This window comes from Oncorhynchus clarkii, chromosome 19 (genome assembly GCF_045791955.1).
Source record: "Oncorhynchus clarkii lewisi isolate Uvic-CL-2024 chromosome 19, UVic_Ocla_1.0, whole genome shotgun sequence".
In the NCBI taxonomy this organism is placed as follows: domain Eukaryota; kingdom Metazoa; phylum Chordata; class Actinopteri; order Salmoniformes; family Salmonidae; genus Oncorhynchus; species Oncorhynchus clarkii.
Window position 1 is genome coordinate 16289000 of NC_092165.1, and position 115905 is coordinate 16404904.

The following is a 115905-nucleotide window of genomic DNA, read 5'->3' on the forward strand; positions in this document are numbered from 1 at the left end:
AGCGAATAGAAGGGCATGAGTTTGATGTATTTGATTCCACTCCAGCCATTACCACGAGACCGTCCTCCTCAATGAAGGTGCCACCAACCTCCTGTGCAGTAAATTAGTATAGAAACAGTAATCTACATTTAAAAATATATTTAGATATACATAAAGATACAGTATAGATTCACCATCTTACAGTAAAGCTACAAAGATAGGCTACTGTAAGGAACAGCCTTTGCGTTGCCCTCAAAAGGACTTAAGTCAACAAATGAAGATCTTAAGGGTTCATGAACGTTACAAGATTCAACAACTGAGACATAAACTAAACAAGTTCCACAGACATGTGACTAACAGAAATGGAAGAATGTGTCCCTGGACAAAGGGGGGTCAAAATCAAAAGTAACAGTCAGTATCTGGTGTGGCCACCTGCTGCATTAAGTACTGCAGTGCATCTCCTCCTTATGGATTGCACCAGATTTGCCCGTTCTTGCTGTGGCACCTGCTAGTTCCTGGACATTTCTGGGGGGAAATGGCCCAAGCCCTCACCCTCCGATCCAACAGGCCCCAGACGTGCTCAATGGAATTGAGATCCGGGCTCTTCGCTGGCCATGGCAGAACACTGACATTCCTGTCTTGCAGGAAATCACGCACAGAATGAGCAGTATGGCTGGTGGCATTGTCATGCTGCAGGGTCATGTCAGGATGAGCATGCAGGAAGGAAACCACATGAGGGAGGAGGATGTCTTCCCTGTAACACACAGCTTTGAGATTGCTTGCAAAATGACAACAAGCTCAGTTCGATGACACACCGCCCCAGACCATGATGGACCCTTCACCTCCAAATCTAGTCTAGTGTCTAGTGAGGACCTGCGTTACAACAGGCCTACAAGCCCTCAGTCCAGCCTCTCAGTCTGAGCACTGATAGAGGGATTGTGCATTCCTGGTGTAACCCGAGCAGTTGTTGTTGCCATCCTGTACCTGTCCCGCAGGTGTGATGTTCGAGGGTGTACCGATCCTGTGTAGGTGTTGTTACACGTGATCTGCCACTGCGAGGACGATCAGCTGTCCGTCCTGTCTCCCTGTAGCTCTGTCTTAGGCTTCTCACAGTACGGACATTGCGATTTATTGCCCTGGCCACATCTGCAGTCCTCACGCCTCCTTGCAGCATGCGTAAGGCACGTTCACGCAGATGAGCAGGGACCCTGGACATCTTTCTTTTGCCGTTTTTCAGAGTCAGTAGAAAGGCCTCTTTAGTGTCCTAAGTTTTCAGAACTGTGACCTTAATTTCCTACCGTCTGTAAGCTGTTAGTTTTTTAACGACCGTTCCACAAGTGCATGTTCATTAATTGTTTATGGTTCATTGAACACGCATGGGAAACAGTGTTTAAACCCTTTACAATGAAGATCTGTTAAGTTATTTGTATTTTTACGAATAATCTTTGAAAGACAGGATCCTGAAAAAGGGACGTTTCATTTTTGCTGAGTTTGTGTATGTAAGACTGTATTACAGTAAGACTAAACCTAAGAGACTAGACAAGGTATTTAAAGATTGAACAGCAGATGGTCGATCCCTTTGCAGAGAGATGCTACCATGTCCTTGCACCCATCCTCTAAAGACAAAGACACAAACCAATTAGGATTACTCTACGCAACAATCTGTGATACATCTTCAACATTCAACTTATACCCAGCCTCAGAGTGTATTTTCTCCTGTAGTCTAGTTGATTTACATCTGATATTGGCCCTAGTCATTAAATCAAATTTGATTGGTCACATATACGCGATTAGCAGATGTTATTTGCGGTTGTAGCGAAAGCTTGTGCTTCTAGCTCCGACAGTGCAGTGATATCTAACAAGTAATATCTATCAAATTACACAACATATACCCAATACACACAAATCTAAGTAGGAATTAATTAAGACTATATACATATGGACGAACGATGTCAGAGCGGAACGGACCAAGATACAGTAGAATAGTATAGAATACAGTATATACATGTGAGATGAGTAATTTAAGATATGTAAACATTATTAAGTGAATGAGATACTGCAGAATAGTATAGAAAACAGTATATACATATGAGATGAGTAATGCCAGATATGTAAACATTAAAGTGACCAGTGATTTCTAGTCTATGCCTGTAGGCAGCAGCCTCTAATGTGCTAGTGGCTGTTTAACAGTCTGATGGCCTTGAAATATAAGCTGTTTTTCAGTCTCTCGGTCCCAGCTTTGATGCACCTGTACTGACCTCGCCTTCTGGATGATAGCGGGGTGAACAGGCAGTGGCTCAGGTGGTTGATGTCCTTGATGATCTTTTTGGCCTTCCTGTGACATCGGGGGCTGTAGGTGTCCTGGAGGGTGGGTAGTTTGCCCCCGGTAATGCGTTGGGCAGACCGCACCACCCTCTGGAGAGCCTTGCGGTTGTGGGTGGTGCAGTTGCCATACCAGGCGGTGATAGAGCCCGACAGGATGCTTTCAATTGTGCATCTGTAAAAGTTTGTGAGGGTTTTAATTGACATGCCAAATTTCTTTAGCCTCCTGTCTGTGTGGGTGGTCCATTTCAGTTTGTCAGTGATGTATACGCCAAGGAACTTGAAGCTTTCCACTTTCTCCACTGCAGTCATGTCAATGTAGATACGGGGGTGCACCCTCTGCTGTTTCCCGAAGCCCTGAATGCAGCTCGTTGAACAGTATTCTGTAGTTAGTTAACCACTGAACCTGGTCATCAAGCTTGTGTGTCTAGTTACTGTTTAGTCAAAGTCACTGAGTTGGAATGGTCTTTGGGTCAATAAATATCAATATGCTATGACAGACTCTAAATGGACGTTAAATCTGAAGTTCAAACAATATAGAATTATATTTCAAAAGGATAAAACAGAATTCTATTTGTAGAAAGTGTGTGAACTGATATGCCTTCAGATTGAACCTACATTTAGAGTCTGTCATAGAATACTGGTATTTATTGGACTCGATTATGTCCCCAATGGCCACTGACAAGACTGAGCACTTGTTTTCAACCACAAATTAGGCTATTATACAGATATAACAATTACACAATCATAAAATGATTATATACATTGCATGGACGGATTCAATACCGAAAGAAATATGTATAGGGCGCCGTAGCCCTCTTAAGAGCTGTTATTTTTACTCTACACGTGCGTCCCGTTTAAGGAGACCGCAACACAACCAGCCTTGGATCCTTTTGACCGCGAGTTACCTTTCCTCTTCCGAAAGCGGCTGCATTGGCTGCCCCTATAAAAGCTTGGAGGAGAAAAAAAGCAGTTCTGTTAGAACCAGATACAGAGCAGCGAAGACAATAACGGTCGTGAAAAGGCGAATACAAAAGCGTCCATTGGACATTTTCCAATTCAAGGAATTATATTTGATGAACATTGAAGAATTGGAATTTCGCAGCATTAGGGGAAAAGGTCGGTTGTTTTTCTTTATTCGTTTTTGTTGTTTCTTTGTTAAGTGGCTCTGTGGGTGATATGCATTGTGCCGTGCAACATCCTAAAGGAACTTTATTATTTGATATGTACAGAACGGATGTATATGGTTGCGGATGTATATGGTTGTTTGATTCAGTCTGTAAATCTTTTCAAAACAAAAGCGCATCTTTGCCTCCGCGCCTGTATAGTACGCGACATTGTTCACAACAATCAGCACATGATTTCCAGTGTTTATCCTTAATCAAATGTATTGAATAACTTATGCATTTATGAGGTTTTTGGTAGGATGGGTAAGATGACAAACTGTGGGTCGTGTATTTGATGTCCTTTATCGCATATTACCGTATTGTGTTTGATGAATACAGTGTATGGGCTACAGCATCTGTTGCTGTTCATTGTATGGAAGAGTCTGCGCTACGCTGAATGACCGAAAGTAACCCCTTCCTCTTGAAACAATGAAACATCCAGCATGAAGTTCTGAAATTATTTCGATAATTATATTGCACTGACATGGTTGACATTCGATTACAATTCTAGAATGTAACGTCTTAGATTGTGTACTTGTTTTTATAGTGAAATTATGTTATTGTTTTAATGAATGCTTTTTTCTGATTCATTGATTCAGGCTTGATGTTGTAGTTAAAGGAAGGAGATGTTTACCAAACGGGTTTTGCAATTCTGTTTTTTTGTCGATCCATCGTTGACCATAGTGGTTGTCATATTGTTATTCATTCGTTTTTTTTTTCATAGGCTGTTTCATCAAAGCATTGCATCATTTTGTTCTTTTAGCCATTTTGTTCTTTTAGAATATGTATTCATATTCTGAATGATTTTTGCGATGTTTTGAGACGTAGTTGAAACCATAACAGGCAATTGGATAAAAAGGCAACCGCATTGATTAATTTGGATTTCAAAAATATTATCATCATATGGATATAGCACGAGTGAAAAAAATGATTAAACAAGTAAATAAAAATAAGTAAAAAGTCAATAACCACATTAAAACCCTAGAGCAATTCTGCACCAGGCAACCGCATTGATTAATTTGCAGAGGCTGTTGTTTACAACTTCTAGGCCTACTGTAGTGGTTTGTTATGGTATGCGTTGAAGCTGATGGAAAAACAACCTAAAAAAAACAACGACTTCCAATGTAACCAATACACGATCTGTTCATTAGAACATCTGTTTTTATTATGCCGGTCCCCGAGGTAGACGATCATACCGATTTTGCCAAATTACATCATTTGAATAGGCTATCCATCCACCCAGGCTGCTAATGAAATGTTACCTGCGTAGCCTGCTGGTCCTTCATTCGTCTCGAGAATAGACATTCCAATTGTTTGAGAGCTTGTTGCATCGCCATCATTTTACCTTTATTTAACTAGGCAAGTCAGTTAAGAATTATTTTTTTTATAATGACAGCCTAGGAACAGTGGGTTAACTGCCTTGTTCAGGGGCAGAACGACAGATTTTTTACCTCGTCAGCTCGGGGATTTGATTTTACAACCTTTCGGTTATTAGTCCAATGCCCTAACCACCAGGCCACCAGCCTCCCCAAAATTGATGGAATGGGAAGTTCAGACTAAAAGGACTACATTAAAAGGACACTCTCACCCTGAGCGAAAAAAGTGCCAACTTTTTCATTGCATTCTGGTCCCCCGTGGGAATCAAACCCACAACCTTGGCATTACATGCACCGGCACTCTACCAACTGAGCCACACAGAGACCCATTCATGTCCTAAAAACTCTGTTGCATCTGAAAGTATTTAATAGTACAGCTGGCTATATAATTAGATAAATAATAACAGCATTCGCCTCATGCAATTGTAGGGATTGTGAAATTCTGTATTGCAATTGCTGGATTGAATTGAAATGTCATGTTATGAGAACATCTGGTAGTTTAGATATTAGTCTTTTTTGTGTTATATTGTGTGGGTGGCACACCTTCACTTGCCGAGTATCCACTGACTGTTTGTAGATCCAAAAGTCCTTGTGTGTGTGTTTTTTTGTTGTTGTAACAGACACTGAATCTCTCAATTCTGGAAATGCCACCAGTGCACAGAGTAAAAACTGCCCTGATTGCTTAATACAGTCTTGTATCCATTGGGGAATCTGATGGTTATATTTGGTTGGACTTTGACCTATGAGTGGCGAGGTGTCCAGTGGACTCAAACAGCCTGCTTCTCTGGTCTCACTGTGCTGCGTATCTGCAGTTGGGAGCTCAAAAGCAGTAGGAAAAGGTCCAGCTAGTCTCACTGTGTTGTCACTGTGCTCTGCAGTTGGGAGCTGGGCGGCTGTAGGATAGGTCCCTGAGGCGAGATGGCCATCTCTACTCAACTGGGCTTACTGCTGTGGAAGAACTTCACCTACAGACGGAGACAGACAGTAAGTAGCTACTACAAAATAAAAGTCCACCAACCCCACGTAGATTCTGTGAGATAAAGGGAGCATGTCAATGAAAGTTGCTGGGGCAAAGTGCAATAATAAGCTTTAGTGGTTACAAGGTTTAGTAGAAATACAATGTGTTACTATTGTCGTTTGTGTGGCCAGTTCACACAAAGAATAGCATCTTCTATTTATTGGTAAAAGGAATGAGATTGTGAAACACCCGTTGGTTGAATGGACTTTATTTACATATTTGTATCATTGAGGATGTTCAGACCGTCGATGACATCAACGTAGCAGGGCGTCAATGGTAGCGCAGGGGAGTTTTAAGTGCTCTCTCAAGTACACATTTCCGCAAAAAAAGGTTTGGATTCTGGAACATTTTAAATGACACCCTCGCCTTATCATGTCATCAAACTGTTAAACCTCAAAACCTCTCAGAAGAATCTAAGAACAAGATACATTTATAGAACAGATCCCCAGCCTCCATTTGACCAATGCTTTGTGAGGATGGGGCTGGGAGGACAGCAGATGTTGTGGACATATGTCCACCCAACCAACTCTTCTCCCTTTCCACTCCCAGTCTTAGCTAGGATAAAGATTATAATATATTTGCCAACAGCTGATAAACCCCTTAATGGCTGCCTGACTCCCTCATAATGGTTTGTGGAATGACCCACTTCCATTGTAAAGCAGGACCAGTCCATTCTAAAGGGGATTTGATAGATTTTAATTGTAATTGAGGAAATGTCTCATTTAGAATCAAAATGACCCATCCAATATAGTCAAGAAATTGGTAACCTGGATTGTAGACTAAAGTACACAAAGAAAGCTTAGAGGTGGGTTGTCTACTCTAGGACAGTGGTTCCCAACCTTTTTTGGTTATTGTATCACCAAGTGCATTTTGCTCTACCCGGAGTACCTCTGAAGTATCCCCTCGTGGGTAGGCCAAGTACCCCTGGTTGGGAACCACTGCTCTAGGACACTGAAACATTCAATACATTTTTTTGCGTAACATTTTTGTTACATCCATGGCCACCCTACTTTGCAAACAATTTCAGGTTCAAAGATTCCTCCTTATCTGCTGTTTTGCCCCAAATAAACAGCACATGATTGTATGATTGAAATCTCCAAATGGGTTGTTCTGTAGGGAGACCAGACTTCCTTACTATGGCATTAGTTTCACTGTTGAATGCTGTTTGTCCTGACTGAGTTTATCAGCCTCTCATCAACCTTCTGAACTTCCCTTTCAGCTCCAGCTAATTATCGAGATAATATGGCCGCTCTTCATCTTCTTCATCCTCATATCTGTGAGGATGCATTACCCGCCCTACGAGCAACATGAGTGTAAGTAGCCCACACATACACAGAGTGCCTGAAATCACAATGTATTAGCCTGTGAAAGACGATTTTCTGTTTTATGTACATCTGAAGGACAATAAAGCTTTTAGAATTTGAATTGTTCAAATTGACTCAAATCTAGCCTTGTTTATGGTGATTTATTCACTCAGTTATAATGAGGCAATTCAAGAAAAATGTTAGTGTCTCGGCCGGGTAAGTAGTGACGCACTAGAGGTCTCATGACATTTGGTCCAAATGCTGTTTCCTGTCATCATTTGTTCCTGTTTCTCATTCTTTGTAGTTAGATGAGTCAGATCACAAGATGGAGGACAACAGGATGCTCGACAGTTGTCCTTTACATCATCGGCCACTAGTGTTTATTGAGTCCAAGACTCTTTGGAAAGCAAAGCAATACAGACAAACGATACTTCAGGGAAAGAGAGAGAGCTCATCATTTTTAAAGGACATTACTGTTCGTATCAAAGACAGATAGTCACAACAGAACAGTGGAAGGCAGGAGATTCCCACAAGAAATGTGTCCCAATGGATTTAGTTATTCTAGAACAATGGATAAGGGGGAAAAAATAGTGGGCTGTGTGAACACGTGGAAATGTTCCATAGGCCTACTGGAAAGGAAGAAAAAATGTTTTATTGTCCAATAAATGTCAATGCAGAGAAGAGTACATTAATGTCCTTACCTGCCATGTCTCATCCCAAGCCAAGGTCTTCCTTCTATACAGTTTTCTTAAAAACATCCCAATCAGTTGGTCAATATCCAACTCGGTAGGTCAATATTTGATATATTGACCCGCTGGCCTGTATTACACAATAACAGCTCTGGGAACAGTTTGTTACTTACACAGATAATATATTCTCAACTTTGAGTTAGAAGCTAAAGTCAGAAGCTAAAATGGAATTGTTTCTCTCTGTAAAATCAGAGCACCAAATGAAATTGAATTATTGCAAAATTCACCCGAAAACAATAATAAAGGAATCTCCATTAAATGAACTTCCTGAATTTAAATGTATATATTGTAGATATTGTGACGTAGAGCGGTGTAAGACTCCAACAACACTGGACTGTGTAGTATGTTTGTTCACATCAATGGACGTCAGTAGAAGGATGTAAAGCTACTATACTTTCTATTGCCCTCCTTATCTCTATCTTGTCAATACAGGTCTCCAGTAAAGATCTTGGTTTCATCCCAATTGGCATCCTATTCCCTATATAGTGCAGTACTTTTGACTAGGGCCCATAGCGAATAGGGTGCTATTTGGGACGTACATACTGTATTTCACCAGGTCAGAAGGCTATGCCTTTGCCCTCCTGTATAATACAGATATACACTGAGTGTGCAAAACATTAGGAATGGCTGTCTAATATTAAGTTGCACCCCCTTTAAATGAATTGGGCATGGACCCTGCAAGGTGTCGAAAGCATTCCACAGGGATGCTGGCCCAAGTTGACTCCAATGCTTCCCACAGTTGTGTCAAGTTGGCTGGATGTCCTTTTGGTGGTGGACATTTCTTGATACACGTTCTTGTTGAACGTGGAAATCCCAGCAGCGTTGCAGTTCTTGACACACTCAAACCAGTGCGCCTGGTACCTACCATACCCCGTTCAAAGGCACTTACATATTTTGTCTTTCCCATTCACCCTCTGAATGGCACACACACAATCCATGTCTTAATTGTCTCAAGGCTTAAAAATCCTTCTTTAACCTGTCTCCTCCCATTCATCTACACTGATTTTTAAACGGATTTAAGAAGTGATATCAATAAGGGATCATAGCTTTCACCTGGATTCACCCGGGCAGTTTATGTCATGGACAAAGCAGGTGTTCAAAATGTTTTGCACACTCAGTGTAGGCTGGATAGCAGGCCAGTAGGCTAGGCTATTAAACTCACTGTATGATACCATAACGGTGGAATGTGAAATAACTATTCAAGTGTTACTACAAAGGCTTGTCAGATCCACACAAACACACACACACATTGGCAAAAAAGGAAAACGGGAATACTTCTGTAACATCTTGTTTAGCAGAATGTGCACGTCACCATTTTGTTGATGGTCAAACCTGTCAACTCTAGTCAACTCGGCCGTAGATAGTACTACTTCATTTCACCCATTGAACTCAACAGTATTGACCTCAGGACTGGGTCACGCTAAATAGTCCTACTCTATTTGATTGCCTCACAATCTGCCGGGCTTTATAACTAACTACTGTACAGCAGCAGATAACGGTTTGCTTATAACCTCTTTTTGGCTCGTCACTGAAAGTGAATGTTGATCCAACGGTCACATGAGTCACGTGGTTCACTGAGGCAATTATTCACCAAATAACCCCCCCCCCCATCTCTCTTGGTCTCCGTCCCAGATGGCACCCTATTTCCCAAAATAGTGCAGTACTTTTGGCCAGAGCACTTGCGGAATAAGGTGCCGTTTGGGACGCAGCCTTGGCCTCTCTGTTAGACAACACAGTTCCTCAAGAGTACACGAGGAATCCGTGCCCACGCGAGGTCCCCCGTTGTACTGTACTCTTGCTAAACCAAGATGTCCGCCTGGCTGTTATTTTCGATCTTCTGAATTGAGCCAAGCTGAAATGGAGTTTCACTCAGTCCTCCTTGCTCTGCCATTGTGAAATGTTGGGGGACTGACTAAAGTACCCCGTTTACCCAACATAATCATTTGACTTCAGTGGCCATCTGGGCAGCTACATAGGGAGATATTGTGACCTAGAGCGGTGTCGATCATTGAACCTTCCCTATTTGTCCCCCTCCAGGCCATTTCCCCAACAAGGCCATGCCCTCGGCGGGCACCTTGCCCTGGGTACAAGGGATCATCTGTAACGCCAACAACCCCTGCTTCCGCCACCCCACACCAGGAGAGAGCCCAGGGCTGGTGGGCAACTTCAACGATTCAATGTGAGTTCATCCCGGAAAACTGACCTTTTTTTTTTATTTTTAACATTGACTGATTTGATAGAATGATTTGATTAGTCATGTCTGTGACAAACAACCAAGTAAACAATGTAAGCTAAGACATTTGAAATAATGGACCGTGCCACAAGGAGCATTGTTCCTCCTTTCAGACCCTCAACCCCAGAGGATCCGCATGTGTGTTTTACCACCGTTGTTCCTCACGTCGTCTAATCGTCTCTCTATGAAACACAGAATCTCCCGTCTGTTCATCGATGCCAAGAAGATCCTCCTCTACAGCCAGAATGACAAGAGCTTCGAGGGCTACAAAGTTCTGGTGCGGGCTCTGGGGAAACTACAGAGCAACACGGCAGGTAGGACAGATCACAGTACATAGACCCTGAGCTACAGACTTAAAGACGCATCCCACTGGGCAACCAACTGGTTGAATCAACGTCGTTTCCATGTCATTTCAACAAAGAAATGCAAAGTGAGGATGTTGAATCAACGTGGAAATCTGATTGGATTTGCAAAAAGTCATCAACGTACGGGAATTTTGTATTTTTTCCCTCAACTTTTACATTTTTCTTGTTGATTTCATGTTGAATTCACGTTAGTTGACAACTCAACCAAATGTAAATGAAAACTAGGTGTTGAAAATTCCATCTGTGCCCAGTGGGATGTGCATGGATAACCTTGAACGTTGATGCACTGTCCATAAATTTACGCTGATTTATATATTTGTACGTATTGTTTATATACTGTATGACATCACATTTTATGTTTGTTTCTGCATGTGATGTTACTGAATCTGATCCTAAGCCTGTGCCCACCTGCGTACATAGGCCCTGAGCAATAGACGCATAGCACGCATACTGATCTGAGTTTGATTAGCCTAGTTTTTCAGTAGGTATGTATGATCACCTATCTGTACATGCCTCATAGCTATAGACATAGGGCACACGCTGTCGACTTGAAGCACATAGTACTGAACTTGAGACTTGTTTGATGGGGAAGTCCTCGTTTTCCTGGGGCCGTACGGTGCAGAGAGTTCAGAGCAAATGGCATGCTTAGATTTTAATGGCCTCCATGAAACCCCAAACTCCTAATGCGAAGAAAAGCAGATTACTGGCGACCATACAGCTCCTAATCAAATGGGGCCGTTTGGCTCGTAATGGAGGGCAATGGGTGCAGGTTGGCAGCATGGAAATAGAGTTATTAGAATGGACGTTCTCATTCCAGTCAATGTTCTGCGATTCATTGATTGTTCTACGATTCATGAGTGATCCAATCAAAAGCGCGGTGGTCTGAGGGGCTTTGTTAGCCTGGTCCCAGATCTGCTGGGAGTTGGCTAGATGGCAAAAACAAATATGGGACCAGGCTTTGTCCTTTCTAGCAATTCGATTTCTATGGGTGGCATAGCATTGGTGTAATCAGTCCATGCCAGTCCTTGGGTGGGGAGGTTGCTCCTGGGCCAACCAGGGGGCAGTGCCCCTGTCCTGTTCTAACTCTTTTTAAGTAGCAGGAAGACCTCCCTGGGCCCACCCATCACAACAGGATACAGATTTAAACTAACTGGCCCTTCAATGTTCTGACTGCTATCTCTGTGTCTGAACTGGACCAACCCCGGGCTTGGAATGTGTCTGCATCCTGATTGAAGGTCATTATGTGCTCTGGTCTCCCCTCACGTGACTGTCCATCTCATTTTAGATGGTGAATAAGTAATCGTATTACCAGCAGGAAAAAAACTGAATACCATTGAAAATAAACTTCTGCACACTGCTCCACAGATTTAATGGATACTGTAATGTTAGCTTTTGGCTCTTGCAGAGCTGCCATTTTCAGAGTGGAAAATACATGGGGCTATCATGACTTTGGCCCAGGAAGAGGGGGGGAAAGGTCTTTGAGGAAATCAGGTTGATGATAGTATCTTTCCCTTGCATGAGTCCTGAGGTGTCCCAGTCCCCACACCCCTACGTACATATCTGCCATACATATTACCTACCCACTGGGCAAAACACGTTGAATTAACATTATACCAATGTCATATTTCAACGTACAACTGACATTGACCATTAATTGACTTATTTTGGTTGAATTCCCTAATTAGGTAACATCAGCTGCTGGATGAGCCTCATGGCACCTCATCAAGGCTAACGCTAACACCACTGTTAACCTGTCTGGGAACGGTGTTCCTCGCCAACAGCCAATGAAATTGCAGGGCGCCAAATACAAATCAACAGAAAGCTCATAAATCAAATTTCTCAAACATACAAGTATTAGCCACCGTTTTAAATATAAAATTCTCGTTAATCCAGCCACAGTGTCTGATTTCAAAAATGCTTTACAGCGAAAGCTCCACAAACTATTATGTTAGGTCACCACAAAGTCACAGAAAAACCCAGCCATTTTTCCAGCCAAAGAGAGGAGTCACAAAAAGCACAAATATAGATCAAGTTAATCACTAACCTTTGATGATCTTCATCAGATGACACTCATAGGACTTCATGTTACACAATACATGTATGTTTTGTTCGGTAAAGGGCATATTTATATCCAAAAATCTATTTAATTGGCGTGTTACATTCAGTAGTTCCAAAACATGCAGTGATTTTGCAGAGCCACATGAATTTACAGAAATACTCATTATAAATGTTGATGAAAATACATGTGTTATACATGGAAATATAGACAAACTTCTCCTTAATGCAACCGCTGTCAGAATTCTTTTTTAACTTTGCGGAAAAAGCATAGTCTGAGTACGGCGCTCAGAGCCCAAAACAGCCAAAAGAAATATCCGCCATGTTGCGCAGTCAACATTAGTCAGAAATAGCATTATAAATAGTCACTTACCTTTGATGATCTTCATCAGAATGCACTCCCAGGAATCCCAGTTTGACAATAAATGTTTGACTTGTTCCATAAAGTCCATCAATTATGTCCAAATAGGTTATTTTGTTAGGGTGTTTGGTAAACAAATCCAAACGCGCGTTCAGGTCCAGTCGGACAAAAAGTTCAAAAAGTTATATTACAGCTCATAGAAACTTGTCAAACTAAGTATAGAACCAATCTTTAGGATGTTTTCATCATAAATGTTCAATAATGTTCCAACCGGAGAATTCCATTGTCTGTAGAAAAGCAATGGAACGAGAGCTACCTCTCATGTGAAATGTGCGTGACTGAGAACGAGGCTGCTGCCAGACCCCCTTAGTCAAACAGCTCTCATCCGGCCCCCCTTCACAGTAGAAGCCTGAAACAACGTTCTAAAGACGGTTGACATCTAGTGGAAGCCTTAGGAAGTGCAAGATGACCCATATCCCACTGTGTATTCGATAGGAGCTGAGTTCAAAAACGTCAAACCTCAGATTTCCCATTTCCGGTTTGGATTTTTTTCTCAGGTGCTTGCCTGCCATATGAGTTCTGTTATACTCACAGACATCATTCAAACAGTTTTAGAAACTTCAGAGTGTTTTCTATCCAATACTAATAATAATATGCATATATTAGCATCTGGGACTGAGTAGGAGGCAGTTTACTCTGGGCGCTATTCATCTAAAAGTGAAAATGCTGCCCCCCATTTCCCAAAGAAGTGTTTAAACCATCAAGGCTAACGCTAACACCACTGTTAAACCATTAAGGCTAACGCTAACACCACTGTTAAACCATCAAGGCTAACGCTAACACCACTGTTAAACCATCAAGGCTAACGCTAACACCACTGTTAAACCATCAAGGCAAACGCTAACACCACTGTTAAACCATCAAGCTGACACATTTTAGAGCTAGCAAATTATTATTATTATTATTATTATCATTATTACATAAAGGAGCGTAAATGAGCTGTCTGTGGTAACCATACTATCACTATTTTACATTGAGAAAAGAGTAGTTCAGAGACTAACATAGGCCTACCACTAAAAGATTAATCGCCTCAAAACAGAACTCACTGACCCCACTTTGGTCTGAATAGTATTTCACATTCCCCCTCCAACATGCATTTATCGTCAATCTACTCCTGCAGTATAACTTCTCACCTAGGCTTCCTTCCAGAGCCTAGTTAAGATATTACCTGAGATATTCAGTTCATGAAGACTGTGTCAAACACTATTGTGTAATAGCTAATTCCAGCATAATTATGTTGTATGCAAATAAAACAAGTCACGTGAACAATCTGTCCAAACGTGGAGAAATGTATCCGTGTTAAAAATACCAGTTTGAATATCAGGACTTAAAAGCAACCAGTGTTACAATTGGTTACTTCAGTGTTTAAAAGGATTCTAGGAGCAGATCACAGCTCTGCATCGACCCTCTCTAAAAATCCTTCCGCTATATGAAGCCTTACAGTGAAGTGCCGTTATGTCAAAGGGGAGAAAGTTCATGTTGACGCTGGAATTAGAATTAGTGCCTCGTGTCACAACGGAAGCACTTAATTAATCTTATTCATGAAATATATCCACTTTTACTCTTCTCTCACTTGGCTGTATGTTTTATATTCTAGACATCGATATGCTGCTGCTTGCGTTTGTCTTTTCGGTTTGTAACCCAGACTAGTTTTAATGTAGTGGGTTGATGTGTCAGCCAGACTGACTGTCTGAAAGGTTTCCTAGGTGGGTCGTTTGTTCTTTCGAAGGTCTCTAAACTCCTCTAGGTTCTCTTCCCACTGATGCACGGACGCGCGCACGTACAATTCTCCTTCTCAAAGAGTTCTGGCTTGCCTAGTGTCCCACATTGTTTGTCCCCCCCCCCCCTGTCGGTCGGTCAAGTTCCAAATCAGTCCGACTCTCATTTCCCATTTTTGTTCTGTTGAATAACACCACAGGCAGCTAGCTTCCTTCTCTCAGGTTATTAGACTCAGTCAGTCAGGACCATCATCTTCTGTGTCCCTATATAGTGCACTACTTTTGATCAGATCCCTATGGGAAACAGGGCGGGTCGTTCGGGCCTCAGGTGACCACGACCCTCTCAGTCAGTACGTTTGTTCCACTTCTTCTATCAACCTGAAATGATCTGTAGCCAACTGTCATTTGTCACGCTTGGCAAAGGCGGCCATTTTGTTTGTCTGATTGTAGGTTGTTTGTTGAGTCAGAGAGGTTTGGGAACATGTTAAACATATGTCTCCTCATGTCTATAAAGTATTTTTCACCAGAAGCCATAGCAAGTAGTGACAAGCCTGGATGGCAGTCTGTCTCGTATTGTTGTAGCCTACTTGTTATTGTTTTGGTAGGTCAAAGACACAGCATACTAACCACCTAAGCCAAGTGCAGATAGACGGTACCATTTGGAGCTATTCCTCTTTCGTGTATGGTTGTACTCTCACTCAGTAGTTAAGACCCAAGTGCAGATAGACAGTACCTTTTGGGGCTATCCCTCTGGTCTTTCATGGCAGTACTCTCACTCAGTGCTCTTGTTTCCTGAAGTCAGGATGATTAGAGCTCATTACCACTCCCTGGTTATTTGCTCTGGGGTCGTCTCTATGCTCTGGGGTCGTCTCTATGCTCTGGGGATGTCTCTACAACACACACCACGTCCCCCTTGACCTGCTCCCAGGGGCCTCTGGGGCAGCTAAGTGTTTCCTCTCTAGATCGTGTAAACAGTTGAGTTTTACCTGGAACCCAACATGGTTCTCCTACAGGGACAGACAAAGTTCTAGGTATAACTTGTTTCTAAGAGTATAGGGTTAGGGTTCTGATCAAGAAAAACTCCTTGGCCCTAGTTATGGGTAACACTCCCTTCTAGTAGCCCACCCCACCGCATCCCCCAAGGGGTAATGCTCCTATTTTACCATGTATCCGGCAGCTAATCTTGTCACTGTGCTAACTAACGTTTAAGTAAGGATATTTCCAATTTAAGCTGGGAAGGAAGGGACGGGACAGAGTGAAAAGTGAGGAGCCCAGTACTCTCGCCCAGTATTTGGGCCAAAGTGGAACGCCCTAGAGTAACCCCAGCTGCGGAGTGCGAAGCAGCAGAGTGTTGAGCTGACTTCAACTGGTTTTTAAATGGAGATGACTTCTCTGGAATGTTCTGACCCAGTGAACACAATAGCCCCCTGAGCGGGGTAGACTGTGTCCATGATATGTCTCCCCCTCACTGTATCACTCCATTCTGTCCATGCCAGTATATTAGTATAATATTTCTATTATACCATAGTATTGAGGACTTTACAGTTTTCACCCAAGTAACGCTGTGTATTTGGAGTTTCCCCAGATAATAGATGATCATTTCTCTATTCAAGATGATGAGTTTCGACGCTAAATCACAATTCTATCCGTAAAAACATATTTCTGTCATTTTTTAAAAATAGATCTGTTTCTAATCATGCAGCGCAGTGTTCCCAGGCAGTCTGTTGAATGTGCATTCCCGTCATCCCATACCAGGTTTCAAGCTGAAGGACTTTCTCCGTGATAAGGAGACCTTATCGTCGTTCCTGCATCGCAACGCCTCCCTATCCCATCACGCCGTCCAGCAGATTGTCGAGGCTGACCTCAACCTAGAGAAGGTAAACATATTGACTGTGTGCGAAGAGAAAATAGAAGGCCGATCTCTCTGTTTTGTCACCACATCGAGTACCTTTTTAAAAGGCAGTCACACATGCCATGACCTTGGTTTGCTGGTAACTATATATACCGCGAGACGGCTAAACTCGTAACACCGTGTAATGAAAGGGGGATGAGAACCAAGTCTGTGGCTCATGTCATCCTCTTTCCCGGGGAAAAGAATTACGCTCAGTTTCAGCAGATATTCATCACTGTCTGTATTTGGAGGGCAGTAGTCACATGACTTTTGCTCCGCCCTCCATCTCTCCTCCATCTTCTGTTTGCCTCACAGTGAGCATGTGCGGAGAAGGGGCTCACACATGCGGTGGATCTATTAACCGTATTCCACCCCCACTGTAGATGTTTTATTACCCATCAGCCCCCCCTCTCTCTCTGCCCTTTTTCCACAAACAGTCTCCCCATACATGACTGAAAAGCTGCACTGTGCACATTTTTCATATGTTTAGTTGTTGACCATGTTGTGCGATAGCTATGGCCATGTGGAAATGTAGAATAATGAAATTTGATTTTATTTCTGGGTCATTCCACAAGCAAATATCTTCCTGGAATAGAATTTAAAAAATATTGGGTTTCCAAAGTGTTTCTGATAGGTTAGAAATAATGTTCCCCAAACATCTTTGTTTGAGTCATAGGAACATTTTAGAACAGTTTGGTAATGCCTCTAGAGGCAGTAATACTACGAGCAGTGACATGACAACAGCTTTCCTGTGATGATATATGATTCAAAACATATTTGCCAAATCATTCCTGACTAGGCATTCATCGTGAAAGTTGTCACAGTTAAAGCATGAAATCACAACTTTCCCTGACATCCTCGCAACACATTTTTTTTTTCTGTTTCTCAACTGCAAGAACTTGATCCCTGAAATATCATTTAATGTTATCTACCAGGTCCTGATTGGAGGTTTCGGCGTCCATCTTAGAGATATGTGTAACACCACTTCTCTGGAGGAGTTTGTGACCATCTCCGACAAGAATGTGTCACGGCTCACTCAAGACATCATCTGCAAGGCCTCCCCTGATTGGCTGAACAAGGCCCAGGACCACTTCCTGTCCAACCTGGACTTCCTGAAACCCATACGGGTAAGAAACACTTAAAATACCAACACTTTTTAAAACTTAACACTGAACACTTTAACACCGGGGGCTTTAACACTGAACACTTTAACACTGGGGGCTTTAACACTGGGGGATTTAACAGTGTATGCCTAATAAGACAATGCTATAGACCTAGCTAATCTTAATTTGTTCAATCAAAGTATTATTAAATGATTGGTGAGTCAGACAAACTGAGTAGGCTATTCCCTTTTGCACTCACTTTCACACACACTTTATGGCGGGATAATTTAGCCTGCTGACACCAAACCTTCTTTCTTCTGATAAAGAGAACATCATGTTCCCTGGCATGATTACCATTTAGGGTCAGGACTTACCAATCGCTGTTTCTGTACAAGGTTTCTGTTCTTATCGCATAAGAAGAATAAATCCTGTTCCTGTCACAAAACATTAGATTGACAATGAATGCGTCCCTTGTCCCTTTCTTGTAATGGGGGTTGGGGAGGCTGTGAACCCTGTTGTGCCAAGTGTCTGAATATAGACTTTTGGCACTGACACACACACACACACACACACACACACACACACACACACACACACACACACACACACACACACACACACACACACACACACACACACACACACACACACACACAGAAAAGTTAGTTAGTTCATTTTCAACAATACAGGGAATAGAATCCCTCTACACTTCAGATGACCGTCACACTTGGATGCAGATAAAAGAGTGGTCCATTTTAGCTGACCCAGTTTCGTTAGCTCAGTCAGAACTCTCAGTCCGGTTGTTGGGACAAGCTTTTGGAAGGTGCCCAAGTGTACAGAACAGTCTGCCAATGCAAAACGCTGTCGCAATGGTCAACTGACACGGGAGGAAATGGGAGGAAATGTCATGTCATGTTGAAATATCGCAGCGCTGAATCAGCCGTAATTTCAAGCGGGTGTATAAGCGAGACTATTTGTTCTGAAAAAGACTAATAGGTTTCCCTCCCGAACAAAACAGATCAGGGATATTAGACTAGGGGTTTGAATAAATAACCCCTGTTCTGAATAGGCCCTGATCCAATATCCACATCATACCACTACACATAAAATTAAGCCTTGCATTAGGCTTGCATTCTAAGTGGTACACTAATATGGACAATGGATCGCAGCCATATTGAACCTATAAGGAAAGCTGACCCCAGACCTGTACTTAGTGGCTAAGGTTCGCTGAAATGGCACACTTTTCCCTATGTAATGCACTATATAAGGAATCAGGTTCCATTTCAGAACCACTTTAGCAACTAAGTACTGGTCTGGGGTCAGCTGTGAGTGTGCAGCAGCTCACATTTCAGCGGCCCTCTTGTGACAGTCAATAACAGATGAGGTTGAACAGGAAACCCTCTCTGAAGTGTCCCTGGAGAGTGTTTGTTCTCATGTCTTTTATCCCCCCTCCCCCTCTCTCCCCGTTCTCCCTCATCCTCCTCCCCCACAACAGAAGGACGTGAAGTCCGACCCCGAGGTCGTCCAGAAGGTATCCGCGGCAACCGACGGTCTGCTGGAGAGCTTGGGAGCGCTGGCTGTAGAGGTAGGTACTGTCTGTCAGGCACACACACACACACACACACACACACACACACACACACCACACACAAACGTACATGTATGTTTCAATGTACATTTTTGGGTATGCATCTGTTTTGGATCGTCTTAAACAACCTTTGAAGCAAACTTCCTTATCAGTGAAATCATTTGAATGTCGGCCGAAAACAACCACTAAGAGAGCCATCAGTTGTAGTAGTGGTCGGACAAAAACAGGTCCTCCCGCTACACAGCGTTGGACCTCAATGTGCAAACAAAACCAATCCAACCCCTTAATAATAAACAAGCTAGCTTGGTGCTCTGGCCCTCCCAAAATGGCCGCCTCAAATGGCTGTAGCCCTGTCATGTTGTACACAAGGGTAGTCTTTCACAACAAATAGACTGTTTAGTGTCAGCAGTCCAGTTGGTACCAGTCCAGGTCAGGACATGGCCGGGTGCATGCATGCTGACACGGTCGCCAGTTGTACGGCGTTTCCTCCGACACATTGGTGCGGCTGGCTTCTGGGTTACGCGAGCTGTGTGTCAAGAGGCAGTGCGGCTTGGCACGGTCGTGTTTTGGAGGACGCATGGCTCTTGAACCTCGCCTCTCCCGAATCCGTACGGGAGTTGCAGCGGTGGCACAAGGCTGTAAACTACCAATTGGGTATCACGAAATTGGGGAGAAAAATAGGTTAAACAAAAAGTACAACAACAAAAAATTCAAGGAAAAAAACAAAAGGAATGTCCACAAAATTACATGGCTGGGGAACGCTAAGAGACTTAGCAGGATGTGCTAGGGGAACAAACAACAATAGATCACCTAGTCACGAGACTCTCTGCCCCCCTGCCCCCTCTTCTCAATCGCTCTCCCTTCCACCTCCCCTCTCTCCAGCCACAGTACTGCTGAGTTGGCGGAACATAAGGAAGCCGTCAGCTGTGGGAAAGAGAGGTCTTTCCCACTGAGGTGTTTAGCATACGCTCTCTGGCACAACTGAATGTCAGGGGAAATCCATGGACAGAGACAAAGAAATGTCCCTTCAACTAGTGATTGAATGATCCCCTCCCTACTCAACAAGTCAAACAAGCAGCAATGTTACAAGACAAGAGAGGCTACCGGTATGAATGTCTCAAAAACTGAAAAATACACTTTTTCCACCCTTATTTTACCTCAACCACGGCTTTTTGCCGTTAGCTGCTTATGTTCCCTGGTGGGAGAGGGAAGGAGCTTAGTTAGCCTTGTTGCGGACTAGCGGTGAGCTGCCTCGGCTCTGAGACGTAACCTTTAGTAACCTCTCTTCAGGCTGGAGGTGCGAGGGGTTGCAACAGAACACTGCCTTCCTCAAATGACTCGGCCTGTTTGCATGCTATATGTCTGGCCCGCGGGCGTGAGGCAGAGCGACAGGGACAGACAGAAAGAGAAAGAGCGAGGCCTTTCTCTGTCAAGGTTCTCACGGTATACGGAGAGCTCTACTTGAGGTGGAGAGGAGAGAAATCCTCCCTCCCATCTCCTCCCACAGGCTGCACTGTTTTTTCTTTCTTTGTGTGTTTTTGGACGGAGCTGAGGAAGCATGTGACTTGCTGAGGCGGCTCCCGGAATCAGCTGCAACTACGGAACACTGAGGGCAGAAAGCGGATCTCAGAGTTCGCTGGAATGTCTTTGTTATGAGAAACTTGACTGTCAATGATCACGACATTCTAAGTGATTACACCGTTCTAAACGATTACAAACATTCTAAGTGATTACACTGTCCTAAACGATTACACCGTTCTAAACGATTACACCATTCTAAACGATTACACCGTTCTAAACGATTACACCGTTCTAAGTGATTACACCGTTCTAAGTGATTACACCGTTCTAAATGATAACACCGTTCTAAGTGATTACACCGTTCTAAACGATTACACCGTTCTAAGTGATTACACCGTTCTAAGTGATTACACCATTCTAAACGATTACACCGTTCTAAACGATTACACCGTTCTAAGTGATTACACCGTTCTAAACGATTACACCTGTATAAGTGATTACACTGTTCTAAACGATTACACCGTTCTAAATGATTACACCGTTCTAAATGATTACACCGTTCTAAGTGATTACACCGTTCTAAGTGATTACCCCGTTCTAAGTGATTACACCGTTCTAAGTGATTACACCGTTCTAAACAATTAACACCGTTCTAAACGATTAACACCGTTCTAAGTGATTAACACCGTTCTAAGTGATTACACCATTCTAAACGATTACACCGTTCTAAGTGATTACACCATTCTAAACGATTACACTGTTCTAAACGATTACACCGTTCTAAGTGATTACACCGTTCTAAACGATTACACCTGTATAAGTGATTACACTGTTCTAAACGATTACACCGTTCTAAACGATTACACCGTTCTAAGCGATTACACCGTTCTAAACGATTACACCATTCGAAACGATTACACCGTTCTAAACGATTACACCGTTCTAAGTGATTACACCGTTCTAAACGATTACACCGCTCTAAGTGATTACACCGTTCCAAGTGATTACACCGTTCTAAAAGATTACACCGCTCTAAGTGATTACACCGTTCTAAACGATTACACCATTCTAAGTGATTACACCGTTCTAAACGATTACACCGTTCTAAGCGATCACACCGTTCTAAGCGATTACACCGGTCTAAACGGGTTGTTAATTAAAAGATCAGCGTCAATGAAGATATGTTAAGTGTCGGAGGGTCTCAAGTCGTCTCCTTGTGGCAGAAAGCCACAAGAACTGTGCAACAATATCCAGTCTGTTTAATTTAATCACGTGTCACATGATATTATCGAACGAGGTTGGAAAATAAAGCCAAAATATATTTATAGTTCCAGAAAGATGCTGAGTTATAACTACTGACCTACCCGTTCTCAGTCTCAAATGACAAAAGACCTTGTCATGCATAGGTGCGTTAGTTTTAGCTCTGTCCACCGTCTTCAACGTGTTTTTCTAAGATAGCCAGCCGCTTGGGCAGTGAGTCCACTGTGGCTCCTTTTATGAGACAGGTTACTCTCTCTTTCTCTCCATTGTGCAAACACTGAGACGCGCACCCAGAGCCTGTCTCACTCTCAAGCACACAGGTCAGCCTGGTTTTCCCAACCTCACTTTCACACCTAAAGACCCAGATTAGCTCAATACTCAGTCAAGAAGGGGACCATGGCGCTCTCCCGGAAGTGTGGTTAGTGCGTATAACCCGGGAATCCAGAGACGCATGAAGCTGAGATGGGTCCGCACTAAAAAAAAAGTGCAACTCTCATAGAAGTTGTTAAGTTTTTTTTTTTAAAGGCTTAAATGTTTGTGGATTGTCGGCATGTTTGACCTAGAGTGCACAGTGATCCCGTTGCTATTCGAATTTATTGCCGGACACAGAATTCTCACAAGTAGTGTTGACTTGAAGAGAAAAGGATTTGAGTATTTAAAATGTTTAAAAAAAAATCCTTTACTGAAAATATGGGAGGGGGATTGCACAATAGACCACAAAAGCCACGTGTTTTCAACATGTTCAAGGCTACCATGCCAATTGAGTGTGTGTGACAAGAACAGTTGCTATATTTGTCCCAGGCTGTTAGGACAAGTGTTTTTCACCTTATGTCTAACAAAGTCTGTTTCCCAAATGGCACCCTATTCCCTATATAGTGCACTACTTTTGACCAGGGCCCGTTGCAGCCAACGACTCCTACCTGGAATAGCTTTCATTAACTCTTTGAACTCACACAGTACATTGGTTCTAGAACATGTCAGTGTTGGCGTAAACATGTCTCAACATGTCTTTGGCACTATTACTGCACTATGAAAATACTTTAATTTACGCATACACAAAACACAGTAGAACACAATACACAAATACAAGAGTAAACATTCTAATAAATAGGTACAAGACAAAATCCTAAATAATATGATTCAGAAGATTCAATAGATTCAATAGTTTCTTAAATGTACATATTCCTCTCCTCTTCCCCTAGCTGGCCAGTATGAAGAGTTGGAAGGAGATGCGTAACGAGATCCTTTACCTGACGGCCAACGTCACGGGCTCCCCCAGCCACATGTACCAGGCCGTGTCCCGTATCGTCTGTGGCCACCCCGAGGGCGGCGGACTGAAGATCAAGTCGCTCAACTGGTACGAGGACAACAACTACAAGGCCCTGTTCGGTAACCGTGGCGGCAACGGCAGCGACGACGAACCCGTGTCCGCCTACGACAACACCTCAAGTCAGTCCTTGGGTCAACTCCCTGCTCTAAAAATCATTAATAGTTTTTACTTGTATCAAACGCGGATCAATTTTGTTAATCATTTTCTAGTAAAAAAAAGGAATCTCTACACACTTCAATCAGATGCAATTTCAGTTTGTAATTTTTGGTAAAGCTTTTAACAGTTTTGGAGGGGGGGGGGGGTACAGGATGTATGGACACCAGTGTATTCCTCCCTGGTGTTATCACAGAGATAGCTACCATAACCCTCTTCAAAGTGTATAGGCTACTGGATACTCTGTCTACGGTGGTGTGATACTAACCTGTGTCCGTCTGTCCTCCGCCCCTCAGCTCCGTACTGTAACAGCATGATGAGGAGTCTGGAAGCCAGCCCCGTCTCCAGGATGATCTGGAGGGCCCTGAAGCCTCTCCTCATGGGAAAGATCCTGTACACCCCCGACACTCCCGCCACACAGAGGATCATACACGAGGTGAGAGACTCTAACTGAAGGAACACAAAGAAGCCTGCGTGAAAAGGAACCTACACATAAATGTTTCTCTACTAACTCGGCATTGAGGCCAGGCAGCCATTATAACCATCTCCCTCCATTCTCTCTCTCTCTCGCTTTCTCTCTCTCCTCTCTCTCTCTCTCCCTATTTCTCATCTCTCACCCTCTTTCTCTCCTATCTCTCTCTCTCTTTCTCCCCACCCCTCACCCAGATGAACAAGACGTTCCAGGAGCTGGGTATCCTGAGGGACCTGGGTGGGATGTGGGAGGAGATGAGGCCTAAAATCTGGACCTTCATGGAGAGCAGTGAGGAGATGAACCTGGTTCGGGTGAGTTTCTACTCTCATCTGATCTCATAGTATTTACAGTTGTACCTACAGTATACAGTAGCTACAGTCGATCTGTTGTCATGATACCAACAGCATCGGGCTCTGTAGAAGAGCACATAAAACAGAAAAGAAGGTTCCGCGTATAGGTTTAGTGTTGATAGGGTTTGAGTCTGCTAATGTGATCATGGTTCCTATTAGCCTAAAAGAAAGCAAGGATCTTTTAGATTTACCCAGAGCGACTTAGTTAGTGCGTTGATCTTGAGATGGCTAGGTGGGACGACCACATATCACAGTCATAGTTAGTACATCAATAAAGTAGCTACCAGCAAAGTCAGAGCTATGAGGGGGGGGGGGGGGGGGATATTTGAAGTGCAAGCACTTTGAAGTGAAAGAACTCCCAGACAGTCCAAGCAATAAATCGTTTGCTGTGTGGTTTATTATTATTAATTGACAAGATTTCCATCATCGTAACTAAATATTACAGTCAGAGTGCCGTATAACTGCAGTATGCTGCAAATACTACGTCCAAAATAAACTGCAGTAATTTTGCAGTGTAACTGCAGTTAGAGTGCAGTATTTTCTCCAATGTCTGTATCCAAAATACCACAGCAACTGCAGTTACTGCACTTTTACTGCAGTTTCAGAACTTTCCTATTTTTTTTTTGTTGCAACAGGTTAGAAAAGAGGGGACAGTGTTTTCGGTGTACACACAGTGGGTTTATCGTTTTGAGAATCAGACATGCAGTTGGAAGGGACAAGCAACGACGATATTACATTATTTGATTCATGTTCATTTAAGGTAACTGTAGGAGACAGGATCTTTCCGTTTCTTACCGAGGTAGCTACCTAACATGGCTCCTCCTCATGCTATTAGCCTCTAGTAACTCCCCTCCTCATGCTATTAGAATAGCCATGGTCCTGCCAGCAATGTATATCACCGGTCCCATAGTGCCTCACAGTGGTCGAAAATATATGACAAAAATGAACTCACAGGCGTTTTCTCCATAGCAATTAATCTTGTGGTATTTTTAGTGGCTTCCAGCTAATGTGGCCATTAACCACAACGGCTTGAAATTGACTTATCATTACATAGTTCTTTGTGGTGGGAGTGGTATTGATAGGAGACCTCTGATAATAGATACAGGCTAATGGATAGGATGGATGAAGGATATGAAGGGAACAAAAAACAAACGGTCAAAATTTACAGTTTAGATCATACATTGTCTTTGTCTTATTCTCTTTTGTATTTCCATATATATATGTGGCCAATGATGTATATATATATATATATATATATATATATATATATATATATATATATATATATATATATATATATATATTATTAGTCTTAAAAAAATTGAACTGGTGGAAATGCTTATGAGAGAGCTCCACACTACACAAGTAATTATAGGCAACCAATACGGCATCTCTATCGGAATTTATATCTACCTGTTACCTCCTTCCTGTTTAGACGCTGCTTCAGAACAACGCCAGCGCCCGCTTCTTCAACGACCGTCTGGCTGGCACAGAGTGGAAGGTGGAGGACGTGTCCCGCTTCCTGACCAAGGCTGCGGAGGACAAACGCCCCGCCGGCTCGGCCTACACCTGGAGAGAGGTGTTCGGCGAGACCGACGACGCTATCAAGACCATCTCCCGCTTTATGGAGGTGCGTGTGTTGAGCCCTTCTCAAAGACCGCTGTACACCTGGATGACACGAATAAGAAAACTGCGTACCGTAGGTGGAATTGGCCAATGTTCTATAGTCTACACTCCCATGAGATGATAAATAAGTCCCTGGTTGGTTTCTGTTAACGCTGAGCTCCCAATAGATCGCTCGGTCATTCTAAGCCTTCAGGTTCCCTGGGAACATCACAGTTACCATGCCTTTGTACATCGAATCAATTTAACACAGTTTAGACTTTGGGCCAGTTTGCCGGTGTCTTACGTAACCCGGCTTTCTGTAGCTAAATGCTGATCGATTTTATTGGCTTCAATGAAAGGGTAACTGTTGTTGCCCATGCCAGGGTTAAACGCAATTAGACAAGCTAATGATTTTCCCGTTCCAGATAATTCTAGTTGACACATACTGGCTGAAAATAGTTTTTGGGGGTCCAAATAGGCCTTGGCTGGGTGACGCTGGTCCTTTCAAAGTATGGGAGTCTTGAAAAGCTGAAGGCCAAGACCTTCAACAGTCATACTGGCTTATGCGTTTTGCGGTATTAGTGCAGCGTATCACTTTAACACATTTCTACCTTGCCAATGGCCATTTAAATAAGCGTTTCAGTGTGCATTTGTCAAAATGAGAAACCAATTAAAAATTGTAATTTATTTGTACAAGTCATTTGAAGTCAAGCGGGTAGTTGTTAGCCTGACAACCCTTCTTGTATCCCTCCGCAGTGTGTGAATCTGGATAAACTAGAGCCAGTGGCCAATGAGGAAAGACTGGTCAACAAATCCATGGGTCTCCTAGACAACCAGAAGTTCTGGGCTGGGATAGTGTTTCCGGACATCGCGCGTAGCAACAGTTCTGACCTGCCGGGTAACGTCAACTACAAGATCCGCATGGACATCGACAACGTGGAGCGCACCAACAAGATCAAGGATGGGTAAGATACATGACATAACAAAAATGTTCCTACGACAACTCTGGCTGGCCAAATCAAATTGGCTCGCAGGTTGTATTTGGCCTGTGGGGCCGCCGGTTACCAAGAGTCCAGTATGGTGTAATAATGTATTAGACGCCAATCCTGAATATAGGGTATATGAACATGTCTTCCTAACTTTCTACCCTGGTCTCTCTGTAGTTACTGGGACCCTGGTCCCCGGGCGGACCCCTTTGAGGACCTGCGCTACATCTGGGGTGGTTTCTCCTACCTGCAGGACGTTATTGAACAGGGCATCATCAGGGCAGTGACGGGCAGTCAAGAGAAGACTGGAGTTTACATCCAACAGATGCCTTACCCCTGCTACGTAGACGATATGTAAGTAGCGTTGTGGAGACTTGGAGAGACACTGTTTTGTTTTGCCAGGATGAAATATTATAGTGTATTATTATTGTTGTGTATAACACAATATAAAATCATGCCGTAGCACAGCATAGCAGAGCAGAGCAAAGCACAGGATAAGACAGCAGAGCACAGCAGAGCATAGGACGGCAGAGCAGAGGCAACAAGCTCCGATTAGTTGTTAACACTGCCTGCAAAAGTACGGTGTATCTTTAATCATTTTCATGATTTCCTGATTCCTCCGTGCTCCCTCTTCTCCAGGTTCCTGCGGGTGATGAGTCGCTCCATGCCTCTCTTCATGACCCTGGCCTGGATGTACTCTGTGGCCCTCATCATCAAGGGCGTGGTCTATGAGAAGGAGGCGCGGCTCAAAGAGACCATGAGGATCATGGGATTGGACAACGGCATCCTGTGGCTCAGCTGGTTCATCAGCAGCCTCATCCCCCTGCTCATCTCCGCCTCGCTGCTGGTGGTCATTCTCAAGGTGTGTGTGGAAGCAGACACACACACACACACACACACACACACACAGAACGCACAGAATCCTTACGCAATCACATACACACCCAATTCACCCTGTTTCATAATCTAATCCGTCTCCTCCCGTCCAAATCAGATGGGGAACCTGCTTCCCTACAGCGACCCTTGCGTGGTCTTCCTGTTCCTGGCTTCCTTTGCTGTGGTAACCATCATGCAGTGCTTCCTCATCAGTACCATCTTCTCCCGTGCCAACTTGGCGGCGGCCTGCGGGGGAATCATCTACTTCACCCTCTACCTGCCCTACGTCCTCTGTGTGGCCTGGCAGGACTACGTGGGCTTCGGGGCTAAAGTCATTGTGGTGAGTTCAGATCGCTAATACACTCTTTTGTTGTCGTGGTAATGTTGTAATGGGGATTGCGAAACGCTCTCACGTGATGACGAGCTACCTTGCCTGAGACCTGAAGACTGTTAGAATCTATTTTTTTCACTTTTTTGTTTGTTCTTTGTCATGAACATAGTCCTCTTTTTTCTAACTTGTATTCTATTCTCCTGTCTTTCTCCAGAGCCTGTTGTCCCCGGTGGCGTTTGGGTTCGGATGTGAGTACTTTGCCCTGTTTGAGGAGCAGGGAGTGGGTATCCAGTGGTCCAACCTGTTGTCCAGCCCCTTGGAGGAGGACAGCTACTCCCTCACCACCTCCATCTGTCTCATGCTGTTTGACTCCTTCCTCTACGGGGTCATGACCTGGTACATCGAGGCTGTCTTCCCTGGTGAGCAGCAGCCAGAGGAAGTCATGTCATTTGATGAACCTGTATTGTTTTTGAGTGTGTTCCCAAGCATAGCTACACACATTTTCTTATGTCTACCAACGGTATTAGGCAAATAAATTAGACCAGATAATAAATGTCATATTATGAAACGTCATATTATATTGTACCTAAAGGAGTGTGTATTTGAACCCATCATGTATGATGCCTGGTATTCCCCTTTAGGCCAGTATGGGATCCCCAGACCCTGGTACTTCCCCTTCACCAAGTCCTACTGGTGTGGAGAGAAACAAGGGAAGAACATACAAGAAAGAAAGGAAGGAAATGCGGAAGGTAGATTTAAAAAAGAAAACGGCTTAACGCTCTATTGATGGATTTAACACTTAAACAAAATATATAATAATAATAATTATTGGGTGATTTTGATTTGAGATATTTCAGATGCAAATTTAGCCTTGTTTCGCCCTCAGCTGTGTGCATCGAAGAGGAGCCGTCTCACATCGAGCCTGGTGTTTACATCAAGAACCTAGTGAAGGTGTATAGCCATGGCAACAAGTTGGCTGTAGACGGGTTGACCCTGGGTTTCTACGAGGGGCAGATCACCTCTTTCCTGGGGCACAACGGAGCCGGCAAGACCACCACCATGTAAGGCCTAGGATCAAAGACCTTAATCTCGAGGGGCGTTTCTTTAAAACCCGCATCCAATCCCCTCGATCCCTTACATAACTAGACCAATCATATGCTTCGATGCCGACACCTCCCGTCACATAGCTGTAGCAGGACAGCTTATGGGGTTTATACACCTTTTATCAATCTAGAAATGTTAAGCAACTTAATTGAATTTGATTGTAAGGGCAATCTTTTGTCTGGATCGTTATTAGCGTTGGGACAGATACAATGAAAACATTTTGACACGTTGAAAATACAGCAGTCCGATGCAATATGAGTACATAGGAAATGTGTGAAACTAAACTGTGTTAATTGACAGGTTTGGTTGTGCGTTCTCCCTGGCTCTGATAGGTCCATCCTGACGGGTCTGTTCCCGCCCACCTCTGGCACCGCCTACATCCTGGGCAAGGACATCCGCTCGGAGCTCAGCGCCATCCGACAGAACCTGGGCGTCTGCCCGCAGCACAACGTTCTCTTCAGCATGTAAGTCATCACTACTGTACTATGGCTGTAATACATACTCACAGGGGTTGCCCGTTTTAGTCCTTCACTAGTTCAAGTAAAACAAAATGACTTGTAGTTCTAACTCAAGCTTTCAAGTTAATTCGCATAATACGATTGTAGCTGTTTGTTTATGACTGGCTGTATCTGTTTCTTTCTTCCTCCGTTTCCTCCTCCTCCTCCTCCTCCTCCTCCTCCTCCTCTGTCCCAGGCTGACGGTGGAGGAGCACATCTGGTTCTATGCCCGTCTGAAGGGTCTGTCTGAGGAGAAGGTGAAGGCTGAGATGGAGCAGATCGTCAACGACATCGGCCTGCCTCACAAACGCCAGTGTCGTAGCAACACGCTGTCCGGTAAATGGCTCTCCTTCCTGTCGATATGATGACTATATCAGCTGTTGTTAAAAATAGTAGTATTGCTGAGAATAATTTACATTTGGACCCTTAATGATTTCTCGAGTTGACCTTGGCGTTTGTTTTTGTCTCAGGGGGCATGCAGAGGAAACTGTCAGTGGCGTTGGCGTTCGTCGGAGGGTCAAAGGTCGTGATCCTGGATGAACCCACTGCTGGAGTCGACCCCTACGCACGCCGGGGAATTTGGGACCTGCTTCTGAAGTATCGTGCCGGTAACGAACTCTACATATAATTTTATTTCTCCTGTGCTGGAGGAGTGAGACTGTCATTATGCAAACAATTGCTCTGAAATTGTTTGCATAATGGAAACCAGGCAAATGATTGTGTAAATAGGCTAACGGCTAGCTTTATATCCAATCTAATGTCCTCCTCCTGGTTCTAACACTCTCCCTCACCGCCTCTTGCTCTCGCTCCCCCCTCTCTCCCTCCCCCCTCACTCCCTCACCACCTCTCGCTCTTGCTCCCCCTCTCTCTCTCCCCCCTTTCACCCTCACCTCCTCTCGCTCTCGCTCCCCCTCAGGCCGCACCATCATCCTCTCAACTCACCACATGGACGAGGCGGACATCTTGGGCGACCGCATCGCCATCATCTCCCACGGCAAGCTGTGCTGCGTGGGCTCCTCCCTGTTCTTGAAGACCCAGCTGGGGACGGGCTACTACCTGACCCTGGTGAAGAGAGACTTCGACCTGACCCTCAGCTCCTGTCGGAACTCCTCCAGCAGCAGCTCTGTCTCCTACAGCAAGAAGGTGGGCCTCCCTCAGCCGCAACCCCAGGCCCTCACAGTCCTAAAGGTAGATTGAAATGCATCCGGGATGAAGGGACGAAAACCCCCCAGATCCCGACACCTCCCGACACACATAAACTTGCGGTGCTCACTTTTAAAGGTAGATTGAAAGACATCACAGTTGTGAGAAATTGCAGAAATGGACATCTACTCACAGCTAGACTGTGCTCTGATCTTTTATTCACATAATAACCAAGTTAATCGCCCTGTGCCAGACCAATATATAAATGCACCTTTTGGGCCTTTTGCTAAAGGGATTTAGTCTGTTAGACGAACGTGTGTTGCTCTTCTCTCTGCAGGAGGACAGTGTTTCCGAGAGCAGCTCTGACGCTGGACTGGGTAGTGAACCTGAGAGTGAAGCCACCACTATTGGTAAGTCAGACAAATGCCTTGTGAGCCCCCCATCGTCCCTATAAGAGGGGTGAATTAAACCCTTTGGGACTACCTTTTTGAAGAACAATATAAGGATGGTGACGATAATGATGCTGACGATAATCCTTTTGATCCTTATCCTCCTCTCCCCTCGTAGACGTAGCCATGATCTCCAATGTGATCTTCAAGCACGTCCCCGCTGCCAGGCTGGTTGAGGACCTGGGCCATGAACTCACCTACGTTCTGCCCTACAAGGCGGCCAAAGGTGGAGCCTTCGTGGAGCTCTTCCACGAGATCGACGACCGCCTCTCTGACCTCGGCATCTCCAGCTACGGCATCTCAGACACCACTCTGGAAGAGGTGCGGCAAATAAACCAAGCAGTTGGATTTTATTCTTTTTTTCAGATATTTATATTCTTATAAGTGAGTTATTGTGGCAGTTGATTATTTTGATGAATGTATGTTGACTTTGGTTCTTTTAATTTAAAAAAATTATTAAATGTTTTTTTGTAGATTTTCCTGAAAGTAGCAGAAGACAGTGGAGTGGACGTTGCTGAACTTCCCAACTCTGGTGAGACATTATCATACTGCCCCATTGAAACCCCTTTATAGCAAATACTTAATTTATTCATGTTCCATTGCTCATTATTATCCCGTGACTCAACCTCCTCTATCTCGCCTTTCATTCAGATGGCACCATCCCGGCTCGTAGGCACCGCAGACACGCGTTCGGAGACCACCAGAGCTGCCTGAAACCCTTCACCGAGGACGACGCTTTCGACTTCAACGACTCAGAAGGTGACCCAGGTACCATTTATTACCCATGAACCATCACTTCTCTTCTCTCACGTTCCACCGGAATGATGCACTCTTTTCGGTCCGACTGTTAACTCGCAAGAAGGATCTCATCTCATTTAAAAAGCATCATATTTGTGCATTTTGCCCTTGAACACTGTCGTCACTAGTTACCACAGCCACAAAGTCATAAACCCGGACTATTTCTACAAATTTCTATTCTTAAAATGTGAATTTAAACCTAACCCTAATCACACAAACAAGTCTTATGCTTAACCCTAAACTTAAATTTTAAAAAATCATTTTTTTACGATATAGCATTTTTTTTTACCATATTTTGACTGTGGCTGTGGTAAGTAGTGGAAACCCTCGAACACGTGAGGCTCATTCTGTTTCTCCTCTTCCTGCCCCAGAATCTCGTGAGACGGACTGGCTGGGAGGCTCGGATGGTAAAGGCTCGTACCAGGTCAAAGGCTGGCGTCTGATTCGACAGCAGTTTGTGGCGTTGATATGGAAACGCTTCCTGTATGCCCGGCGGTCCAGGAAAGGCTTCTTCGCTCAGGTAAACTGTACTTCAGAATTAAAAGTTGATCAAAGTTGTTAAGTGTTACATTGTAATTCATCATCATTACATGATCTAGGGATGGCGCAGCAGGTACATTTTTACCTTTCTGCATCTATTGTACTGTGCAAGTTTACGCCTCATTTTTACTGGCATTGTGGGTAATTGCCGTGTTGACCTTGGAACCTCTTCGTTTGGTGGTGAAGTAGTTCTTAATCTTCAACTTCAAATATTTGTTCCGGTTGTAAACGGAGCCTTGTCCTGTGTTGGTTTCAGATCGTGCTTCCTGCTGTGTTTGTGTGCATCGCCCTCGTCTTCAGTCTCATCGTCCCTCCGTTTGGAAAGTACCCCAGCCTGGAGCTGGAGCCTGGCATGTATGAAGAACAGTTCACCTTCATCAGGTACGACCAACGCTATAACTCCACGGAGCGATATTAGTGGCAGACAAATGTTTTAGTCGTATTCATACGTCTTTGAATTTGTAGATGCTTCTCGTGTTCACTCAGTTACTTGAACCGGGGCCAGAAAGCCTGGAAATCAATGTTCCATGTTCTGTATAGTGTTTCCTACATAGAGGAATGATAACGACACTAACCTCGAACCTTTCATGAAGTAAACGTAGCTTTTGAGAAGCATGAATGTGAGTAGAATACTGTGGTTGTTACACAAGATGTTATATAAACATTTACAATGAAGGTCGGTCACCCATTGGGTTGTAAGAAGTAGTGCCGCGTCCGTTTCCTTGACGATGGTACGATATTATCTCCTCGCAGCAACGACGCCCCTGAGGATGCAGACACTAACAAGCTGTTGGATGCCCTGACAAACTACGATGGCTTTGGTTCACGCTGTAACTCACCGTAAGTCTGACTCCGCCCCCTACTAACCAAATAGAATGAGGCTTAAACTACAGGATCAGATATTCACTGGTTGTAAAAGAGTTGATGGTTAAGTACTTAGTTGCTTTAAAGAATGATTATAACTCCCTCGCTCTGTCTATCTATCTCGGGCTCTCTCGCTTAACAGCCATGCTCCTTGCAACACGTTGGATGATGAGTGGGTTGTTCCTGAGGTACCGGAGAGTGTGAGGGACATCTTTATGAATGGCAACTGGAGTATGGAAAACCCTTCTCCTCTCTGTGAGTGCAGCTGTGAAGGACGCAAGAAGATGCTACCTGAATGCCCAGCGGGAGCTGGTGGTCTTCCTCCTCCACAGGTACACACCCATGAGAAAACACACACACACACACACACACACATACACATACACACATACACATACACACACATACATACACACACACACACACACACACACACACACACACACACACACACACATACATACACACACACACACACACACACACACACACACACACACACACACACACACACACACACACACACACACACACACACACACACACACACACACACACACACACACACACACACACACAAATACACACACATACAGAGAGAGAGAAATGCAGATAATGTAGTATCCACAAAAGTTTAACCTCGTTCTTTCTTTCTCTTCAGGTGAAAATCAGTGACCAAGGTACCCTGCAAAATCTGACTGGCAGAAATATCTCAGATTACCTGGTCAAAACCTATGCTCAGATTATCGGGAAAAGGTATAATTTATTGTTTTATTTTATTTAAAATGTTAATATTTTTTTATGCTCCATTTTCTATAAATGAAAGGAGGTGGAACATTTATTTTAATTCTGTACATGTTGTCTTTTCACAGTTTGAAGAACAAAATCTCGGTCAATGAATTCAGGTAAACAAACTGGCAGGTGTCAATCTCTCAATGCTAAAAACACTGCAGGTCTTTAGAACGCGCCATAGGCATCGGTAGTGGTCTGAGAATGTTCTGTACCACGTTATTCAATAATATGCAAATGTATATTTTTTTATGCAGATATGGCGGATTCTCATTGGGCGCTAGGAACACTCAGCTCCTCCCACCAGGTGATGATATTGATCAGGCCATCTCTGAGATCAGACGACGCTTCCACCTGGAAAGAGTAAGCCTTGCCATTTACATACTTAATATCCCATATACTTACCCTGGACCAATGCCACTGTAATGTACTGTACAGCATTAACAACATAGAAATAGAATGACTAGAATGGAAGTCCGGGTTCTGTGATGTAGGGACCGGAGGCCATATTGAGTGTACTCATGAGTGTTCCACTCAAATGATCATGGTCTGCGGGGCTTTGTCCCTTCTAACAATTATATTTCGGTGATTACCAATGCTTGCTATTTGTTTAAATGTTGGCATTTAATGTTGTTAGGGTTTAGCTTGCGTGCTAAACTGGGGTTTGTGGTCTTTCTCTGTATAGGGGACTGCTGCTGACCGTTTCCTCGCTAGCTTGTCCAGTTTTATCCAGGGACTGGACACTAAGAACAACGTCAAGGTTAGTTTACGGCTTTGGTGCACATTTTCCACACTCGTAGAAATGTACGTTTGGGACAGTAAATGTCACAATACACTTTTCACCTCATTCCACTTTTGTTGCACAACTTTGATTGCACAGGGATTCATTTAATCACAAGTTGAGCGTCGTGCCCCTTGTACTGTAGGAACATTGTTTCAGACCCAGCACTGTAGATTTCCGTGCTTACACAGCAGAAAGGGTTTTAAAATATCTACGACAGCACTTTGACCTTAATAAGCAGGTTCAGACCAACGGAAATGCCATGACTAGGAAAGGAGACTTGGGGAACAAAGTTTTTCAGGGAACTTGAACGGTGTTGATTATATCCAGACCAAAGACCTTTTGTTCTAGAACCTAAAGTCACTCATCATCACTTCCGTTATTCTGCCAAGAACCGGAAGTTGAGGCCTTTAGGTGTGTGCTTAGTCAGTTTTCGCATTTATCGCTTCCGCCATTTTAAGACCTTACAAACACACTTCATTCTTCCTCTGTTTTAATAGCTCCTAACCTCCTAACCTCTGTCCTGTAACCTTTGACACCATCCAGATCTGGTTCAACAACAAGGGGTGGCACAGCATCGGTTCTTTCCTGAACGTGATGAACAACGGAATCCTGCGTGCCAGCCTGCCCGCGGGCCAGGACCCCAGCAAGTATGGCATCCAGGCCTTCAACCACCCACTCAACCTCACCAAGGAGCAACTGTCCCAGGTCGCACTGTAAGTACCTAGCCGACAACTCAAATTCTTCCATGAAATAATTTTCTCATCTATCAATGACATGGATTGGAAGAAATATACAGTATTACAATGTACCTCCTTATAGTAATTGAAAGGTCGCTGGTTCGAATCCCCGAGCCGACAAGGTGAAACATCTGTTGAGCAAGGCACGTAATCCCAATTGCTCAATGGGGGGTGAATCAGAGGGAGTTGGGATACGCAAAAAAAAAAAAACATTTTCAAATCACACATTCATCTAATACACACTTGTACATGTATATGAAATAGGACATGTGTATGAAATAGGACAAATATAAGTACCAACCTACTATTTATTTCTTATAAAAAAAAAGAAGCATGGCAACACTTTACTTAAAGCATCCAGGCATAATGCTTTCTAACTTGTTCTATGTATGACTCAGAAGCATCTTTTTTCCCTCTGCCTGCTCCCTTCCAGGATGACCACCTCTGTGGACGTGCTGGTGTCCATCTGCGTGATCTTCGCCATGTCTTTCGTCCCGGCCAGCTTCGTAGTCTTCCTCATTCAGGAGAGAGTCAACAAGGCCAAACACATGCAGTTCATCAGTGGAGTGCAGCCCTTCCTCTATTGGCTGTCCAACTTCATCTGGGACATGGTAAAGCTTCTCATCTCATCCTGCACTCTTAGAAAGAAAGAAAAATCTAGAACCTTTAAGGGTTCTATCTAGAACCTTTAAGGGTTCTTCGGCTGTCCCCATAGGAAAACCATTTGAAGAAACCTTTTTGGTTCCATGTAGAACCTTTTTTGGGTTCCATGTAGAACCCTTTCCACAGAGGAACCGAAAATGTTTCTACCTAGAACAGTGGAATCTGCTGTGTGGAGGACGGCTCATAATAATGGCTGGAAGGGAGTCAATGGAATGGTATCAAACACGTTGTTTCCATGTGTTTGATACTATTCCATTCACTCCCTTCCAGACATTATTATGAGCCGTCTTCCCCTCAGCAGCCTCCACTGACCTAGAAACAAAAAGGGTTCAACCTGGAACCAAAAAGGCTTCTCCTTTGGGGACAGCCGGAGAACCTTTTTTTCTAAGAGTGTAGAGGTCAGTATGGATATATACAGTATACCATGTATATTAGTCTTACAGTGACCAGTGAACACACACACCTTTTTAGATGTCATTTGAAGGCAGCATAATGTGAAGACCGTACAAGTGACATGTAGACTTTCACTAACTGTATATAAGAATTTTACAAAAATACAAATGGCTTGAGACACCATGGAAATGTCACAAACACAACATTTTCTGTTGTTTGAAGTCAACTCATTGGAATAGCTCTGTATCTGGACTGTACGCAGCCGGTTCTTCACCTTGAAATGGTACGTGACTGTATGAGAAAGTCCTGAATGTCCTGGCCTCTTCCTGTATGTTCCAGTGTAACTACATCGTCCCTGCTACTCTGGTCATTATCATCTTCATCTGTTTCCAACAAGACGCCTACGTCTCCTCCACCAACCTGCCTGTACTGGCCCTGCTACTGCTGTTCTATGGGTGAGGGGACGTGCGCGCACACACACACACACACACACACACACACACACACACACACACACACACACACACACACACACACACACACACACACACGAGAGAAAACACGTTGTGGCAGACCAGGGGGTTTTGGGTCTAAACGTTTACACAGATCAGACACGGACAGAGTAGGATTAGCTCCATTTCAAAGGTGTTTATTTATTTAAATAATAGTTCAAAATAAAAGAATAGGTCTCCCCTGGACCCTCTCCGGGATACCATCTTCTGGCCTCCGGGTTTGGCTGTATCCTGTGGGGTTAAAAAATAAGAAAAAAAGACCTCACTCCTGTTACCTCTGCAACCGCCCCCAACCATGCAGGAATCCTTCCTTCCCCCTCTCTCCCTGTGCACTGCCCTTCTGGCAGCTTTATGGGACTTGTACAACTGTTGAGCAATCAGCCCTTGATTACTCACCAACTCCCCAATCAGCCCCAATTAGTCCTGTCCGGAGAGCACGTTGAGACCTGGCACGTCCAGCAGATAGAGCCCTCTCCTCGTGACTTATCCTCCGTCTGTCACCAGGCCTCGACGAGTCTCCCCCTGGTGGCTGACCTGCTGTACGCCACAACGTGCACACACACACACACTGCCTTTGACGCACACAATATGTCGCACACAAACTACCTCGCTCACACACACACCATATGTCCCAGCGATGCAAAGCTACGTCTATATAAGACTGGGAGTTGTACACGCACATGTTCTCACTTCCTTTTTGATGTCTGTCCCTAGGTGGTCCATCACGCCCCTGATGTACCCGGCGTCCTTCTTCTTTAAGATCCCCAGCACGGCCTACGTGGTGCTCACCTCCGTCAACATCCTCATCGGCATCAACGGCAGCGTCTCCACCTTTGTCCTCGAGCTCTTCGGCAGCAACGTGCGTACAACACGACTTCGTAGGGCTTCGTAGGGCTTCATTAGACTTCATAGTGACTTAATAGGGCTTAATGAGACTTCATAGAACTTGTGAAAGTCATTAGGTGGACCAATACTGCAGAAATGAAAGATCCCTGTAGAAATGCTTTTTATCAGTGTGACATCCTGTTACAATTCAGCCCTTATTTAATTACAACATTTGAAAGTCAATTGAATTCAATTGGGACTTTATAAATACATGTAATAGTTTGACTGATTGATTGTGTTGTTCTACTATGTGACAACAGGAGATCGGAGGGATCAACGACATCCTGAAGAATGTGTTCCTGATCTTCCCTCACTTCTGTCTGGGTCGAGGCCTCATCGACATGGTGAAGAACCAGGCCATGGCCGACGCTCTGGAGAGGTTTGGTAAGCAGGCTCAGGTCATAGGTCATAGCTCGTTATTACTTTAGGACAAAAAAAAGTCATGTCAATGAATGAAGTTCGCGATTTAATGTTTTAAAAAAAATAATTCAGTGCTGTGCTTCTATTTCTTGACAATCATCTGTTCCTTGCATTGGTTCTAGGTGAGAACCGGTTCCGTTCCCCTCTGGCGTGGGACATGGTGGGCAAGAACCTGTTCGCCATGGCTGTGCAGGGTGTGGTCTTCTTCACTATCACCGTGCTCATCCAATACCGCTTCTGTATCAAGGCCAGGTAGGCGTGGCCTGACATTTCATTGGACAGATTCATCAGATTAGACTCTTTTGTTGTGTCCTTTATCCACTTTCTATTTAAAAATGAATACATATCAAACTAGTCAAGTCAGTAAAACATTTTGTGTTCATAATGACCTGCTGTAAATATTCTCCTTGATCTAATTGGTTGTTTCAGATCTATGAGCACCGACCAGAAACCTATTGGTGAAGAGGATGAAGACGTGGCCAGAGAGAGGCAAAGGATTCTGGGAGGAGGGGGACATTCTGACATTCTGGAACTCAAGCAGCTGACCAAGGTGTACAATAGAAAACAGAAACCAGCAGTGGATCGTCTTTGTGTGGGAATTCCTCCAGGAGAGGTGAGCTGGCTCTGCTACCACTGTACAGCATAGATAGGGACGGGAGTTTTTCCTGGCCACATGACCTCACCTGATCATTAGTCTACAATAGACCAGATGGTCAGGAGAAGTTTCTGGCCCGACCCATAGATTCTCCCCTTTCATATCCTGTTGGTGGTTCAGTCCAGTGAAACTCTTCTCTTCTCTCCTCTCTCTCTCTCTCTTCCAGTGTTTTGGTCTTCTTGGAGTCAACGGAGCAGGAAAGACGAGCACCTTCAAGATGCTGACTGGAGACTCCATAGTCACGAGTGGTGAAGCTTACCTGGCGGGAAAGAGGTGAGAGGGATAGTAAATATCATTAAACAAGCTGAACAAATTGTTATTCTGGGATTTATACAGTATATCTTAAAGGTTAAATGCATGATTGATTACAGCCTCTAAGAACTCGTTCACACTGAAGCTTCCATAACTGCTGTATATGGCGATAGTCTTGAAATAGCCTTACAATGGCCTTGAAATATGTACTGTGAACGGGGTCTTAAATTGTTTTGGAGGTGTGTGCCGTTGTGACTGACAGCGTGCGTTCTCTGTGTGGTCTGTCAGTGTGTTGACGGAGATCAACGAGGTGCACCAGAACATGGGCTACTGCCCTCAGTTTGATGCTATCAACGACCTGCTGACTGGCAGGGAGCACCTGGAGTTCTACGCCATCCTGAGGGGGGTTCCCGAGAAGGAAGTGTGTGAGGTGAGTGTGTGTCCGTGTGTTATCCTCTTGACAAAAAAACATTCTTACAACCGTGACATTTTGTGCCCTGTTAAAGGACAGGTAACTATGTCATGCTCCTTATTTGGAGACCTTGTCTCTGCCTTTTTGTTGGTCCATTTTTAAGGGCAGGTCATTGTTTTAAGGACATGTTGTTTTTTTAAGGACAGGTTGTTTCGGTTTACTTCCTGAATTGACTGAAGTGAGATGGAATTGACCCCAGCCCGGGTGGGCTATAGCATGTGATCTTGATTATCTTGTTTGTCTAATCATGTCTTTGGCACCTCTCTCTCTCTCTCTGGTCCAGGTGGCAGAGTGGGGCATCCGTAAACTAGGCCTGATCAAGTATGTGGACAAGGCAGCAGGGAGCTACAGTGGAGGGAACATGAGGAAACTCTCCACGGCCATGGCACTGATCGGTGGTCCACCAGTGGTCTTCCTGGTGAGTAGGCCTACTTTTATGAGCCTTTTATCTAACTAATAATTTGTTCATATACCCAAACGTTATGTTATTCAGTCATGCTACATTACAGTATATCGATGTGTGTGAACGGGATCAACCTTTCATTCATGTTCAATACCTATTACAGTATTTAGGACCCAGAGTTTTTCCTGATCACATCATGGTCAAACCAGTCTCTCCATTGAGGATGTCAACAATAGACTAGGCGCTAGAGGGTGTTGTTTCCTACACCAACTTGTTCCTGGGCCTAGTCTGACCAGGCTCTGGTGTTGTTCTTCTCTGTGACTGACAGGACGAGCCCACCACTGGTATGGACCCCAAGGCCAGACGGGCTCTGTGGAACTGCATTCTCAGTATCGTCAAGGAGGGACGATCGGTGGTTCTCACCTCGCACAGTATGGAGGAGTGTGAGGCCCTGTGTACGCGGATGGCCATCATGGTCAATGGGAGGTTCCGCTGCCTGGGCAGCGTACAGCACTTAAAGAACAGGTAAGAACAGGGAGAGATGGGAGTTACCTACTGTACAGTAGTGAACACCTACGTTGGTGAAGAAGCACGGTGGCCATTTTGGATCAACATTGAGCTAACGCTAATCATCCCTATGCGTTTCTTCATTTAGATTTGGGGATGGCTACACCATCATCCTCCGGGTGGCAGGACCTGACCCGGACCTGAGGCCGGTGATGGAGTTCATTGAGAAGGAGCTTCCAGGCAGCACTCTGAAGGAGAAGCACAGGAACATGCTGCAGTATCAGCTGTCCTCCTCCAAAACCTCCCTGGCACGCATCTTCAGCATCCTGGCCAAGAACAAGGAGTGGCTGCACATTGAGGACTACTCCGTTTCCCAGACAACACTAGACCAAGTAAGAGCTGGGCTGGTTGAAAATGTTGTCGGCCATTTTGATTAGCATAGCAATTCTTCTTACTTTTTTTTTATTGAAATGTTGTTTTTCGAGGGGGTCTTGTATAGGGTTATATGAAATGAGTGCTTCGTTTGCCAGTACAAAATAGAACAATAAAAAGAATAACGCTTAAACCAAAATGCAAGTTAAACAAACGTTGCTTGCATAGCACACCTGATTAATCTGGTCTGTGTGTGTGTGTGTGTTCTCTTAACTTTAGGTATTTGTCAATTTCGCCAAGGACCAAAGTGACGAGGACCACTTAAAAGACATTTCGATGCACAAGAGAGACGCGGTGGCAGTGGACATTACTCAGCTCAAGTCTTTCCTCACAGACGAGAAGGCCAGGGAGAGCTGCGTGTGAATCCAAGGCTGCACCTGAAATGGAACTCTGTTCCCTACATAAGTGCGCTACTTTCGACCAGTGCCCTGGTCAATATAGTGCCCCGTGTAGTGCATAGGGTGCCATTTTGGACGAACCCTGTGTCTGTTCCTCTCCCAGATGTACTGCCGAGGCCCCTGTAGAGACGGGTCATTCCAGAGAGGAGGGTTTTCTACTTTATTGTAGCGTTTAACATTTTTTTTAAATTCTTTCTCAGTGGACTGCCCAGCGTTAGCGTTCTTTTGTAGGGTGACGCGAGAACGAGCGGCAGAAGTTCAACACTGAAAGTCAATGCAAATCAATGCAAAGAAATAAAGATGATAAAATCCCATGAAGTGTTCTACGAGGAACAGCCTTGTGCCCCTCGCTAGCTAGATTGAAAAGACTGAAAGACTTGAATATATTTCAAAGTTGTACCCCAGGCAGAGCATGAAGAGTACAGTTTCCTGTGTGCTCACTCAAGCAGGATCAGCGACACGCTCGACAATGTATAAGGAAGAAGTTCCAATCAACTCGCTCATTGCCAACCGACAGTCATTTGGATTCAGGGTGTATTTTATCTCCCGCTCTTTGTTACCATTTTTTTTTATGAACTGGAAGAATAAGAATTAATTTCAACGATAGTCCAATCCCAAATGAAAGACATTTTAAATACAGTATATTGATCGATTCAGTTTTGCGTCTTAAAAAATTGAACCTAATGGAGTTTGTTGTATTTAAAAAAAAAAAAGATGAATGTTTTGTTGTTGTCATGACGTCCAGCACAGTGCCTGCCAATCATGTTGGAGATAATGTTAACACTCCAAAAGAGAGGCCATGGAATGTTCTGGAATGACAAAGCACAAAGACCGGAGATTCTTTAGAACCCTGAAGGGATTTCAGAGAGACCTTATTGTCAGATTACTGCTTTAAATGTACTGTACTTTGCCATAGGTAATGAAGGGTCAACTTCTGTGCGTGAATGTGCAGTCTAATAACGACAAAGGTCGCTTATTAGCTAACAATCATCCTTTTGACATTTGTGACAGGTTTTCTGAAGTGTGAGGATGGACCTAAATGTCATGCTTTTTAATGGACCACGTAGTGTAGATAGGACCTGTACGGTATGTGTGCCAAAGCATGAACCCTCTTAAGACAGGTATAACGGACTAAAGAGATGGGCTGTTGCTGTTGGATAACCTACTGGGGTTTTCCCCCGGCAGGATTCAAGATTCTGTGGTAGAAAACACGGTATTACTAACGTGACCACGAGAGAAATGTGACTGGGTATACCATTTTTTTTCATTTATTTATGTATTGTGAAGTAACAGTGACAGGAGAGCAGACGATGATGATGATGATTATATATATATATATATTCTATATTGAAGATTTATCTGGATATGTGTCGTTCAGTAAACAGTCACCAGTGCCAAAACATTGAGTCAACGTTGTGTCGAGGTTGAGTCGGGGGGGGGGGCTTATTTGTACACTTTCACTTGTCTTTTTCCTTGAACAGCTGACTTCCTGTAGTTCAGCCGCCATCTTTGGAGTTTTCCGCTTAAGAAGTAAAGGACACGTGCTGAAAGTGAAGGATGGAACGGCTAGAATGCATTGAACACGTGGCTGCACATGGAGGCTGGGTCTCACATGGTGCTCACAAACAATCCAACCATCATTGTACTTTCTGGGCTGTTGCCAAGGTCCTTTTTGTGCGTGTCTATTGTGCGTTATTATTACTGACCACAACCCCAATTGTACACCCCCCCCCTCTTCTCTAACTCCTGGTATTGTATTTACTGATGCACAACACATCTGCCATAGTTACACCAGCAGTCTGCCATATTAACATGCAAACTTAGGGCCAAACAAACACGATAAAAGGCAACAGTCGAACACCGGTCGAATTGAGAGGGACCAGACCAATAACATGCCACTTTGTTTTGGTTACGTTACGATGAGTACTACGTTCATTCGGACAGAATTGCTGATCATACAAAGAACCCTATCTGCTCATTGGTCATGATGGGGAGGGATGTGGACACCTAGCACTTTATTGAAGTTTTCTATGTAATCTACACCGTACAGGATTTACATTGGAATAGCCCCAGATTTCAGAAGATACACCTGAAACTACAATGCATTTAGTTGTGTTCTGTGACAACAACAACAAAAACTATTTGGAAGAAAAAGTGTCCTGCAGTACTATGGTAGTTATTTTCTTGTGTTGAATATTATTTGTTTACATTTGAAGTATTAAAAAGGCTGGTTGTGTCCGTTATTGGTTGTGTACAGTACTTATTTACAGGAATACAAATTGATACATTTTCAAGACAGTTTGTCTGCTTTCTTCAAATCTACCACTATTATCTTGTCTTCACCGTTATCAATTCTAGATAACGTTAAGGACAAAAACGGTTTTCCAAACCCTTTCTAAAATACATCACTTAGAGTTGCCCTTATTTCTACAATAATTCAAGTCAATCAACTTCATGTTAACATTTCTGCTGTTTACATGTCAACCTTTACCTGAGATTACCGGAAAAGTACTGCTACCACAGATTATGGATATACTGACAAAATAAATCTCACCCTAACAGCGCAACAGCAGGCTGTCTAGCTGCGCCTATCCTTTCTTTGGATTGGTGGATACATCTCATTATTGTAATATTTTTTAAATATTCAACGAGGGTTGTTGACGTCAACCGCCTGTGTTCAATAGAGAGAGACTATGATACGACCCTCATTTCATGAATATGCATAGCCATCCGGAGACAACCCACATACAAAGTGTTTTTTCTCTCAAAGTTGCCGGGATGTCACTTGTCCTACTTCTATCAGTACAATTGTAACAATTTAAGCATTACGAAACTTCTATTTGATAAAATAAACCTCACTTGGCAAATAAGCCATACATTTTTTATTGTTCGAATATGACACTCATTGACCTCCATGCAAAACCCCTTGCTTGATGGGCAAACGCAACAACAATAAAAACACCTGCTGGAGGGAGACGGATTTCTGTTGAGTTGGGCTTCTCTCTTCCTCTCTGCTATTACCTACCTACGTGATGCAATCTATGACGTGTGATTGATAGAAGATGTACGGTAGGGAAACACCAGCAGATAATAATCTAATGAAAAGCACGAGTTCACGCACACCCAAAATATTTTAGAGGTGTTGACTGACGGAAAGGTAAACTTGAGATACAAAAAAAAATAGTATCACAAGCTGGCGATTAGATACAGCAGATTCTCTGTTTTGTTAGACATCGTTGTAGCTTTTGACATTATAGATCATCGTCTGCTGCTGAAACAATGTATGCGTTATGGCTTCACATCCTATGCCATATTGTGGATCACATTGCATAGTTTGTCAATTTTCATACATTTTTCCAAATGTAAAACTTCAATAGTTCCTTGGTCATGTGACCTACTGACTTCAAACAAGGTTCAGAATGTCCACTGATAATCCACAATATATAAGGGTAGTCAGTGGACATTCTGAACCTTGTTTGAAGTCATTAGGTCACATGACAAAGGAGCTATTAAAATAAAAATTTGGAAAAGTTAATGTAAAATCGTGTGAGATTAAAATTAACAAACTAAAGGGTGTGCAATATAGAAGGGTGGTCAGTGGACATTCTGAACCTTGTTTGAAGTCAGTAGGTCACATAACCAAGGAGCTATTGAAGTTTTACATTTGGAAAAATTCATGTAAAAGCGTGTGAGATGAAAATGGACAAACTAAAGGGTATGCAATGTGTAGGCCCACTGAGTGGACATTCTGAACCTTGTTTGGTTACATGTTCAGCATATGTATTGACCAGCAAACCCACTGCAGCCTACCTTACTAGCTCACTCTCCATCCCTACTTTGGACAATTAATAACATGTGTGGTAAACCGTGGGATGTTAGGTTGAGCGTGCAGAGATTGACGGGGAGGTTTTAGTCCGCAAAAACAACTTTACAAAGAAAATCACTTAAGTTTGGCTCAGTCCTATTTCTCTACTGTGGCTTGGTGTCGGTCTCTCCCCGTTTCCCTTCTCGCGGTGTGCCACCGTGCTCCTTTCATTTGGCCTCCACGGCTGGTTGGCACTTTCCTCGAATTACCTCCACTTAGAGCTGTCCGTGTCGGGGTGCCCAGCTCCCGTATTACCAGCAGAGGGAGCCAACGTCGCCTCACGTACATCCCCTCTATTACCATCCCCCGGGGTAGACCTCCTGGGAAACCAAACATGACTCTCGTACTTTGCCCCTTTCCTTTATGGTTGATATTAACGACGAAAGGATATATTATCTGTCTCTCTCCTATTGTGTACCTATGTTAAATACTGTGGAAAAATATTTTTAAAAACAGGGAAAATAAGTCCTTAGAACTACCAGTTATTATAGATACATATTAAAGAAAAGGGTAAACAACACTGGACTGAACCCCCTAATTGTCAAACTAATATTAATGTACAACCATATAGAAGATACATGACTAGAGTTGATGCAATATGGGTGTATATCCACTGCACACTTCTTAGGTGTGTCACAAGGAGCTATTGAAATGTAAAACTATGAAAAATGTATGTTACACCATGTGATTTTACAGTACCCAAACAAGAGTGTGCAATATAGAAGGGTGGTCAGTGGACATTCGGAACCTTGTTTGAAGTCAGTAGGTCATATGACCAATGAGCTATTGAAATTCAAAAATGTAAATAAATCATTTAAAATAGTGCGAGATGTAAATCAACAACAACAAAAAGTGTGTGCAATGTGTGTCTATGCCATCGGGTTAGCTACGACCCGGGTTGAACGTTTTAGGAGGATTGGTTAAAGAGCTATTGAAATGTGAAAAATTGGATTTGTCAGTATGTTGACGGTCCCTGACTGCTGTTGGTGGACGTAAGGAAAACTACAGGCAAATATCCAACCTGAAACTGTCTTTACCTCGGTGAGAGGTCTATCTGTGATAACGCACTGCTCTGCTTTCTTGACATCACAATCAACTTAACAAGTCTCACAAGACCTACTTTTATCACACCTGGACTATTGCCCAGTTATATGGTCAAGTTCCAATTTGTGAGGTGACGGGGGAAAAGGAAATTATTAACTTCTAAATTAATAATACTCTAGTCTCCCTAGGCGCACGGGTTGCCTCCCACAATGTGAACAATGTTGCCCTAGGTCTGGGATTTCCTTAGACTGATTCACTAGTGTTTCTTGTTAATTATTTGACTAACCACAAATGAATCCGTTACTGGTTTCCTTGTAACAGGATGGAAATCCAGAGCTAGGTTTGTAGTCACTTTTTGGAGTCCCCAATTGGAGACTTGAAATGAAATCAATTCAATTAAACACGTATTCCAATCATTTTAACTATAATAAATTCCTATATTCAATAGCCCAACAGGACAATTAAAGTTAAATGTATTAAAAAAAAATAGATTTTGAAAAATTCAAATGTAAAACATTTTATTTATTCAATAACTTCTCCATGTTCTATTCCTATGAATGAAAACCAGGCTGTGGGCTTTTGCTTTCAGTCACATGAAATAAAGTGACAGGTTGGGTCCAGTGTTCTGTTCACCAAACCAGTATTTCTACACATTTAAGATAAGCCAAATGGGCGGGGACTGAGACTGACCATACATACAACTGACCATCACAGTGCTGTAGTATGTATGTTTGTTCCCGACGGATTTGTGCGCTGCAGAAACAAGGAAGTGATCATTCATGTAACAGGCACTGAATAGGTTTTGAATGTAAAGAGGCATGTAAGTGATCATTTATACAGGCACTGAATAGGTTTTGAACGTAAACAAGCATGCAAGTGATCATGTCACAGGTAGGGAACAGGTCTTGAATGTAAGGAAGCATGGAAGTGATCATTCATACAGGTACTGAATAGGGTTTGAATGTAAAGAAGCATGGAAGTGATCATGTAACAGGTAGTGAACATGTCTTGAATGTAAAGAAGCATGGAAGTGATCATTCATACAGGTACTGAATAGGGTTTGAATGTAAAGAAGCATGGAAGTGATCATGTCACAGGTAGTGAACAGGTCTTGAATGTAAAGAAGCATGGAAGTGATAATTCATACAGGTACTGAATAGGGTTTGAATGTAAAGAAGCATGGAAGTGATCATGTCACAGGTAGTAAACATGTTTTGAATGTAAAGAAGCATGGAAGTGATCATGTCACAGGTAGTGAACGTACAGAATCACAGCAGACAAGTGATGTTTTTAGAAACATATATAAGTAACCAAACCAATCGTTGCTTTTAGATTGTGATTAAGACCTTTCACACAGTTTCAAACATGGGAAACATTTCCACAAAAAATATATTAAACCCATAATCACCTAAAATATCTTAGCCGAAAATGAAATAAACAATATATAAAATATGTATTAACTATATGCAAATGTATACAACTTATATACACATTTAAACCAAGTAGTTCTCCCTTACAGAATTACACAAAGACAACTCATTACAAATGACATACAAAATAACTTCTTTGTCCCACGCCCCTTCCCTTGTGTCCTGCCATTAGAAGTCAAACATGTTGATCAAACATTTTGATCCACTCTGATATTTATGAGGTCTTGTTGTGCCATCCCATTCATCCAAGTGCTGTCCATTTGTTTCCACAATAAATACACGCGTTCTGGAGAATTCAGAGTATTCTCAGTACTGCATTCCATGGTTCCGCTGTGCTTTCTCTGCCCTCCACCTTGTGATAAGTGATGTGCAAAATAACTGCTAACATTTATCCACTTTCACTAAGGTTTCCCCACATCTACTGTGATTTTCGTGAACAGAGCATCCTTTTCCACTTTGACGACTTTGTACTTGAGAGAGCTGATCCCATCTGTATTTATGGTCAGTCTCGTGCGTTGTATTCTGTCAAACCTGCGATGCAAAGGAAATGACTCATCAGTCTACTATCCTCCTATGAAGATATTAGGGATGCACTGATATGTCAATTCTGGGGCCATACAATAGCCAACATTTTCTTGGCTGTGATGGCTGAGTAACAATGCTGATGCTATCATGAAGAAATAAAAACTTTCCCCTTAAAATCTACATTTTATTTTTTAAAGGTACAACATTGTGGGGAACCTGTTGAATGTGGATGTTCTAATCTAAAGCTTTACCTCTGAGGATTTGGGTCGTTCAGTTTGTCTCTCTCGTGACGGATCATCCGGCATTTTCCGACCTCGCCATCTGGACGAGAGATGGACATTCCTCTGGAGCTCAACCTGTGGAAATCAGAGTTTATTATTATAATGGACTTTGCATACACTTTGGAAATACTGTGGAATTCAGGGTTGGGGTCAATTCTAATTCAATTCAGGAATTGATTTAAGTTTTAAAAAACGTGACAACTTTTTAAGTAAACAGCTTCTCCTTTTCAGTTTGTAAAAAAAAAAATATTGAAAAAAAACTGCCATTTCAGTTTCTGAATTGACTGACCCTAACACCCTGGTGAATATATTGTGTTTTGCATGAGCATTATACAATGCATCGGTAACATTAGAAAGGGATGATGTCCCCTTGCCAAGTCTGGCTTTAATATAGGCTCATCCGTAATGCTTTAAAAGTCTGTTTGGATTGGAATGCACTGTCTTGCCTGTTGAAAATGTCGTCATCTTCCCCACCCCAGCCCCAGTAGTTGTTGGGAAAGCCGTTGATTTCCAGGAACTGCTCCTTACTTAACGCTGAGACACCGCCAAAGTACTGGTTATAGGGCAACCTATGGATGAGACAAAGACAAAATATTTCTCATCTGGCCCATACAAAGAGCCAAGTCATGAAAAGGGTAGGCTAAGCATAAACAGATATACTTGTTTACTACTCTTCTAGCTATGTACTCATTGTATGAATTGAGGAAGAGTCCCAATTAATGAAAATGATGATGACGCATTAGAAAGAAGTTGTCGGTTGAGTTTTGTGCCGTACTTGAAGCCAAACTTGTCCATGGAGACAGACAGGTGTCTGGGCTGGCTGAAGCATTTGTAGGGGTTGCGGTCATCCATGGGGATGATGTCCACGTCACTGAACACAAAGCAGTCGTAGTCATACTCTTTCAGGGCCTCAGCATAGCCAATGTTCATCAGCTTTGCCCTGTTGAATGTGTCGTCTCCATCCTAATGAAGAAATGACAGTAATTTTTCAAAACATGGGTACGCTAAATTATTTGCCAAATATTCACTTATAATTGAATAAAGTTTGTCCTTAGAACATGTTTAATTCATCAAAAAGTGTATTTAAAAAAAAAATCCGGTATATGCAAATTGATTTCAAGTTGATGTACTCTTACATTTTGCATTTGAGTCATTTAGCAGACGCTCTTATCCAGAGCGACTTACAGTTATCTAGGTGGGGCAACCACATGACAGACATAGAAAGTCTTTTTTTTAATTCTTAGCTGTCACAGATCTCCCATTGTTGGGTAAACTATTTAAAGATTTACTGAGACGGGGCTCCCGAGTGGCGCAGCGGTGTAAAGCACTGCATCTCAGTGCTAGAGGTGTCACGACAGACCCTGGTTTGATTCCAGGCTGTATCACAACTGGCTGTGATTGGGAGTCCCATAGGGCGGTGAGCAATTGTCCCACCATTGTCTGGTTTAGGGTTTGGCTGGATTAGGCCGTCGTTGTAAATAAGAATGTGCTCTTAACTGACTTCCCTAGTTAAATACATTTTTTAAAAAAAGCAAGCAGACCAGTTTTCTAAGTCACTGACAGCCTGAAGATCTACTGAGCTGCAACATTACATTCCAGTCAGTTCTCTTTCCCAACACCCAGCTAACTTCGCATTGTCATTAGCATATGAGCAAAGTACTATATAAAAAAAGGAAGGTCCGCACTCACTACTTTTTTCTTTTACAGATTACTTCAGGTCAAAAGACACTCACTACTTTTTTCTTTTACAGATTACTTCAGGTCAAAAGACACTCACTACTTTTTTCTTTTACAGATTACTTCAGGTCAAAAGACACTCACTACTTTTTTCTTTTACAGATTACTTCAGGTCAAAAGACAGTCACTCAGGGCCCGCTTCTTGGACACAGATTAAGCCTCGTCCTGGTCTAAAAATAAATGTAGTCTCGGACTATGCTTCATGTGTGTCTGTCGAAACCGCCCCTAGGAGCCCCAGACAGGTTTTGTCCTTATCTCATATGAGGAAAGTAAACAATATTGGCATAACTATCATGCAATACACTACATAGAAACTCAAAGGGACTTCCCCTTAAGAAATGTCAGAAACTAAGCAACAGCGTGTTAGAGAACCGCGGAGTATACCAACAGTCGCACTTAGTTACCTCAGGAGAAAGCAGAAGGAGAAGAAGAAAGCCACCGAGCATTGGAAGAACCCAACCATACTTTAGCAGAGATGTGATTGGTTGCAAACATGCAGTGCTAGGAGAGTGGAAACAGAGTTAGTAGTAGTTATTAGTATGTCAGAATGCGAAACAGAGAGAGAGGGAAAGAGAGAGAGACAGAGAGAGAGAGACGTTATCTGCTATTTTGGTTTCAAGAACAGGAAGCACCTGTAGAAGTCATGTAAGGACACAGTTCTTTCCTCTACACTGTCAATGGCATCTTCATAGGAGTAGGCTACTCTTCACTATCAATGCGTGGTAGTCACCAGCTGACAGTTAGGGCCGTAGTGGTGATTCTGTCATTCAAATACACCACAAAAATGAAATAATATTGAATTTGATTATTTAAACAACAACAAAAATCTAAAGTTACAATTCTACAACAGGTTGGTCAAAACAAGCTTTGTGATTGGCTGAGACACGGTCTAAGCCATACTAAATAACCAGTTTAGCACGGGTAAGCCTATAATGTAAAACTTGGCATCTTGCTTTCTGTTCCATCCGAGAAATCACTGCGCATCCACTGTTCCATCAGCCCAGACAGGTCATTCATTAACTTGATTTCCACTATAAAAAGGATCTAGACATTATCTCCCGTGCTTCTAGCCTAACGCCCCAATCAGACCGACAGTGTCGTAACATCAATGCTGTGCAATCAATTCTGCAGTCAAACTTCCCCATTACGTAATCCAAAATTGTTACTCTATATGTGTGCAGTAAAAGTTTAACATTCACCTTTTGCTAATATTGTCAAGTCTATGCATACAAGGCAAACGCAGCGTTCCATTGGAAGTGAATGTACTTCTGGTGTGCCAAAACGCAAACGATGTCGGTCTGATCGAGGCATTACATTTGGTTTGCAACAATGGGGGGTTGTAGGTCTCTCTGACATTTGTTGAAATTCTATCTCCACTGTCCCAATGAGGATAATGGTGTCAGGACGAGACAAACATATTTTCTTAGCCCGTCGAAATCATGAATCAAACTAAATTAAATGCAGCTATTGTGCGGTCGTTCCTGCTTCCGTTTGAAGTGACTGTGTTGCTGTGTAGTTGGCTAGCTCCTCTGAACAGTGCCCTGACAGGAGAGCAAATGTTCTGTCAGGGAAAATCGTGCATCATTAGCTCATTGTTATGGATGCATCCAAATAAATGTCAATAGAAAACAGCTTAAACAAACTCAAATACAGCTACTTTGCTGTTATTCTGGCTACACAGTTTGAAGTGACAGCGTTAGCCTTAGTTGGCTAGCTAGCAAGCAAGGGATAAGAGCGTTGCTATAAACATTTAGGCCGAACGACTGGGTCGTCCATTGATATGGAACAAAAAGACTTCACGAGTGGGTCACGGCTCCGGCAACCTAACGGATAGAATGAACGACCAGCCGGTTTGGCTAGCAACTAAGATTCGTGTCAGGACTAGGCCTATATTTTAATTGAGGGACGAAATAGTAACCTATGAATACATAACGAAATCAAGTGTTTTATCTAATTGGTAACCCGTTGTAGAAAAGCAATTGTTCACTCGAGGTTGTGCTAAACAACTTTCTTATTTTTTTTATCACGGCTGCGCTGATCTACCGCACTCGGTTCCGCCTTGCACCTGTGATCGTAGCACAGCTGTGCTAAATAAGCATGCCCTCTCATCTACAATTGCTTTAATCAGTTGCCTTTGTTTGATCTTCATAATTAGAGATGCCTGCTATATCCCAAAAACTGCTATACCTGACCATGTTCATGCTTTAAAGGGGGCAATCTGCAGTTGCTACATCCAATTTTGAACTTATAAATTAAGGATAGATATGCATTGATTCTTGAAGAATATAACGTATTTGCCTTTGAGCTTAGTTCAACATTCATACCCCATCAGAACCCAAAATATAAGCTGGTTTTACCCCAATGTTTGTGAACATTGTAAATGCATAGCCTGAAAATATGCTTAAAACTATAATGTTGATATCTTGGATGATCCGTCTTTGCATCAATAGCTCCATCTATGAATGTAAGAGTTGTTACATTTCTCCAGGCCCTATTTTTTATTTTTTTTACCAAAACAGAGGCAGGGAGTCCGCTTTGTTATTGCTTCAACTGTGTATTGCCCCTTTAATGTAAAAAAAAGTAGTCCTCTGTCTCTTTATCATTACAAGTTAAGAAAGGCAGAGAGTTCATTGAGGTGACAGATGTGGTGGAAAGGAGGAAATGTGTGGAGGAAAGAGGGGAGAATAAAAAGAAAGTGAGAAGCTGTCTGCGTTATGCAGTCGAACAACTTCAGCTGGTGAGGATGAATCGTTGGATGATTATTTGAATCATCCCTCACACCAAATATTTCCTTGTGAGAACATTTGTATAGGAGCATCCTACATTGCTAAAAAATAAGGGTGCTTTGCCGTTCTATAGCGAGCCATTGGACTCTTCTCTCTTCCAGTAGTGTAGGATGGGCGCTCATACTGCCATATCTGGTCTCTAATCAGTTTACAAAGACAGCAAGATGCATCCGTGTCTGAAATCCTTTCACAATGACTAAATCTGTTGACTTAAACTTACAAACTTTTGCCCACGGGAGAAACCGTCCAACAGAAATACATGGACCTGAGATACCACACAATCAGGAATTAGAGGCTGTCTGTCAAACATGTTTAGTTCCTCTTATAACATGTAAGATATGTTGTCCTTTAAAACAATACATTAGAATAAACTCATACTTGATGACATCATGATTATTTGATAGAGACACTCCATGTTGCAAACCGTTTTGCAAACCGAAGGCTTCCATTTGTTCATCACGGTGACTTGGCTGTGCCCTCTGTGAGAGACACCTGGTGGTTTACAGATAGTGAGTATAAACTTCAACTCACAGCTGAACCATGTCTGTGTTTAAAGTACAGGCCTGGGCTTGTGTGGAGTTGGGGCGCTGGGGCTGGAAAGCTGGGGGGCTGGGGCTGGATGTCTGTCTATCTCCTGTTTCAGTGTCTCTCTCAGAGCTCTCTTAGTTTCTCACAAACGTCGCACTTCTTACAAATCTATCATTTCGTAGTTCCGTACATTTACGTTTCCTCTTCTTTCATCCCTCTTACATTTTCTGTAGGAAGCGAGGGGGAAGGACGGCAGGAGAGGACACAAGGAATCAAGGATAGGCTTATTGATTTAGCCTCGGTTTAAAGACCCTGAGTAATGATTTGTAACTGTGAAGGGGAGGGGGGGGGGGGGGGGGGATGTTGCGACACACAATAACATTCTTCCTGGTATCTACAATGACAGGTGGGAGGTTACTTGTGTGGAAACCTTCAGGCATGAATAAACAAATGCATGACAACCGAGCTGCTTTTTTTTGTTCAGACAGACTCTGAAAGGTGAGTTCAGTGAATAGATGAAACCAGTCATGCACAGAGATTAGACTGGTTTCTCTGGCTTTACCTGATTGATGACGTAGACGCCGTAGTCCAGCTGTTGGCGCTGAAGGATGGGATGGAGGTAGTAGAGCCAGAACTTGAGGTGATCGTCGCGATGGCGGAAGGGGATGATTAGAGCAACCTTTTGGAGGGCGGCGCAGTCTTGTGGTTTGTAGCGACCTCCTCCCTGCAGACCTGGGTTCTCCTTCCTTACTGTGTCCAAGCTGACAGGTGTAGAGAACTCCACCCTGAGAGGCCCCACTGCAGGTCAGGAGAAACAGATCTCTTGATCTCTCATAAACTCTCACACACCTCTTCCTGTTCCTCAACCACATTCACTTCCTTTTCACTTTCTGCCTTCACGCCTCCATCACTCCCTGCTCTATCTCGCTCTCTCTTTGTTCAAAGTTTTCAGCCTTTGACCTCATGTAGAAAAATAGAGCACACACACAAACACTCGTGCACGCATGCAAACACGCACGCACACACACACACGCACGCGCATGCACGCATTCCTTATTGATGTCACAAGCATTTCGCTTACACACAAGCATTTAGCTTACACACAAGCATTTCGTAACACTCGCAATAAAGGGAAAGGGGGATACCTAGTCAGTTGTACAACTGAATGCCTTCAACTGAAATGTGTCTTCCGCATTTAACCCAACCCCTCTGAAATAACATCTGCTAGCCATGTGTACGTGACCAATCAAATTTGATTTGACGCACAGATCCAACCAGACCCACAGGAAATGTTGCTGACTTAACGTATATCTCATGCTTGTTTCTTTGCAACAGGCAGTTCAGAGGTTAAGAGGAAATATGTGTTATCTCGTCGTCCCCCCCAAAAAGTATGGTCTATGCTGCTGAAAGTATTTTTCCCCGAGCCGTGGTTGAGCTGAACACAGAACATATAGTTTTTTTCAGCAACAGAGAGCAAACTTCACAATGCAGCTCGGCTTAACATGACATAAATCGAGAGATCTTTCCTCGTATTAACTTTCAGTTAAAGCCAGGAAATATAGGCCTAATATGAGATACACAACTACATAATATATGTATAATTACATAATACAATGTTTGATGCGACTGTGCCAGTATACAAAACATTAAGAACACCTGCTCTTTCCATGACATAGACTGAAAAGGTGAATCCAGGTGAAAGCTATGATCCCTTAATTATGTCACTTATGTGAAGGGGAGGAGACAGGTTAATTAAAGCCTTGAGACAATTGAGACATGGATTGTGTATGTGTGCCATTCAGAGGGTGAACATTTTTTTGTGTCGAACAGGGTATGGTAGTAGGTGTCACAGGCGCAAGAACTGCAACACTGCTGGGATTTTCATGCTCAACGGTTTCCTGTGTGTATGAAGAATCATCCACCACCCAGAGGACATCCAGCCAACTTGACAAAACTCCCCAAAACTGTGGGAAGCATTGGAGTCAGACACCTTGTAGAGTCAATTCCCTGACGAATTGAAGCTGTTCTGAGGGCATAGTGGACGAAGGGGGTGCAACTCAATATTAGGAAGGTGTTCCTAATGTTTGGTATATGTTTGGAGAAGATCCCAGAGAATGATCCCATGAATGTTATGGCTGATAATTATATATATTTAATTTGCTTGTTATTTTTGGCCAAACAGTTTGATTAAATATATAAAGTTTTAATGTATTTTCTTGGGAGGCCAAACTATCTGGATTCAGGTTCCATGCTTGATTAGGGGAACAAATACAGTCCATATGTGCATGACAGAATAATTGGAGAAAAAAATCAGCATGGAAATAGCCTGCTAATGTGTTATAAAGAGTCCTTGTACGTGTTTATAACAATTACATGTATAATACAATATAATGTCATGTTTCTGCTGTGCATTTTCTATTAAATACCAGCCCTTGAATTAAAATGAATTGATCAAATCATAGCCTACTTACCCAGATGAGGAGACGGATCAGGACATTTTTCAAACTTATTCCACAAAGTTGTAGTAGAAGTAGTGTTAGTAGTTGTTGTAGTAGTTGTAGTAGCTGCATTGGGTAAATGTATATCCTTAAACTTCGGAGTTCGCAATATTACAACGCTGTTATTAAGGTCGTGTTGTCCATTATCTTGCGGTGGAAGTGTCACGGTAATAAAAGCTGTTTCAATTCGCGTCTGTGTCTTTATTTGTTTGTTTGCTGACAACCCATTCGAGTAACCCATTAAATTAAATAAAACCACTAGGAGATTAATAACACCTAAAACTACAACCACGGTCCAGCCTTTCTTCCGCAGCCTAAAGTTGAGAGATGAGTCGAGCATAATGCGGCTGTCACATGCCGAACTGTAGTGACAAATACATATCCGTTTACGCACCGACCGTATTAAAAAAGCAATTTAAAAAATACTCTATTTTTTTGTTCCTAAATCAGTATAGTTTCAAGCTATAATTCAAGGTAATATAATTTTCTCCAACATCCTATGCTGTGTGGCTGTGACCATCAGTTGTCGTAGGCTCCCGAGAGTGAATGAACTTTGTGTACTACACTTCATGGCAGTAACATGACAATTAGTGGACCTGTGGCTTCCTCTATAATAAAAGCCCACAACGAGGAAATCATAGCCTACTAGGCAACTGCACTAGCAAACTATTCAATAAAATGCCCCAAACATAGTCATTATGTAGTACTTGCCTAGTAGTCTTTATTAATTTGCAAGTCCCTAAGCTGTGATTTGTTTGAATTTGAATTTACTCCAGGAGAATGACCAAATAGATGCCTTTGAGGTCGTCTATTTTTTTTCCTTAGAAAACGTTTTAGCCTATATGGCCATTCTAATTGTTCTCTGGCTCTTTCGGCCTACATTTTAAAATAATTTGATTTAATAAAACTTTAAATTCAATACCAACATAAGCGACATATACGCTCCTTTATGTGTAAACCTTGATAATGTTTTATGAGAAGGGGTTATATATCAAATAAAATAAAATGTGTAGACCTTATCACAGAATGCTTACTTACAAGCCCTTAAACCTACAATGCAGTTGAAGAAGTAGAGTTAATATAATATTTACTAAATAAACTCAAGTTTTTTTTAAAAATCTAGTCAATCAAAAAGTAACACAAGAAATGTACATAACAATAATGAGGCTATAAACGAGTGCTGGTACCGAGTCAATGTGCGGGGTACAGGTTAGTTGAGGTAATTTGTAAAGTGACTAGATAAACAGCAAGTAGCAGCAGTGTAAAAAAAGGGGGGGGGGGGGGTCAATGTAAATAGTCTGGGTGGCTATTTGATTTGTTGTTCAGCAGTCTTATGGCTTGTGGGTAGAAGCTGTTAAGTAGCCTTTTGGTCCTAGGTACCGCTTACCGTGCAGTAGCAGAGAGAACAGTCTATAACTTGGGTGACGGGAGTCTTTGACGAAACTTGGCCCCAGTGATGTACTGGGCTGTACACACTACCTTCTGTAGTGCCTTACGGTCAGATGCCAAGCAGTTGCCATACCAGGCGGTGATGCAACCGGTCAGGATGCTGTCGATGGTGCAGCTGTAGAACTTTTTGAGGATCTGGGGACCTATGCCAAATGTCAGATTAGAATATACTGTAAAGGGCCTCTCTCCAAGAGGCCCGTTAGACATTTTCTCTGCTTCTGTTCTGGAGGTGTGTCCCTGAATTATTGGATTAAGCCGGATTGATTTTGATGAACCTTATTTTGGTTTAACCTCCTTTTTGTTCACCTGGAAATTCCCGTTACAAAAGTGTTACTGCAAAAACACTAAAGCAATAACTTAATAAGGTTCAAAACTCAAACGGTTGTTACAGACCTACAGTGCCTTGCGAAAGTATTTGGCCCCTTTGAACTTTGCGACCTTTTGCCACATTTCAGGATTCAAACATAAAGATATAAAACTGTATTTTTTTGTGAAGAATCAACAACAAGTGGGACACAATCATGAAGTGGAACGACATTTATTGGATATTTCAAACTTTTTTAACAAATAAAAAACTGAAAAATTGGGCGTGCAAAATTATTCAGCCCCCTTAAGTTAATACTTTGTAGCGCCACCTTTTGCTGCGATTACAGCTGTAAGTCGCTTGGGGTATGTCTCTATCAGTTTTGCACATCGAGAGACTGACATTTTTTCCCATTCCTCCTTGCAAAACAGCTCGAGCTCAGTGAGGTTGGATGGAGAGCATTTGTGAACAGCAGTTTTCAGTTCTTTCCACAGATTCTCGATTGGATTCAGGCCTGGACTTTGACTTGGCCATTCTAACACCTGGATATGTTTATTTTTGAACCATTCCATTGTAGATTTTGCTTTATGTTTTGGATCATTGTCTTGTTGGAAGACAAATCTCCGTCCCAGTCTCAGGTCTTTTGCAGACTCCATCAGGTTTTCTTCCAGAATGGTCCTGTATTTGGCTCCATCCATCTTCCCATCGATTTTAACCATCTTCCCTGTCCCTGCTGAAGAAAAGCAGGCCCAAACCATGATGCTGCCACCACCATGTTTGACAGTGGGGATGGTGTGTTCAGGGTGATGAGCTGTGTTGCTTTTACGCCAAACCTAACGTCCTGCATTGTTGCCAAAAAATTCAATTTTGGTTTCATCTGACCAGAGCACCTTCTTCCACATGTTTGGTGTGTCTCCCAGGTGGCTTGTGGCAAACTTTAACTGACACTTTTTATGGATATCTTTAAGAAATGGCTTTCTTCTTGCCACTCTTCCATAAAGGCCAGATTTGTGCAATATACGACTGATTGTTGTCCTATGGACAGAGTCTCCCACCTCAGCTGTAGATCTCTGCAGTTCATCCAGAGTGATCATGGGCCTCTTGGCTGCATCTCTGATCAGTCTTCTCCTTGTATGAGCTGAAAGTTTAGAGGGACGGCCAGGTCTTGGTAGATTTGCAGTGGTCTGATACTCCTTCCATTTCAATAGTATCGCTTGCACAGTGCTCCTTGGGATGTTTAAAGCTTGGGAAATCTTTTTGTATCCAAATCCGGCTTTAAACTTCTTCACAACAGTATCTCGGACCTGCCTGGTGTGTTCCTTGTTCTTCATGATGCTCTCTGCGCTTTTAACGGACCTCTGAGACTATCACAGTGCAGGTGCATTTATACGGAGACTTGATTACACACAGGTGGATTGTATTTATCATCATTAGTCATTTAGGTCAACATTGGATCATTCAGAGATCCTCACTGAACTTCTGGAGAGAGTTTGCTGCACTGAAAGTAAAGGGGCTGAATAATTTTGCACGCCCAATTTTTCAGTTTTTGATTTGTTAAAAAAGTTTGAAATATCCAATAAATGTCGTTCCACTTCATGATTGTGTCCCACTTGTTGTTGATTCTTCACAAAAAAATACAGTTTTATATCTTTATGTTTGAAGCCTGAAATGTGGCAAAAGGTCGCAAAGTTCAAAGGGGCCGAATACTTTCGCAAGGCACTGTATATCTATCCTACACTGCCTTTCTGACTTCTTTCGAAAGCTAAGTTAACAAACAGATCACCGACCATTTCGAATCCCACCGTACCTTCTCCGCTATGCAATCTGTTTTCCGAACTGGTCATGTGTGCACCTCAGCCAAGCTCAAGGTCCTAAACGATATCATAAACGCCATCGACAATACTGTGCAGCCGTATTCATCGACCTGGCCAGGGCTTTCGACTCTGTCAATCACTGCATTCTTATCGGCAGACTCAACAGCCTTGGTTTCTCAAATGACTGCTTCGCCTGGTTCACCAACCACTTCTCAGACAGAGTTCAGTGTGTCAAATCCGAGGGCCTGTTGTCCGGACCTCTGTCAGTCTCTATGGGGGTGCCACAGGGTTCAATTCTCGGGACGACTCTTTTCTCTGTATACATCAATGATGTCGCTCTTGCTGCTAGTGATTCTCAGATCCACCTCTATGCAGACGACACCATTCTGTATACCTCTGGCCCTTCTTTGGACACTGTGTTAACTAACCTCCAAACGAGCTTCTTTGCCATACAACTCTCCTTCTGTGGCCTCAAACTGCTCTTAAATGCAAGTAAAACTTAATGCATGTTCTTCAACTGATCGCTGCCCGCACCTGCCCGCCCGTCTAGCATCACTACTCTGGATGGTTCTGATTTATAATATGTGGACAACTACAAATACCTAGGTGTCTGGTCAGGCTGTAAACTCTCCGTCCAGACTCACATTAAGCATCTCCAATCCAAAATTAAATCTAGAATCGGCTTCCTATTTCACAACAAAGCATCCTTCACTCACACTGCCAAACATACCCTCGTAAAACTGACTATCCTACCGATCCATGACTTTGGCGATGTCATTTACAAAATAGCCTCCAACACTCAGCAAATTGGATGCAGTCTATCACAGTGCCATCCATTTTCTCACCAAAGCCCACTATATATACTACCCACCACTGTGACCTGTATGCTCTCGTTGGCTGGCCATCGCTACATATTCGTCGCCAGACCCACTAGCTCCAGGTCATCTATAAGTCTTTGCTAGGTAATGCCCCGCCTTATCTCAGCTCACTGGTCACCATAGCATCACCCACCCGTAGCACACGCTCCAGCAGGTATATTTCACTGGTCAGCCCCAAAGCCAATTGCTTATTTGGCCGCCTTTCCTTCCAGTTCTCTGCTGCCAATGACTGGAAACGACTTGCAAAAATCACTGAAGCTGGAGACTCATATCTCCCTCACTAACTTTAAACATCAGCTGTCAGAGCAGCTTACAGATCATTGCACCTGTACATAGCCCAACGGTAAATAGCCCACCTAACTATCTCATCCCCATATTGTTATTTATTTTTTTGCTCCTTTGCACCCCAGTATCTCTACTTGCACATTCCTCTTCTGCACATCTATCACTCCAGTGTTTAATTGCTAAATTGTAAATATTTTGCCACTATGGCCTATTTATTGCCTTACCCCCCTAATCTTACCTCATTTTCACACACTTTATATAGACTTTTCTATTGTTATATTGATTGTATGTTTGTTTATTCCATGTGTAGTTCTGTGTTGTTGTTTGTGTCACACGGCTTTGCTTTATCTTGCCCAGATCGCAGTTGTAAATGAGAATTTGTTCTCATCTGGCCTACCTGGTTAAATAAAGGGGAAATAAAGGGGAAAACCATGGAACTACATCACTGCAACATGTATTTCATAATCTTTGGCTAAGAAAAGTAGGGTTGTGTCTCAAACGGCACCCTGTTCCCTATATAGTGCACCACATTTGACCAGGGCCCATAGGGCTAGGGTTCTATTTAGGACACAACCTCACTTTCCTGTCAGTGGACCTGTCAACCTCATAATAAGCAGTGAGAGACTGTGAGATGGGGCACTCTCACTGTCTATCCACCACAGGAGGTTGGTGGCACCTTAATTGGGGAGAACGGGATCGTGGTAATTACTGGAGTGGAATCCATGGAATGGTATCAAATATATCTAACACTTGGTTTCCATGTGTTTGATGCTATTCCATTTTCTCAGTTCCGGCCATTATTATGAGCCGTTCTCCTCTCAGCAGCCTCCACTGTCTATCCACTGACAACATGGCTGGAAAAGTAGTGATGCTGCTGAGTGTTATGCGCCACGTCGCCTTTGAAGGTCAAGTAAGTAAGCCTGTTTTCTGTGTGATATCTTAGGGTTTCATTTAATTGAATTGAATCGAATACTCCAAGAAAGCATTGATTAAACCATGGCGTATTCCAGTAACTGTGAGAAAGTCTTGATTCAGCCATCTGCTGGAGTCAAGGGATGATGAAACTTTGTTTAAACTATAATGACTAGGTGGACAGATGATATACCAGTTTTAATGTACAGCCCATGAGATAATGGCTAGATGTGTATGATGTTGTCTTAAACCGTCATGGGTTGACATTGCATTTCACTACACCCGCAATAACATCTGTTCAAATCAAATCAAATTTTATTTGTCACATACACATGGTTAGCAGATGTTAATGCGAGTGTAGCGAAATGCTTGTACTTCTAGTTCCGACAATGCAGTAATACATCTGTTGAATATGTGTATGTGACCAATATAATTTGATTTGATTTGATTGTGATAACATTCTTGAGGCGATCTGGAAAAACATTTTAATATACTGTTTGTTTGCTTCCGGCGCAAAGGAAGCGAACTCTGGATTTCACAGAAAGGTGAGGCTGATCTTGTCATGTTTAATGTATACTACCGTTGAAAAGTTTGGGGTCACTTAGAAATGTCCTTGTTTTCCATGAAAACATACATGAAATTAGTTGCAAAAGGAATAATAAATATAGTCAAGACGTTGACAAGGTTAAAAATAATGATTTAAATATATATATTTTAAATTAAACTATAATTGTGTCCTTCAAACTTTGCTTTCATCAAAGAATTCTCCATATGCAGCAATTACAGCCCTGCAGACCTTTGGCATTCTAATTTGTTGAGGTAATCTGAAGAGATTTCGCCCCATGCTTCCTGAAGCACCTCCCACAAGTTGGATTCGCTTGATGGGCACTTCATACGGTCAAGCTGCTCCCATAACAGCTCAATAGGGTTGAGATCCGGTGACTGTGCTGGCCACTCCATTATAGACAGAATACCAGCTGACTCCTTCTTCCCTAAATAGCTATTGCATAGTTTGGAGCTGTGCTTTGGGGCATTGTCCTGTTATAGGAGGAAATTGGTTCCAATTAAGCAGGGTATGGCATGGCGTTGCAAAATGGAGTGATAGCCTTCCTTCTTCAAGATCCCTTTTACCCTGTACAAATCTCCCACTTTACCACCACCAAAGAACCCTCATACCATCACTTTGCCTCCACCATGCTTGACAGATGGCGGCAAGAACTCCTCCAGCATCTTTTCATTTTTTCTGCGTCTCATGAATCTTCTTCTTTGTGATCCGAACACCTCAAACTTAGATTCGTCTGTCCATAACACTTCTTTCCCATCTTCCACTGTTCAATGTCTGTGTTCTTGTGCCCATCTTAATATTTTATTTTTATTGGCCAGTCTGACATATGGCTTTTGTAACTCCGCAATGAAGCCTAGCATCTCAGAGTCGCCTCTTCACTGTTGACGTTAAGACTGGTGTTTTGCGGGTACTATTTAATGAAGCTGCCAGTTGAGGACTTGTGGGGCATCTGTTTCTCAAACTAGACACTCTAATGTACTTGTCCTCTTGCTCAGTTGTGCACCGGGGCCTCCCACTCCTCTTTCTATTCTGGTTAGAGCCAGTTTGTGCTGTTCTGTGAAGGGAGTAGTACACAGCGTTGTACGAGATCTTCAGTTTCTTGGCAATTTCTCGCATGGAATAGCCTTCAATTCTCAGAACAAGAATAGACAGATGCGTTTCAGAAGAAAGTCCTTTGTTTCTGGCCATTTTGAGCCTGTAATCGAACCCGCAAATGCTGATGCTCCAGATACTCAACTAGTCTAAAGAAGGCCAGTTTTATTGCTTCTTTAATCAGGACAACAGTTTTCAGCTGTGCTAACATAATTGCAAAAGGGCTTTCTAATGATCAATTAGCCTTTTAAAACGATAAACTTGGATTAGCTAACACAACCTTCCATTGGAACACAGGAGTGATGGTTGGTGATAATGGGCCTCTGTATGCCTATGTAGATATTCCATAAAAAAACAGCTACAATAGTAATTTACAACATTAACAATGTCCACACTGTATTTCTGATCAATTTGATGTTATTTAAGGGACAAAAATTTAATTTTCTTTTAAAAACAAGGACATTTCTAAGTGACCCCAAACCTTTGAACGGTAGTATGTGCTGCTTCTTAAACCAAAACCGTCTGTGATTTCAGCTTCGGGTGATGTTTCCCCTATGTACAGATCTAAACTCTTCGAAAAAAGGCTTCCAAAAGGGTTCTTCGGCTGTCCCCATAGGATAATCCTTTTTGGTTCAATGTTGAAAGGGTGGAAAGGGTTCTACATCAACCCAAAAATATTTTACCTGAAAGCAAAAGGGTTTTACCTGGAACAGAAAAGGTTTCCTATGGGGAATTTTCCTATGGGGAATGTTTAAGAACCCTTTTAGGTTCTAGATAGCACCTTTTTTGAGAAGCATCCAGCTGCAGATTATGCATGCTGATGCCAGCTTGTCTGCGAATCGCAAAGCGCATGGTATTTTAACGTCTTAGTTGGCGCACAACCTGAACTCTCAACATGTTCCAGGGAGTCCGTGTGCTACTCACATATCCGTCGGTAATCAGGCAAATTAAATAAATGTATTATGGATATTATGGATTTCAGATGACTGGGAATACAGATATGCATCTGTTGGTCACATATACCTTTGAAAAAAAGTATGGGCATGGATCAGTCAGTATTTGGCGTGACCACCATCTGCCTCATGCAGCGCGATACATCTCCTTTGCAAAGAGTTGATCAGGCTGTTGATTGTGGCCTGTGGAATGTTGTCCCACTCCTCTTCAATGGCTGTGCGAAGTTTCAGGATATTGACGGGACCTAGAACACACTGTGATGCACGTCGATCCAGAGAATCCAAAACATGCTCAATGGGTGACCTATCTGGTAAGTATGCAGGCCATGGAAGAACTGGGAAATGTTCAGCTTCCAGGAATTGTTTACAGTTCCTTGCGACATGAAGCCATGCATTATCATGTTGAAATATGAGGTGATGGCGGCAGATGAATGGAACGACAATGGGCCTCAGGGTCTCGTCACGGTATCTCTGTGCATTCAAATTGCCATTGATAAAATGCAATTTTGTTCATTGTCCGTAGATTATGCCTGCCCATACCATAACCCCACCTTCCCCATGGAGCACTCTGTTCACAACGTTGACATCAGCAAACTGCTCACCCACACGATTTCATCTGCCATCTGTCCGGTACGGTTGAAACCGGGATTCATCCATGAAGAGCACACTTCTCCAGTGTGCCAGTGGCCATCAAACATTAGCATTTGCCCACTGAAGTCAGTTACAACGCCAAACTGCAGTCAGGTCAAAACCCTGACAGTTTGAGCAGAAATTCTTTGGTTGTGCAAACCCACAGTTTCATCAGCTGTCCTTGTGGCTGGTCTCATACGATCCCGCAGGTGAAAAGTCAGATGTGGAGATCCTGGGTTGGCTTGGTTATATGTGGTCTGCTGTTGTGAGGCCTATTGGACGTACTGCCAAATTTTCTAAAACAACGTTGGAGACGGCTTATGGTAGAGAAATTAACATTAAATTCTCTGGCAACAGCTCTGGTGGACATTCTTGCAGTCACAGCATGCCAATTGCACGCTCCCTCAAAACTTGAGACATCTGTGGCATTGTGTTGCATGACAAAACTGCACATTTTAGGATGGCCTTGATATGCCACACCTGTCAGGTGGATGGATTATCTTGGCAAAGGAGAAATGCTCACTAAGAAGGATGCAAACAAAGTTGTGCACAACATTTTTGAGAAATACGATTTTTGCTCGTATGGAAAATGTTTGGGATCTTTTATTTCAGCTCATGAAACATGGGATCAACATTTTACATGTTGTGTTTATATTTTAGTTTTGGGATACTGTAACGATGTGCACTGAGAGTCGGGAAGCAAGTTCAGGGGGTGAGTGTTTTAATAAATAAACACAACATAACACAAAAATAAGAGACACGAACAACGCACAGAATTGACACAGGAACAGAAACAATGACGCCTGAGGAAGGAACCAAAGGGAGTGACATATATCGGGAAGGTAATCAGGGAAGTGATGGAGTCCAATGACGCGCAGGTGCGTGTAATGATGGTGACAGGTGTGTGCCATAACGAGCAGCCTGGTGACCTAGAGGCCGGAGAGGGAACACATATGACAGATACAATGTTAATGCCAAAAATCACTACATCCAAGCAACCACTGTTGCTTGTGCTCTAGCTGTTGCCAAGCTAGTGCTAGCTAGCAAATGGCTAGCTATCAGCTAGCTAGTAAGTAGCGCTAGTTAATCAGTGTCTAGCTAGTAGCGCTAGCTAGCTGGTACTCCTAGCAAAGATACTGATAACTAACTCCTTTTGTCTAATGTTTGTACCCTGTTTTGTGCTGCTACCATGTTGTGCTGCTGCCATGTTGTGTTGATACCATGTTGTTGTCATGTTGTGTTGCTACCATACCTGTGTTTTCATGTGTTGCTGCCATGCTATGTTGCAGACTTAGGTCTCTCTTTATGTGGTGTTGTCTCTCTTGTCGTGATGTGTGTTTTTGTCCTATATTTTTATTTCATTTATTTTAAATTTAAATCCCAGCCCCCTTCTCCACAGGAGGCCGTTTGCCTTTTGGTAGGCCGTCATTCTAAATAAGAATTTGTTCTTAACTTGCCTAGTTAAATAAAGGTTAAATAAAATAAATACAAATTGTGTGTACTACTACTTACTCTAATTCAAAATGTAAAACAGAGAAATATTAATGGTGTCTTTTTGTAGGCACTAACTCCACCATGGTTGAAAAGTGGCGGAAATGCCCTTTAATCATTAGCTGGGAAAAACACAAAACCCAATATCAGCGTCTAGAGGCAACAGGCAACTTCACCCTTTTCTGTGAATTCAGTGGAATGAAATATTCAGAATGTGGCAGCAGATAGAAATGTAATCAATAGCCAAGTGGTGGTGGAAACGTCTTTAGCGTAAATATTGACATAATAACCATAATATCAACGTAAACTTGAAGTCACGCAATGATATGATGTGTGGTACTCCCACTACAACTCGGGAAAGCATGCAGATTATTAGGATACAGATTAAATCAATTATGAACATCACAGGATTGTGAAAGTGCAAGATGACCTTGATGCTCCTTTCCAATACCTATGGAGTGTCTTATTTTGGTGACATGATGATCAATGCTTGACTGCCGTTTGACAAATAAAATGATTCTTGCTCTTATTCATAGTAATCTCATCATATAGACTAGTGTCACGCCCTGGCCTTAGTATTTTGTGTTTTCTTTATTATTGTGGTTAGGCCAGGGTGTGACATGGGTGATTATGTGTTTGTCTTGTCTAGGGGTTTTGTAGTTTATGGGATTGTGTTTAGTTAAGTATTCTAGGTAAGTCTATGGTTGCTGGGAGTGGTTCTCAATCAGAGGCAGGTGGTTATCGTTGTCTCTGATTGGGAACCATATTTAGGCAGTCATATTCTTTAGGTCTCTTGTGGGTGATTGTTCCTGTCTCTGTGTTTTGCGCCAGTTAGGACTGTTTTTGATTTTCCACGGTTTCTTGTTTTGTATAAGTATATTGTCCACGTTATCATCTTTATTAAAGATGTTTATAAATAACCACGCTGCGTTTTGGTCCGCCTCTCTTTCACCAGAAGAAAACCGTAACAACTAGCCTACCCATACAGACTACCCGCACTGTGTCTGCAAGCTGTTGTCTAGGCACATTTGCTATTTAATGCAATAGTTTGTGACAAAACTATCGGTATAGTTGAACATGCGATGTAAACACATTGAACTTGTGTGCACTACGTCATCACTTACTGAATTTGATCTGAAACAAGTCCGTGTGGTGGAAACACACCACTGGTGGGAAAATGTGCTTATTTTCTTTATGCAGATTTTTTAATATTTAGAACCTGTCGCCAATTGGATGGAAACCTGGATAATGACACACAGATACTACAGATGTAGGATCTTAATTTGAGCTAGTTTGCTACAGCAGGAAAAAAATCCTGCAGCAACAGGAAATGTGAATTATTATGTGGATTATACTGAATGGACATTTTTGTAGGGGTTGGCACATTTTTGAAATTTCAAACTTTAGAAGCCTTTTTAAAACTCAAATACACTACAAGTTTGCATTTCCTGGAAAATTCAGCAACAAAATAGTGATCAAATTAAGATCCTAAATCTGTCCCCCCCCATTCCTTTCTCTACAGGGAGACCAGAATGGACCTCTTGGTCATGGAGGAGAGCTGCTAAGGGGTTCTGATATCAAACAAATGACATCATGACCAGATATTAAATTAATTGGCAAATGTATTTATTTTGAAATGTCGAACATGTTCTAATTGTTTGTTGGAGTTTCCCATGACTCACACAGTAGCCACACTATAATAACCCATTAACAAAACATGAAAGTTCAGATTTTCACAGAGAAAATAAGGAAAGGCAACACATTCAATCAACAACAATATCAAAAAGCATCTCTGAAACCTTTACATTCCATAGCCATTGCTTGATGTACACTAGTGTAGAGCAACCATACAATATTTGAAAACCAAAAGTAAAGCTGCCTTCAAATGCTCCTTGAAAAGGTGAATGATCAGAGCTGAAATGTCCCAACTCGTAAATGTGGGTATCAAAATCTCAGACTTTCCCAATTGGAAATTGGAGGGGGGTTATTTCAGAGTTGGAAACTTGCATTAGGATTACGGTGAAAGCAGTACTCCACAAAGCTCTGCCAATCGGGCAGCTTGAGGGACAAACGGGCCAATTAGTAGGTGGACGTCATGACACCTCAAAGATTCATACTAAGTCAGTCAGTAGATGTTTCTACTGTGTTGCATTATAACCGCTGCAGCCTCTGCAATAGGTTATTGGTTAATGCAATAGGTTGTGCGCTGCCCTCTTTACTCAGCACCTCTCGTACTGTATGCACAGGTGACAGAAGTTTACATACTCTATTGACACAGGCCTCCCCTTGACTTCACTTACTTGACTTCTTTCAGCTCCTAGTGGAGCAAAGGGCCTCAACGGTGCATCTCCAGTTAACTCTGTTCTGGACAGTTTCCTTGACCTCATTCCAGGTGGTTCCTGCCTTCTTCACAGGGCCGGAGGTCAGGGGCCCCCCAGACAGCATATTAACATGTCATAAGCCATGGACAAATATGTAGAATTGCCAGAAAACAGCTTTAAATCTGAAACATTCTCTCAGCGTCATAGCGAAACATTTAACCTGCAACATTTTCTCTCAGCATCATGGCAAAATGTGTAGAATAGCATGAGCAAACCGCACATTCAAATCAAAGTTTATTTTGTCACGTGCGCCGAATACAACAGGTGTAGTTGACCTTATAGCGAAATGCTTACTTACGGGCTCTAACCAATAGTGCATAAAAGGTATTAGGTGAACAATAGATAAATAAAGAAATAAAAACAGTACAAAGACAGTGGAAAACAGTAGCGAGGCTATAAAAGTAGCGAGGCTACATACAGACACCGATTAGTCAGGCCCAAGATCCAGCCCTGCTAGTTCATCTCTTCCTCATTCATCCTTTGTCCATGTCTTCTTTATCTTTGGGTGTCATCCCCACATCTACTGTAGTCTTTGTGAACAGGTCATGCTTTTCAACTGCGACAACTTCGTAGTCCACGGTGCCAACAAAATGCATGCATGCATGTCACTTTGGATAAAAGTGTTTGCTAAATGTCAAATATATATTATGGCATATTATAGTTTCCTGTTCTGTCGTGCTGTGGCCTCCGATGCCAGGAATTGAACAAGTGTTAGGGATCTATTCAATCCGTAGCGCTAAAGTTCTGCGTTGTAGCCAGAGTTACATTTAAAAGCAATGTTCCTGTGTTAGTGGAGACTGCATTCCCGGGGAAACCCTGCATATGTCGGTTCCATCGGGAAATACCTTCACATTTAAATGGCGTAATCTCTAACGCTTCAGCGATACAGATTGCATCGAGCCCTTAGAGTCCTTTCCCCCCCTGGGTATTACAGTAGGTATGAGGAAACATTAACAACCACTGAGTCAGCATTTAATCATTTAAAGTGATAGTTCACTCAAAAATAAAGGTTATCTTTCGAGGTCGACATCGTACTGTGGCACTGCAATAGGACATCACACGTACTTGTCCATGGAGACAGACAGGTGTCTGGGCTGGCTGAAGCATTTGTAGGGGTTGCGGTCATCCATGGGGATGATGTCCACGTCACTGAACACAAAGCAGTCGTAGTCATACTCTTTCAGGGCCTCAGCATAGCCAATGTTCACCAGCTTGGCCCTGTTGAACATGTTCTCTCCATCCTAATAAAGGTAAAAGGCATCCTCAAGATGAATATTAAACATCTTACTGTAAACCAATCAAATGTATTTATAAAGCCCATTTAAATTCAGTACATTTAAAGAAACCCAGCCTAAAACCCCAAACAGCAAGCAATGCAGATGTAGAAGCATGGTGGCTAGGAAAAACTCACTAAAGAAGCAGGAACCTAGAGAGGAACCAGGCTCTACATCATTTAAGGGCCATATTTCTGGAAACACATTAGGCCTAATTCTGGTCTTAATAGCATGCTGAATGGATAATCTTCATTGTATTATCTATTTAGTGCAGGACTAGGCTTAATCTGTTTCCCGGAAACAGGCCCTAAGTCTTTCATTCAAGTGTTTAAATGTAAGTGTTAAATTTAAGTTTTACATTTCCAAATGTGTGTTGTATTGTACCTCATTGATAACATAGATGCCATAGTTCAGCTGTTGGCGCTGTAAAACAGGATGGAGGTAGTGGAGTCAGAACTTAAGGTGCTCTTCACGATGGCGGAAGGGGATGTTGAGAGCAACCTTCTGGAGGGCGATGCAGTCATGTGGTTTGTAGCGACCTCCTCCCTGCAGACCTGGGTTCTCCTTCCTCACTGTGTCCAAGCTGAGAGGCCCCACTGCAGGTCAGGAGAAAAGTGACGTTAAATGAACTTGATCTATTCATGTGGCGACTTGATGCCTTTAGAAGTGGTATCAGTACTTATTGGTATTGATAGGGAATTGTATTTATTGTTTTCCATGTTACCATGTACCAAGAAGTGGAGAGGGATCTGGGCATTTCTTGAATTCCTTGGTCACAAAGGGGGTGTAGTGGGTTTTGGTCTCTGTAGTTTCTGAAAAATAAAATATTAAATTGGTTCAGGTGCTGGTGTAACAGTATAGCTTCCGTCCCTCTCCTCGCCCCTACCTTGGCTCGAACCAGGGACCCTCTGCACACATCGACGACTAACACCCACGAATCATCGTTACCCATCGCGCCACAAAGCCGCGGCCCTTGCGGAGCAAGGGGAACAACTACTTCAAGGTCTCAGAGCAAGTGACGTCACTGATTGAAATGCTATTAGTGCGCACCACCGCTAACTAGCTAGCCGTTTCACATCGGTTACACTGGACAAAAGAAAATGTGAGTAAAGTAATGACTTGCTATAGTATTATTTAGACCCCTGGGATTTCTTCAAATGTTATTGTGTTACAAAGGGGGATTCAAATGGATTTAATTGACATTTGTTGTCAAATGTACACAAAATACTCTATAATGTCAAAGAGGAAGACTTTAAAAATATTTTTTAAGATAACAAAAAAATGCATAACTAAAATATGGTTGATGCATCAGTATTCAGCCCCTTTGTTTAGCCAAGCCTAAATTAGTTCAGGAGTAAAATTTGTCTTAACAAATCACATAGTAAGTTACATGGACTCACAATTTCTGTTGGTGTCCATTTTGAAAGTGCTGAATGAATAGGCCTACCTCGTCACAGCTTGTTTGCTTGCACTTGCTTATACTTGGAGCTAAGTGTTAATGATATAAGAACACACATTATGAATTTGCTGAACATGAATGTAATAATGTTTGTGTATGGTTCATGATTGTTGGAGAATGTAGTTCTTATCTACACAAATCCACAAGGAGTCAGTAGAAAAGTCAGCCATATTAGGTGTAGCAGTGGTAAGGATTCACTCCATGTTGCTGAAAGGAAAGCTCTGCTGTTGGGACAGCTTTATGTAGACCCTAACAGTTCATGGGCACTCTTTGTCTCCGTTATAGTGCAATTAATGTATAGTTTAGTGTTGTGTTGTGTAGTGGCTTTACTAGCATGCGTAAAAATAAAATGGCTGAGTTTGCCCCACCAACTGGTCAGACTCAGAAGGCGAGCACACCATCCACCGCTTCCGAGCAGATTACTCGCCAATGTCCAATCTCTAGATACAAGGTGGACGAAATTAGGGCGCGAGTTGCCTTCCAGAGAGACATCAGAGATTGTAACATTCTCTGTTTCAAGGAAACATGGCTCACTCGGGATACGTTGTCAGAGTCGGTACAGCCACCTGGTTTCTTCACACATCGCGCTGACAGAATCTCTCTGTAAGAAGAAGGGCGGGGGTGTATGCCTTATGATTAACGACTAATGGTGTAATCACAACAACATACAGGAACTCAAGTCCTTTTGTTCACCTGACCTCAAATTCCTTAATATCAAATGCCGACCGCATTATCTTCCAATGAAATTCTCTTCGATTATAGTCACAGCCGTGTATATCCCCCCAAGCAGATACCTCATCGACCCTGAAAGAACTTCACTGGACTCTATGTAAACTGGAAACCATACATCCCGAGAATGCATTTATTGTAGCTGGGGATTTTTACAAAGCTAACCTAAGATCAATGCATATCATCATATCGAATGCGCGACACGAGCTGGCAGAATCCTGGATCATTATTACTCTAACTTCTATGATGCATACAAAGCCCTCCCACGCCCTGCCTTCGGCAAATCTGACCATGAATCCCTTTTGATGCTCCCAGCCGAAAGACAGAAACTAAAACAGGAAACGCCCTTGCTCAGGTCAATACACCGCTGGTCTAACCAATCAGATTCCACGCTTTAAGATTGCTTCGATCACGTGGACTGGGATATGTTCTGGATAGCCTCAGACAACAACATTGATGTATACGCCGACTCGGTGAGCGAGTTTATTAGCAAGTGCATCGGAGATGTCGTACCGTCTGTGACTATTAAAACCTTCCCTAACCAGAAACTGTGGATTAATGGCAGCATTCACGCAAAACTGAAAGCGCGAACCACCGCTTTTAATCATGGCAAGGCGACTGGAAACATGACCGAATACAAACAGTGTAGCTATTCCCTTCGCAAGGCAATCAAACAAGCAAAGTGTCAGTATAGAGACAAAGTAGAGTCGCAATTCAATGGCTAAAACACAAGACGTATGTGGCAGGGTCTACAGTCAATCACGGATAACAGGACAATACAATGCCTGCTACCAAAGCCTGTGGGCTCTCCTTCTCCGTGGCCAACGTGAGTAAAACATTTAAACGTGTTAACCCTCGCAAGGCAGCCGGCCCAGACGGCATCCCTAGCCGCGTCCTCAGAGCATGCGCAGACCAGCTGGCTGGTGTGTTTACGGACATATTCAACCAATCCCTATCCTAGTCTGTTGTCCCCACATGCTTCAAGATGGCCACCATTGTTCCTGTTCCCAAGAAAGCTAAAGTAACTGAACTAAATGACTATCGCCCCATTGCACTCACTTCTGTCATTATGAAGTGCTTTGAGAGACTAATCAAGGATCATATCAACTGACAACCTAGACCCACCCCAATTCGTTTACCGCACCAATAGATCCACTGACGATGCAATCGCCATCACACTGCACACTGCCCTAACCCATCTAGACAAGAGGATTACCTATGTAAGAATGATGTTCATTGACTACAGCTCACCATTTAACACCATAGTACCCTCTAAACTCGTCATTAAGCTCGAGACCCTGGGTCTCGACCCCGCCCTGTGCAACTGGGTCCTGGACTTTCTGACGGGCCACCCCAGGTGGTGAAGGTAGGAAACAACATCTCCCCCACTACTGATCCTCAACATTGGGGCCCCACAACGGTGCGTTTTCAGCCCTCTCCTGTACTCCCTGTTCACTCATGACTGTGGCCATGCATGCCTCCAACTCAATCATCAAGTTTGCAGACGACACTACAGTGGTAGGCCTCATTACCAACAATGACGAGACGGCCTACAGGGAGGAGGTGAGGGCCCTCGGAGTGTGGTGTCAGGAAAATAACCTCTCACTCAACATCAACAAAACAAAGGAGATGATCATGGACTACAGGAAATAGCAGAGGGAGCACCCTCCCATCCACATCAACAGGACAGTAGTGGAGAAGGTGGAAAGTTTTCAATTCCTCGGCATACACATCACGGACAAACTGAAATGGTCCACCCACACAGACAGCATGGTGAAAAAGGCGCAACAGCGCCTCTTCAACCTCAGGAGGCTGAAGAAATTTGGCTTGTCATCAAACAATTTTACAGATGCACAATTGAGAGCATCCTGTCGGGCTGTACCACCGCTTGGTATGGCAATTGCACCGCCCTCAACCGCAAGGATCTCCAGAGGATAGTACGGTCTGTGCAATGCGTCACCAGGGGCAAACTACCTGCCCTCCAGGATACCTACAGCACCCGATGTCACAGGAAGGCCAAAAAGATAACCAAGGAGAACAACCACCCGAGCCACTGCCTGTTCACCCCGCTATCATCCGAAGGCGAGGTCAGTACAGGTGCATCAAAACTGGGACAGAGAGACTGAAAAACAGCTTCTATCTCAAGGACATCAGACTGTTAAATAGCCATCACGAACATAGAGAGGCTGCTGCCAACATACAGACTCAAATCTCTGGCCACTTGAATAAAAAGGTATCACTAGTCACTTTAAATAATGCCACTTTAGTAATGTTACATATCCTACATTACTCATCTCATATGTACAGTGGGGAAAAAAGTATTTAGTCAGCCACCAATTGTCAAAGTTCTCCCACTTAAAAAGATGAGAGAGGCCTGTAATTTTCATCATAGGTACACTTCAACTATGACAGACAAAATGAGAAAAAAATCCAGAAAATCACATTGTAGGATTTTTATGAATTTATTTGCAAATTATGGTGGAAAATAAGTATTTGGTCAATAACAAACGTTTATCTCAATACTTTGTTATATACCCTTCGTTGGCAATGACAGAGGTCACATGTTTTCTGTAAGTCTTCACAAGGTTTTCACACACTGTTGCTGGTACTTTGGCCCATTCCTCCATGCAGATCTCCTCTAGAGCAGTGATGTTTTGGGGCTGTTGCTGGGCAACACAGACTTACAACTCCCTCCAAAGATTTTCAATGGGGTTGAGATCTGGAGACTGGCTAGGCCACTCCAGGACCTTGAAATGCTTCTTACGAAGCCACTCCTTCATTGCCCGGGCGGTGTGTTTGGGATCATTGTCATGCTGAAAGACCCAGCCATGAAGCACAAGCACTTCGCGACACTCGCATTAACATCTGCTAACCATGTGTATGTGACCAATAAAATTAAATTTTGATTTGAAGATTTACATGCTAAAATCGCCACTGTGACATTTGTACATTTTGAAGTGAAAAGGTGTTGATTCTTTGAAGTGAAGTGTTTGAACTTCTTTTAATCGTTAAACTGGTCTTCAAAATGAACGCGCGTCTCATGAACTAATGGTGATTAATCACATATCACAATCCTGCAATAAAGAGGGGAAGGGTTTCTATCCGTAATGTGTCTGTGTTTCTGTTGTATTCTCAAATGAACATTTCCTTGTTGTCAGGCTGTAAGATCTCCGATCTCTTTTATTTGATTGTCACTGTCTCAGTATATCAGCTATCTGAATCCATTTAGCAGCTTGACATACGGCTTGCATCACCAATGCAGCCACAGGCCTACAGTATGATGGCATTACTGGCCTGATGGTCATCTATCATCTGAAGCAAAGAGTAGCTACAGTGCATTCGGAAAGTATTCAGACCCGTTGACTTCTTCCACATTTTGTTACGTTACAGCCTCTTTCTAAAATTGATTAAATTGTCCCCCCCCCCACCCCCTCATCGATCAACACACAATACCCCATAATGACAAAGCAAAAACAGGTTTTTAGAAGAAAAAAATAAAATTAACAACGGAAATAACACATTTACATCAGTATTCAGACCCTTTACTCAGTACTTTGTTGAAGCAACTTTGGCAGCGATTACAGCCTCGAGTCTTCTTGGGCACAGCTATTTTCAGGTCTCTCCAGAGATGTTTGATCGGGTTCAAATCCGGGCTTTGGCTTGGCCACTTTCCCCGTGGCCACTCCTGCATTGTCTTGGCTGTTTGATGAGGGTCGTTGTCCTGTAGGAATTTGAACTTTCGCCACAATCTGAGGTCCTGAGCACTCTGGAGTAGGTTTTCATCAAGGATCTCTCTGTACATTGCTCCATTCATCTTTCCCTCGATCCTGACTAGTCTCCCAGTCCCTGTCGCTGAAATAAATCCCCACAGCAGGATGCTGCCACCACCAAAGTTCGCTGTAGGGATGGTGCCAGGTTTCCTCCAGGCGTGGCGCTTGGCATTCAGCCCAAAGAGTTCAATCTTGGTTTCATCAGACCAGAGAATCTTGTTTCTCAAGGTCTGAGAGTCCTTTAGGTGCCTTTTGGCAAACTCCAAGCGGGCTGTCATGTGTCTTTTACTGAGGAGTGGCTTCCGTCTGGCCACTCTACCATAAAGGCCTGATTGGTGGAGTGCTGCAGAGATGGTTGTCCTTCTGGAAGGTTTTCCCATCTCCACATAGGAACTCTGGAGCTCTGTCAGGGTAACCATCGGGATCTTGGTCACCTTCCTAACCAAGGACCTTCTCCCCCGATTTCTCAGTTTGCCCAGGCGGGGAGCTCTAGGAAGAGTCTTGGTGGTTCCAAACTTCTTCCATTTAAGAATGATAGAGGCCACTATGTTCTTGCTTCAATGCTGCAGACATTTTTTGGTACCCTTCACCAGATGTGGCTCAATACAATCCTGTCTCAGAGCTCTACGGACAATACCTTGAACCTCATGGCTTGGTTTTTTTCTCTGACATGCACTGTCAACTGTGGGACCTTATGTGGACTCCAAACAAGTTGTAGAAACATGTCAAGAATGATCAATGGAAACAGGATGCACCTGAGCTCAATTTTGACTCTCATAGTCTGAATACTTATGTAAATAAGGTATTTCCGTTTTTTTATATACATTTGCAAAAATGTTTTAAAAAAAACAACAGTTTTTCGCTTTGTCATTAGGGGGTATGTAACTGACAATTTACCTGTAAGTCTATGTCGTTGTTTTATGTTTGAATTGTTTACGTGTTCGCTATGCGGGGGAAATGATAATACAAACGGAACTACGTGGCTAATAACTGTTGTAACGGGGATCATTATCGTAGCAACACACCTTTGGAGTGAAGGCAATACCGCGCTGTGTTAGCTAAATTTTCATGTCTTCGGGTGTAGTTCGTAAAGGTTGAAGTGTGTATGTTAGGATGGAAACGTTAGAATAATTAAGGATGAACCGTGAATTCATGCCAGGAATAATAAATGTGACGTTTTGATTTCCTCCCTTCTGTAATAAGCAGCCAATTAGGTATTTTTCCTTTGTTCATGTGTTTTAATCTGATACTGTTATTGCTCCGGCTAAACTTTTTTTGTATGTAAGCACTTCAGAGTTATGTTACCAAGCTAATAAGTCACTCGTAAGACCAGAAGGTTGTTAGAGTGTGCTTAACTGTATTTTCATTTACTTTATAGTTCTCACGGAAGGTGATAATTCTGACTAAAACTACAGAATAAAGCCGCCAGTTAAAATCAAGGAACTGTTGTGCTCGTGGTTACTGGAGGGGGCTACAGGGTATTTATTGTATGTAGATTGATGAGGAATGATATGAATGATATTTCATACATTTTAGGTATAAGGCGGTAACGTAACAAAATTTGGAAAAATTAAAGTATGAATTACTTTCCGTATGTGCTGTACATTTTGTTCCTGCCCTCTCAAGGGACGCCACATGATACACATAACCGCTTCTACGGGCATATGGGGAGGGTTCTTAAAATGTAGCATCCAATCAAAATCATGTCAGCGGACCATTCAAACCGTTTTTACGATACAAAATTCTCCAGACCCCCAAGGGAGGCGTGACAACAACGTGATTTTGGAGGTATTGTAACGTGAAATGAACACATGGGTAACCTGAGAATCATGTTGTTAGTCATACCAAATTCACTATATATGTATTTAATGTACTTCTACTATGTGAGTCAAGAAATATAACGCTATATGAAAGCTATGATCAAGCTATGATAAAATTATTTAATCAACAATAGCCTTTTAGCTTACCATGCCATACATGTGCCATGAAATGACATCATTAAGAAAATCTTTAGCTTATTTTCAAATGTCTTCACCTGATTTTGAAAAACATAATCATAGTGTCAGAATATCTATATATTTGCATATATTTAGAAGTTATACAGCACATTACTTACTATTTTCTTTCATTATTTGTTCCTTTTCCGAAGTGACTGCAAGCGGATAACTCTATAATAGACTCCTGATTTTATTAATCCATCTTCAGTTTGGTTATCCTTAAAACTGGACAGCAAAGCATTCCTACTCGATTCAGTAACATTTGAGTACCAGAAATACACTGAGAAATATAAGAGACCTAAAAGCAAAAGCCTGCAGAATATTTTTTTCACCATCTCACCGGTGTGTGCCGTGAATCACAAGCTACAACACAAAAGTTTACTGGTAACAAGCTTCCCCACAACACTCATTGGTACGCTCGACCTGCCCTGCCAGTTTTTCTGCCAACATTTGACATCAGACTACAAAACAACAATTGACCAACCTTATGTCTTTTGTGAGGCACTTTAACGTCACATAAAAACCAACCTGTTGACAAGCCTCTGAACAAACCTGACAGTATCGGTATCTTGCCTTCTTAGTTTCTACCGGCACCAGCCACCACTGGGCTATGGCTGAGAGAAACTATTATTTTCCTGTATTTGATTTATTGTGGATATTGATTGATATGGAATAAACATGATTGTATGTGCCGGAAGACACAGACAGATAGATGCATTCCCTTTACGGGAAGGGAACAGGTGTTAACCAGATATGCTTAAGTAACATATTTAATTAAGTTATTGTCACGTGTTAGTCTATAATTATCTGTTGTAACTACAGTGCCTTTAGAAAGTATTCACACCCCTTGAATTCTTCCCAAAAAATTGTGTTACAGAATTTAAAATGGATTAAATTGAGATTTTGTGTAACTGGCCTACTAACAACACCCCATAATGTCAAAGTGAAATTATGTTATTAGACATTTTTACAAATTAATTAAAAATGAAAAGCTGAAATGCCTTGAGTCAATAAGTATTTAAACCATTTGATAATGGCAAGCCTAAATACGTTCAGGAGTAAAACAGTGCTTAACAAGTCACATGCTACATTGCGTGGACTTACTCTCTGTGTAACAATAGTGTTTAACATGATTTTTAAATTACTTTGTCATGCCTGTTCCTGCTCCTCCTCGGGCGCCAGGCTACCCTTCATTACGCACACCTGCCACCATCATTACGCGCATCAGTACTCATTGGACTCACCTGGACTCCATTACCTTGTTGATTTCCCCTCCTATATATGTCTGTTCCTCGGTTAGATTATTGTGTCAGTATTATTGTCGTTTTGTTTTCCCCTGTCCAGACACTGTCCGTATTCTGTTTCTCTCCGTTTTTCATTAAATGTTCACTCCCTGTACTTGGTTCTCATACATGATTCCATGTGTTATTTCATAGTTTTGATGTCTTCACTATTATTCTACAATGTAGAAAATAGTAAAAATAAAGAAAACCCCTTCAATGAGGAGGTGTGTCCAAACTTTTGACGAGTATTGTATATTTATTAAAAGCAGACATTGATTATCTCTTTGAACATGGTGAAGTTATTAATTACCCTTTGGATGGTGTATCAATACACCCAGTCACTACAAAGATACAAGCGTCCTTCCTAACTCAGTTGCCTGAGAGGGAAACCGCTCAGTGGTTTCACCTTGACTCCTATGGTGACTTTAAAATAGTTACAAAGTTTAATGGCTGTGATAGGAGAAAAATTAGGATGGATCAACAACATTGGATTTACTCCACAATACTAACCTAAATGACAGAGTGTATCGAAAGCACTCAAACGCCAAAGCACTGCTTCCTCAAAATAAAACCTTTTGTTTCTTACTGTTCCTCAAAGCACCGTTGAAAAATAGCCCATACAGTAATACATTTTACAGTGAAGACGAGTGACGAGCTTGGTAATGATAAACTCACAGGAAAATAACTATCCTTTGGAGAGAGAGAACCTGAATGGAATCGATGCCATGGTTATCTGTTACTGGGCTCTCTGTTGACCATGCTATCGCACGGTAACATATCAGTGAAGTTTGGGGTCAAAGGTAGGTCACATGACCACAACTAGGAAACGGGGCTTTGAGAGCTATCAGTAGAGAGTACTTTCTGTTGTCACTTTTAAGAACGGTCTTTTATGTTACTCCCTTGCTCGTTGAAAGTAGTTTCAACATGATGAGAGGCGACATGTGAGTGCAATTCAAATTTTTGTCTAACTACTGTATCAGTTAGAAGGGGATGCTTGATAACTGTAAATACGCACATCTTACTCATTTGTTCATGGCGGAAATGTATTATTCAGTCTGAAAGTCCACTTCCATTTTTCTAATTGTTTATTTATCTTTGTCTTGAAGGGGCTCTCCAAACCAGACCTGTGACAGTGGTGTATCCATGGATCTCTTCTTACACTATTCTCTCGTTCCGTCGGTAAGGGGTCTCTGTGATCCCGTACAGTACATTAACATCCAGGTAACACTTTACTTGACACCTAGCGTCATAACACGTTATGATACAGTCATAACCATGTCATAACCGCTGCCATTACCTGTCATAATATGATCATAACACTGTTATAATGTGATCATTACACTGTCATAATATGATTCTAACACTGTCATGACCCATATGTTTACACCTGTTGGGACATATATTGCGTTATTTTATGGCTGATTGTGACACCTACATATGAGTGTCAAAACCCACATTTATTCAAATGTGTTTTTTCCCTGCCAAGAAGTTTCCATTTGAAAATGTGTTTCTTAAATCCTTTGTTGTTGTAATGAATTCTTTAAAGTTGGGTTTTTACACTTTATGACACTGTCAAGAAGCATTATGACCAGTATGATCGGAATGATGTAAGCCAGATAGACCTATCACGTACATGCCCTTATGTCAGTCATCAGTCCAAAAAATGGGTGTCTTGTCCTGCTCCTGAAATCGTCTCCTGCATTCCCATCCCAGTCAACAGAGCATTTGGGGTAGGTGCATGTCTGACATCAATGTGTTCACAATTACAATGATAATTCGGTATGGTCAATTTCAGAAAATGTTGTATTACATATAAATACCTTTGACAAGTAGGCTATGGTGTAATGGAATGTTTTACGTTGTGTCATAACCAGCCATAAAATAACGCAATCAATGTCACTTCAGGTCTACATATATGTGTTATGACCATATTATGACAGGTTATGACAAGTTATGTCAGCTGTTATGACATTATGACATGGTTATGACCGTATCATAACGTGTTATGACACTAGGTGTCAAGTAAAGTGTTACCAACGTCCACTGATGCCAGTAACACTACATTCTTAGAAAAAAGGGTTTGGCTGTCCCCATAGGAGAACCCTGTTTGGTTCCAGGGAGAACCTTTTTTGGTTCCACGTAGAACCCTTTTGGGTTCCATGTAGAACCCTTGGTGGTCCTACATGGAACCCTAAAGGGGTCATCCTGGAATCAAAAAGAGTTATTCAAAGGGTTCTCCTATGGGGACAGCTGAAGAATCCTTTTTAGGTTCTAGATAGCTCTTTTAGGTTCTAGATAGTGTAGTACATCAACATAAGATATATTCTGTTCAACTGTGTTTTTTTTTTACTACAGATATGCTTATGTAATAAGACCATGCTATTTTTCTGACAAATTATCATGTATTCAACAGTGCCTTTGGAAAGTATTCACACCCCTTGAATTTTTTACAAATTAAATTCAATCCCTTTGTTATGGCAAGCCTAAACAAGTTTAGGAGTAAAAATGTGCTTAACAAGTCACATAATAAGTTGCATGGATTCGCTTTGTGTGCAATAATAGTGTTTAACATGATTTTTGAATGGGCTACAGAGATGAGGAAGTCAAACATACAATTATCTGTAAATCGAGCAGTGAATATCAAACACAGATTATTTTTTTCCAATGCCTCACAAAGAAGGGCACCTATTGGTAGAAAAAATGCAGACATTGAATATCCCTTTGAGCACGGTGAAGTTATTAATTACACTTTGGATGGTGTATCAATAAACCCAGTCACTACAAAGATACAGATGTCCTTCTTAACTCAGTTGCCTGAAAGGAAGGAAACCGGTCAGGGATTTCACCATGAGGCCAATGGTGACTTTAAAATAGTTAACAGAGGTTAATGGCTGTGATGGGAGAAAACGGAGGATGAATAAACAGCATTGTAGTTAGTCCACGATACTAACCTAAATGACAGAGTGAGAAGAAGGAAGCCTGTACAGAACAAAAGCCCACAAAGGAAATATAAATTATATTTAAATAATAAATTCCTTGGTTTCCCAGAAATCCTGCTTATTCCCTTCTGATTCCAGGAATCCTCCAACCAGGATTTCGGGAAAACCAGGGAATTTATTGAAAGTTTCTGGAATTTTGCAACCCTAGTCTTTGCTCTCTTTTGTGCATTCTACATAGTTCGTCATCGTGGTTGTGCTGTCGGCCCTGCAGAGGAGATCCAGACACCTGCCCATTGATGAGAAGCTCCCCTTTCTCAACAACCGCTTTGGCATTGTTGTGTGAGTCACACCGTAACCCCTGACCCTTTACCGGTCAACCCATGCTGACCCTTAAAGATAGAGACAGACACACACCGGTTTCTCATCTCAAATCACATCCTATTCCCAATATACAAATGTAGGATCTTAATTTGAGCCAGTTTGCTACAGCAGACAAATAATCCTGCAGCAACAGGAAATGTGAATTATTATGCTTTTGTCGGGGTTGATCCATTTTTCATCAGGGCAAATTAAGTCGGACATTTTAAAGTGGAAATTAACAACTTAAGAAGCCTTTTTAAACTTTGAATACTCTACAAGTTTGCATTTCCTGCTGTGCAGGAAAATTGTCAGCAACAAAAGGGAGATCAAATTAGGATCCTACATCTGTAATTCTTTCTATATAGTGCATTTAACTAGGCAAGCCAGTTAAGAACAAATTCTTATTTATAATGACGGTTTACCAAAAAGGCAAAAGGCCTCCGGCGGGGATGGGGGCTGGGATTAAAAATACAAATAAATGAAATACAAATATAGGACGAAACACACATCACGACAAGAGAGACAACACAGCACTCATAAAGCGAGACCTAAGACGACAACATAGCATGGCAGCAACACATGACAGCACAGCATGGTAGCAACACAACATGGCAGCAGCACAACATGGTAGCAGCGCAAAACAGGATACAAACATTGTTAGGCACAGACAACAGCACAATGGGCAAGAAGGTAGAGACAACAATACATCATGCAAAGCAGCCACAACTGTCAGTAAGAGTGTCCATGATTGAGTCTTTGAATGAAGAGATTGAGATAAAACTGTCCAGTTTGAGTGTTTGCTGCAGCTCGTTCCATTGCTAGCTGCAGCGAACTGAAAAGACGAGCGACCCAGGGATGTGTGTGCTTTGGGGACCTTTAACAGAATGTGACTGGCAGAACGGGTGTTGTATGTGGAGGATGAGACCTGCAGTAGATATCTCAGATAGGGGGGAGTGAGGCCTAAGATGATTTTATAAATAAGCAGCAACCAGTGGGTCTTGTGACAGGTAGACAGAGATGACCAGTTTACAGAAGAGTATAGTGTAGAGTAGAGTGCAGTGATGTGTCCTATAAGGAGCTTTGGTGGCTAATCTGATGGCCGAACGGTAAAGAACATCTAGCCGCTCGAGACCACCCTTTCCTGCCGGTCTATCAATTATGTCTCCGTAGTCTAGCATGGGTAGGATGGTCATCTGAATCAGGGTTAGTTGTGCAGCTGGGGTGAAAGAGGAGCGATTACGATAAAGGAAACCAAGTCTATATTTAACTTTAGCCTGCAGCTTTGATATGTGCTAAGAGAAGGACAGTGTACCATCTAGCCACACTCCTAAGTACTTGTATGAGGTGACTACCTCAAGCTCTAAATCCCCAGAAGTAGTAATCACACCTGTGGGGAGGGGCATTCTTCTTACTAAACCACATTACTTTTGTTTTTGGAGGTGTTCAGAACAAGGTGAAGGGCAGAGAAAGCTTGTTGGACACTTAAGAAAGCTTTCCAGATATCAACAGTAATACAATCAAGGCACGGCAGAGGACAGGGAGAGCTCTAAGGTGTTGATTTAGGACATTTGAATGTGCATTAGATGGCAACAGGATCATATTATACAGCAATTTCATCAGGTAACATGAAACAAAGCAGGCGAGAGGTGGTTAGAATAGGATGGGAGTCCAAAAGTCTGTGTAACCAATAAAGTCAGAGTCCGAATGTGGGAACAAACATAGTCTATCCCACGGTAGGGTAAACAAGAAAGTTTATAGTCAACAAAGCATGCAGGAGTCATGAGGCAAATAGCAAAAGAGCAAAATGCACAAGAAAAAAAAAAAAAACGACTTGGGGCTAGCCATTGTAAGTTCAGAGTCACTCGCCCCAACAGTGCCTGTGTGTTGGAGGCGAACGAAAGCTCGGTAGAGAAGGGGGGGGGGGGGGACCTGTACCAGACAGGGGGAGACAAGCCAGGGCAGACGGTGAACAGATCGCCAGGTGGAGTCCAAGCAGCAGTGCAGCAGGCAGCGGGAGTAGGTGTCACACCCACTTGGGAGAAGCTTTATTTCTGGAGGCAGATTTCTTGTAGAAAATGCCAGTGGATGGTCTCTGAATAGCAGCAGGGTGCTTCAAGGCCTCTAGATTTGGGAGGGGTAGCCTGTGAGTCTCCTGCCGTGTGTTGGCCTCAGAGGCTTCGACACCTTTCACTTCACGCCTCAGTGCTAAATGACGTTGTATCTGGTCTGTCCAAAGTTAGGTTGTAGGTTTGGAGTTTTGATCTGGAGTAAAGGTCATGCTGCGGAGGGTAGCGTCCTGCACATATCCCTGCCCCAAAATCCAAGTTTCTCTAACTCCCAAACTATGTTATTGTAAAAAACATGTTAAAAATGTTGAGAGCTCACATGCAAAAATGCACCCTAGATGGGGTAAGCCAAAACCAATGTATGTGCTCTGATCAAAAGTACTACACCACGTATGATGTGTGGCTCTGGTCCTAAATACTGCACTACATGAGGGATAGGGTGTGATAGAATATTTGAACACTCTTCATAGATACAAACATACTCCTCTTTACTACCCCCTCCCTCTCAGGCCTCTGGACCTCATGGAGAACCTCAGTAACAGATGGTCCTATGGGTTTGCCTTCGGAGCTGTATCCTCCAGTGTCTTGCTTCTTTTCTCAGAGCATTACATGACCTTCAACGTTCCACCCTGGGCCAAAGGTAATTCAAAATGTTTCTGAGTGAATGGAATACTGAACAGGGGTGTGTCAGAATGTCGTTTAGCGAGTGGAACGCCAGTGTAGCAGGAGTGTCAGGCAACATTAGAGCCTCAGAGGGCTCTCAGTACCTGCTGGGTTTCTCATCTCCCTGGTATCAAATCAAATGTATTTAATAAAGCCATTTTTTACATCAGCAGATGTCACAAAGTGCTTATACAGAAACCCAGCCTAAAACCCCAAACAGCAAGCAACGCAGATGTATGAGCACGGTTGTCACGTCGGTATGAAGGATCGGGAGACAGGCGCAGGAATGCGTAATAGGGTTTTTTATTGACCCAAACTACAGCGTGCCATGTAAATGCACGGGGATGAAGACCAAACAACGTATACAAAACACAGGGTTGAAACCCAAACAAAAAAGCGAGGAGTACCTTGATTAAATACACAAGCGCACAATGATACTACACGGGTCGAGACCCGTAATCATCTGCACAATGCAAGCGGCACGAAAGCCAAAACAACACAGCACAGGTACTCACACGACCAAAAGACATTGGAACAAGGATCCGTGACAACGGTGGCTGGGAGAAACTCCTTAGAAAGGCAGGAACCTAGGAAGAGTACTTGATTGATTCATGAATGCCACTGTTTGCCTTATTGTGCACTGTAGCATTGATAATGGTTAGGGCTGGGAGTTTTTCCTGACCACATAGCCCTAGTGACAATAATATGTGCACTGCTCTCAAAACAAGCTAAACTTTGTCTTTGTCTTTGCAGCTTTTGTGTACCTTGTGGGTGCTCTCGAGGTGGGCCTGGCCTATTTCCCTTTCTTTGCGTGTCTGTCAACCCCTTGCCGAGAGTTTGGGGCTGTTCTGGGAATCCTCTACTCTTTGACATGGTGAGTGCACGTTTGATGTGATGTCATGATGTAGGGTCAGGAGTTTTTACCGACCCTGAGACCGGTTGAAGTCAGGTTCCAGAGTTTTTTTCTGGTCAGGCTGTGAAAAGTATTTGCCCCCTTTCTGGTTTTCTATATTCTTGCATATTTTTTATGCTGCATGTTATTAGATATTCAACCAAAACCACATTTTAGATAAAGGGAACTACCACCACCATGCTTGACCATTGGTATAAGGTTCTTACTGTGGAATGCAGTGTATGGTTTTTTGCCAGACATAATGGTACCCATCTCATCCAAAAAGTTGACTGAAGTTTACCAAAAAGCACCTGGATGATCATCAAGACTCTTGGAAGAATGTTCTATGGACAAATATATAACAAAAGTATAACTTGTTGGACGACATGGGTCCCATTATTCCTGCCGAAAACCAAATACTGCATTCCACAGTTAGAACCTTATACCAACGGTCAAACATGGTGGTGGTAGTGTGATGGTTTGGGGATACTTTGCTGCCTCAGGACCTGGATGACTTACCTTAATAGAAGGAACCATGAATTCTGCTTTGTATCAGAGAATTCTACAGGAGAATGTCAGGCCATCTGTCTATGAGCTGAAGCTGAAGCGCAGCTGGGTCATTCAGCAAAACAAATTATTCAAAACACACAATCAAGTCCACATGAAAATGGTAAAAAAGCAAGAAATTTGAAGTTTTGGAATGGCCTATTCAAAGTCCAGAAAGTCTAAGTTAATTGAGATGTTGTGGGCAGGACTTGAAACGAGCAGTTTATGCTTGAAAACCCACACATGTCGCTGAAAAAAGCAGTTCTGGGGGAAAAAAGCAGTTTTGAAGTCTGCCAAAATTCCTCCACAGCAATGCGAGACTGATCAACAACTACAGGAAGCATTTGGTTGCAGTCATTGCAGCTAAAGGTGGCACAACCAGTTATTGAGTGTAAGGGGGCAATTACTTTATCACACAGTGGAATTGGATATTGCATAACTTTGTTATTTATAGAAATAAAATAAGTATTTATTTGTTTGTTATTTGGTTCCCTTTTATCTAATGTTAGGTTTTGGTTGAAAAATTATGCAATAAGCGGGAAAATCCGAAAGGGGGGAAATACTTTTTCACGGCACTGTACCTGTAGACAGCTTGATTTAATCATTACAGGAACTGCCCAGCTATTTTACTGAACAGGAGTTGTGTTGATCTAAGGACTCCCTATAACAGCCTGGTTGGTTTTATTTGCAGGATAATCATCACGCTGTGGGATACAGTGATGTGTCCCACTGGTAAGGTAGGTGAGTACTCAACAAGCCAACACATAGCCGTTTACCCTCGCCATTCAGAATACTTTAAACAATGTGGTATAACAGGCTGGTATAGCAAGGTGGTTTAGCAACATATACTGCCCACAAGCAAGAGTACTGTAGTCAGTGGTGATTTTAGCATGTAAATCTTTGTGGGGCAAAAAAAATAAAAAGTGGGATGCATGACAGCAAAGCCACTACACAACACTAAACAATACATTAATTGCACTATAACGGTGACAAAAAGGGCCTACAAAGGGCCTACATAAAGCTGTCCAAACGGCAGTCCCAACATCTTACCACTGCTACACCTGGCTATCAGCGGAGCCTTGTCTGGCAGTGAGACAGTTCATTCAGCCTCCTTTACTGCCTTTCAAAAAAACATTGCTGATATGAATGACTTACTTAAACAAATGTGGTTTATAATGACAATTGAAATGTACAAGCTATGGCATAAGGGGACGACAAGCGGATAAAAGGCCTTCCGTAATTTCGATTAAGACATCAATGAGCGAACTAGGACGGACGTAGTCGTTTTAACCATTTGTTTAGCACTTTCAAATGTATGGCGACAGAATTCAGAACATGGGCCGTTCTTACAGTGTTCTCCCTGTACACCAAGTCAGAACCGTAGGATAAATAAAGTGGGCATATAAGCAGACAGTGAAAGATCTTACAATATTCAATGATTACATTTCTCTTAAACAGGTTATAGGCTACAGTAGAACAGTCAGAACAGTAGACAAAATTAAGAGCTGTAAATGAACCACATTTTTAGGGTGAGGCACATGGACTACTACCATCTTACTACACAACATACACTTAGTATTACTTTCTTAGCTACAGTATACATACTGTATCTCCCTGGCATATTACATAATTTATGAAGCAGCATACAATACATTTTTAGACTCACATTGTTGCACTCGGCTCACTTGAACAGGAATGTGGCGCGGCGGTCCTCCAAGTTAACAGTTGCTTTGGGTGCGGCACAAATCATGCTTCATTGACAGCATGGCCAATGTTGAATGTTTATAATTTTTAAATTGGAAAAGAGACCCTTAAATCCCAGATTTGGGACCACACAGCCACTGTCACTGATTCCTTCCAAACCACTCATTGAATTTGCGATTTCCAACTTGTTGTGTAATATTCAATGGCCGATGAGCAACGATACGTTTTATCTATAATTTCTCTTCATATGACAAAGATTAAAAAGGATTTGCCAGTAGATTGTCAACTTGATTCATGATGATGACTGCTATCTAAGATTGTGAAAGTATGATGTTGAAATGATCAGTCCAATCAAAGCTACGGTAGATATAACGTGATTTGACGTCATTTTATCTGTGGCCAATGACCTTGAGCCTTCTTGGATGGGCACTTCTATGGCAGCAGCCGAATGGCTAGAATTTTCAATGTCTCCTCTTACTCTTGGCAGTGACGTAAAGTCACCCATGAGTGATAGAACACTGAGTCAATCACTGCGCAACACTCCGTATTTTCTGCTGGCTTGCCCCACCACCACAGAAAGCACTGAGCTAGGCTGAAACACCACCATTTTGGAGCTGCCTTACTCAAGACAACAAAAAAGAGACCATGTTTGTATGCTGCTTTATTAACTCAATGATATGCCATTTTTTACATTGTTTGCAAACTGATATGTGACACGTATTAATGCCAAAATAACATGCAAAACAGGCAAGCCCCCCCCCCCCCCCCAAAAAAGAAATACGTTGTAATTAAACAACAACAAATCTGGGGCTCAAAACCCCACCTGCCTTGATTGACGGGTCGCCACTGACTGTAGCACTTATCAAGGTGAAAATAAAAATGGATATGCACTCTTCTGGGAAGAGGTGACGAACCACCAATATGATGATTGTGTGATAGAATGTGTTGAATCCATTTTGTGTTTCCGACATCCTGGCATGATAGCACAGAAAAACAGAAAAGCCTGTCTGAATAGCAGACAAAATATGTCTTATCCTAACTTGATTGGCATTGAATACCTGTCGTTGATGCTAATACCACTCACAAAGCTGGTATGCATCCGTTTATTAGCATTGTCATTACGTTCAAATGCTTATACACTGTATAACATTTAACATATTTCCCAAGCCATTCATCTCACATATAGTTCCCAGTACAGTATGTGATGTCATTGCATTCAATAATATATCTTTATCACACATGCCAAATGAGTTATTCCTTTCACTTACTACGTTCAAAATCTATATCCCTGACCATATTTTCCAAGTCATTCATCACTCTTTACAGTAGGTGTGGCCTATGTATTTCTGTGTCTATGACTGCCATGTGAATTTGAACTTGTACTCTGTAGATACTGGGTAGTCACCAGAAGCTCGTCTACCAGTGGCCGACCATTTTGTCTCTCGTATTCCTCCTGGGGCGGTTCACATACATGCTGGTCAAAGCTGTTCGGATTCGACTCCAGCTTGAAACTGAGGTGAGAATTTCAGTTGGAGAAATAGTTGTTACCACATCCGTTTGAGGATTTGTGTCAGTGAAAAGGGGAAATTAATCTCAATAGCGTATATCAGATATGATGAAATACATACTTGTGTTATTTACGACTCATATTCAAATGAGATTTACAGTTGAAGTCGGAAGTTTACATACACCTTAGCAAAATACATTTAAAATCAGTTTTTCACAATTGCTGACATTTAATCCTAGTAAAATGTCCCTGTTTTAGGTCAGTTAGGATCACCACTTTATTTCAAGAATGTGAAATGTTAGAATAATAGCTGAGAGAATGATTTATTTCAGCTTTCATTTCTTTCATCACATTCCCAGTGGGTCAGAAGTTTACATACACTCAATTAGTATTTGGTAGCATTGCCTTTAAATTGTTTAACTTGGGTCAAACGTTTTGGGTAGCCTTCCACAAGCTTCCCACAATAAGTTGGGTGAATTTTGGCCCATTCCTCCTGACAGAGCTGGTGTAACTGAGTCAGGTTTGTAGGCCTCCTTGCTCGCACACTCTTTTCAGTTCTGTCCACACATTTTCTTTAGGATTGAGGTCAGGGCTTTGTGATGGCCACTCCAATACCTTGACTTTGCTGTCCTTAAGCCATTTTGCCACAACTTTGGAAGTATGCTTAGGGTCATTGTCCATTTGGAAGACCCATTTGCAACCAAGCTTTAACTTCCTGACTGATGTCTTGAGATGTTGCTTCAATTTATCCACATCATTTTCCTGCCTCATGATGCAATCTATTTTGTGAAATGCACCAGTCCCTCCTGCAGCAAAGCACCCCCACAACATGATGCTGCTACCCCTGTGCTTCACGGTTGGGATGGTGTTCTTCGGCTGGCAAGCCTCCCCCTTTTTCTTCCAAACATAATGATGGTCATTATGGCCAAACAGTTCTGATTTTGTTTCATCAGACATTTCTCCAAAATGTATTTGTCCCCGTGTGCAGTTGCAAACCATACTCTGGCTTTTTTATGGCGGTTTTGGAGCAGTGGCTTCTTCCTTGTTGAGCGGCCTTTCAGGTTATGTCGATATAGGACTCGTTTTACTGTGGATATAGATACTTTTGTACCTGTTTCCTCCAGCATCTTCACAAGGTCCTTTGCGGTTGTTCTGGGATTGATTTGCACTTTTTGCACCAAAGTATGTTCATCTCTAGGAGACAGAACGCGTCTCCTTCCTGAGCGGTATGACGGCTGCGTTGTCCCATGGTGTTTATACTTGCGTACTATTGTTTTTACAGATGAACGTGGTACCTTCAGGCTTTTGGAAATTGCTCCCAAGGATGAACCAGACTTGTGGAGGTCTACCATTTTTTTGTGAGGTCTTGGCTGATTTCTTTAGATTTTCCCATGATTTCAAGCAAAGAGGCACTGAGTTTGAAGGTAGGCCTTGAAATACATCCACAGGTACACCTCCAATTGACTCAAATTATGTAAATTGGCCTATCAGAAGCTTTTAAAGCCATGACATCATTTTCTGGAATTTTCCAAGCTGTTTAAAGACAGTCATCTTAGTGTATGTAAACGTCTGACCCACTGGAATTGTGATACAGTGAATTACAAGTGAAATAATCTGTCTGTAAACAATTTTTGAAAAATTGTGTCATGTACAAAGAAGATGTCCTAACCGACTTGCCAAAACTATATTGTGTTAACAAGACATTTGTGGAGTGGTTGAAAAACGAGTTTTAATGACTCCAACCTAAGTGTATGTAGACTTCCGACTTCAACTATATATATATCATGAACTTCAGATCATGCCAAAAGAAAATGGCCGTCACAACAAGGGGAGAGATCTAGGTTAGCATTTACTAGTCTTCAGCATGCCAAAAGGTCTTTAGACATGCCCGACTTTGAGGAGCAACCATCCAATGAATGATGAGTTTGTCTGTTGACAAGAATCTTCTTTCAGGACCAAGACCAGCTAATCCAGTGTCACCAGGCCAAGCATGTACAGAGGTTGTTGAGGAGGATCCCTATTGACCGGTAGGACAACAGTAGGAGAAACACTGGCTCATGATATATTCTGTGGTTATATAAAAGTAAATCATTGGTAACAGCCTGTCACACCATTGATAAATACACCACCATTGGCCTGGTTTCAAAATTAGGCCTACTATGTTCAACACGTGACAATCATTCACATTTCATCGTTGGTCATGCAAACATTCAGCATCAACTGGTTGTGTGTCTTAAAGATTTTTCATGGAGCGTTAAGAATGGTTTTGTTAAATTCCGGTAATCGTTTTGATAGGAAACTGGAGGCCAGTTGGTTCCAGAGGAGGGTCTATGACTGGGACCCCCACTTCAAGTTCCCTAACAGAATGATCGGCACATCCATCATATCCCTGATTGGCTTATACACGGTTCGCCTTGTTATATGGGCGGGATTAGGTTTTTCATGTGTTATTTTACACTTATTTTGTGTATTTTATTTGCCATATTTTTGTGTGCTTCTGACTGTGTGCTTTGGGTGCGTCTGTCCTTCCACAGATGACTTTGGCTGACTATAGTCTCAGTGACTATGCGTTTGATAAATTGGATGTTCTGAAAGACCAACTGAAGAAGCTGGCTTTTTCCTGCAATGAGACAGAGATATTTGTAGCTATGATCCCCCAATTTGAGGAATTCGCTCATGTTGCCAGAAGTAAGGAGCATGGTTTAGACTATTGTGTGTGTGCATGCTTGCGTGCGTGTGTTGCCGCACCCACACTCATAGAAAGAAAAGTGCTATCTAGAACCTAAAACGGTTCTCCGGCTGTCCAAATAGGAGAACCCTTTGAAGAACCCTTTAGGGTTCCATGTAGAATCCTGTGGTTCTACATGGTTCCAGAGGGTTCTATCTGGTTCTACATGGTTCCAGGGGGTTCTACATGGAACCCAAATTGTTCGACCTGGAACCATAGGGGACAGCCAAAGAACCCTTTTGGAACCCTTTTTTCAAAGAGTGCAGAGTTTGCCTGAATATTTGTACCATTATCATTCATCAGTCTGCATAGTTTACGTATCAGTTTGTTTGTTTGAATGATTTTCCAGAGTGCTGGCTAGCCACAACCATCTTTGCCAGCCTAACGTCTGTGTCATACACATTCCATGTGTTAGCATGCTACCGGTATGTCCTGTTTGATGCAGTTATTCCACAAATATTCCATATATTGTATATACACAGTATAGATTATGTAAATGATGTATGATCTGTTAGCATTGCTGTTATAATTTTCGCCCTGTCACAGGAAACATCTGAAGAGATTGTGGGCGGGGGAGAAGGCCTTTCTTCCTGAGAAGTTCCATAATCCCAATTCTGCAGTCAGTGTGGTGAGTAGCAGCGCATTCCAATGCCAGAATGTTCCACAGAATTATTGGGAATGTTATTTGTAGTGTCAAACTATTTAAGAGTCATATTTTGTAACGTTACATACAGGCTGCCATCACAAGATACTCCGGATGGCAAATAGCATTTACTTTGTGGGGTAAGACAACCTTTCCTCTTCCTTTCAGCCCACACAATACATACTTATAAGGGGATATATAGAATGAGACATAAGCAGTCACCTCCAAAATGATTGCCACTCTTGATAAAGATGAGCAAAGAATACTGTGGAAAAGAAGGAATACCAATACAGAGACATATTATATGATAAACAAAATACAAATTTATGCTAATACAATTGCTCAGAGAAAAATGTTTTGTTTTAAGTAATAAAATATAATCTCAAAGATATCTGTGAAAATGATTTTCCTGTTTTCAACGCTTTGTGCATCCTCCCCATGCAAGGATAACAGCGCTAAGCCTTTCTCCGATAATGCTTAATGAGATTGAAAAATACATTGGTAGGGATCTTAGACCATTCCTCCGTACAGACTCTTTCCAGATCCTTGATATCCGTTGGTCTGCGCTTATGGACTGCCCTCATCAATTCAAACCTCGGCTTTTCAATGGGTTTCAAGTCCGGAGACTGCGATGGCCATTGCACCCGGTGCCAATCCAAGTGCCAATGCCGTTTAGCAAACTCCAGGAGTTTACATTTGTTGTTTGCTCTCAATAAAATAGCCTATTGGCATGGTGTTGGCGTCTAACTTTTGAGTTGGAGGCTTGGTGACCCCAAGATTTTTTGATGCCATCCGAACTGTCTTCCTCACTGTGTGTGGGGACAAGATACACTTGGGTCCTCTACCAGGGAAGTTTACCACAGTTCCAGTGGTTTTAAACTTTGTAAATGTTGCCCTAATAGTGGTATATTTGGTTTTTCAGTTTTTTTTTTAGTACCCATTGCCTAATTTATGAAAGTCAACAACCAGTTGTCTCTTTTCATTTGTGATTTATTTGCCTTTCCGCATGGTGATGGATGACAAAAGGATTTTGCACGTGTGTTACCTCATTTTTATACCCCAGTGAAACAGCAAGCCAAGGAAGGCCACAATACAGTTCCTTAAACTGAGATACATTTTTTAAAAGTAGAATGTTAATGCAGATTTTCTTTAGTTTGATTTTATTTATAATAATCTTCAAGGTTGCCAGTAATATTGACAGGTATCTTTGTTAGATAAAAAAAAAAAACTTCTTAAGCGTAATCTCTTTCTCCGAGCAATTGTATTAGTATAAAACTATGTAATTGTCACTTTTTGGGGGGGATACAGTATAGCGCAGTATTTGTATTATTTACTGTCTTTTTTGTTCATCTTTATGAAGGGTGCCAATCATTTTGGAGGTGACCGTGAATAATTATTTATTGGATAGGTAAATAAATGCATTCTATATGAAAGTTCTCCAATTTCTTCCAGGTTTTCTAATTGTTCACTTTGTCCAGTTCGTCTTTGCGTTGCTCTTTACCTACGGAGTGGTCCTCCCCATCCAAAATGGAAGAGTGTTGGAAATGTTGACCAACATGGGAACTATTCTGTAAGTGTACTCCATGGGACAGTTTCCCAGACCCAGATTAACAGAGAATCTCCATTGAAAGTGTTTGTGAGTCCAGGATTAGGCTTAATCTAGATTTGGGAAACTGGCCCGTTCAGTGCTTTAAATAGGCTGTAACTATTCAGAAATAAAACATATTCAAGGAGCCGCTCAGCTCATATGAAAAAAATGTCACTGATCGCTGGTATTTCTTTACCCATTGAGCGTTGACGTAACATATTTCCTGGTATGTATGCATATCCAAGCAGTGTGAGTTTCCTTATCCTGTATGAGGTAACGTTCTCTCTATCAGTTTGACCATAGGTATCGTTATAGGACTGGTTATACTACAGGTGGTGCTGGTCCAAGTGTTCTTCCTTCAGGACAAGATCTCACCGTCAGACAGGAAGAAACCTCTGGCACTCAACAACAGGTGCGGTATTATGTAACACAGGCCATACCTCTTGACCTAACGTTCACCTTAGCCTACTGGTCACCAGTCATTCACCCATCACAACTCTACCCAGTCACAATCTATGGTTAGTGTGCTTCTTTGGAACGCTCACACAAAGAAAGAAGAATGCTTAACAGTTCCTTAATTAAAGGATTTCAAGGGAGGACATGGTGCATGATAAAACACCCACATTTACAGTACCAGTCAAAAGTTTGGACACACCTACTCTTTCAAGGGTTTTTATTTAATTTGACTATTTTCTACATTGTAGAATAATAGTGAAGACACAACACTATGAAATAACACGTATGGAATCGGGTAGTAACCGAAAAAGTGTTCAACAAATCAAAACATATTTTAGATTTGAAATTCTTCAAAGTAGCCACACTGCCTTGATGACAGCTTTGCACACTCTTGGCATTCTCTCAACCAGCTTCACCTGGAATGCTTTTCCAACAGTCTTGAAGGAGTTCCCACATGTGCTGAGCACTTGTTGGCTGCTTTTCCTTCACTCTGCGGTCCAACTCATCCCAAACCATCTCATTTGGGTTGAGGTTGGGTGATTGTGGAGATCAGGTCATCTGATGCAGCACCCCATCAATCTCCTTCTTGGTCAAATAGCCCTTACACAGCCTGGAGGTTTGTTGGGTCATTGTCCTGTTGAAAAACAAATGATAGTCCCACTAAGCGCAAACCAGATGGGATGGCGTATCGCTGCAGAATGCTGTGGTATCCATGCTGGTTAAGTGTGCCTTGAATTCTAAATAAATCACAGACAGTGTCACCAGCAAAGCACCCCCACACCATCACACCTCACACGGCAGTTGGAACCAGAAATCTCAAATTTGGACTCATTAGACCAAAGGACAGATTTTCACCGGTTTAATGTCCATTGCTCGTGTTTCTTGGCCTAAGCAAGTCTCTTCTTATTATTGGTGTCGTATAGTAGTGGTTTCTTTGCAGCATTTTGACCATGAAGGCCTGATTCACACAGTCCTCCGAACAGTTGATGTTGAGATGTGTCTGTTACTTGAACTCTGTGAAGCTACAATGGGCTGCAATCTGAGGTGCAGTTAACTCTAAGGAACTTATCCTCTGCAGCAGAGGTAACTCTGGGTCTTCCATTCCTGTGGTGGTCCTCATGAGAGCCAGTTTCATCATAGCACTTGATGGTTTTAGCAACTGCACTTGAAGAAACTTTCAAAGTTCTTGAAATGTTCCGTATTGACTGACCTTCATGTCTTAAAGTAATGATGCACTGCCATTTCTCTTTGCTTATTTGAGCTGTTCTTGCCATAATATGGCTCAAACGCATTAAGAAGGAAATAAATTCCACAAATTAACTTTAAACAAGGCACACCTGTTAATTGAAATGCCTTCCAGGTGACTACCTCATGAAGGTGATTGAGAGAATGCCAAGAGTGTGAAAAGCTGTCATCAAGGCAAAGCGTGGCTACTTTGAAAAATCTCAAATATAACATATTTTGAATTGTTTTGGTTACTACATGATTCCGTGTGTGTAATTTCATAGTTTTGATGTCTTCCGTATTATTCTACAATGTAGAACATAGTAAAAAATAAAGAAAACCCCTTAAATGAGTAGGTGTGTCCAGACTTTCCACTGGTACTGTACCACAAGAGGTAATGACTGGAGCAGAATCAGTGGAATGGTATCAAACACATGGTTTCTATGTGTTTGATGCCATTCCATTAGCTTAGTTCCAGACATTATCGTGAGCCGTCCTCCCCTCAGCAGCTTCCATTGTACTATACATATCATACTGCAAAGGTAAACATTGGGACAAAAATTGGCATTGGACTTCCTGGTTTACATCATAATATCTTTTCACAAGTATTTTTCTTTACCCACAGCTATTTATATTAGTTGACCTTAGTTACGCAAGCTTTTCTTAACCCAGGGTTAACGCTGGGGATTAGTAGTAGTGGTTCTCAACTGCTAACGCTAATGTTCACAAGCTAATGTGATGCGTTAAACACAACCAGTATTTACAAGTTAATCTTGCATGCCTCTGGTGACAGACTGGAGGAGATTTTATGGGTTGACACAGCGTTTCACCCAAACCAGGGCTAGTTGAGCTTCATAATGCATAAATGTGTGGAAAAGACAATGTGCGGTCAAGCTGTTTGCACACACACGCAAGAACACACACAACCACAGACACACACACAACCACAGACACACACACATGCCGTGACCCCACTTTGGCATGTTCTGCATACATATCAGGAAATACATACACTGAGTATACAAAATATTAAGAACACCTGCTCTTTCCATGACACAGACTGGCCAGGTAAATCCATGTGAAAGCTATGATCCCTTATTGATGTCACTTGTTCAATCCACTTCAATCAGTGTAGATGAAGGGGAGGAGACAGGGTAAAAAAAAATATTTTTAAGCCTTGAGGGAATTGAGACATCGATTGTGTATGTGTGCCATTCATAGGGTGAATGGGCAAGACAAAATATTTAAGTGCCTTTGAATGGGATATGGTAGTAGGTGCCAGGCTCACCGGTTTGTGGCAAGAACTGCAACACTGCTGTGTTATTCACACTCAACAGTTTCCTGTGTGTATCAAGAATGGTCCAACACCCAAAGGACATCCAGCCAACTTGACACATTGGAGTCAACATGGGCCAGCATCCCTGTGGAACACTTTTGACACCTTGTAGAGTCCGTGCCCCGATGAATTGAAGCTGTTCTGAGGGTGAAATATCAGGAAGGTGTTCCTAGCGTTTGGTATTGTTTGGTTGTTGACATGGCACTCTATGGTATCTCCCCTTTTAGGAAGGCGTTCCACAACTTCAACTACTTCTTCTTCTTCTACAACGTTGTGATGGGCCTGAGTAACTGCATCCTGCGTCTGCTAACCAGCTGCGTGGTGGGCACCTGGCTGGTGTCACGCATCGACCGTACCATCATGCCGAAGGGATACGAGTCCATGGACCCTGGTCAGTTTAGTGACCTAGTTAGGGCCCATAGGGTTTTCCCTGACCAAGAAAAACTCTCCGCCCTAATTAAAGGCTCTGACTAAAGCCTATAGTTTTTGGTTGAAAACTCATACAGGTGCAGCTATACACAAACAGGTGATTCAATCACTGTAATATAAGTGCGTAGCCAACCAGAACGACTCCTTTCTGTAGAGCAGGGGTAGGCATCCCTGTTCCTGGAATGTCTTCAGTACTGCAGGATTCTGTTCCAACGAGACACCACACCTGACCAACTGAGCTAATTAATCAGTTCAGTGATTGTCTAAATTCGACACACCTGGTCTTCCAGGTCAGTTAAATCCAAATCATGAAGTGTCTGTAGCACTCCAGGACCAGGGTTGCCTACCACTGCTGTAGAGTGTGGCAGCTTGATGTGTACAAGTACACCCCTTTGACAGGACGCTAGTCCCAAATTTGGTCCTGCCCCCCCCCCCCCCCCCCCCCCCCCCACCTCTGAGTTCACCTTCAGTTTTTTGCCCCAACACTACACAGCTGATTCAAATAATCAAAGCATGATGATGAGTTGGATATTTGAATCGTCTGTTTTGTGCTAGGGCAAAACCCAAAACGTGCATCCAGAGGAGTGGCCCCAGGACTAAGGTTTGGAAACACTGCTCTCGTCAATCGCAGGGCCTGTAATATAGGATTTATACAGAAGGTGGCAGTATTTCACAGGATTTGTATGACAAAGATTGTGTGGCAAGTACATGTCATATAGAATGTAACTCTTTGACTGTCTATTTTAGGTTACAGCACTTGGATCGGGATGATTTTTGCAGACCACTACCACAACAATCCTGTCATGGTGTGTTTCTGTCATCTTCTCCTGTCCAACACCATGGCGAAACAACAGAGGACCACAGAGGCAGCATCCTACTCCACGTTCAACAACACATCTTCGCCAGGTCCGTTAACATTAAGATGTCATGAACACAGCTGCAGATCAAATAATAGGCTGTTTAAAATATAATTTTCTCTAGGTTGAAGTTTCTCATCATGTGAGTGTATATTAGACTAAATTGTTCTCTCTAATACCACTGTGTTGTAGATTCAGCCTGTGGAAGTTCTCTCTAATACAACTGTGTTGTAGATTCAGCCTGTGGAAGTTCTCTCTAATACCACTGTGTTGTAGATTCAGCCTGTGGAAGTTCTCTCTAATACCACTGTGTTGTAGATTCAGCCTATGGAAGTTCTCTCTAATACCACTGTGTTGTAGATTCAGCCTGTGGAAGTTCTCTCTAATACCACTGTGTTGTAGATTCAGCCTGTGGAAGTTCTCTCTAATACCACTGTGTTGTAGATTCAGCCTGTGGAAGTTCTCTCTAATACCACTGTGTTGTAGATTCAGCCTGTGGAAGTTCTCTCTAATACCACTGTGTTGTAGATTCAGACTGTGGAAGTTCTCTCTAATACCACTGTGTTGTAGATTCAGCCTGTGGAAGTTCTCTCTAATACCACTGTGTTGTAGATTCAGCCTGTGGAAGTTCTCTCTAATACCACTGTGTTGTAGATTCAGCCCGTGGAAGCCGGGCCAGGCGGCGATGGATGCTCCTCTACACCCTGATGAAGAACCCACGACTGATCCTCCTGAGGAAGAACAGGACCTCGTCCAGTCCCACTCACCACCAGGACACTGTGGTCCAAGCCTGGCTGCTGGCCTCTCAGACCGAACAGATGGGACAGGCACCAGAGATGACGGCCACAGCCGCTACAGTTACGTCAGATCAGACGATGACCAATGGGCAGGCATTAACTGACTGATTCTGCTCCGGGTTTATACACGCGCGGCCTGAAATAGTGTAGTACAATAGTGTGATGTAACATTTAGTAGACCTACAGACATTTCGAGGACACGTTTTGGCTCATGAGTGCTACACTTGATACTACAGGCCAATTCTTCTGTAGGCCAAGCTCTTACAATGTATTGTATGTGATGAATAATATGATTAATGTATTGTAAATTCGGGAAATAGCTACATAATTACTCCTACTGTGAAAGATGACAGGACAAATGGACACAGTTGTGCTTTTTACCTCATATTGGCCCGTTTGTTTTTAGTAGGCCACATAGCCGCGGGAAGTAGAGGTGCTGAGGGCGCTGCAGCACTCCCTGATAAATCATCATCATAAAAAAAATATACAGTACCAGTCAAAAGTTAGGACACACCTACTCATTGAAGAGTTTTTCTTTATTTTTACTATTTTTCTACATTGCAGAATAATAGTGTAACCCTTGAATGAGTAGGTGTATCAAACATGTTGACTGGTATTATATATACGTTTTAAAATATGTTTATTCTTAAAGATGTTTTTTTTTCTCATAAAAATAGTGCACTGGGCCTTTACTAGTATTAGCAGAACAATATAGATGTCTGTAGCTCAAGTAACAACAAAAGAATTCAGCATCTCTGCTCTGTCAAAAAAATCTAGTTGTATCATTAAGAACAGTATTTTGCAGGATTAAATTGTCGGAATTGAAGTCCCTTTCTTTTTGATTGTCATTCTAATGGAATCCAGAAAGAACAAAACCATGTCCTCATATTAAAGGTGCAAAGTTAAGGGTAAAGACACAAAACATCCACATCAAATTAATTATTTTTATTGATCAAATTACATCAATCAATCAATCAAATGTATTTATAAAGCCCTTTTTACATGTCACAAACTGTTGTACAGAAACCCAGCCTAAAACCCCAAACAGCAAGCAATGCAGATGTAGAAGCACAGTGGCTAGGAAAAGCTCCCTAGAAAGGCCAGAACCTAGGAAGAAATCTAGAGAGGAACCAGCCTCTGAGGGGTGGCCAGTCCTCTTCTGGCTGTGCTGGGTGTAGATTATAACAGAACATGGCCAAGATGTTCCAACGTTCATAGATGACGAGCAGGGTCAGATAATAATAATCACATTGGTTGTAGAGGGTGCAAGAGGTCAACACCTCAGGAGTAAATGTCAGTTGGATTTTCATCGCCGATCATTCAGAGTTAGAGACAGCAGGTGCGGTAGAGAGAGAGTCCAAAACAGCAGGTCGGGGACAAGGTAGCACATCCAGTGAACAGGTCAGGGTTCCATAGGCACAGGCAGAACAGTTGAAACTGGAGTGGCAGCATGACCAGGTGGACTGGGGACTGCAAGGAGTCATCAGGCCAGGTAGTCCTGAGGCATGGTCCTAGGGCTCAGGTCCTCCGAGGGAAGAGAGAGAGAGAGAATTAGAGGAGCATACTTAAATTCACACAGGACACCGGATAAGACATGAGAAATACTCCAGATATAACAGACTGACCCTAGCTCCCCGACACATAAACTATTGCAGCATAAATACTGGAGGCTGAGACAAGAGGGGTCGGGATACACTGTGGCCCTGTCCGCGGATACCCCCAGACAGGGCCAAACATGCAGGATATAACCACACCCACTTTGCCAAGGCACAGCCACCACACCACCAGAGACATATCTTCAACCACCAACCTACTACCCTGAGACAAGGCCAAGTATAGCCCACAAAGACCTCCCCCACGGCACAAACCCGAGGGGTGCGCCAACCCGGACAGGAAGATCACGTCAGTGACTCAACCCACTCAAGTGACGCACCCCTCCTAGGGACGGCATGGAAGAGCACCAGTAAGCCAGTGACTCAGCCCCCGTAATAGGGTTAGAAGCAGAGAATCCCAGTGGAGAGAGGGGAACCGGCCAGACAGAGACAGCAAGGGCGGTTCGTTGCTCCAGTGCCTTTCCGTTCACATTCACACCCCCGAACCAGACTACACTCAATCATAGGACCGACTGAAGAGATAAGTCTTCAATAAAGACATAAAGGTTGAGACCAAGTCTGCGTCTCTCACATGGATAGGCAGACCATTCCATAAAAATTGAGCTCTACAGGAGAAAGCCCTACCTCCAGCTGGTTGCTGAGGGACAGTAAGGAGGCCTGTGTCTTGTGACCGTAGCGTACGTGTAGGTATGTACGGCAGGACCAAATCGGAAAGATAGGTAGGAGCAAGCCATTGTAATGCTGTCCTTGAAATATCCTTGAGGCCTCGCGGGTGGCGCAGTGGTTAAGGGCGCTGTACTGCAGCGCCAGCTGTGCCACCAGAGACTCTGGGTTCGCGCCCAGGCTCTGTCGTAACCGGCCGCGACCGGGAGGTCCGTGGGGCGACGCACAATTGGCCTAGCGTCATCCGGGTTCGGGAGGGTTTGGCCGGTAGGGAAATCCTTGTCTCATCGCGCACCAGCAACTCCTGTGGCGGGCCGGGCGCAGTGCGTGCTAACCAAGGTTGCCAGGTGCACGGTGTTTCCTCCGACACATTGGTGCGGCTGGCTTCCGGGTTGGATGGCGCTGTGTTAAGAAGCAGTGCGGCTTGGTTGAGTTGTGTATCGGAGGACGCATGACTTTCAACCTTCGTCTCTCCCGAGCCCTCTCCCGAGACAAGATAGTAGCTACTAAACAATTGGATACCACGAAATTGGGGAGAAAAAGGTTTAAAATTCAAACAAAAAAAAGAAATATGATATGTTCGTCAAAAAATATGAAATTGCCCTCCCTGTGTTTCAGACATAAGGAAGTGGATGGCGGCAAATGTTTTACAAATTTATAAATTCGAACAGAGATGCTAGTTCTAGGTCCTAAGAAACAAAGAGATCTTCTGTTGGATCTGACAATTAATCTTGACTGTTGTACAGCCATCTCAAATAAAACTGGGAAGGACCTCGGCGTTACTCTGGACTATGTAAACTTCCGACTTCAACTGTATATAGTGAAAACAATAGTGGTCCTAAAATGGAACCTTGAGGAACACTGATTTACAGTTGATTTGTCAGAAGACAAGCCATCCACAGAGACAAACTGATATATTTCTGACAGATAAGATCTAAACCAGGCCAGAACTTGTCCGTGTAGACCAATTTGGGTTTCCAATCTCTCCGAAAGAACGTGGTAAAACAACCCCTTTTCTTTGCAGTATTTATTTACCGTCCTTACAAACCATTTCAGATAAATGTACATGGCTGTATTGTACATAGGCTTGTCATCCCGAGTGGCGCAGCTGTGGCACAGCGGTCTAAGGCACCGCATCTCAGTGCTTGAGGCGTCACAACAGACACCCTGGTTCGAGTCCAGGCTGTATCACAACTGGCTGTGATTGGGAGTCCCATAAGGCGGCACACAATTGTCTGGGTTTGGCTGGTGTAGGCTGTCATTGTAAATAAGAATTAGTTCTTAACTGACTGTTAAATTAAGGTTACATTTAATATATATATATAATAATAATCATCTAGGTTTGTACCTGTAGACTTTCCATCACCATGAAGAAAAACAATGCACAATACAATAATTGTGTACATTGAGACATCAAGTGGTTTGTGATGATGTAATAACGTGGCTCAGTTGGTAGAGCATGCTGTTGGCAATGCTCTAGTTGTAGGTTTGATTCCCATGGGGGACCAGTATACAAACGTAAGTTGCTCTGGATAAGAGTGTCTACAAAAAGGAACGACTAGACCATTTCAGTTATTACATAGTTAAACATCACAAAAGTAGTGCACTGGGCCTTTACTAGTTCTGTATTAGCAGACTGATGTAGAAGTCTTCAGCACCTGCAAAAAAATAAATCATCTGCATTCCCCCCATCGCAGCACTCCTACCCCCAAACTATGTCCAGCAGCTATAGTATGCGACACATACTGTACATAGGCCACAGTCAAGTGTATTTAAATATGTTGACATTCTGGTTGCATTAATGATTGTAATTGAGTATCTTTGACTTGAACGTGAATAATTACATTTATGTAAATGTCTTACAATAAAACAAATCACATATTTACTAAAAGCTGCCACGAATGCTGATAATTATTACATTTGACCACCTGAACGTGAGGGAACGTGGGCGCCCCACACGCGACTTTTAACAATAGCCATGTAAGTTAGCTAACGTTAGTTTGAAGCTTGGATACTTTCGTTACAATAACTTCCTGTGAACTTGTCCGCTAGGCGCTAGTTAACATTAGCAGACGTTGGCTAGCTAGCTAGCATTTTTTAGCCAGCAACGTTACCCGTAGACAGTAATATAGTGCAAGGACTGACATTGGATACAGTAGCTCAGGACAATGCATGTTTATAAGAAAAGTTACTTTGAAAAACGTGTTTGACCGCCCAAAGATCGGCGTCCCCCCATGACAGGTGCCCCACTGTTTTGTCATCCAGTTCAACTTACAATCAAAACAAACTTTGGTAACCTTCTAAACATCTTTGCTGCAATCACCATTTTTGTTTGGTTGGCTAACAACAAACACTGGGAAAGCTGTAGCCTAAGTGGGCAACCGTATAGCTAGATAGTTTTTGAGCTGGTTATATCGAGGTAACTTTAACTTAACTACATATCTACAGCTGAAGTATTTAGCGAGCATATTTGAGGCCTTGGTAATTGTGTGTTTGGTGACTGTAGAACCTAACTGACTTAGCTATCTAGCGCAATGATTGAACATTCATTCTAAATTGTCTCCATTTGTTTATTTGTATTTAAGAAGGAACAAAATGGCGCCGCAATACAAAGTAGTTCATTCGTAATTTTGTGTTGATACTGACAGCTGTCTTCTTCATTATGTTCCTGACCAGGTGTCAGGATGTCTGATGAAGAAGATGCTCCGGGCTGTCCTCCAGGACAATAAGAACGGGGTGTCCATCAGGCGGAATACAGGTTGCTGACGGGGGAGTTCATCCCTGACCGAAAGCTGGGCTACCCTTCACTGGAGTGCTTCCTCCGCAGTACCCCCTCTGTGGTCAGGATGGAGAATTGCATGGGGGGAGGCAAGGCCTTCGTCCCAATAAACGGGTGTCTGGTATCCTAGTGGTTAAGAGTGTTGGGCCAGTAACTGAAACGTCGCTGGTTTGAATCCCCGAGCCGACTAAGTAAAAAAAATCTGCCTGTGCCCCTCGGGAGCAAGCAGCATAACCCTTATACCAGCCGTTTCCATTCTACCTGCCACTTTCCTTTTAAATCTAATGAAGGGAAGTGAAGATGTACACATTTCAGGAGGAAGGACAGATTTGGAGTTTGAGGAGAGTTGAGCTAGTCAGATTTAAGTTTTAAGCCAATAGGTGTCACTTTGTATGAGCTTGTACTCTCCATATTTCTCCTGTAGATAAATGTGCTTTGCTGCAGTCTGTCAAGAAACGGCCCACATCACTCAGCTGGTCGCTCTTCAGAAGTCCAGCAAGAGGGCGCCTGGCAGCTCCCAGATGCTGAACTGTCAGATGAGGTCGAAATTGGCTTCAAACTTTGTGTTCTATGCTAGGTCTCGTCTGTCCTTGTCACAGTCAGTGTCATCTGGCAATGGCTCTTTTTCTGAATGTGTCTTTCCTCGATGGCCCAGTTCACTATTCCTTTGAGAACTTGAATAAAAATAAAAAAAGAGCTAAGAATAAGGGCCTTTCAGACCAAAATCATATTTCTCTCTCCGTCTCTCTCTCTCCTGATTCTTTGCACATATTAATACAACCAGTGAGTGAAAAAGGGAAGCAGGATGCTATCATCACTGACATCTACCTCTTCCATCTCTCCCCTTGTCTTCCTCCAGAGAAGCCTCGCATGTCCCTGCGTCAGCCTGACCGTGCTCCAGTGCGCTCTGGCTGGAGCCAGCCTTACACCTCCATGGGACCCCAACGGCCGCGGAGCTACAACACCTGTGGAGGCTTCAGCGCTGGGGGAAGACATCAGGAAGATGTACAGCCGGCATTGATGAGAGGGTCAACCCCCCCCCCCCCCCCTGCTCCGGCCCCTACAGAGTCAGAACAGGGAGTCCATCACTCAGGTGAAACAGAGTGAGAGGTGAGTGGAAGGAACACATGTTTTAGTATGAGAGGTGTGGAGGGCACTAACCATTGTGTAAGACATAGGTGGTTTGTGATGTTATATCGTATTCAATGTCATTTGATGTAACGTTACTGCAAAATGTCTTCTCTGCATTCAAATAGTACCAACAGATATTACTCTACCTCTGTCTTTCTTCAGGCCAGACAAGAAATGTACCTTTTCATTCTAGACTGGTGAATGAAGTCAACCATCGCATTTCGAATACCACCCAGAAAGCTCCTGGTAATTCAAGTGGGACCCTCCTTTCTCCAGTTGGAGATTTGGCTAATTCCATAGCAGCAGATTCATAGTGGAGATTTTGTCTGAAATCCGAAAGACAGAGTATTTCTTCCTAGGAAGTGTATGCTGTGTATCCCCGTAGAGGCCATCTGGTTTCAAATAACATTTTATTAGCCACACGCGCCGAATACAATACAGGTGAAATGCTTACTTTACAAGCCCCAAACCAACAGTGCAGTTTAAAAAAGAACCAAGAAGAAATAAAAGGAAGAGTGCATCTGTCCTCTGGACGCTTTAGTGGTGGTAGTGTTACTGTACAAAACATTTGAAAACGATTTCACCCTACTGAACATGACTTGCTGGTATACTATGTAATAATGTGTCGTCCATTCATCCTACTGTTTCCCAGCTCCCTCCGTTACCATCAGTAACGTCTCTGCTCCTCCTCCGACGCCCAAAGCCCTTCAGCCGGGAGGCTACAACCCCCAGGTGGTCCAGAGTCGGATCTCTGAAGTGCTGAAGAAGTACTACAGTGGTCTGTGGCTGTCCAAGCTGCCCTGTGTGTACCGGAACATGCACAACCAGGACCTACCTGGCCAAGCGGTCATGGAGAACTGGACACATGTCTGCTCAGTAAGTCTCTAGTGGAAAATCATATTATCTTTGTTTCCCTTCGATCAGCAACAAAAGGAATTGTTTCGAAATGATAGAATAGCTAGCTACCAGTTTATTTTTCACCCACAGATTTTCGGAAACATTCGAAAGTCGCGCCTTTTTCCTGTAGTGTTTTGAGATGTTTCATGCACTTTGATGCATTGAGTGAAACTTTGTGTTTCAGGTTGAGAAGCCCGTAAGTACCAATCGAGCAGATAGGCTGGTCTACCCCCCTCAGCCCAAACCCCCCAGCCTTGCTGTCGCACCAGTCAAACCCGCAACGGCCCCTTATACTGTCAAACCAGCGACAACCCTCCTAGCTAAACCCATCACTACTGCTCCAGTCAAACCAGTCACCACCAACCCAATGAAACTGGCCCCTCTATTCTACTCGCTGCAGAGCCCCTCCTTGAACCAGAGTCAGACCTCGCCCACTCCACCGGCCCCCTCGTGGAAGCACTCCCCGACCCATACCCCCACCTCTCCAACTGCCCCCTCTACCTTGTGGAAGCCCACTCCTTCCCACCTCCCTACACCCACCTGTAATTTGTGGAAACCCTACTTCCACCTCACCCTCATGGAAGCCCACAACTACCACTTTCTCCCCCCCCCCTCACCTCCCCCATATGGATGGGCTCCCCTATCCCCACCACCCCTATCCCCCCTTTCCCCTACAGCGGTGAGCATCCCTGCGGAGGCGTGCCTCAGACTGAAGGAGCTGCTGTCTAAATACAGCCACGGCCTGTGGGCTCACGCCCTACCAGGAGACCTTCAAGGCCCCCCTTCCCAGAGGACATCCTGGCCAACATGTCTCTCTTACAGGACATCTGCACTGTGGAGTACCCCATGCCAGACAACAAAAATAGGGCCATCCTTTACGGCCCCGCCACGGAGTACAAGGCCAAGGTAGAGCTGCCTGTTCTCCTCCAGAAATATTATTGTATTTATTCATTGTTTAATTTAGGTGATCATATATTGATATATTGGAGTCATTTCTGATTCTGAGTCGGGAATCGACTCTTGAAATTGATTCTCTCTCAATCCTGAGCCGACTCCAATAGAAGAAACTGGTAGAAAACACATTGGCACAACTGTAGTAAGGTATGTTGTTTGGACATGCAGATGAGCAGCACCCTGTCCTCCCCGTCGGGTTATAAGCTCAACAGCACCCACATGGTTCCTCCACTGCTGCTCCCCAAGGAGGAGTTCCCCTCAGTGCTGGTTGTGGAGGCAAGCAGCATCGACCTGGTCATCCTCAGGTAGCTTATTTCTTTGGTCATTTGATTATTTATTTTGATAAATTGCTCGTCTTCGACGTTGCAATTTTGAGGGCATTTCATGAACTTTTCAGCTCATTTTTGCCACCTAAAGCCTCTAATTTCCTATTTATAAGATTCCCTCCCCTGCAATATTTCCTGCGGTTTCCAGAAATCCTTCAACCAGGATTTCAGAAAAACCTGAAAACTTTTGGGAAATGTTGGGGATTTTACTTTTCATACTCAGCTACAGGCGAGGGCTACTCTCAGGCCCTGGAGGCAATGGAGGAATCCATGACAACGGTCTACAGCCAGCTCAGTGCTCAGAGGCTCCTCCTGTCAGACAACAGCCTTGGTTTCTCAAATGATTGCCTCGCCTGGTTCACCAACTACTTCTCTGATAGAGTTCAGTGTGTCAAATCGGAGAGCCTGTTGTCCGGACCTCTGGCAGTCTCTATGGGGGTGCCACAGGGTTCAATTCTCGGGCCGACTCTCTTCTCTGTATACATCAATGATGTGATTCTTTGATTCACCTCTACGCAGACGACACCATTCTGTATACCTCTGGCCCTTCTTCGGACCCTATGTTAACTAACCTCCAGACAAGCTTCAATGCCGTACAACTCTCCTTCCGTGGCCTCCAACTGCTCTTAAATGCAAGTAAAACTAAATGCATGCTCTTCAACCGATCGCTGCCCGCACCCGCCTGCCCGTCCAGCATCACTACTCTGGAAGGTTCTGACTTAGAATATGTGGACAACTACAAATACCTAGGTGTCTGATTAGACTGTAAACTCTCCTTCCAGGCTCACATTAAACATCTCCAATCCAAAATTAAATCTAGAATTGGCTTCCTATTTCGCAAAAAAGCATCCTTCACTCATGCTGCCAAACATACCCTCGTAAAACTGACCATCCTACCGATCCTCGACTTCGGCGATGTCATTTACACAATAGCCTCCAACACTCTACTCAACAAATTGGATGTAGTCTATCACAGTGCCATCTGTTTTGTCACCAAAGCCCCATATACTACACACCACTGCGACCTGTACGCTCTCGTTGGCTGGCCCTCGCTTCATACTCGTCGCCAAACCCACTGGCTCCAGGTCATCTACAAGTCTCTGCTAGGTAAAGCCCCGCCTTATCTCAGCTCACTGGTCACCATAGCAGCAGTGCTCCAGCAGGTATATCTCACTGGTCACCCCCAAAGCCAATTCTTCCTTTGGCCGTCTCTCCTTCCAGTTCTCTGCTGCCAATGACTGGAACGAACTGCACAAATCACTAAAACTGGAGACTCATATCTCCCTCACTAGCTTTGAGCACCAGCTGTCAGAGCAGCTCACAGATTGCTGCACCTGTACATAGCCCATCTGTAAATAGCCCATCCAACTACCTCATCCCCATATTGTATTTATTTATTTATCTTGCTCCTTTGCACCCTAGTATCTCTACTTGCACATACATCTTCTGCACATTCTACCATTCCAGTGTTTAATTGCTATATTGTATTTTTTTCACCACCATGGCCTATTTATTGATTTTACCTCCCTTATCCTACCTCATATGCACATGCTGTATATAGACTTTTTCTACTGTATTATTGATTGTATGTTTTGTTTATTCCATGTGTAACTCTGTGTTGTTGTATGTGCTGAACTGCTTTGCTTTATCTTGGCCAGGTCGCAGTTGCAAATGAGAACTAGCCAACCTGGTTAAATAAAGGTGAAATACAAAAATAAAAGAATGGCCTTATAAGGATACTTTTCCGCAAACTTTTTAGTTGGATTTTACAGTCTAGTGTGAAATAATAATCATGGGAAGCAGGAAATATTGGCCCTTCCTATGCTAGACTTAGTTTTAAAAGTGTCCATTCCACATCACCTACAAGGCCCTGTTTATAACCAGTCTTGTCTTGTTGCCCCTCAGGTGTTTTACCTGGACCACTAGCCAGGTGTACTACTAGAAGACTGTGCCTTGTAGGTTTTCAGTCCACAGAGAGTTCAAAGGCCCTGTTTATAACCAGTCTTGTCTTGTTGCCCCTCAGGTGTTTTACCTGGACCACTAGCCAGGTGTACTACTAGAAGACTGTGCCTTGTAGGTTTTCAGTCCACAGAGAGTTCAAAGGCCCTGTTTATAACCAGTCTTGTCTTGTTGCCCCTCAGGTGTTTTACCTGGACCACTAGCCAGGTGTACTACTAGAAGACTGTGCCTTGTAGGTTTTCAGTCCACAGAGAGTTCAAAGGCCCTGTTTATAACCAGTCTTGTCTTGTTGCACCTCAGGTGTTTTACCTGGACCACTAGCCCAGTAACCAGCCATGCAGGTGTACTACTAGAAGACTGTGCCTTGTAGGTTTTCAGTCCACAGAGAGTTCAAGGCCCTGTTTATAACCAGACTGTCTTGTTGCTCTACAGGTGTACTAGGTGGAACATGGCTTCTCTGAGGTCCTCAGTAGAACCACACTATTGGAGCTGCAGAAAGACTTCCTCAAGCTGCCCTTCCAGGCGGCTGGCTACCTGTCTACTAGCTGGTAACCAAGTTCAACTCCCATTTCCCCCATTTCTTCTGAGCGTTGCAACTACGATGTGTCTACTGAAAAGGATTCGTTGGAAAGGCGAGTTGGGATTTGTGTGATGGAGAATACAAGCAGTTAGCTAAATGTAATGTTTATTTACACGTGACACGTCACCACAGTTAGTGGTATTCCACATTCCTGTGTGTTTAATCTGCTGTCTTTATCCTTCAGGGATCCTCTCATATCTAAGTACCTCTGGGATGTAATATGGGGCAAGAGGTTGATTTTAATCGCTTTCGCTCTTTTTCCATCTCTCTTTCCCGCTCTCTTTTCTCTCTCCAGCTCTCTCTCCCTCACGCTTCTGTCACCATCTCTTTCTCCATTTCTCTCTCGCTCCCTCACGCTTCTGTCGCCATCTCTTTCTCCATTTCTCTCTCGCTCCCTCACGCTTCTGTCGCCATCTCTTTCTCCATTTCTCTCTCGCTCCCTCACGCTTCTGTCGCCATCACTTTCTCCATTTCTCTCTCGCTCCCTCACGCTTCTGTCGCCATCTCTTTCTCAATTTCTCTCTCGCTCCCTCACGCTTCTATCTCCATCTCTTTCTTCATTTCTCTCTCGCTCCCTCACGCTTCTGTCGCCATCTCTTTTTCCATCTCTCTCTCTTTCTGTCTCGCTCTGTCTCTGACTTGCTGGGAGCAGCATAGGGTCAGCCTCAGAGTGGAGCACATTATGGGGTTAATGGCCTTGCTCTATGGCACACCGGCAGTGGGTGTGACAAAGATGACACCCAGGCCATATGCCACCCAGGTTATACTCTATTTTTGAAAGAGTACATTAACCAAGACCATACGAATATTTATGACAGCTGGACGTACTATGGTCAGAAGGATACAGGAAGAAAGATGGAAGCAAGATAACTGATGACTAACACGTGAAACATAAGCATGCAATACATACATTATTTTTAGGACGTGAAAAGGGTTCTACCATCGTTATAACCTAACCAAAAAAAGATATGGGCGTTAGTGGGTGTGAACTAGCTCTGAGATGAGAAGAAAATAATAAAAGGTCAAGGGAAGCTATTTTCATATAGAGGGAGGGGACTCTATATGTTATGCAAAGACAGAATCCTATAAAGGCAGGACTCTGTAATATGAGAATTTAGTCTCTTTCTATGGAGGGGCTCGGCCCTGTTATGTTTGTGATAGAAACCTTCCATGGAGGGGCTCGGCCCTGTTATGTTTGTGATAGGGTCCTTCCATGGAGGGGCTCGGCCCTGTTATGTTTGTGATAGGGTCCTTCCATGGAAGGGCTCAGTTTTGCTACTTTGTATTAAAGTGTATATTGAATTCACAAGTTCTTGTAAGAGTGTTATATTTCTGAGACGATTCTCCACGACACCGCCTGGTCAAACTGAGCAATCAGTTAGTCCGGGACCAAGGTGACCAAGAACCCGATGGTAACTTTGACAGAGCTCCACAGTTCCTCTGTGGAGATGGTTGTCCTTCTGGAAGGACTCCCATCTCTGCAGCACTCCACCAATCAGGCATTTATGGTAGTGGCCAGATGGAAGCCATTCTTCAGTATTTCTAAAAAGCTGTTTTTGATTTGTCATTATGGGATATTGTGTGTAGATTGATGAGGGGGGGGGGGGGGGGGGGCAATTTAATCAATTTTAGAATAAGGCTGTCACATGACACAATGTGGAAAAAGTCAAGGGGTCTGAATACTTTCTGAATGCACTGTGTCAACTGTTTTTGTACTACAGGTGTGGTAACAGCTAGCTGAACAGCTGGTTCAGAATGTAATTTGGGAAGAAATTGCAGTAGGCACACTTTAAACAAAACTATTGAATTTGCTTGCTTCAAGAGCAGCAATATGATGCTTGAAAAAGTGAAGCATAGACGGATGAGAGTTGATTGGACATTTAGAAGCAGGTGTGATCCACAGCTGGCGCAATGAAAGAATTGGGCCACAGAGTTGTCCTCATTAGCATAGCTTTCATCAGCTTTCAAAAGACACGAACTGAAAGTAGGCACACTGGATGTCCAAAAAAGACAAGATGAAAGGCTCTAACTTGGACTGATTTCAACCCTCTCTTCCCCTTTAGTTAAAAGCACTTTGAAAAAGGAAAAAGAAACATGTTTTCGATTGATTTTCTTTCTGTACTGTTAGATCTTCAAGGTTTCTAACCCTCTCCCTCCTTTCCTCTATTCGCTGTAGATCTTCCAGCTGAACTTTAAAATGAAATGTTATTGATTCTCCTATGTCATGTTGATCTCCAAGCATTTTTATCCCTCTCCTTTTCTATAGAGCTTGAAGCTGGACGAGGCCAAGCTGGTGCACATCTACCTGTTTACCTCTCAGGGCTCCGAGGATGTCACCAACAGTGTTAACCACCAGATGGTGACCTCTGACCTATGGAAGCACCCCGCCTTCCCCGGACCCCAGAGGGACGGCCTCCCTACCCCCAGTTTCCTCGACACCATGGTCGCCAACATGGTGGATCAGTTTACCCTCGAAAGCCCAGCCTGCAACCCTATCCCTGTCTCCACCAAGACCCCCAGCCCTCTGGAGGGTGCCGGGGACACGTCAAAAGTGCTCACCCCCACTTTGGTCACCTGCGCTTGGGGAGAGAAGCAGCTGGCGCTGACCCCTCTCATGGAGCTTCCCCAGGCGGGCCAGAACATGGACGTCTACGTGTCTGTGGCCTGTCACCCGGGACACTTTGTGCTGCAGCCGTGGCAGGTAACCAGTTCAAGAGAGCTGTCAATGACTGCGTCCCAAATGGCACCCTAATTCCCTACATGGTGCACTACATTTGCACAAAAGTAGCGCACTATGTAAGGGAAAAGGGTGCCATTTGGGACTCTGAAGAGAAATGGTTAATGGCGTAGCTTAGTCTTAGACATTGATTTTGTTTAGTCTTGGCGATGACGTGTATTTGGATATGTTTTGTATGTTTCAGTCCGTATTGTTGAACTCCCGTGACAGCGATTTCTCTGTCAAACTGTAAAACATATATTGCTTTCATTGTGAACTAAGACTAAAACCACATATAAAGTATGTAGAAAAGATAACCGTGCTTTATCATTTTTTAAATATAATCTTTGAAGACCGACAATCATCAAAATAAAAGCCAGACAGTCAGGGAGAATTAAAAGTTCAAAAAACAATGACTATAGCAGTATATATTTTATTATGTCCTTGTATTATTATCCTTGTCTCATCGCACACCAGCGACTCCTGTGGCGGGCCGGGGGCAGTGCGCGCCAACCAAGGTCGCCAGGTGCACGGTGTTTCCTCCGACACATTGGTGTGGCTGGCTTCCGGGTTGGATGCGCGCTGTGTTAAGAAGCAGTGTGGCTTGGTTGGGTTGTGCTTTGGAGGACGCATGGCTTTCGACCTTCGTCTCTCCCGAGCCCGTACGGGAGTTGTAGCGATGAGACAAGATAGTAGCTACTAACAATTGAATACCACGAAATTGGGGAGAAAAAGGGGGTAAAAAAAGAAAAGCCCACTTTTTTTTATTTAAAAGGTATCTCACCAACAGATGCATATCTGTATTCCCAGTCATGTGAAATCCATAGATTAGGGCCTAATGAATTCATTTCATTGACCGATTTTCCTCATATGAACTGGAACTCTTGCATGTTGCGTTTTTATATTTGTGTTCAGTACATTTTGAAATGTGTCAAATCAAACTCGGGACCCGTACAAGCTGATGGGAGAGATGGTCCTTTACACCAACCAGAGGGAGGAGACGCCGGGGCCCGGAGATGAACAGAAAGGCCAGGTCAAGGCGGACCATAAGTGAGTGGACAGATTAGGGCCTGGAGGCCTCACAGTTTTTTTGATTTTATACAAATGAAAAAAGCCAGTCACACACTTGTCTCCGGAATGAAGTCTGACTTCATTGTGTTTTTAGTCCTCGCTGATTTATGGGCTTTGTTTGGTTTTGTTTTCACATGGCTGAGGCAATATAACTGTTGGAGAAGAAGCCCCTGGTGGCCCAGGTGGAGTGTGTGGTGGAGGCGGAGCGTCCCTGGGACAGGAAGGTGGATTCATTTATTGAATTTATTTGAGAATGACAAAACTACATAAATAGCCAGTAGCGACATATATTTAAAAAAGTATAACGCAAAGTCACTGGTTGCATCTGAAAGGGCACCCTATTCCTTACGTAGTGCACTGCTTTTGACCAGGCCCCATTTCAGAGGAGACAGACATCTGGGTCCACACCGACATGGCTGACTTCCCAGAGGAGCTGAGTACCGCCCGAACGCATAAGACTGTTGTGGTATCCTTTTCTTATCCCGCACAGGTAGAACTCTGCCAGAGTCTATCACATACGCTGAAATTATGTACAGCACTGCCTGTAGCATATAACTGTTGGTATCCCTTTCACTTATTCCACAGGTCACAAAGATCTGCCAGAGTGTCACAGGTCATTGGGGAGCCATTTATGCAGAAGCGTGGTTTTATC

General features: G+C 43.0%; 2 protein-coding genes and 2 pseudogenes across 6 annotated transcripts; 3 read left to right on the forward strand and 1 right to left on the reverse strand.

The window, feature by feature from the left end:
• Positions 1–3243: 3243 nt before the first annotated feature.
• LOC139374851 (phospholipid-transporting ATPase ABCA1-like) lies at positions 3244–44112 on the forward strand. Of its 4 annotated transcripts, none has more exons than XM_071116002.1 (48): positions 3244–3420; positions 5722–5827; positions 7081–7174; positions 9952–10093; positions 10343–10461; positions 16462–16583; positions 17533–17724; positions 19196–19285; positions 23272–23518; positions 23849–23988; positions 24219–24335; positions 25810–26004; positions 26736–26944; positions 27143–27319; positions 27605–27827; positions 27960–28181; positions 28387–28591; positions 28814–28921; positions 29059–29233; positions 29609–29740; positions 29970–30109; positions 30244–30381; positions 30690–30961; positions 31254–31326; positions 31484–31686; positions 31840–31897; positions 32017–32133; positions 32535–32683; positions 32960–33084; positions 33457–33543; positions 33710–33899; positions 34229–34323; positions 34440–34472; positions 34614–34719; positions 35042–35116; positions 35684–35853; positions 36311–36488; positions 37273–37388; positions 38160–38304; positions 38591–38714; positions 38873–39002; positions 39180–39363; positions 39572–39678; positions 39946–40087; positions 40413–40547; positions 40861–41057; positions 41188–41431; positions 41691–44112. In XM_071116002.1, exons 2-48 carry the CDS (start codon positions 5762–5764, stop codon positions 41832–41834), a joined length of 6852 nt encoding a protein of 2283 aa, XP_070972103.1. In that variant the 5' UTR covers positions 3244–3420; positions 5722–5761; the 3' UTR covers positions 41835–44112. The 4 variants fall into 4 exon arrangements, with proteins under 4 accessions (XP_070972103.1, XP_070972104.1, XP_070972105.1 ...); XM_071116003.1 differs by having other exon boundaries at positions 32017–32124; XM_071116004.1 differs by having other exon boundaries at positions 30690–30916.
• Positions 44113–47282: 3170 nt separating this feature from the next.
• LOC139374852 (beta-1,4-galactosyltransferase 1-like) lies at positions 47283–78988 on the reverse strand (annotated as a pseudogene).
• Positions 78989–80631: 1643 nt separating this feature from the next.
• LOC139374874 (STRA6-like) lies at positions 80632–101390 on the forward strand. Of its 2 annotated transcripts, none has more exons than XM_071116057.1 (18): positions 80632–80770; positions 80936–81008; positions 83007–83107; positions 85704–85834; positions 86611–86731; positions 87987–88032; positions 90390–90515; positions 92460–92533; positions 92802–92913; positions 93041–93194; positions 93584–93659; positions 93781–93862; positions 93969–94017; positions 95330–95447; positions 95758–95877; positions 98709–98872; positions 99658–99816; positions 100422–101390. In XM_071116057.1, exons 1-18 carry the CDS (start codon positions 80754–80756, stop codon positions 100670–100672), a joined length of 1974 nt encoding a protein of 657 aa, XP_070972158.1. In that variant the 5' UTR covers positions 80632–80753; the 3' UTR covers positions 100673–101390. The 2 variants fall into 2 exon arrangements, with proteins under 2 accessions (XP_070972158.1, XP_070972157.1); XM_071116056.1 differs by having other exon boundaries at positions 80654–80770; positions 80936–81050.
• Positions 101391–104337: 2947 nt separating this feature from the next.
• LOC139374415 (tudor domain-containing protein 7A-like) lies at positions 104338–115236 on the forward strand (annotated as a pseudogene).
• The last annotated feature ends 669 nt before the right edge of the window (positions 115237–115905 follow it).

Excerpts from the sequence above, each read along its gene's own strand:
- LOC139374874 (XM_071116056.1), top strand. Across the intron at positions 86,732-87,986 it reads ATCCTCTACTCTTTGACATG|GATAATCATCACGCTGTGGG; the intron begins GTGAGTGCACGT and ends TTTTATTTGCAG. Across the intron at positions 93,660-93,780 it reads CATGTGTTAGCATGCTACCG|GAAACATCTGAAGAGATTGT; the intron begins GTATGTCCTGTT and ends GCCCTGTCACAG.
- LOC139374851 (XM_071116002.1), top strand. The coding sequence starts at position 5,762 with ATGGCCATCTCTACTCAACTGGGCTTACTGCTGTGGAAGAACTTCACC. Across the intron at positions 5,828-7,080 it reads CCTACAGACGGAGACAGACA|CTCCAGCTAATTATCGAGAT; the intron begins GTAAGTAGCTAC and ends CTTCCCTTTCAG. Across the intron at positions 39,003-39,179 it reads CGCTTCTGTATCAAGGCCAG|ATCTATGAGCACCGACCAGA; the intron begins GTAGGCGTGGCC and ends TGGTTGTTTCAG.